This window comes from Microtus pennsylvanicus, chromosome 4 (genome assembly GCF_037038515.1).
Source record: "Microtus pennsylvanicus isolate mMicPen1 chromosome 4, mMicPen1.hap1, whole genome shotgun sequence".
NCBI classification, from domain to species: domain Eukaryota; kingdom Metazoa; phylum Chordata; class Mammalia; order Rodentia; family Cricetidae; genus Microtus; species Microtus pennsylvanicus.
Genome location: NC_134582.1, coordinates 97,715,868 through 97,858,712, shown reverse-complemented (window position 1 = coordinate 97,858,712; position 142,845 = coordinate 97,715,868). Strand labels below are relative to the sequence as shown.

The window sequence follows — 142,845 nt, the reverse complement described above, 5'->3', positions numbered from 1 at the left end:
CCCTGAGGGAGAAGCAGCACTGCTTTTGCCTGCCTGCCTTCAGCCCTCGCTGCTGAGTGCGTCTGCACTGTTCACACCTCGGCACCTGCCATTTTCAGCTGACACTGGAGCCCAGTAGCTTTGGTCTTCATGTGGACCAAGACTAGTGCCTCTCTGGAATCCTCTAGGCTTTCCATTCCAGGCTGAGACTGCTGAGGTCTCCAACCCCATAGACTGAGCAGCTACCAGATTCTCGGCCTCTCCATGCAGATGGCCATTGTTAGACTATACAGTCTGTATTGTATATGCCAATCTACTAAATCCCCTTAGTAATATGTATTCATTCTATTCCCCTAGAATAATCTGACTAATGTTAGATACAGTATCTCATCTAACGCTCCATAGTCATGCCCAGTTCTAGCGTAGCACAACCCGTCAGAGACTCAAGGACAGAAGGTAGTTTGTGGAGGAGGATTTGTTATCATATACTTTGGAGTGCCGTCCATCCTAGGGGAGATGATGCAGGTCGGAGGACAGATTCCCTTCTTCTGTCTTAAGGAGCATCCTTTCAGTAGAGAAGAAAATCCTCGCTAACTTACAATGTCAAGAGTGCACAAGAGGTAGTTCCAGGACAGGAACCAAAAAGCTACTGAGAAACCCTGTCTTGAAAATCAAAGAAAAAAAAAATCTCATTTTATACTTTCTGTTAGTAGAAATAGGAATGTATCCAGTGGTACATAGGCATCTGAAGGGTTCAACTATCAGATAGTGATTTCAATGATTTCAAAGACTAATGCTGGAACATATCATCTCTGAAATAAAAACAAATAGGGTTCAACCTCAAATGGGAGGTTCTTGTAGGCCAATCAATGGAACTAAGCGGCCCTGAGAGGAAATCAAGTTTAGTTTTACCAAATGTAAGCGAGGGATCTGAGGCAGGAAGGGTGGAATCAGAAACAGAAATCCTCTTCTACATAATGATAGTGGGGGCCAGGGCAACACAGAGCGTAGGAAGAAGGAGCCCATGGAAGAATTATGAGGATGGCCTCCACATGAATCTCCACGGTGGAGTCATCTGACCTGCCAACACTGCAGACCACCCCGTCTTCTAATCTAAGCTGTTAGACTGGAAATCAGGCCCATGAGTTCTCGTGACATTTGTATCATCGCCCTGTCTTGAAGAAATATACGAATATCTCTATTGTTCAAATCTAAGTTTTCGAATAAAACCTCCATGAATTATACCACATATAATGGTGTTAGTCTGCATCCCTTTGACACCCTGAAATAACATGCAATTAGTCCATGGGGGAGAAGGGAAGTTAAGAGAAAGAACAGGGAAGGAAGAAGAGGAAGGGGTGGATGGAAAGGAGAAAATTGTAGGGTGTGAAATAACTTGCAATTCTGACCTTCAGTCTGTTTGGAGACCCACGTGTTTATGTGCTTCCTGGACTCCTCTGGATCTTTGGCAAAGGACAGCTGCTCCAGCTCCGAGTGATAGAACTGAAGACAGGACTCCTTATAGGTCTTTGGAGAGAAAATGTTCAGAAAATTAACATTGGAAAATAAAGTGTCTGCAAGCTTCCAAACCCTCTGATAATATGTCAAAAACAAAACAAAACAAGAAAAAACTAAAGTGAGTATAGATGTCACTTTAAGCAGCAAATATCTAAGTCTTCGTACATGGCAATAACCAGACATAATTGAATAAAAATAACAAGTAGTCAAATTTAAAATACTTTAAAGTATCATTATAGAATTGTGGTCTTTGGGGGGAAGTTTAAGGAGTTGAGTAGTTGAGTTTCACTATTTGGCCAAGGCTGGCCTAAAACTTGTGATCCTCCTGTCTCAGGTATTTAGATGTGGGTCATCACACTGACTAGAACTTGATCCTTAATTTTCTCAAGTTCTCTAGGTTCCTTCTCCTGGGATCTACATCAACAAGTATTTTAAATACAATTGATATCCTTCTACTGACAGAACTTACTGGGAGGATTTTACAGGTATTCTCTGCAAAGAGCCTATTGGCCGTTCTAAGCAAGTACTTTCTGCTGGGCTCGTTCAGATTACTGAGAAGCTCCTGGAAGCCTTGATGAATGTCTTTCTCTGTGTTTAAACCAAGTGCCTGCGAAGGAAAAGAATGAAACATTATGAGCGCAGTGGTGAAACATTTTGGTAGCAAAGAGGAGCTTGCAAGCTGAAGGGATGGCTCAGGGGGCAAAGTACATGAGGCTCTGAGCTGGATCTCACTATGCACATAAAAAGATGGGTTCCATAGTGTATGGCTGTAATCCCAGCGCTGGGGTAAGAAGACACCTGCATTTACTTCTGTCCTCTGCCTAAAGAAGCACACATGGGCATGTAAACACACATACACACATGCACGTACACACACTTGCACACGTATACCTGCTATATGCATGCACAATCTCTCTGTGTTTGTTAAAAGACTAGAGAGAATAATTATGAAGAAGACCCCTCTATGTCCTCATGCCCTCACTACATTTGGAAATGATAAAAATGAGCAGTTATACCTGAAAGGCTCTTCATGGGAAAGAAAATTCTGGCAAACCTCAGAGCAACAGTGACTGCTTCCCGCTGTGACAGTGAAGCAGAGGGCTTTTCCTCAGGCCAATACCTCCTGCCTGCCCTGGAACCCCTGAGGTCAGAGACCCATCCTTCATCACCTGCAATTTTTATAGGATGCTTCATAAAGTGACCAACGCAGTGCCTGGTCAGGATGAGGACCAGCCACACACATTTGTCCAGTCAGTATCTCAGCTGATGCAAGGCTGGTTGGACACAGTTAAGAGAGGAATTAACCTTTCTTGGCCAATGAATAATTACAAAGTCTGCTGCTCTAAAAATAGATCTTAGCAACCTATGTTTCAAATAATCTCCTCCTTTTTTTCTCATCGCTCATCGCTGTACTTGGGGCTGCCCCCACTTTTTAAAAAACTCTTTCTTATTTGAAACTAAGTTGCCCACGCTAGTCTTGAACTAGCATCCTCCTATTTCAGTCTCCTTAGTAGTTAGAATTAAAGGCCACCAGATCTAGCATGAAATTATTTACACCCCATTTTCTAAGTGAAGTCTGGACAAAATTTTGAGAGTTTCTTTAAGTTATTACTGAGGGAAACTCATTGTTCCATCCTCTTTAGCCCCTGCCCCATGAAACAGGGTGTGCATAGGCTGACTCTCCCTTCTCAGCAACTCTTAGGCAAGTGAAACAGGTGTCAGGTGACAGGGAACTTACCTGAGATATCTGGACTGCAGTGTCTCCCTTCGCCCCCAAGAGGACCATAGCTAGAGCAGAGGAGATGCTCACAGGAGAGAAGCATACATTTTTCGAAGGGTTGTTCTGACAAAGGATCTTTAAAAGGTGGATGGCAAAGGTGCCGTTTGCTTCAGACAGAGTGTTCATGATGCAGAGTCTGGAGGCAAAGGAGAAATGGTACTCAGTACAGTGCTGAAGGTTCCCTGATCTAACTCGGGGAAATCTGGGACTCTACTCTTGGTTCTCATTTCAAAATTCCTAAGTACTTAAAATTGGATTTTACAAATTCTTTCTCAGTCACAGTCCTTCCAATTTTAAGGTTATTATCTAAGTGTGGTCACGGCAGCAGACCAAACTAGCATCTGTCCCATATGTGTAGGTAGAAGGTCAGATCTTCAGGATGGCACCCACAGGACACAGCTGAGAGAGAGGGACTCTGTCTCCTTCCATACAGTCCAGATCCTCTCTCTGAAGATGGTGGAGTTGAGGCTAAAGAGGAGGAGGAAGAGTAGTGGAAGGGAAGAAGAAGACAGCCATGAGCATCCAGGTCCTCTGGACTGACTTCAGCAAAGCTGTGTTCTGTGTCTGCCTGCGAAGACTCTGAGATGTCCGGGTGTGCACTAGACAGTGCCCCTGCATTTACAGTTGCTCCAGGAAAGACACCGGGAGGCTGAAGGACACACTAAGACAGGCTGGTGTCATTAGCTCTGCTGTGCAGCAGGAGGTGTCCACCTGCAGTGACTGCTCGGGTGGCCTTAGATCCGGGGGTGGCTCCTAGGCTGTTTCTCTGTAAAGCTTGCCTCTCTCCCAGGTGAATACACAGTTTGGCTCAGACTATCTCACTGCCCCAGGCACAATAACCCCAATCTGAGTCCCTGGACATCCAATGGCTGTGCTCTCGCTGTCATATGACCTTAGTGAGGTCCAGCATTTTTTTCTACTGTGCTTAAATGCAGATCAAATAGCACAGGGAGTCTCAGAACAGCACAACCCATACTTCTTCCTACTCCCCAGACAGAAGGACACAGCATCCTGGGACTGTGCCTAGATCCTGTGACTCCTCCCCTTAACTCCCTTCAGGAAAGGTGGGGCTGCTTTATTTCAATGACTTCCCTTCTGGAGGGTCCTCTCATCTAAATCTGCTTGTGACCACTATACGCCTGCCCATCCTGATGTCTTTTCAAGTTGTTTCTCGTCTTGAAGAACTGTTTATTCCATCTAGAAGGTCATCTACCCGGCAACTGTCACTGAGTTCAAACTACTCACCCCTTGCCCTCCCTCCTGGGACAGGAAAATCAGAGCCTCTGCTCTGCTCAGCTAGGGCAGCGGCTCCAGCCCAGTCCTTTCACCCCTCCCAAGTGCACTCTGTGTCTTACTGACTGAGGTCTCCATCACACCCAGAGCTCTCTCAAGGGCGGAGAGATGTTTGGCACCCTGATTTTAAGCACCTGGAAGCATGCTCTTGATAAAGGGGGCTTTATCAACACGGAGTGAATTATTTTATAAGTGGAAATGAGGAGTGTTCAACTTCCTCTAGAGACTGCTCATTTTAAAGGACCCAGAAGTAGGACAGACACATGTTTTAGATCCGCCAGGAGAGAGCAGCAGCAGCAGTCAAATGTCTAGGGTAGTAGAACCTGAAAGGAAGCAGGAAAGAGGCCAGTAAAGAAGGATGCTGCTGACCCCTGAAGCCATGGTTGAGGAGAGGCCAAGGCAGCTCTAGGACACCAGCCCTAAAACCAGCCTCGCTGCCATTGGCCAGCTCGGGTTTTCTAAAGATCACCTTTTAAATGTCCATCAATGCTGTAGGAGCCAGCCATGATAAGCTAAACATGAACAGATCACCCAAAGGAAGTTCTTTACTTCCAATCATTATCACCTGCCAGTGTAGGACTCAGCCATCAATAAGTTTAATAGAGGCCCGAGTCTCAGTTCACCCTGAAGCAATACCTGGTTTCAGGAAGGACCATAAACTAGATTACTTGAGCACCACACAAGAACAGACCATCCAAAGGAAATGCCTAACATTCCAACTGCTGTAGATAGGATCACCAGCCAGCACACACTCACCAGGACACCCCTAGACAAATGTCAGCCAGTCAGGGGTCCTGAACCTCAGAAACCCCTCATCCCCACCTTTACTACTATAAAAACCCAACTCTAAATGAGATCGGGGCTCTCTGTTTATTCCAATACGTCGGACACGCGGAGAGACCGAGTTTGCAAACTTGCATAAAATACAGGCTCTTTGCTTTTACATATGGGGACTCGGTCTCCTTGTTGGCTTTTGGGGGGACTTCGCGGATTCGGGAGTAACAAATACCACCTGCTTACTCTTGTCCTAACTGCAATCCTGGGCTTCCCTCCTGAACTCAATCTGGACCTTGTAAACCTCGCTCACCTCTGTGGTTCTCAAGGTCCCAGCCTGAGACAGGAGCCTTCACTTAGCACCTTCGTGGCCTCTCAAGGCAGCTTTTGCAGCCTGAAGGTCCCGCTGGTTTAGTTGAGCAGCCTGGCCAACTCTGCTGGCTGGGATTTCTTGTTCAGAGCTCTCTGAGGGAGGGCGGGGAGACTAACAGCTGCTTTCTCTGGCCTCTGCAGGGAAGAGGATAGGCAAATGAAAACGAAAGTATTTGTAGGAGAGGAGAAGAAGGGAGAGGGGAGGGGGAGGAGGAGGGAGGGGATATGGGAGGGATTGGGGGAGGAGGAAGGGGAGGAGGTTTACCAGGATTTTAAAAGCTCCCTGGGGCAGGGGGCACGCGCGGGGGAGGGGGGGCGCGGAGCGGGGAGCGGGGTGCCTATTATCGATATTCATTTTCCACCCCCACCCTTCTTTTCTGGAGGAAAAACAGCAGTCCTTTTTCTGCCTATATTTCCCAGTCACAAGCATTTCTTGTGAATGAAATGTGAGGTCCTCTTATGAGCCTGATTTTTTCAAGGCTTAGCATAAGGGTTCAAGGCATCAAGGACTGGGGCACGGGCCACATTCATGCTACACAAGGCGTCCTGCCGGGACTGAGTTCTTTTCAGAGACCTCAACTCAGGTGAACCTACAATTTTTGACTCTGCCGCAAAAAGGGACTTCAGGACGAGCTAGTATGAAGTAGAGCTGGATTTATTAAGAAGCAAAAACCTATATATTTAAACATAAGTAACACGCAAAAGGAGGCCTAGTAAGATGAGACACACCTAAGCATGCAGGTGTCTCAAGGGAGAGCATGGCTCGGTGTCTTAGAGGTAGCTACACACTTGGTTTTGGTGGCTCTCAAAAGTTACATCTTACAAAACTGCTAGGACCCGTCCCCCCACTTTTCCATTTTTATTTAATAGAGGTTCGATTTTTTATTTATTTATTTAAGGAGAAGATATTAGTACTACAATGAATGAAGCTGAGACCAAGACACATAAACAGAACTTCACCATAGGAAGATGCCTTGCTGGGAAACAGGACCACTAAAGACTTGACAGACACAAACATGATCAGCTCACACCATCTACAGGAGCACAATCTAGTTCTCCCCAAGATTCAAGGTTTTATTTGCTGAGCCCAAGAGCTCACTCAATTCCCCACTCCCTGTGGCACACTCGGCCTAGAAAGCCTTCCTCTCCACATGCTCTCCTTCCTGGCTTATGGATGACTAGCTTTCCACCAATCTCTTCTTCTCAGAAGGTTCCTGGTGCCACTGGCTTCTCCAGGACGCTCATTTTCTGTGGCTTGGCTCCATGTGTCCACAGAGGCTGCTGGTACCTCTTGTCTTCTAACCCCTGACCCAGCAGGAAGTGACAGCAGCTGAAGGTATGTCAGCTTGAGGCTTTCTTTCTCATCTTGCTTGAGCGAAGGGGTTAGGTCATTTACGTGCAGTGCAGCATCTGCTTCCTCAGTCACCCTGTGTTCTCCAACCTAAGGGGCTTTCAACCTTCCTTGTCTCTAGGGTTAGTTCCTCTGCTCTGACACAACTTCTGTATCTCATCCTGTCTTGTGTTCCTGGGGACACTTTTCACTCTGGTCCTACATCACTGACGCAGCTGGCTCATAGTTATTGTCCTTCTTTGTCCTTGTGTCCCCTGACACAGTGTCTTCTTCCTGCTCTGCTTCTTCTCCCCCCCCCCCCCCCTACTCCCTCCAGAGTCTTCCCTGCCATCTTTCTCTACATCTTCTAACAAGAAGCCATGTTGTTTTCTCTTCCTGGCTGGAATGCTCTGGCCTTTTTTTTTTCTTTCATTTTCCATGTGTAGTCTGTCAGAAGATGGGCTTGCTTGCCCATAACACAATGCTCACCCTTATGAGCACAGACCCACAGATCTTTGCCATCTACTTCGTCTTTCTTAAGCAAATCATTGACATTATTTTTACTGTGCTTTCTGCTTGGTGGCACATGGTTCTCATTCTTCTTCTCCCACCTGGAGAATCCTTTGAAGGCAAAATCTACCATATTGTTTCTCTTTGGGGCTTGTAACCCGCAAGACTATAGCAATTTCCCTCTACCCCCACACTACAGATCTACCTAGTCCTTGTTTTCATACCTGAGAGTGACTTTAGGGATGCCTTACAAGAGAACCGTATTATGGGACAATAAAAGCATGGATTACAAAGCTGTTAGACAAATAAGGTTTCTTGAAAGATTCCTAGGATACTGCAGTTTTTTACCTAGAAGAGGAGGAAGACCATGCATGCTTAGATTAAAACATGATGGCTGTTTTAACATTCTCATTTGAACTATCTCTGTATAGAAGGAGTACTGTGTGTATCCTGCCAACCTTCACAGGAAGTGTTATCTGCGCTGATAAGATCTTCAGTCAGACTTGGGGTAAAGGACTTCTTTTCTTTCCTGAGTCTCCCTAACTTTCTTGGGTTTTCTGTGCTATGCCAATGCATCACTTGTCAGCCATTCATTTCTTTTCCTCACTAAAGATATTATTAACGATATTGTCTATAATAAATTTTATTCCATTGGCCAGCATTAGATTGTTTTTACCTTTTATCTACTCTTAAGTTTACAATGAACATTTATGGATAGACATACGATTTCTTGGAATAACCCAGGATATAACCCAAGGAATGGAATTTCTGTGTCATATGGCAATTCTACATTTAACATTTTGAAGAACTACCTAATGAGTTTAAAAGCTTCTACGCAATTTCACGCTCCCACCACCAAGGTATGAGTTTTAGTTTCTCACTGTGTGGTTTGTCGCTTCTTATTTTAGCCAATGGGTGTGAAGTGGTTACTCATGGTGTTGAGTTTTATTTCCCTGATGTCAGTCGTAAGTTCTTGTGCTTCTTCTACAAGAATGTCTATGTAAATTCCTTTTCCTGTTTTTATTTAGATGGTTACCATAATCATCATCATTGCCACTAAAGAGCATGACACCAAATGTGTTCTGGTTAACGTCTTCATCTCTATGGTAAATTATAAATCCTCCCAAGATTAAAGATCCTTATCCCCTATGGCACATGTCAGGTGACTCTGCCATCTCCGTGACAAGTGATTAATGGAAACATTTTCCTATCCCTAGTGAGAACCTTTGTCTGCCCTGCCTAGAACCCGTATGGCCTCTGTTAAGAAAACTTCCTCCCATGCCATCATGCCTCTCACTTGAGCTCCTTTAACGAGACTTAATTATCAGAAACGTGATTGGGACTCTGAAAAATCTCTCTCAGGATTGACTGGTTCCAAAGGCTGAAAATGCTCTCACTTTGGAGCTGAATTGTCCTCTGGAATGCTCTGGGATTTTTGCTTCCACCAGCAGGATGTTCCTGCAAAAACGGAAGTTCTTTGGGGAATGATGTTTAAATAGTTGTTAGCCGAAGTGAAACACAAATGTCTCTTTAGAATAATCTAAACTTTATTTATGAACTTCGGCAGGCGGGCCAGTTATAATTTCCCTCTTGGTTCTAACACCCCAACCTTAGAAAAAAAAATAGGTCTCTGAAACAAAAGTCATAAAAAGAATAAAAGTAGAGACCAAGACTAGAACACATCCAGTTAGTGTCAGGAAGCTCTTGACTTTAGTCACTTTGGGCAAGAGCTTGCCTAAACAACACTTTCCTGTTGGTTTGAGGCAGGTATCACCCTGAAGCTTAGACTAGCCTCAAACTTATGAGTCACCTGCTTCAGTTTTCTAAGGGCTGGAGTTCTACCGTGGTCAGAGACCAAACTTTGTTAGTTCTCTCACTGGCTCCTACATTTTTATCCTATAATTATTTTAAAATAACTTTAAAGAAAAATCTATTGTTTTCTTTTATCACAATTTTAGAAATTGTTTTTTAAATAACGACAAATTGAAAACACAAAGGATCATTATTATAACTGCAACTGAATTCTCCTAAAGCACGCACACACACGATGTTGAGAATATAGGTTACCGCACAAATTCAGCAAAACTTCCAAACCATTGAAAAGGCCAAAGTCCTGAAAACGTCACCCAGCCTTAGGGAAGAATGGTCAACATGAAGAGCATGGAGCACAGAGAAAGCCACAGGGAGCTGGGGTGTATAGAAAGCTTTTGCTTTTCTTTTCCTAGAACACATCACACTATGCACTGTAACTGATCCCATTTCCAGTTACTAGAAAACATTTCCCTAAAAGGACTGGGGCTAAAGAGAAGATGGGATCACAGCCATTTCCATGTTTTAAGACTGTCTTCTGCTTTGCTCAAAACAACCAACAAACTGTAGATTATTAAATCAAAATAAAGAACATTGGATAATGAAAAGAAGAACAATTAACAATTTTAATATTTAACTTTTATTTATAATTTTTAATCCTTATGAACCTTCCCAAAGGAAGGTATTTTAATTCAGAGAAAACAGGTACTCCACAGTAAGTAAGAGGAGGTAGACAGAAGACTCTAGTGGCGACCCCAGACACCCTGAGAGCAAAATCAAGAGATTTTTTGCTGTGCCTAGTAGCATATAGAGCAGCAGTCTAGAAAGCTTGCAAGAATGCATACAAATGTATCTACAGTCAGGGTGTACAGATAAAGGCAGAGCCCTTCAAGGCTGCTGCAAATGTCCTTACTCTGAAACTTCAGCCATATGAGCCTCTATTATTCTCCAAGGCTCTGATGCTGGTACAGCTACTAACAAACCACACAATGGACACACTCATTAGACCATTCAAACTACAAAAAGTTGATTGTACAAGGTTTAAACAAAGGAAGTTGTTGGGGTCCTAAGTTCCAGGGTAGGGGCGTATGGATTAGAAATGTTAGGCAGAACAAACAGAGATACAAAAGAAAAGGACAGAAACATAGAATAGAGTCAGGAGGGCAACCCAGTGAATACTGAATTCACCTGTGTTTATTTTCCATATGTTTTATATACCCCAATCACAAAGCGGGGGGGGGGGAGGCAAGACTTATTTACCATGATACAGACAACGGACAAGCAAAGTAATTACCTCTTCAATACTTGAAACATTGAGTGACTGCTTCTTGAGTTAAGTATTCTGTTGTTTCGGCAGGACATTCAGTGGCCACACCTTAGGCCAAGCATCCTATAGGCAGCTACTGCCTGGGTCAAACCTCCTGTCATAACCTTGAAGAAGCAATAATAGGCCTGAACTTTCTGACCTTTGGTCAAGGTGAAACAGATCCACATCCATGGGCTCTGACAGGAAGTGAGGGAGCAGGACACCCATGAATGCCCTCACCTTTTGATGGAAAAAGAGAACCTACCACAGGAGAAGATGCTGCCGGTTTGCTCAGAAGTTAGTTTCCAAGTGGAGAAAAGGTGATCTTACCAAACCCTACTCTATTCTCCTGCCTCTGGGCATTCTGTCCATTTCCATAGCTCTCTGTTCTCACAGGCTTTGCAAAGCACCTCCGCATAATCATGGTGATGAACATGGGTCCCAGTCTGCATTCCAGAAATGCTGGCTTTAGGTTCCTCAGAATGACCGGCATTCAATATTAATGAAAAAAAACAAACAAACAAAAAAACCCTCCAAGCTGGAGATGCTGTTGAGTTGGTCAAACAGTAACCTAGCATATGCAGAGTCTCGGAATTCTATCCCCAGAGCTCCCTAAGCTGTATGGTGGTACAGGCCTACAATCCCAGCACTAGGAAGGGAGAGGCTGGAAAGATCAGAGTTACAAGATCATCCATATTAGTTTTTCTCAAGTTTAACCTCTAAATGGAAAGGAAACTTGATTTTGTTATCTCTCCTATATTTACCAGGGTCTAAGCTTCTCATTTGTTAGTAATTTTTCTTTATGGAAAAGCAGAGTCAAATCTTAAAATCCAGATGACATCATGTGTCCACAACACCTCTCCCTTGCTGAATCAGATGCCTGTAGGGCCCTGGTCTCCCTTATTCCTGTGGTGCATTTGTGGGGACAGTTTATGATCAACTAACCAAGCTTCCTGTGTGTTTCTGTGCTATGCCTGCCCCACCTGGTGGTTAGCTGCAGGGCATTTACTCCATTGTTAATATGGTAATTTCCCACCTGCCTGGGCGGAGATCCTTGTGCTGCAGTCAGGTAGATAAGGACTCCCCCAATGCTGAATAAAGGGCATTCGGCTGATCTCCTTTCGAATGACCCTGGTCTCTCTGTGTCTTCTTTTCAATCTCCAGGCCCTTGCCCGACTCGCGTTCGATACAGTGGTGCGCGAACTGTACCGAGGGTGTAACACCAAATCGGGTGTTACAGATGCCCATGTAATAGATAGTGAATTCTGGCTCAAGGCAGTCTGTAGATGTTTTTGGTATAAATGTACTTTAAGTTTCATTTTCTCTTCTGTTTTATTGGCACCATAGTAAAAGAGCTGGAAAATAGCTAATACAGATATGGTTAAAAAGTATTTTCTGCCCTACTTTTCTTTTTTAAATGCAGATATATATTTATATGTATATTGTTTGTTTGTTTGGAAATAATGTTTCACCATGTAGCCCTGGCAGCCTGGAATTCACTTTGCCAGGGCTACATAGTGAAACATTATGCCTCCTCCGTACTGGGATCAAAGACCTGGGTTACCAAATCGGGTACCTAATTATTGTTTTCATATGACTAACTGTCAAATTTATATTTATGCATTGTACATCACTCTAAATAATATGATATGTAAAAAGCAAAGTCATGGCTCAGAACTGTAAGTGCTACAAGTAGGGGGAAAGCATCATAAATCTTTGTGGTGGAGGTGGGTCTTGTATCTTATCTGTTGCTTTCCTTAGTTAACTAATAAAGAAAACTGCTTAGCCTGATAAGACAGAAAATTAGGTAGGCAGAGTAGACAGAACAGAATGCTGGGAGAAAGAAGCCAAGTCAAGCAATCGCCATGATTCTCCCACTCTAGACAGACGCAGGTTAAGATCTTCCCTGGTAAGCCATCTTGTGGGCTACACAGATTATTAGAAATGGGTTAGATCAATATGTAAGAGCTAGCCAATAAGAGGCTGGAACTAATGGGCCAGGCAGTGTTTAAAAGAATACAATTTCTGTGCAATTATCTCGGGTATAAAGCTAGCTGGGCTGCGGGACACAGCCCCGCCTCTCCTATTACTACATCTTTGGAACAGGAATGGAGGGAAGGTCACAGTTGAGGGATTCAGAGTGGGGACAGCCTCCAGGATCTTTCTCTATCCTCCAGAGCCATGTTGCCTGACTTCCTGGAGTTAGCTTCAGTCCTCTGTGAACCATCCTCCTTTCTATTTAATAGCTCTAAGGGGAAAAGAAAGGCCAAAGAAGGGATTTCAACTATCTCTCTCCCTTCTCAGGCTCTGGTCTGTCTGCACACACCAGTATTACGGAGTTCTCTTTTCTCTGGCCTTTTGTTCCATGACCATGAGGAAAGAAGCACACACACAAACAGGAGCAAGTGTTTCTTCAATCAAAGGGCCCAGGTGTTCCTCCATCCATCCCTAACTTAGGAAATGCATTACAAGTTTGCTCCCAGGCAAACCCAGTGAGAGCACTGTGTCGGGTTAACACAAAACTAGTCAGCCTATCATCCACAAGATAGCAGAGTCCAGGGACTGTAGCACCTATCCACCATGGAAATAGAGAAGTTTAGTTTAAGGCATAACTTTTAGGTTGACTCTGGTGGCAACATTTCTGCCAAGCCATTGTGCTTTTAAAGGCCCTGTTGTGAGACTCAGCCTGACTTCTGCCTCACCAGCACATAGCCCCCCTGCACATCAGCTCTGCTGGCCTCTGCTAATTCTTTCAAGTAACCATGGCAGATCTCATAACTTAGCTTAACGGCAAAAGCCTGTGAACTAACAACAGAAACCAGGAATCCGTGTCCTGCACTGTGACGTGCTGGAGGCAGGTCCTACCAGGAATTGCAACTGATTCTAAAACTCTGGAGTACCGTAGGAGTCAACGATCTTGTAAATTCACTACTTATGCTGGGTGAGACTCCTCTATCCTGCCTTTTTTTTTTTTTAACTTAACCACTTCCACCAAGACTATCTCCAAATGCAGCATTCTCTTCTTGAGTTACCAAGAATTTGGCCTTAGAAATATGAATATGGAGGGACATAACTGAGCTCATGGTGATTCAAATACATGATAATGTCCAATAATTATGAGCACCCAACTTGTCCCTCCCTTCAGAATGTAGAATGATATTTGTGTATTTGTGGAACTCTTTTCTAGTAAGCATCGACACTGGTCCTCACTGACAGTGCTACACTAAGGTACTCCATGGCCATGCATACCCGTGCTCGCCAGAGACACTTGATAGTGTTCATCTAGCACCAAAGGATAAGCATTCCTTCTCTGAAAGACAAAACCTCTCATGTCCAACTCATATTTGTTTTACAAAATCATTTAAAACACCACACAATATTGCCACCAGCTATGGGCCCAGGATGTATGTGAAACATAAATTAATTTCATATTCAGACCCCAGGGTCTGAATATTTGATATATGCAAATATTCATTTGTATTTGATTTTATTTCATTTTCATTTGATTTGTTTCATTTGCATTTGATATATGCAAATATTCCAACATCTCAAAAAAACCTAGAAACTGCATCTTGTGGAATAGTTTTTGAAGATGTGTTACATTTGTTTATGCTGTGAAATATTTCTTTAATGATGCAAAGATGTATTGCATTCTTTTTTTTTTTTTGTCATTGCTGTTGTTTGAGGCAGGGTTTCTCTGTGTAGCTTTGGTGCCTGTCCTGGAACTAGGTCTTGTAGACCAGGCTGGCCTTGAACTCACAAAGAACTACCTGCCTTTGCCTTCTGAATGCACACCACCGTGGGGCCATATCACAATCTTTTATGTTGCATTTGTTTAACTCTATGAAGCTGTGTTACTTTGATTGGTCCAACAAGAGAGTTGAATGGCCAATATCAAGGTAGGAGAAAGGATAGGTGAGGCTGGCAGGCAGAGAGAAAAACAGAAGGAGAAAAAGAGAGAAAGGAGATCAAGGAACAAGAAATGGAGGAGAGGAAGACTTCAGGGGCCTACCACACAGCCAGCCAGCCAGATGATAAATAAGAAGGAAAGAAAAGCTATACAGAAATAAAGAATGGTAAAAGCCCAGAAGCAAAAGGTAGATGGGATGCCACGCTAAGACTGGGCATTTCTAAGAAAGAATAAACCTCTATGTGTAATGTATTTGAAGGCTGGGTGGCAAGCAACCCCTCCAAAGAACAAAGATAAAAACAACCAACAACACACAACCCTTCTGGTGTCAATAATTTCAGCTAAGAAATCTTCAGTCTCTCTTGGTGATCACCCTAAGTTTGGGAATTCTTGATGTGCTCTTGAGTCGCCCCAGCTGGGACCCACAGACTTTCTGTCCTTTTGCCTGGGGTCCATCACAGGTAAGTGAGTGTTGTCAGCTCTCTACCTGCATGCAGCAGCTCCATCACCTGAATCACATCTGTCTGTTTTCCCCAACAGTTCAAACATGACTGGGAACGAAAACAGGTTGGTAAATACTTCAAGGTTAGTGTTACTGGAGTTCTAGTCTTGCTCTTAGGAGTTATCTTCTGGGCTCCTCCCCTATTTTGTATAGCATCATTGAGAAGCACTCCCTTGGACTTTGCGATTACTATTTATGTCTCCAATTCTAAAGGAGCATGAGCTCATTCTTGGTGGCGAATTCAGTATTAGAGAAGATATCATGGGCAAAAAAATTGTACGTTTTTCTGGCAAGTCACCTAGTTATGTCAATATTTATATGAATTCATAGGTGTGTACAGAGTCATGCAGTTAGAAAATCTTGCACCAAATACATTTTATTTTATTTTAAAATGTGTAGGGTGCCGGACGGTGGTGGCGCACGCCTTTAATCCCAGCACTCAGGAGGCAGAGGCAGGCAGATCTCTGTGAGTTCAAGACCAGCCTGGTCTACAAGAGCTAGTTCCAGGACAGGCTCCAAAACCACAGAGAAACCCTGTCTCGAAAAAACAAAAACAAAACTAACTAAATAAATAAATAAAAATGCGTAGGGTGGATGTGCTTGGGGAGCTGCTATACACATGTACGGAAGTCAGAAAAGCACATCTATGTTCTGCTCTGTCATCCTCCTCCTTATTCTCTTGAGGCAGGTTATCTCATTGAACCTGGGGCTGGGCTGGCAGTCAGCAAGACCCAGTGATTCTCCTGTCTTCACTCCCAAGCAGTGCAGGGGTTAGGGATCTATGTGTGATCACATCCTAGATTTTTATGTAGAAACTTGGGATTTGAACTCAGACGCTGATGCTTACAGAGTAGGAGCTCTTACCTACTGACCCATCTACCTAAGACTTTTTATTGTTAGTATTTTCCTTAAGACAGGGTGACCTAACTTCCTTCATGAGGCCTTATGCCCTAAAGAATCCTTCACCTCAAGGTAAAGTACCAGCAGGTGTCTGTATTCCTCATGACGTAGTTAAGAGTAGAGCTTGAAATGAGAAGTTCAATGTTTCGCCTACGTGAAACAAAGAGGCCTCATCTCAAAACCAAAGCATTCAACTATCTTGTGCTGCGGTTGTGACCACCATGACCAGCTTATGACATCCTTTAGCGTATCTGAGATATGTGCTCTTAATAATTGATGGCAAACCACTCCACATCTGGACCTTCATTGTTTGACATTCACAGGAAGTATAGAGAAGTCTTTAGAGTTTGCTTTAATATCCAGCAATACATTTTTGTGGTCAGAACTGTGGGATAGTGCTTTTAAGGCAATGAACAGCTAACATTGCTGCTAACACTGGAAGAAGGGGCTTAGTAAATGTCAATCATTGCAATATGGTGTGAAGTCAGCTGTGGTGATGTTGCCCGTAGTTCCAGCTACTGGGGACCTGGAGACAGGAGGATCACTGGAGCCTGCAAGTTCTAAACTACCCCAAGATGGAAAAATATAATAACATAAATATGTTGGCTATCTCTGCATTACACACCTTAGTGGAAATTCCTTTTATTACAAATTTTATGACTAGTTCTGGAAACTAGATCTGGACAAAGGTTAATAAAAATAGATTAGTAATACAAGAGTAATTAGCTTCTGTTATCTCTTATGCCCCTCATAAAAGTGATACACAAGAGACATGAAGCATATTCACAAAGAAATGAATAATTTAAGAGAATAAGAATAGATTTTTTATCATTCCATTCAAAATCTCCCCCTACTGTATTATCCTCAGTACATCACAGAATCTATAAAAACGTTTCCCTCTCTGGCTTGTTTTCAAGGACTTTTTCAGAGGCTAGATAAACTGAGGTCAAAGGAGAAATTTTCTTTGACTTCCCAGTATTGTCCAGGGGAGGAGCAGGAACCTGGGCTCATGACACTGAATTAAAGTGTGTTTTGACAAGAATCATAACTTCAAGATCAGAACAATGGAGCAGCATTGCTGACCTCAGAACCAGGAAAGCACGTAAAATGTCATAGTGATAACGTTGGTCAGGCCTTACCTCACCATGCTTTCTGTGAAACTCCACGTTAACGGAAAGTACTATTTCTCACCAACAGTCTTTTTGACCACATTGTACTGTGTCTGGGTTCTGCTGTATCTTCCTTAAAGAACAGTGCCTTTGTAAGGGCTTTTATCACTGGGGAAAAAATACCATGACCAAAAGCAACCTGTGTGAGCTTCTGACTCTCAAGTCACATTCTATCACTGAAGGAAATGAAGGCAGGAACTCAAGTCAGGGCCATGGTGGCAGGAGGTGAAGCAGAAGCCACAGAGGAAGGATGTTTCCTGGCTTGCTCCCCATGGCTTGATCAGCCTGCTTTTATCTAACAGCCAGAGCGCCTGCCTAGGGGTGGCACTGCCCCTGGTGGACTGTGTCTTCCTATATCAATCATTAGTAATAATAATAATAAATGCACTATAGACTTTCCTTTAGGCAGTCTGAGGGAGGCCATTTTTCTCAATTGAGGTTCCTCTTCCCAAATAACTCTAGTTTGTGCTGTGTCAAGTTGCCAAACAAACAAACAAAAAAAAAATCAAGGAAAGACAGCCTGAGAACCACAATTATCTCCAGTGGAATTTAGTCCCTGGGCTTAAATGTAGTGGCGCTAATGACAGGAATGTATTTAACTCTTGAGGAAGAAGTTTTGGAGTCTAGGTACTCAGAAGGCCCGTTTCTAAGGCCAATGGACCATTTCACATTTTCATGGAGACAGTCTTTCCTACACATGTTATTATTTGTCTTCCTACACTCCCCACCCGAGTTTTCTTTTTAAATTAGCATGCAATGCATTCTATTGCGTCATGGTGAATACAATGCACTAGATATCATTATTTCAGCAAAATATGTTTTAGTACATGCACCTCCTTTCTTTCTCCCCGTGTCTCTCACCCGTTATAAACTTCCCTCCAGTTTCCTTTATGCTTCTCTTTACAAATGTCCTTGAGACCTCACCTCCTCAGCACTCTTTTTTATCTGTCTCTTTATTTCTTTTTTGTGTCACTTTTGTTTTTTGGATTTGCCCACATTTAAATCTATTTATATACACAAACACTTATGTTTCAAGCTAGGATAACCCTATGAGAAGGAATATGTTTCTGCTTTTCTGAGACTGGATCACCTTGCTTAATATGGTGCTTTTGAGATCTGTTGATGTTTTGGCAATATTAAGTTGTCTTTATAACAGAATAAACTTCTATTGTACTTGTATGGCATATGTGGTGGTTTGGATGAAAATGACCCCATACGCTCATATGTTTGATTGTTTGGTCTCCAGTTAGTAAAACTCTTAGGGCAGAATTAGGAGGTATGACTTTTGGAGTAGGTTTTAGAACTGTTCAAAGAGGTATATCACTTGGGTTGAGCTTTCTGGTTTCAAAACTCCATGCTATCCCAGTCTTTTTCTCTCTTTGGTGGTTTGAATGAAAATGGCCACCATAGGCCCATATGGAATAGCATTATTAGGAGGGGTGGCCCTGTTGGAATAGGTGTGGTCTTGGAGGAAGAATGTCACTGTGGGTGGGTTTGGAGGTTTCAGATGCTCAAGCCCGGCCCAGTGTCCAGATATAGAACTCTCAGCAGCCTCTTTTTTTTTGTTTGTTTGTTTTTCGAGACAGGGTTTCTCTGTGGTTTTGGAGCCTGTCCTGGAACTAGCTCTTGTATACCAGGCTGGTCTCGAACTCACAGAGATCTGCCTGCCTCTGCCTCCCAAGTGCTGGGATTAAAGGCATGCGCCACCACTGCCTGGCCTCTCAACAGCCTCTTTAGGACCATATTTATCTGCATACCATAATGCTTCCCACCATGATGATAATAGACTATCTGAACTGTGAGTCAGCCCCCAATGTTTAAAGTTTTCCTTTATAAGAGTTACCATGGTTATGAAACCTAACTAAAGTTATACATAAATGTGCCTTCAAAGTGTCCTTTTGTTTATTTTCAGATAAAACAGTATGACGTAAATTGAACATGATCACAGGCATTCCTGACATTTTAACCTTTCAACAGTGTATTCTATCACCTTGAGCAAAGAATGCTCTACGTTGTGTGTCTGTCATCTCTCTTGGTTACGTTATGGCCTTCAGCTGAACCTATTTAGAAATATAACTCCTTAGCAGAGCATGCTTGGGAATGTGCCCACACCATAGACCCTTACCCATTCAGATCTGCATAGGCTCTCTGAAGACCAGTGTCATGGGCATGTGTCTCCCGTGCCGTACTTGTTGTAGGCAATGAGGGTTTCTCTGATTTCTCTGTCTTGACATTGTTTCATTGTCTTTACACTTGCCAAGATAGGAATCCACTGATCCCTCCTGAAACAGGATTTATTTATTTATTTATCAAGGGAGTACCTCACATTTTACAAAATATTGACATCTAAAAGATCAAAGTCACTTTCTGAGTATAGAACAATAGCCCAGCAAGGGACATACTGTTACGTTTCCCACAATGGGTGAAAACATAAACCAAGAAAAATAATTGCAGTAGTATAATTTCACAACGGTTCCCTACACATTGTGATGGCTAAGAAATGTCTCTTAGTGGCCATGGACATTTAACCTAAATTCCTGAAAGATGAACTCTCCCCAGATTGAAGTACCTCCTGCAAGATAATTAACTCCTTTCTTAGGTTTTTGTCATTCTGCTTGTGGCTGTGCAGCAGTGCATGAGACATCTCCTTTAGCTCCTTTATCCCTATGTGCAGGGGAGAAGGGCACAGTTTCTTTACACTGTGTGCAGAGAGAGGGGTCAGCTCCCTTCATCACTGTATGCGGGGAAGAGGACAGTTTTATCACTGTGCAGAGGAGAGATGCAGCTCCTCCTGTAGCAAAGGGAGTGAAGTAGTCTCTCTTACAGCTGCCAGTTCCACAGAAAAGAGACAGTCAGGGTCTCCCCCAGCCCCTTCTGGGTGCCCACCCTTCGATTTGGCCTTAAGGCTCTCCACCTGCTAGTAGTATTAATAAATTCATCTAATTATAATTTGAATTGAGTCTGTGGTCCTTTCCTGGTGGTCTTTAACTCCATAACTCATAACGAACAGTTCATTCTGGAAACAAAAATGTTTAAAATGTACCTGCTATTGTGAGAGCCAAAGTTACATTTTAAGTTTTAATTACTATGACTAAGAGACCCATAAAACAAAATGTTTCTGATCTGCAGTCTCTTGCTCAAGGATGAATAGTTTCTGAAATGCTGGAGGCCATTATTTTTTTTTTTCCAGACAGGGTTTCTCTGTGGCTTTGGAGCCTGTCCTGGAACTAGCTCTTTAGACCAGGCTGGTCTCGAACTCACAGAGATCCGCCTGCTTCTGCCTCCCAAGTGCTGGGATTAAAGGCGTGTGCCACCATCACCCCGCTTGGAGGCCATTATTTATGGGAGATAACAAGCCACATGTTTTTTACTTCCCTAGACAAGTTTGTTGGACCTCTTTTGATCACATGTGGGTAGGAGGTTCCCAGGCAGGAAATAAGTCAGGATGTATGCTTGCCCTTCATTGGGTATAGGCTGGAGGTATGTTGGGATGTATGCTTGGCCCCGATGGGGAATGCAATGCATTATAGGTTTTCCTTGTTAAGCCCTTGCCATACTTGATTCTTGAATTATTTCCCAGGAGCCTGGATATGAACCTGGCTAGAGCCCATCTATCTGGCCAGTATTTAAGCAAAGCTTCCTGAAAATTTGGCTTTAAATGTAGTAATGGTCTTAGTCTTAATTGGTGGGACTAACAGTGTCACTTAATTACTGTTGAAAATCAGATCTAGCTGCCAGTGCTCAATCTCCAGTCTTACCTCATTCTTGAGAAAGGGAAGAAACTTAAAAGCTAGGAGGCAAGCAATGTAATTTAGGCTCTGGACCCAATAGAAGATGGCAGGAATAAAAGAGACCCATGTAAAGAGAACCAAGTAAAATTGAGATCATAGTTACACCAGTAAATTTAAATTTGTTGACTCTGAGAGAGAGAGAGAGAGAGAGAGAGAGAGAGAGAGAGAGAGAGAGCTTCCCGACTCAGGTGAGTCATGCTTAAATCTGTACTGGTGGATATGTGAGAGAATGTGAGTGTATGAATATGTTTAGTGTATTGGATGTGTTTGTGTATCTGTGTGTGCATGGACATGTATGTGTTGCTGTATGTGAATGTGTACATTTGTGTATTTCAAAAGCATATCGTTGACGGTCCATTGATCATGATGTCCTTGAAATTCTTCAGACACTTGGTTCCTTTTTACTTTGGTACCTTCACTGTGGATTCTAGGATGGAACCACTTGCAGACATACTGCTTGGGATTGTATCTCAGCTGGCCAGATAGTAGCAAGTTTGAAGGAAATTGGGACTAGATTCCTTTCTCAGAATCTACATATGACAGACAGACAGACAGACAGACACACACACACACACGTACACAGTGTGCGTTTCGAGTCCCAGCTCACGGTGATAGATGAGACTGACGCAGGCGAATGTTACTGGAGTGTTATGACAAATAGCCCAGGTTTAAGGGTCATAAAAAGAGAACTAAGGAAGACACAGTCATGGTGAAACACAGAGAAACAGAGATTTAACTAATCAAAGCAGGGGAGAGGAACAGAAAAGGGGCTCCAGTGACCTCAAGTTCCTCTTCAGGGGACTGACATGAACCCCATTTAATCAGGAGGATGAGAGGGCCACATAGTTTATCAGTTCTGGCCTGGGTGAGGCCAGTTGCTCCAGTCTGCTTCTGAAAGTCGCCTCGAGGAAGCTCTCATTGCTTCAGGCAGCATCTGTTTCAGTTCCAGGTGCAGCCTCGAAGCCATAGAGAATTGAGTGCGCTGGCTTCTGAGGCGCAAGATTGGTCCTTGGTGGTTTTTGTCACGTCTCATGAAGATGTTTAGCTGTCTTGTTGTTTCTGGAATCCAAGGTAACTGCAGGCTTGAGACACCGACCAAGGGCCTTCGGGGGCCTTTTGGAGTTCTAGAGCGGGACATCCTTCAAGGCTGGCAGCAAGTCCCTGCGACTGATACAGCGGAGCCAGCACCATGCAGCGCTCCATGTATTCTGTTTCACTGAGTCTCTGCTGTATCAGTACCTCACACTAGTCAATTGCACTCCCGGAGCCCCCGACTCTCTACTGTATAGATGACCCGTTCTCCTTAGTATAGATGAGGGGAAGGCTTTTTGTTTTTATTGCAGATATGAGAAAGTATATACTGAACATGGACACCAGACTGGACCTAGCCATGTGAGAAACAGGAACAAAGCCCAGAGACAGAGAAAGGGAAAGTGCAGGAGAGTCAGAGGTGGAGGGAGAGAGAGAAAGGCAGAGAGAATGTATGTAAAAGAGAGAGCATAGCTGAAATTAAGGAGGGTAAGTAAGTGACTGGGGTAAGAGACGCTCCTGAGCTGGAGGGAATTTAGGGGAAGAGGGAAGGGAGAACAGCTGAGAATAGTCAGGATGCCAGTATGCACTCTGAAATGTGAAACAGGTACTTATGACACTGAGAGGCCAGCATGCACTTTGGTATGCTAATAGGTACCACGATAGCCATCTGTTCCTTCAGCCTTTTGGAATCTGGGGAAGTTTGGAGTTTCCTTTGACCTGGCAACAACAATATCATGGGTTCAGCTAGAGTGACTACTGCCTCCTGTTGGTTTTCATGCCTTATTTTGTGGCGTCTCTTGGCCAATTCCTCCCACAGATAACTCCGTGTTCATCACAAAGAAGGTCAGAGACCATCACTTATCTGTCCTTGAAGAAAGAGCAGGAGAATTAGTCTAGAAAGCCAGCTCTGCCTTGAAGCACAGGGAGGCCTGGAGAGTCCAGGGTCTAACTGTCTTCCCACACATACTCCTTAGACAGCTAGTCAAAGGGCATTTGTGTTATAGAGTGCGAAGACGAGATGCCCTGGGATCAAATGTGAAGCTCTCAGTGAGGAGACCTCACATCGATATTTACTTGGAAGCCAGCTGTGTGCTCGTGGTATATAGCAAAAGTCATTTGATAGTGAGCTGGGGAGGAAGCTTGTGTGGCTTCCTGTGAGTATGGCTAACATGGTGAGGCCAGATGGGAGACCGCAGACTGCTCAGCCTCTCAGGCAGGAAGACAGAAGCTCTCCTGGGCCGTCCACAGATCACTGCCACAGACCACAGCCATAGAGCACTACCACAGAGCAGCGGCTGCCGGAGAACAGAGGAAGCACAATGTAGGGAGATAGGAGATGGGGTTGTGTGATCAAGCTATGCCACTGTACCCTAGTCCATGTGTTGATCACTGCTTTCAAGATGGGTCTTGTCCTGGGCTTTAGAGAGCAGCAGTTGGATCCATGTTAGTAGCAACAACTGAGCCAGAAGAACTCTGTCTTGTCTGTGTACATAGATACCACATTGTTTCTGGATCTCATGTGGGCCTTCCCTCAGCTCCGTGTTTCCTCATATTACATGCCTGTAATTCCTGCACTTGGGAGATAGAGGCAGATAGATCAAAGGTTCAAGGTCATACCCAGCTACAAAGCACATTTAAGTTCAGCTAGGGCTACTTGAAACCATCCTGGGCTTTGTGAGTCTGTGTAACATACATACCCATGGGAGGGGAGGAACCACACAGAGAAAGATGCAGAAAGCAGGGGTGGTGGGGAGAGACAGTCTTTTATACCTGGCCAGCTATCTCCCCACCAGGTCATCTTGCTCCCTGGGAGAGGTGTGAGGTGTCAGAATTTTCAGTGCCATTTACATAAAATGTCAATACCTGAGGGCTCCAAGAGTAGTGGAGGCTGACACAGCGTTGACCACGGTGGCTTCTGGTTTTTGTTTGTTTGTTTTTGTGCTTGCTGGGCAGGCATTGACTTCTTGCCATAATCCTAAATGCCTCCTCCCCGCTTTTAAAATTCCTGCTCAATACTGTCTAATTTATCCCTATTAAGAGCTGGCACATTTTCCCCTAATGGTCATTGTCCTAAAAGCTCCTTCCTGGTTTAGTTCAATTCCTTGTTGTTGTTGTCGTTGTTTTTTCATAGCTTATATAGTCAGAGCAACCAATACTAGACCTACTGCAGATTCTTTTTTTTTTTATTGATAAAAGGAGAATAAAAAAAAAATTTCCACCTCCTCCGAGCCTCCCATTTCCCTCCCCCTCCTCCCACTCTTCTCCCCCTCCTCCCACCCTTCTCCCCCTCCCCCCACTCCTCTCCCCCTCCCTCTCCAGTCCAAAGAGCAGTCAGGGTTCCCTGCCCAGTGGTAAGTCCTAGGTCCTCCCCCCTCCGTCCATATCAAGGAAGGTGAACATCCAAACTGGCTAGGCTCCCACCAAGCCAGCACATTGCATAGGATCAAAACCCCGTGCCATTGTCCTTGGCTTCTCATCAGCCCTCATTGTTCGCCATGCTCAGAGAGTCCAGTTTTATCCCATGCTATTTCGGTAACAGTCCAGCTGGCCTTGGTGAGCTCCCAGTAGATCAGCTCCACTGTCTCAGTGGGTGGGTGCACTCCTCGTGGTCCCGACCAAAGAGCAGAGACTTTCTCGCCTCCGACAGCCCACAGCCACCTCAGTCGTCCCCCCCCCCACCCTCCCACCCCCCTCCCACTAGGGACTTCCTGACTCTGCCCTGCCCTGTAGGCATTAGAGGCTCTTCCTCCGCTAGGTTCAACTAGCTGCTAGCCTGAACTGAGGATCCCGGGGTAAGCTCCGCTGCGGTGGGGCTGTGGGGCGGGGCGCTGGGGGCGCCCACGCAGATGGGAGGAGTGCGCGTGGAGTTAGGAGGGGTCTCCTTCTGTTCCCTTTGCTGAGATTTGCCCTGTGACAGACAGGCATCAGAATCCGGGAGGGTTGGGAACCTAGAGGGACCTAGTAATCTGCCCGGGACAACAGGATTTGCTACCCAGGTGGCCTCTTACTGGCTGCTGTGTCCTAGTCTCAGAGACAGGGCTGGGCTGTTCTCAGGTTGCCCAGACCCTCAGAACTTATAAATTCATATGCCTGAGAGGATTGATACCGAGGACAATTACAGATTTTTCTGTCTTTTTAAAATTTAACTCATGTCTGGGAAATGTTGCGGGACTAGTAGGACATAGGCAAAGTTTTGATATAATTTCTGTGCCAGATGAAATTGAAATGTGTGTTTGTTTTTCCTCTCTTCCTCTTTGTTTTGTTGATGGACTCCCAGCCTTGGACTACTGGACGCTTGCTCACACACACACACACACACGCACACGCACACGCACACGCACACACACACACACACACACGCACCCCCAGCCCCAGCCACAAGCATGCTGCTCCATCTTCCTCCTTGAATCTGTTTTGATAATTAGAAATATGGAAATCTAGCATTCACTTGGTGTCAGGAAGCTGATGAGGTTTGGCTCTTCACTGGTTTCAAATTGCCCGGGAAGTCGATGCTTGTGATAGCATTGTACGCACGGCTGCCCCCTTCCTCCCGTGGATAGCTGTGGTATGGGTTCTGACTATCATTTGTGAGCAGTGCTGAGGCTCATGGACACATGCATGTGGCCACAGGAATGGCTGTTAGTGTTTGAGGACTTCCCTGAGTAAGGGCATCGACTATGCCTTCTGTCATCGCACAGAGAGGGGGTGTTTGGCATAAGTCTCAAGGTTGATGTCTGGCATCTTTATTATGCTTTCCCCGCTGTGTACTTCTAGTGAACATAGGACTGGCCATTTTGGCTATTTTGACTAGCCAGCTTGCTTTGGGCATTCACTGTCTTTTCCTCCAGTGGGCTGGGAATTCAGAGGTTACAGCATCTGTCTGGGTTTTATGTGGGTTCTTGGGATCCAAGCTCCTGTCCTCCTGCTTGTGAGGCAAGTGCTTTACCCTTTAACAGTCTGCCCAGCCTACTATGTTTATAATAAGAATTGATCACCTGAGGATTTCGTATCTTCGGATTTAAACTAATGGTCTTCAGATACGTAGACAAGGCTATTTAAATTTCTACCAGACCTATTCCAGTCCAAAGTATCTAATTACAGTTCAGTGAATCTCCAGGAGCTCACTGCAGAAGCAGCAGATGAAATCGGAGCAGGGTTTGGAATCAACAGTTTCTCCATATCTGACAGAAGGGCATTGTCAGAGGAGCAGCAGGCGGTGGTTATGGTTTGGGAAACTGGCCGACCAGGAAAGGAAAGGTGGGAACCAAACAAAAGTCCAAGGACCCATTAAACCAGCATGTAAATGGTCAAAGTTTGTGAGGAAATGAAGTTATCCTTATGGAGATCAAGAAGCACAATGAGGTGGAGACTCCTGACTTACAAACATACAATGCCTAGAACTAAGTCAGTACCCAAAGGTGGCAACGCTGCTGCAAGTGGAGATGATTCCGAAATAGGATCGTTGAGCTGCTCTTAGCAGCACAGGGAACTGTGCAATACTAACATTAATATTTATGTCCCTAATTATAAACATAATGGTTTATGTCCCTAATTAGAAATTGTTTTCGTTTTTGAAAGTAACATGACATTTTTGTACAATGTGAGTTTTGACCCCAGAGTCTGAAATATCCCAGGCAAGGGCTTTGCCACTGATCTGTGCTGTCTGCTCCAGGAATAGTATTTATATAGTAGTGAACACTTTCACATTAGATAAGGATTAACATTGTGTTGGGGATATGCACTGAATATTTTTAGTCTCTGAGTATTTGATTGCTAAAAATTTATATATTGCATAGTGGAAATGAAAATTGTTTCATTATTTTGCAATATATTCTTTTCAAATTCAGAGCGATGGATGAGTGAGGATTTTACTTAAGGTTTTGACGTATTTCACCAAAAATGTGAGGAATAAGGGGGAATAAAAATATGTGGATTTTTAGGCATTCAGATGTTTAGTTATTTTGGTCACAGAAATAGTTTGTCCTATGCACTTTATCTCCTTGTTCTCAGAAAGCCCTGTTAAACTAATAGTCAAGGAGACAATCTTAAGCCATTCGAACAAGGTCAAGACAAGAGAGGGATGGGCAGGCCAGGCCTGCAGATGTTTTCAGGGAGCATGTTGCTGGAGGAAGTTTCTCAGTGTCAGTAGAGGGAATAAGAAGCTCAGAAGGGGCCACAGGTACAGTCTTAGAAGGAGAAGTCCCTCAGAGTCAGGGGTGAGTGCAGGACAAGGGAAGGAAAGGTGACGATCTAGGGTCAAATGCCACCAGACTTCTCAACAGCAGAGCTGATGGCTGTAAATAGTTAAGCAAAGGCTCCAAGATTCAACTGCAAAAACCATACCCGGCCTATTATAGACACTGCTAAGGTCTCTGTGGAAAGGAGGGACAATGATCTTGTCAGAAAATCAATAAATCAACGGATTGGACAGCATGTGCCCTCAGAGCGAGGGAGTGAAGCAGGAAGTAGCAAGTTCTTAGGGCCCAGCCCAGATGACACTGGTGGAGGGGACTGAGCTGTGCAGCACTTACAGCAAAAGCATCCAAAATGGAGTCCTGTAAATAACGCAGTCCAAGAATACCAGTTGCGTAACACATTTGCATAATAAAACAGAAGAATGATGTACTGGACGCTTGGTGACTGCCTCTGAGTGTCGGTGTGTCTCAGAAGAGTCAAGTGCTTGGGAGCTTTCAAGATGGCCTTTATTGCATGGTCCATTTGAGCAGTGAAGGGAAGTGTGCCTCCCAGCTTGGTGCTGGTGTGCTCAATAGCAGCAGCTGGGTTTTCACTCAGTTCTGTCGCTACAGCTGCACTCACAACCCTCCTATCAACAGAAACGAGGAGATGAGCAATGTTGTATTTTTGTGCTAGAGAGGTGAGCATCGCAGGGAAGGCCATTTTGTTATTACAAAGCCAGGATGTTTAAGACCAAAAAATCCCAAGGAAAAGTAAACAAGGTTTAAAGAGAACCTCACTAACCAAAACTGGATAGTTCTGAGCATCAATAATTAAAAAAAAAAAACAGCTGAAATAGTTTGTAAAGGCTGTGAGTATGTAAATTCAAGGGTTGGGACCTGGGATTATATCTTCAGCACCTGTGTCAGGCTGAGCACAGCTAACAGCCAGGTTGTATTGTTTCTCTTCACTTGCGCTGGAGTTGGGTTCCCTTCCCTTGCTGGTAGGCACTTGCTTTCCTCTTTTCTTGTTCTGTATCTTCTCACAAACTCTTCAGAGTTTCACTGGAAGCCTCTTAGAATGCCAAGACTGTTAGGCTGCAGAAATGGGAGTTTGGTAACTGTTTGTGGCTGATGTCAGAGCAGACAGGCCCGGCTCCTACAGTTTCAAGCTTCCTGCCTTTTCTGCTACATTTGTAGATTTGTGGGCTGGAGAGTCGACTGCTGCCTCTTGTCCCCTCTCCTGACTCCTGGATCCTCATGTAATTACTGATTTTCGCACAGTAGAAAGACAAGGCACTGGCCCTGAGTTAACCTGCTTGCTCCCAGCAGAACGGTATCATTTGATGTATGTAACCTTTACTTTTCATGCTGTGTGTGCCGTGTTCACTGAGCCCCAGCATCACTGTGTGAGTGAGAGTGAAGAAGCAGCCCACACATCAGCCTGTATTTATGTGATACTGATTTTAATTCCTTGTTCCAGGCTCACTATCATGGATCCTCTCCTGGAAGCAAATGGCACCTTTGCCTTAAATCTTTTGAAAATCCTGGGTGAAGACAGCTCTAAAAATGTGTTTTTCTCACCCATGAGCATCTCCTCATGCCTGGCCATGGTCTTCATGGGGGCAAAGGGAAACACTGCAAGCCAGATGGCTCAGGTAAGCAGCTGAATACCACGGAGTGTCAGTTGAGCTGATCCAAATCTCCAAGTGACTGCTCTTGATGAACAACTGTTGGTGACATCAGGATGTGGGTCTATGTGATGGAAGTATCTGCTATCCCTGCTGGGACCCTGGCATGAGCACCTTGATCCATCAGTGCTGGTGGAGTGAATGTTGGTAGGTTGGGGATCACTTGGGCCAGGAACATCAAAGGTTCAGCACCAAGTCCACCCTTTCCCCCATTATCTGTTCTCTGACTCCTTATGGGCCTCAGCCTTCCTCCAAGGAAAGTACACCGGGCTGATCCCTTCCACGACCCTAAAGTTTCTTCCCACATTGGGTCAGGAACAGAAGCAACTGCAACTCCTTCTGGGTACGGCATTTTAGGTGCAGAGGTTTGTGAGTCACAAAGACAATCTGTCTGGAATAACATGGGGAGACAATGAGGGATACGGGGTTGTCCCCTTTCTTCAGAAATGGGGAATGGGGACATGTGTCATTAGGCACATGTATGTAACAAACACCACTGGTTAGGTGATTTAAATAATACACGGTTTTATTTTTACTATTCTACAGGCTGAAGTCTAAAACCAAGAAGTTGACATTTTGGTTTTCTATGCCTTACAGATAGCAGCTACTCTCCATGTTCTCACTGGGTATTTCCTGTTTTCTGCGATCTGATCTCCTTTCTTATAATGATACTTATCAGACAGGCTTAGAGTTCACCCTTATGGCCTCTTTCTAATTTTAGTATTCCTGCACAGGCCTATCTCCTAATATGGTCACCATCATTTAGACAGATAACAAATTGTCACAGGGATAAGGTCTCATATGTCTTATCACCACAAACAAGTACTTCTGCCCATAGACACCAAAGCACGGGCCCTGTTCTCCAGACCCCAGTGGTCATTACTTCATTCTCCTGCCTTGCCAGCTAGTGCATCTCATGTCAATAACATGAACTAGATTTCTGGATTGCTGTGAGCCTCGTCAATTGTTTCAGAACGAGCCAAGCCGACATGCAGTGCATGAAGCAACACTAACAATGTTTCTCGGAATCTTGGGCCTTATGAGGAGTTTCTCTCCTCGGGGTGGAACCAGATAGAGCTCTTTTAGCAGGGCTGGAAGATCCCCTGAGGCTGATCTCATGTCTGGGGTGCCAGCTGTTGGCTATAGCTCTGGTTCTCTTCCAAGTCACTATGTATGGTAGTTCCTACTCCAGAGGTTTCCACGCTGACAGCAGCAGGATAGTTTGTTCTTCTTTCCATGAGGCTAGCTGGACACAGATAAGGCACTGGGTCTTTGAAGACTCACGCCTGGAATAGTATTACCTCTGAATACTGTTGGTGTCTTGGGGTTGCCATTGCTGTGAGGAAACACCATGACCAAAAGCAACTTGGGGAGGAAAGGGTTTATTTCCACTTACAGTTCCGTATAACAGTTTGCCAACAAGGACAGTAGAAGCAGGAACTCAAACAGTGCAGGAACCTGGAGGTAGGAAGTGATACAGAGGCCATGGAGGAATGCTGTTTACTGGCTTGCTACACATGGCTTGCTCAGCCGGCTTTCTAATAGAACCTGGAATCACTAACCCAAGTATGGCACCTACCTACAAAGGGCTGGGCATTAGATACAATGCCCTTTCACATCAATCCCTGAAAAGATGCTGCACAAGCTTGCTTACAGCCCAGTTTTATGGAGGCATTTTTTTCTTTTTTGAGACAAGGTTTTTCTGTACTACCCTGGATATCTTGGAACTCACTTTATAGACCAGGCTGGTTTCAAACTCACAGAGAGCCACCTTCCTCTGCCTCCCAAGGGCTGGGATTGAAAGTGTGCACCACCACTGCCTGACTTGGAGACATTTTCTTAACTGGGTTTCCCCTCCTTTCTGATTGATGTCTTTTGCTTGTGTCAAGTTGACATAAAACTCGCACAGTCAGGCAGTAGGAAAGCCGGCCAAGTTCCAAGGGCAGAGGAGAGACTGCCAAGGTCTCAGGCCGGGAGCTGCCTGCTTTGAGCCATTAGAGGTTGGGTTGGCATTAATGATTTTAGCCAGATATTAAGTAGTGAGTATGAAGAGCTGAGGTTTTTGGAGGTCCATTTCTGCTCAGTCCAGGGACGACAGAGTCTCAAAAAGGACATTAGAGAGGGAACTTTCAAAGCAACTTTGTCGTCTTTTTAGGTGCTTATTTAAGTGGCAGCAGGGATCTGTAAAAATCTGAGGATGAGCTTAGTGTTGACTCATTCCCTGTAGATGGGCCTGCTGAGCTGTGTTTTAATCTGTTGATTTCAGGCACTCTCTTTGGATAAATGCAGTGGCAATGGCGGTGGAGAAGTCCACCAGGGCTTCCAGTCACTTCTCACCGAAGTGAACAAGACTGGCACACAGTGCTTGCTCAAAACAGCCAACAGGCTCTTCGGAGAAAAGACTCTTGATATCCTAGCAGTAAGTCTTTCCAGTTTTTATGAATGAGAGAGGAATTATGTGGTACGGCAGGAAGTGTGTGAGCTGGGTGTCCCCAACTATCTGGGTGCCGGTGCAATTGTATATGGTCATGTGCATTTGTGTTGTTTTGGGTTGTACAGAACACATAGTAAGTCAGCAAAGCACCAGCCCTCAATCTATTTCCCAATCTCCATGTCACCCAGGATAAGGACTATAGAGTTGATGTTTATCTTCCTGCATATACAGAAATTTATTTGTGAATATTTTTTCTGCATACAGCTATCAGAACATACATATTGTTTCACAATTTGTTTCTTTCGTTCTTTGTATTTATGTTGTACTACTATTTATTATGTCATTATTTATTATTGTCCCACTATTATTACTTTATTGTTATTACTGATGTTGGTGTTGGAATCATGGCTTCACACATGCTAAGCATACATATACTCCAACACTGAGCCACATCCCCCATGATTAGCCATCCTTTTATCGTCATGAGTATACATATTTCATGGCATAAAAAGCCATTTTCTCATGGAGGGATTTTAATTTGTACCCTGTCTGCGCCATCACCAACCATGTGATATTGAATATGACTTTATGCATTGTTTATTTGCTCCCAGATGTATTTGTAGAAGAAAGAAAATGAAGCTTTGAGATTATAATATGCATTGTTAATTGTTCTCCCACTGGACCTACAGGAACCCTCTGAGAAGCTGTCTCCCTCTCACACCTAAGGAGAATTGTGAAGTTCTATTATAAAAACCAGTACCCTGAAAAACAAATGAAATATATAACCATGAGCAGTTTGGAAGAAAGACTCCCTAGTCTTACTTTCCTCATTATTGCTTTACTGTTATTACTTACTATCATCCCTTATACGCTATCAACATAATGCATGTTCCAACGCATTTGTGCTGCTGTATCATTTTCTGTTCTAACATGGCAGATTGTGGGCAATCACCAACATCACTCTCATCTCATGTAATGTGCTCACTGGGAGGCTGAGCCATGTAGCTATTCACAATCCAAATCATCAATTAAAATAAAATTTAAAGTAAAATAAATTAAATACAACACTGCACCTGTTGTATTGAAGCAGTCTGTGGCCCTAAGTGACATCAGGCTTGAATAGTGCCAATTTCCGCTTTCTGTTTTCACAGGAAGCTGTGTGAAAGACTGGTGCAGAGTGACTCCCTATGCCCTGTGTTCCCTGCAACACTGTGCGGTGCTGTTGTAGCTCTTGTGGGGCTGTCACTCTACAGGCCCTACAGTTACTACATCTGAGGATTTCCCCAGTGAGCTCATCCAGCCTTAGCTACTGCCTGCAGGATTTTCAGCTTGTGACATTTTAAGACCACCCTCCCACCTCAATCAAAACTAAAACTCAAGAGTTGAATACAGAGTGTAGTTTTGATTTCCCCTCCTGTTTAATAACAAGTGCCTCTGTACATCATTGAATTCATGCTTTCCTGCTTCTGTGCGCAGGGAAGGAGGCTGTTGGTGCTGATCACTTTCGTGGCTGTATAATCACGTTGCTCTGTCTCAGTCTTTTAAAGATTCCTGCCGCAAGTTCTACGAAGCAGAGATGGAAGAGCTGGACTTTAAGGGTGACACAGAGCAGTCCCGACAGCACATCAACACCTGGGTCGCCAAAAAGACAGAAGGTGAACACAGAGTTGTTCTGTTCTGTTTGTTTTCAGAGCTGGGGCTTGAATCCAGGGCCCTGAGCATGCTCTATAGAAGGCTCTCTATTACTGAGTTACTTCCTAGTCAAGGTCAGCCACTATTAATAGTCTTATTATCCTCTCATTCAGAAGAACATCAACTCTTTGTTTTTTTAAGGTGATTGTCTTAGTTAGGGTTTCTATTGTTGTGAAGAGATCATGGCCATGGCAACTCTTATAAAGAAAAACATTTAATTGGGGCGGCTTGCTTACAGTTCAGAGGCTTAGTGCATTATCGTCATAGTGGGAAGCAAGACAGCATGTGGGCAAGCATGGTGCTAGAGCTGAGAGTCCTTACATCTTGATTGAAAGACAGCAGGAAAACTGTCTCACTGGGCATAGCTTAAGCATAGGAGACCTCAAAGCCCACCTCCACAAGGGCACACTTCCTCCAATAAGGCCACACCCACTCCAACATGCTCGCATCAAATAGTGTCACTCCCTTTGGGGGCCATTTTCTTTTAAACCACCACAGTGATACTTGCTTTTTATTTTATGGTTTTGCCATGCTAGGAATCAACTCCAGGGCTTTGCACAAGATGGCAAGTCCTGCATTACTGAACTTTAGCGCCCAGCCCTAAAGTGGAGCCTCTTAAACTTTTCCTGTTTGTGACTCTTTTCACTTAAGATATTCTTACATGACTAAGCATCAAGTAAGATCTTAAAACAATTATTTTGTATACATATGTGTTTATTTATTAAGATTAAAACACACTTGCGTACTAATGAGATTGTATTGCTTGTCCAACCCAACATGATCCATATAGATACATATAATAATTTGGTATTTACTCACTGAAGAATGATGATAGGAAAATATGAGAAGCCTATAATCTTTTATGATTAAGCCATTCTGTTTGTATAAGAGCAGAAAGCGTGTGTGGGAAAACACTGCAGTTCCCAGCACTCCAGAGTCCTGAATCTGAACCACAGTGCTTTAGGTAGTGCAGGTTAGTGTCATAGGAATGTCAAGGTGCGTAGTACAGTGCACATGTGTGTGTTCAAAACCATGGCTGCAGAGAATCCATCTGATGCAATGCAGTCCATTAATGCCACAATACACCAGACATGTTTGATTTCAAAGTAATTTTTGGTCCTTTTTCATTCAAATACCTTTTACTGTTGCAATGTTTTGGCTACTGCCTCATTCGGTTACACGGTGGGATCATGACCCCCATTTTAAGAAACTTTGCTCTATAACCAGGGGTAGCGGTGTAGGATTTTATTCCCAGTATTTGGTGGGCAGAGACAGAGACAGAGGGCTCTTTGTGAGTTAGAAGTCAATTTGGTCTATAGACTTGATCTACATATCATGAGTTCTTGGCTAAACAGGGCCACTTATTACTTATTGAGGACTGGTCTCAAAGTGAGAGGGTGGAGAAAAATCTTTGCTCTAAACTGATGCAAGCTTTACTGTCCTGCCTTTGATAAATTAACAGTATTTGACATGCTGTGTGGATTTATCCTGCTCTAACCAGTGTGTCTGTGATGTCCCCCAGTATCTTAGATTGCTTTTCCAGACCCCATTTTCTTCCCTTCCTTCCCATTTATATCTCTCTCTGCCTCCTTTCATTTTTCTTAGTTTCTTTAAGAATAGACTGAAGAACAGTCTGTACTCCGAGTTGGGAGCATCCTGCTCTAATGTGGCTCAAATTCTATAGTTCTAGTGCATCCCTGCAGGTGGGTTGGCCCTGCCCTCCTTCACCTGCAGTGCAGGTGGCTCTTTCCGTCACATGGAGAATTATTATTAACTATTGAAAGCTCAGCCAACAGCTTAGGTGTGGTTCTAACTAGCTCTTGTAACGAAATCAACCCATTTCTATTCATTTACTTTCTGCCTTGTGATTTTATCACCTTTGTTCTGTGATGCCCATACTGCTTTCCTGTTTCCTCCATCTCTGGCTGGTGACTCTCCATGTCTCTGCTGTTTTGCTTCCCAGCATCCTCTCTGCCCCCCAAATAGTGCGTAGCTAGTGATCATTCGGCTTTTTATCAAACCAATCCAAGTGACAAGTTTTCACAGTGTACAAAAAGATTATTCTGCAACACTGCAATTGTAAGCTGTCGCTTATACTGATAAGGAACGCTGCATAGCTGTTTATCTACTTTTAAATTGAATTTTTAAAAGCCCGACACAGGAAATTATGCATATATATGGGGCTCTGTGTTACTTGTAACACATATAATCTTCCTCAGATAGGAGGTTAATATGTTTATTGATCCAGATATTATTGTGTGTGTATGCAGTGCAGGTCCACCTGTGTGTTCACATGTGTGTGCAGTGCAGGTCCACCTGTGTGTTCACGTGTGTGTGCAGTGCAGGTCCACCTGTGTGTTCACATGTGTGTGCAGTGCAGGTCCACCTGTGTGTTCACGTGTGTGTGCAGTGCAGGTCCACCTGTGTGTTCACGTGTGTGTGCAGTGCAGGTCCACCTGTGTGTTCACGTGTGTGTGCAGTGCAGGTCCACCTGTGTGTTCACGTGTGTGTGCAGTGCAGGTCCACCTGTGTGTTCACATGTGAGTACATGTGCATATATGTTGTTTCTCAGGCACTGTTCGTCTCATCATCATTTCCTTTTTTTTTCATGAGACAATCTCTCATTGGACTGGAATTCACCAAGTAGGCTATGCTGGATGCTCAGTATATCCAACAGATCCATCTGAGCCTACCTTCAAAGGGTTGAGATTACAGACATGCAAGATCACATCTACTTGTTTGGATTTATTTGTTAACGTGGGTTCTGGGAATTGAACTCAGGTCTTTGTGCTTGCAAAGAACACACTTTAATGACTGAGTGATTTGAGTTTATATCCAAAACACTTTTTAAAGATGTACTTTTTAATTATGTATATGCCTATGACTTTGTGTCTGTGTGTAAATGTGTTCACCGCTGGGCGTCAGAAGAGGGCATCAGATCCCCTGTAGTTGACTCACAGGTATTTGGGAGACACTTGACTCAGAAACAGTGTCCTTTGCTAGAGCAGTAAGAACTCTTCACCCCTGAGCTATATTCCTTGAACCCCTCCATTTTTTAAAAATAAAAATCCTTTAAGTTTCTTCTTTAAGACATGCGTGGTCCCCTTCTAGCTCATGTGTTAAGGGTTTTTTACACTGGTTGCACTAGAGTTGACTCATGCATTATGCATTCATTGGAAGAGCGATATTTTTATTTCCTGAATATCTTCTTTTGTCTAATTTTTTCTTCTTCTTATAACCTTTGAAAAGTGTCCCCTTTTTTGTGGTGATAGTTGTGTTGCTTTAGGGACAAATACTTGACTTATATTTAAGGGACAGTGAATTCCCTTAAATGTATGCTCGACCATTCAAGCAGGTGGCCCCTTTGCATGCATCCGTCAACTCTCTTAGTACAACGGCTTTTTAATTCTTCTGTTCAGATAAAATTACAGAGCTGCTGTCTCCAGGCACAGTGAATTCAGACACTCTGCTGGTCCTTGTAAATGCCATCTACTTCAAAGGAAACTGGGAGAAGCAGTTTGACAAAGAGGACACCCAGGAAATGCCTTTCAAAGTCACCATGGTGAGTGGGGATTGGTCCTTTACTGGCCTCTAAACCATACAAGGAGGCTGTCTCATGCAGCCTGTGCTTCATATATATGGCTTTGAATATTTTGGCAAGGACTCCTTGCTAACCCTTTAGGGCTTTTCTCTCATCCTTTTCATCTTGGATACCTGCTTGCTCCCCCAGTTTCTTGTCAGTACCCTGCTATTGTGACCTGTTATGTTCTTGCTGGTGTCTGCACACAGGACAAATCTATGGCACTGCTCTCTGTTTACTCATTTGGGTCTGTGGCACTCCTCAACTTTCTACATACAGTGTATAAGACTCTTTGAACCCCAGGACCTTGCCCATCTTTCCCGATTCCCTGTATTCCCAGCACTGTCCTCCACAAAACTCCCATCGTATATCCCTGTTCTTCAAGCTGTTACCACACTTCCTGCCTGTCTCTACAAGACAACACAGCAGTCAACCACTTTTGTCACTGCTTTTGAAGGGAGACAATTGTTTTATAGTAGCTAGCTTATAAACATTACTTAGTAAACACTGTAACAGCGAGTGATATTCAGTTCGGATTTGATGGGGCAGGTACAGATTTTTGCTTTACAATAAGAAAACAAAGGCATGTGTATGCAAGATAGACTCTAAGTTTAACAACCTCCTTCTTGGAGGATATCACTTGCTGAGGGCTCTCCTTTGTTGTTCTGCTTTCTCAACATATGGCCTTCACACACACACACACACACACACACACACACACACACACACACACACAGGTAATTTTTATTTCCTGTGCATTATTAATGTTTTGCATGTATGCATATATGTGCATTTACCTCTAGCCCATGATGTTCAGAGAGTACATAATTTAAGGGCTCTAAAATGAATGGTTGTGAGCTGGTGTATGGGTTTTAGGAACTGAAACTAGGTTTTCTGCAGGAGCAGCAAGTGCTCTTTACTCGTGAGCCATCTCTCCATTCCAGGAGGATCTTCCTTATCATGCTTACACCGTGGCTTGGACCTTAATGTTGTGTGAATACAGAAAAGGACAGAGGGAGGAAGGAGAGCAAGAAGTCTCTCCATTGAGCTCCTGCTCTTTCATCCAGAGGGAAATCTTTCTAATATATTTTATTCTATTTTCATTTCTTATCTCTGCAGTAGAGAAAGATGCGGCTGTGGCTAGAGTGAAGATTGACTGCAGCCCATATATGCATGTTGCCAGTCTAGTGAATGAGCTATAATAGCCATATATTTTTCTTATTTTGAATGAGTGAGCTTAACAGCCAGTTAAAGTAAAAGGACAAAAAACAAGAGATAGATGTAGACGGGTGAATGGATGCACGAATGAATGGCCACCATCAAATCAGGAACTCAAAACATCATGTAGAAATTGATTGGGAAAGCCCCTACTAAATAAAGCAATCAGCTGGCGTTTCCAAGAGAGGGAACTGCAGGTGGAGCAGGGGTGTCCCATAAATTAGCCAGCTAGAGTTCCTCATTGAGAGTCCCAGACAGAACAGAATGTGCCCTCTGTGAGGCTTTGCAGTAAAAGACTAAATAACAACAGATGGAGATAACACCACCAAATAAGGGCTTAAAACACCCAGTAGAAGCCTCCTGGGAAGTGGAAGCAGTCATCTGAAACCCAATTGAGCTCTCTCTCCATGGCTGAGGTTCCCATGGCAGAACTTTTCTTTCCCACTGTGGGTACTTTTATATCATGGAATAAGCACTAGAAACATCTGTTGGAAGCAGCTTACCTTCTAACTGTTCTCAGGGACACACAGTGTTTATACTCTTGGTCTCTTTTGCATTTCCTGTCAGATCTGGCAGGAGGGAAACAGCTGATCATAGACCAGGAGACTAGGAGAATACTGGACATAAACATGTTTGGTTTGGAAACATGGGTGGAGGGGAGAGGCAACATCTCTTCCAGAAAGAGCTGCCAGGTAAGTTCAAACAGCACATGATAATTACCAGTATAATGTACTTGCAGTAGCTGCAGGACCAAAACCACAGGATTTTGTATTGAAACAGATTTTTGTTCATATTCCACATTACTAAATGAATAGGAATTACAGACACAAATCAGCGAATCATTAAATTACTTTTATATTACATGATTGGATGCTTTAGGTACTGGAGACATTTGGGGAGAAATTGTACAAGGCAGAGATCAACTCCTTGTGGGTTATGGCCAAAAGCCAGTCCAGGTCCATTTTCCCAGAGTTTCTTTAGGAACAGTCCTGCTTGTTACTGATGGATGCTCCAGCCGCATACAAGCATGGTTGTGACAGAAACTGTGTGGGGCCCACGATCAACAATCCAAACATCCTGGTAAAGTGTTCTAGCTGCAGGCCAGGGACATAACAGAAGAGACAAGGCCAGGAAGCTGCTTGGCTCCGGGCTACCTCAGGCAGACATGACATGGCGAAGATAGAACATTTGTTCATTTTGTTTCAGAAGAGGGTGCTATGCCAGAGAACTGTGACGGCAAAGAGCTTTTTCCTGTGTTGGTCACAAGATATTCAGTAAATTTTGTAGTTGTTTCTAGCTTAGATCACAAGAATGGTAAGAACCGAGAAAGACAGGTAGAGGACATGGTCGCTTCTGGTTCAACTACAGTTTCGCTTTGTTTTTTTTTTCTAGTAAGGTGTTCATTTTGCCTGGCCCTCAGAATTGCTGCTCACTAGTTGTCACTAATGTAGTCAGAAGGTGTGACTTGAGCCTGCTGTGTCCCCGGCATTAACTGGCTGAGTGTGCCCACACACATGAAGTTTTTTTTCCTGAGGCAGAGCAATAAGAAATAAACATAGGGAAGATCACTGTGGTTGACATGTTCCACTGAGACAGACAGTGGAGGTAGCAGGATGCTGTGCTTGGGCTGGTTGTTGACCTGCTTCCCCTGGCTTGCTTGGCCTGCTTTCTTATAGATCCCAGGACCACCAGCCCAAGATGAAACCACCCACAATGGGCTGGGCCCTCCTCCATTGATCACTAGTTAAAAAATGTCTTACAGCCTGATCTTAGGGAGGCATTTTCTCAACTGAGGCTCCTTCCTCTCTGATGACTCTAGCTTGTGTCAAGTTGACATCAAACTAGCTAGTATAGGGTGTGTTTACGGATGAAAGATACGAAGGAAGCATTCACTGGGAAGATGGATGTGAGCAGATACCAGGACATAAGGATCTGAGGTTCTGTGTTCTGAGGTGAGGGGGAGTGCAAGCAGGACAAGCTTGTGTTGGGATTCTAGGTTGGTCTAAGATTATCAACTTATGCTCACACTAGAGCAGTGGTTCTCAAGCTTCCTGAGGCTATAAATCTTTAATACAACCCATGTTGTGGTGACTGCCATCCATAAATTTTTTTTGTTGCTATTTTCACAAGGGCTCTTAAGTTCCAGTCTCAGTGTCCCTCAGGGTTCAGAGAGAATGCTATGGCAAGTGAAGGGACTTAGAAAAATTTGAGGGCAAATGAATTCTCCACTGCATACTTTTCTGTATCAGTTTCTTTATTGTTCTGCTTCTATCCTAATCCCTCTTTCCTACTTCTAACTTCTCCTAGCTGCTTCTCTTAGCTTCTTTCTATTCTACTCTAAAACCTCCTCTCCTTCAGGAGCCTTGAAGCAATAAAGAAATTACAAGAGTTGTTCCTTTTTGGTCAAGAGCACATTCCTAAGGCAAGTGATAGGGAGGTGAGCCATTGCCATGACAACACAAGGGTCCAAGGTTACAGAAATGAGACAGTGACCAGCGGACAGGAGGTATAGTGAGATAAGCTTTAACAGAGATCTTTTGTTAACAGACTGGCAAGCAAAGAATTCGGCAGGCTTTCCTTAGTAACCTTGGTTGGACATCTGCGTTTCTGACCTTACATAGTTGTAAGGTTTCAAACATTTGATATTGTTAGGGATTTTCCTAACATGAGCTCTCTGCCAACACAAAAATCCCAACAAGCCAAATCTCAACAAGCCAAATTAAAGAATATCCAGGTTTAATGGGATTCCCGTGCTCTTGGGTGGCCCCAAGGGAAACCAGGAAGCCACAAATGCAACCACAGTGTGGCTGGAGGGGGGTGAAGGCCACAAGGGGACTTTCCGGGGGAGCAGTTTAAATAGACTGGGGACGTGGTCAAGTTTTTGGCAGGCTGCCTTGACCCTCCTTCGGGGAGGGGTCAAGCTTTGGTGGGCACAGGGACAGGGCCTCTAAAGATAGAGGCCAGAAACTGGGACTTACAGATCTATTTACAAAAACCTTTTAGTCTAGTTTAAACTTGCTCTGAGATAGAAGTTAGCTAATTGTGTGAAGTTTGTGTTAGACTGAGAAGACATTGTTAATTTTTGACATTACTCTGAGTAAAAAGGAACAAAGCAGGCTCTTATGTGTCTACAGTCCTCATGGGACAAATAGATCCAGTTCTGAAGCATGTCCCAGTATATTTTCTATATATCAAAATTATACAGACAAATGAAAAGCCATTTTCCTGATCACCCACAGATATATGTGCCCAGTAGACGGAACATTTTCATGAGATAAACACACACACAGTGGGTAAACACCCAAAGGTTTTCTTAAGGAAGAAATGAAGTTCTTAGGGAAGAAATAAAGTGACTCATGAGAGAAACTACAGATGGAGAAACTGGTTTCCACAGCCAGAAAGTCCATGACCTTACCAGGTGGGCCTCCTTATTAGAGAGCCACTCATTGGTAGGTTGGCCTGTTGAATACTAGTTATCACCTGCTGTATCTCTCATGGCCCCTGACGCTGTTTCATAACCGTAATTGTGCTACTGCTATAAGTCATAATGTAAATATCTGATAGGCAGGATATCTGGTATGCAACCACTGTAGGGGTAGCAACCCACAGGTTGAGAACCACTGCACAAGAGCATTGCCATACTGGGGTGTTAAACCATTGCCTTGTGCTGGAACCTCTGGCTGCTATGCTGAGGTCAGTGACAAGAAAGGAAAGTCATCACAGTACCTCAGGGCTGTAGTGGTGACAGTGAAGTTTTTTAAAAAAGTCAGATTTTGATTCTATTTCAAAGGGACCGATGTTGTAATATGGGAATGAGGCAGATGCAGGGTGTGAGAAGGGAATGATATTTGTATATCAGACATTTACATTATGATGTCATATGTTCATTGTTGCATGAGATGATAAAAGAAAGATGATCACTCCAAGATGAATTTTAGGCCTTGGCAGCAAGGAAGAACAGCCTCTGAAGTACTGAACCTTGACCCTCCATCCAAAGGCATATTTATTGATGGTTACACAAAGTTGTTTTTTGGATAAACAAGTTCATCATAGCAAAGTCCCTGATTTAATCTGTATGTTTTTCTGAAGGAAAGCATCACACCCCTTCCCCTTTTGTCTTTATTGTGTACTGTTTGCAGTACCCAACAATCCAGGAGCCCCAGGTGTGCCAGGGATGTCTTGTGACTAAAATCATGCAATGGCCATAACGCTGCTTCAGAAAAGCATCTCTATTAATCACAGAAAGCAATCACTGATTTCCACCATGACTTCTTCAAGGTTAAAGTCCTTCTAGAAAACAGCTGTTCCTTCTGATATTTACTTTAGATACAGTTAGAAAGAAGCAAGTATTCTGTTCTAGTGTTTGCACTTGATACGGTGACTCTGCTAAATTCCTACAACAGACAGGTAATGGTGTTGTCAGTTAGAAGGACTACGAGGGACAGTGTGGTGGCTCAAATAAGAATGGCCTCAGACTCATATTTGAATGTTTAGGGAGTATTATTAAGAGGTGTGGCCTTGGCTCTGGTTTCTGCTCCCATTGCTCATCGCTGGCACTGGCGGAACAACCAACTTGTGGACCATGGCTAACTTTGAGTGTACCATTGTGGCCATCAGGCCAGACAGCACGCAGCATGACCTGGTGGGTAAAAGCATCAAGCGCCTCGAGCAAAAGGGGTTCTGCCTAGTGGCCATGAAGTTCCTTCGGGCTTCTGAGAAACACCTGAAGCAGCACCACATTGACCTGAAAGACATGCCATCCTTTTCTCCTGGGGCTGGGGAAGTACATGAACACAGGGCCTGTGGTGGCCATGAGCTGGGAGGGGCTCAATGTGGTGAAGACAGGCCAAATGATGCTGGGAGAGACCAATCCAGCTGATTCTAAGCCAGGCACCATTCGAGGGGATTTTTTGCATTTAGGTTGGCAGAATCATCATTCATGGCAGTGATTCAGTGTGAGGTGCAGAGAAAGAGATCAGTCTATGGTTTAAGCTTGAAGAACTGATTGACTAAAAGTCTCTTGCTCATTACTGGTGGATCCCTAGGCTCAGCTCTTCATTCCCCAGAATGAATGGATCGTATTTTCTAAACCAATAAAAACTTTTGAACTGGATAAAAAGAGATGTGGCCTTGTTGGAGTAGGTGTGGCCTTGGTGGGGAAAATGTGTCACCTTGGGGTTTCAAATACCTGAGCCAGGCCCAGAGGCTCCCTCTCTCCCTGTTGCTCGCTGACCCAGATGTAGCACTCTTGACTACAACACCATATCTGCCTAGATACCTCCATGCTTCCTGCCATGATGATAATGGACTAAACCTCTAAACCTGTAGGACCCAGCGAAATGTTTTCCTTTATTAGATTTGCTACAGTTCTATTCCTCACAGAAATAAAACACTGACTAAGACAGAGAATAGTTGTAGGGAGATCAGATTTGCAAAGGAAAGTACAGAGCTTGTGGTGACATCTTAAGTTGGGATTTTCTTTCTAAGTGAAAAAGTCAGACAGGAAGTAAAATGTATGTGTGGAGCCCTAAGGGAAAAGTCCAGGCTAAAACAGTGAATTTGGGAATTATGTTCAAAGTCATGAGAATAAATGAGATCCCCTGTAAGGACAACAGATTTATTTGGAGACTGGGCAGGTCAGTTTCCTGACACTGTATTAGCTGATATGGAGATAATCAATTTAAGAAGAGAAAAGCTTCATTTGACTCATTTTTAGGGATTCCATTTCCTGATGAGATGAAACCGTGATTTAAGCCTGTAATAGGAGTTCTGACTGGTGATGGTGGGATCAGATAGGGAGCAAAAGGGTTCACCTCAAGGACAGAAAGTGAAAGAGAGGAAAAAGAGGTCAGGATTCTCCAATCCCTTTGGTGCATCCCAACGACCTGAATACCCCCTACTAGGCCCCATATCTTAAAGATTCTACTTCCTCCCAAAACTCTACTCTGAGGACCAAGCCTTAAAAAAATGGATTCTTTGAGGCACATGTAAGTTCTAAATTACTCCAGAAGTTTGAGAGGCTGATGAAATACTCTGGAAGCTTTATCAAAGTGCTCCTGGGGGCATAGAGTGGTTGCAAAGTATCCATTGTGTCTTGCTTCAACTTAATATTTTCCATCCTTCACAGAATGAGGAGAAACCTGTGCAGATGATGTTTAAGAAGTCTTCCTTTAAGATGACCTACGTGGAAGAGATATCCACTGCGATTCTGTTGCTTCCCTATGCTGGCAATGAGCTGAACATGATCATCATGCTTCCAGATGAGAACGTTGAACTGAAAACGGTAATGATCACGAGACCTTGATGGGACTGTGAGGGAGAAAGAGTGGCATTTGTGTTTCTGCAGGGGTGGCTTCCTAGGCTCCCATGTTCATGTTTTTATCTTCCATTCATTTGTGAGGCAAGGGTGGAACCCAGAGCCTAGAGCCTGCTTGACAAACACTCACCACCAAGCTGAATCCTAGCCCCTCCCGGCTACTACATTAACTTAAAGCCATACATCCCAGGGCAGTGTAGAGCCTCCCCATCGTCTCTAGTGCCCCAGGTGACAACGTTGTCCTAAAGTGTCCAACTCTCTTCTAGGTGGAAAAGGAAATAACTTATGAGAAATTCATAGAGTGGACGAGGCTGGACAAGATGGATGAAGAAGAGGTGGAGGTTTTCCTCCCACGGTTTAAACTGGAGGAGAATTATGATATGGAGGACTTCCTGTGCAAGCTGGGCATGACGGATGCCTTTGAGGACAGGGCAGACTTTTCTGGAATATCTTCCAAGCAAGGCTTGTCTCTGTCCAAGGTTGTGCATAAGTCCTTTGTGGAGGTCAATGAGGAGGGCACAGAGGCTGCGGCTGCCACCTCCAGTGTAGTTTATAAGTGTATGCCCCCCTACTTCTGTGCCGACCACCCCTTCCTTTTCTTTATCCAGCACTGCAAGACAAGGGGGATTGTGTTCTGTGGCCGGTTCTCCTCTCCTTGAGAGAGGGTGCTGCTGAGTCAACCCACTACCTTTGCCCAGTCCCTCTCCCATGATTCATGATTTATCTGTGGATTAATAAATGTTGTGACAAGTCTGTGCTTGGTGGCACATACCTGTAAATCCAGCACTTAGCTGATGAAGTTGAAATGATCAGAAGTCAAGCAAAGGCAGTCTTGGGTATATAGCAAATTCAAAGCAAGCCTGGGCTACATGAGACCATTAAAAATGAACAAACATGGAAAAACAAATTAAGATGAAACAAAAAGAAAAGAAAATATCTGATCCTGGACGCTTTATACAAAAGAAGTGATTAGTTCATGGTTCTGGAAGCTGCAGAACATAGGGCTTCTGTATGGCTTTAGTGACGCCCCCTAGTGGATGGCACTGGAACAACAGTATGTGAGATTCAGATTTGTTACTAACAAATCTTTAGAACCCCATCACTCATTCTCATTCTCTGTCTCTGTCTCTCTCTGTCTCTCTGTCTCTGTCTCTCACTCTCTTTCATTTGTATTTTAACAAATAAGCTTTGCCAGAAGTTCAGAAAGTAAAACAGCCACACAGGTCAGCCTTATAGACCAGGCAGTGGTGACACACAGCTTTAACCCCAGTAGCCACACTACTTTGCCATAGAAACCATGCTGTTGTGGTGCACACCCTTAATCCCAGCACTAGAGAGGAATATAAACTGGGAGAGACAGCTCTCAGACACAGTCTTATTCTGAGATTCTTGAAGGCAGGATTATTATTTCAGACTGAGGCAGAGGTAAGAGCCAGTAGCTGACTGTTTGCTTTTCTGACCTTCAGGTTGAACCCCAATTTCTGTGTCTGAGTTTTTATTAATTGTGCTACATTTCTCTCTGTGTGTATTTGTTTATGTATGTGTACAAGTGTGTTGTGTATGTGCATATGCTGTGTGTGTATGTGTGTATGCCTCTGATGTAATGCTAATTACTCCCTCATTGACCTCTCAGTGGGGTAGGGAGTAGAAGGAAGGAGAGAAGGGGAGGATTGAGGAGAACTTGAGGGAATGGGATAGTCAAGATGGAGGAAGGACAGAGATGAGAGCAAGGAAAGAGATTTCTTGACCGAGGGAGCCATTATGGAGCTAGTGAGAAACCTGGTACTAGGGAAATAATCAGGAATCCCCAGATAAGACCCTAAGAAATAGAAGAGAGGGTGCCTGAACTGGCCTTACCCTGTAGTCAGATTGATGATTATCTTAAATATCACCATAGACCCTTCGTCCAACAACAGATGGAAACAGAGGTAGAGAACCACATCAGAGCACTGGACTGGGCTCCCAAGGTCCAGTTGAAAAGTGGAAGTAGTGAGAATATGAGCAAGGACGTCAAGACCATGAGGGGTTCACCCACTGAGACAGTTTGCCTGAACTAATGGGAGCTCACCAACTCCAACTGGATTGGGAATGAACGAGCACAGGACCAAATGAGTCCCACTGAATATGGTTGACAGTTGGAGAAGACTGAGGGGCCACTGACAGTGGCACTGGGATTTGTCTCTACTACATATACTGGCTTTTTGGGATCCTATTCTCTTTGGATATATACCTTGCTCAACCTAGATGTAGTAGGGAGGGCCTTAGACTTGCCACAGGGCAGGGTGCCTTGCCCTCTATTAGGATTGGAGGGGGAGGAGTGGGAGGGTGTGTGGAGGGAGTGGGAAGAGGGGAGGGAGTGGGAATTTGGATTGGTATTGTTTTAAATAGTAAAATAATAATAATAGAAAAATTCATAGGCCTTGTGAGTTTTGTTGCTGTAATTTGCCAAATGCCTTAGTTTCTTTCTTTTAGCTGTAATACAATACACAGATAACCATGATGAAGGGTATGTTTTCAGCTCACACTTCTTGGTTACAGGCCATCATGGTGTGTAGGTTCCCAAGTCAGATGATGGGTGGTAGAGCATTGCCCATACCCCAGATTCTCTCAGAGAACACGTCTTTTTTTTTAAAAAAAAAAAACTATACCTCTAGAAAATTTTGCCTTGATAGTGCATAGTTATCATAATTCCCAGACTGTTAAATGGTATCAATGGCAAATTATTCCACAGGAGATGTTAAACAGCCCCACTTTGTGCAAATGTTTTATACAACAGTCATTGGAAATAATTTGTAAACTGTTTCCTCAATCTAGATTTACCATTACATCAATGATATTTTATTAGCTGATTCAGACTCAGATACCTTAGGAAAAAATGTTTGAAGAGGTAAGGAAAATTTTGCCTTCTTGGGGATTGCAAATTGCTACTGAAAAAATAAAAAGAGGAGAGTCTATTAATTACCTAGGAGATAAGATAGGTTTACAGAAAACTCAGTCACAAAAAGTACAAATCAGGAGAGATCAATTATAAACTCTTAATGATTTTCAAAAACTGCTAGGAGATATTAACTGGCTATGGCCTAGAATCAGATTAACAACTCAAGAACTAAGGAATTTATTTCAAAGCTTACATGGCAACAAAGACTTAAGTAGTCCAAGAAAATTATTAGCTGAGGTTGAGAGAATTGACTCTGGTAGAAAATAAATAACAGAATGCATATGTGGATCTCTTGAATCCAGAACTTGGTTGTATTCTGGTTATTTTACCTTCTATCCATTCTTCCACAGGGACTCTTATGCAGAGAGGAGATAATATTATAGAATGGATATTTTTGTCACAAAAATAGAGTAAAAAATTAAGAACCTATATAAAAACAGTTTCTGAATAAATTCTAAATATTTGAGATTTTATCAGTTAATGGGAAGTGACCCAATAGAAATTGTGGTACCTTTTACTAATGATGAATTTTTTCTCATTTGGGAAAAAAAATGAACATTGGCAAAAAGCTTGCAGTAATTTTGGGGAGAAATTAACAAAAATTATTCTCAAAACAAGAGACTTTGTTTTATAAAAAAAATAACTAATTGGATTCTCCCTCAGTTGGTGTGAGGAACACTGATTTCTCAAACCCCTACATTCTATATGGATGAAAATAAATCATGAAAGGCAGGTTATAAGTCAGGAACAATAAGCAAAGTGGCTCAAAGCCCTTGGATTCCATTTAAAAGTCAAAATAACATGCTATTCTCATGGTATTATTAGATTTTCTAGAACCTCTTAATATAGTTACTGACTCTCAATACGCAGAAAGAGTTGTTTTACATAGTGAAACTGCTGAACTCATTTCAGATGATTCAGAATTAAATTTGGTATGTATTCAACTACAGCAAGTAATCCGAAATAGAAATCATCCCTTGTATATAACACATATTAGATCCCATATGGGTCTACCAGTCCCTCTAACATGAGGCAATGATGAAATTTATCAGCTGTTGGTAGGAAATCTGATAAAAGCCTCATAATTGTGTAAGCAGCACCATATTAATAGCAAAGGCTTAATGAAAGATTTTTCTATCACTTGGCAACAAGCCAAGGAAATTATAAGGAAAAGTCTTATTTGTTCTTTGTATAACCACACTATACTACCTGCATGGAGTAACCCAAAAGCTGTAGCATGATTAATAAGAACCAGACACAGAAATTGGAGTTCAACCTGAAGGTCAGAAAAGCAAAACAGCTTGAAATATAAATGTGTCTATATATGGTTATAAATAAAATGGTTATAAATGTGGGTAAAGCCTATGGGTGGTAGAGAGGAAATAAAGGGGGATAAAAAGAGGTGCTAAGGAAGACGGGCCTTACGGACATAGGTAACGTGAAAGCATGAAAGAGATGGGGGTGCTTTGCGTTAAGGGGTCAGAGAAGTGGGGGAGGGAGGAAAAGAGGTGAAAGTACTAAAACATACTTTATTTGAAAGCAGCATAATGCTATCTAATGTACTATATATACCTTGATGCTATCTACATGGTATGGTAATTCAAAAAGTAAAATATGGGATGGGAATATCTAATAATATATGTCAGAAAGACGTCTCCATGAGAATGTCAAATTCCACATTGGCTTTAGAGAAGTATCTAAGAGGTCCTCAGCGTGTTAAATAGGGAGCTGCCATGGTGCCCAACAATCCCAGTTCAGGTATGTATTCAAGAAAGCTCAAAGTTTTATCCACACCAAAACAGGTGCACAAAGCTCATGGCAGCATATTCACTAATAAACAAAGCATGGAAACATTATAAATACTTACAACCTGATTAATGAATTAAAAATCAGTCTCTTGAAGATCTGGGAGGGAAGAAGGCAAGTGAACAAAGGAGGTGTGTGTATGTGTGTGTGTGTGTGTTTTCTGGGAATAGGAAAGATCTTCCTGCAACCTTTCCCACATTGCTTCTGTGGCCTGTCATTTCCTGTCAGACAGCTGTTTTGTGTCATTGGGTTGAAGTAGGAGAGAGAGATCAGTCAAGTCTAGGTGATTAACCTTGATTCACAGTTTTAGAAGGAAGCGCTCCCAGCGATGATCAGCACATCTGCACGCAGAACTGAGCAGAAGTCTCTACTCAAAGGTTAAGGCAGCAAAGTTTATAACACAATGTGATGACCAAGCCTTTGCATCCATTCCAGTCACCCATTATCTGAAGGGTCAAGGAAGAGTCAGTGTTTTCAACAGAGCAGATGACCATGTCCCTGAATACCATATGGCTAAAGTGCTCTCTACAGAAAAGCAAATGTGAGGGTAGTAACTCATTGTCCATCTGTGTGACCTCATCAGAGAAGAAAGAACTAGACAGCAGTAGGAGTTATGCCATACTTGGGAATGTAGGTGGCTCTCTAACAATCCATGGGCTCCAACCCTGATTTTATCAATTTGTTGCTACCTGTAAATTCTGAAGCAGGCTTAACTTTGTCTCCCAACTTCACAGTGTTAGTCAACTCTCCATACCTACAAGGAAACACTCCAACTAATCGACTTATAAAGAGACATGGCTTATTTGGGTTGACTCTGGAGGTTTCATGCTAAGGTTCACTGGCCTCAATTACTTTTGAGCCTGTGACAGCATGACATATCATGGCAGGGAAGGTGTAGCATGGGAAACTGCTAAGTTCCTGGAAGCCAGAAAATGACCAGAAGGAAGATAGGTGGTTGCAGCAACTACTGGGTACTAAGCCTTTAATGGAGGGAACTTTGTCTATATAAATAATGTTTACTTATTTTTAAAAAAGACAAGAAGATTGCAGAAAAGTGTGATATGAGATGCCACTAGTCTGGCTTAAGTAATACCCAGTTACACTTTTGCATTATAATTTTGAGTTTATTATAGCTTCTTCCTCCTCTCTCCCTCTGTCCCTTCTCTCTCTCAATAATTCTCTTTATACCGGGTTAAGTTTGCCCATCATCTACCCCGATACCTGCTTCTCCTTTGATCCCTTGCCTTACCCAATCAGGGTCTCAGTTATCTGGCTTTGGTGGCTGGACTGGTTGTAAGCTTGTGATAAATATTTGACATTATTGATTGACACAGAAACACCTAGGCCATTTGCTTGAAGAAAAACTTGCTCCTGTTTGTGCGTGTGCTTCCTTCCTCATGGTCATGAAACAAAAGACCAGAGAAAAGAGAACTCTGTAATACTGGTGTGTGAAGACAGGCCAGAGTATGAGAAGGAAGAGATAAGTAAAAACTCTTCTGGGTCCTTTCTTTTCTCCTATGGCTAAATGGAAAGGAGGATGGGTCTCAGAGGACTGAAGCTAACTCCAGGCAGGCAGGCAACATGGCTTGTGAAGATATATAAAGGTCCTGGAGGCTGTCCCCACTCTGAATCCCTCAATTGTGATCTTCCCTCCATTCTTGTTCCAAAGGTTTATGATGCTTTTTCTCCTACTTGTAGCACATATAATTCTGAGCCATGGCTTTTCTTTTTCTTGTATCATGACTAGAATAATGTGCAGTGCATAAATACAAATTTGGCCATATGAACATCTATGTATCAAATATAATGGCACCCACATTTGTAAAAGAAACATCAGTAAAGCTTAAATTATACATAAAGTCCCACACACTAGTAGTGGGAGACTTCAACATTCCACTCTCAACAATGGACTGGTTGGCCAGACAGAAACTTAACAGAGAAACAAGGCAACTAACAGATATTATGACTCAAGTAGACTTAATAGAGATCTACAGAACATTTTACCCAAACACAAAAGAATATACCTTCTTCCCAGCATCTCATTGAACCTTCTCTAAAATTGGCCACATAATCATAAAGCAAATCTCAGCAGATGCAAAAATTTTGAATAACTCCCTATATCTTATTGAGCCACCATGGGTTACAATTAGAATTCAACAGCAACACAACCTATAGAAAGCCTACAAACTCAGGGAAGTTGAACAACTCCCAACTGAACTACGACTGGGTCAAGAAAGAAATAAGAAAGAAGTTAAAGTCTTCCCAGAATTCAATGAAAATGAATGTACAATATATCCAAACTTATGAGTCACAATGAAAGCATTGCTAAGAAGAAAAGTCATAGTACTAAGTGCACACATGAAGAATTTGGAGAAATCTTACATAAGTGACTTAACAGCACACCTGAAAGTTCTAGAACAAAAAGAATCAAACTCATCCAGGAGGAGTAGAATGCAGAAAATTATCAAACCCAGTGCTGAAATCAGTAAAAATTGGAACAAAGAGAACAATACAAAGAATGAAAGGAATAGTTGCTTCTTTGAGAAAATAAAAAAGATAAACAAACCTTTATCCAAACCAATCAAAAGGTAGAGAAACAATATCCAAATTTTAAAAAATCAGAAAAAAGGGGGTCATAACAATAGATAGAGGAAATACAGATAATTATTAGGTCATACTTCAAAAGCCTTAATCCACAAAATTGGAAAACCTAAAAGAGAGTGACAACTTGCTTGAAAGGTACTATATACCAAAAATAAATCAAGAACAGACAAACAATTTAAACAGAATTATAACCCCTATGGAAATAGAAACAGTCATTAAAAGACTCCCAACAACAAAACGTCTAAGGCTAGATGGTTTCAGGGCAGAATTCTATCGGCATTTTAAAGAAGAGCTGATACCAATGTTCCTCAAATTGTTTCACACAACAGAAAGAGAAGGATTATTGCCAAATTCTTCTTATGAGGCTGCAGTTATCCTGAAACCCAAACCAAACAAGGATGCAACAAAGAGAGAATTACAGACCAATCTCCCTCATAAACATTGATGCAAAAATACTCATTAATATTGTCACTAATACAGGCAAACCAAATCCAAGAACACATCAAAAAATCATCCACAATGATCAAGTAGGCTTCATCCTAGAGATGCAGGGATGGTTTAACATATGAAAATCTATCAATGTAATTCATCATATAAACAAACTGGAAAAAAACCCACATGATCATCTCATTAGATGCTGAAAAGCTCTGACAAAATCTACCAACCCTTCATGGATACAAAGAACATACATAAACATCATAAATCCAATATGCAGCAAGTAAAGAGCCAACATCAAATTAAATTAAATGAAGAGAAATTCAAAGTGATTCCAATAAAATCAGGGACAAGATGAGGCTATCCACTCTTTCCAGATCTATTCAATATAGTACTTGAGGTTCTAGCAAGAACAATAAGACAACAAAAGGAGATTAAGGAGATACAAATTGGAAAGGAAGAAGTCAAACTTTCACTATTTTCAGATGATATTATACTATACCTAAGTGACCCCAAAAATTTGATGGGAGAACTTCTACAGCTGATAAACACCTTCAGTAATGTGGCTGAATACAAAATTAACTCAAAAAAAATCAGTAGCCCTCCTATATACAAATGATAAATGGACTGAGAAAGAAATCAGAGAAACAAAACCCTTTACAATAGCCACAAATAATATAAAATGTCTTGAAGTAATTCTAACCAAATAAATGAAAGACCTATATGACAAGAATTTTAAGTCTTTGAAGAAAAAACTGGGGAAGAGATCAGAAAATGGAAACATCTCCCATGCTCATGGATTAGTAGGATTAACAGTAAAAATGTCAATATTACCAAAAACAATCTACAGATTCAATGCAATCCCCATTAAAATCCCAACACAATTTTTCACAGACCTCAAAAAAAAACAATATTCAACTTCATATGCAAGAAACAAAAAACCCAGAATAGCAAAAACAACCCTGTACAATAAAGGAACTTCTGGAGGTATCATCATCCTTGATGTCAAATTCTATTATACATCTATAGTAATAAAAGCAGTTTGGGATTGGCATAAAAACAGACACATGGATTAACGGAATCTAATCAAAGACCCTAACATAAACCCACACACCTACGAACACCTGATTTTGAAAGAGAAGCCAAAAATATACAATGGAAAAAAGAAAGCATCTTCAACAAATAGTACTGGTGTAACTGGATGGCAGCACATAGTAGAATGCAAATAGATCCGTATCTATTGCTCTGCACAAAACTGAAGTCCAAGTGGATCTAAGACCTCAACATAAATCCAGTTACACTGAAGCTGAGAGTAGAGAAAGTAGGAGTAGTCTTGAATTCATTAGCACAGGAAACTACTTCTTGAATATAATATCAGTAGCGCAGACACTGAGATCAATAATTAATAAATGGGACCTCCTGAAACTGAAAAGATTCTGTGAGGCAAAGGACAATGTCAAAAAGACAGAACAGCAGCCTACAGAATTGAAAAAGATTTTCACCAACCCCATATATGACAGAAGACATATAATAGCCAGAACCTGGAAACAGCATTTTATTAAACCAAAACAAATGTCAAATCTTTACAGGGTACAAGACCATTGTTCCACAGAGATCTGCCTGCTTCTCCCTTTCCTGTGCTAAAATTAAAGGTGTGCATCACCACACCTAGCTCTAAGCTCTTAATTCCTTTTCACAAGTTGGATACTTAGCTGAGCAGGGTCTTTCCTTGAGGTCACCACTGCCTTTATTCCATTTCTTAATCTTTTTATCTCTTTAAACAGAGGACTTAGCTCTATTCCACTTCCTGGTGCTCATTTTCTCATCAAAAGCAACAGTTTGAAGGCATTCAAGGAGCTGGTGAAGCAGCTGGGATTCTTGCAGAAAACAGGAGTGGTCTGTCTCACTGGGCATGGTTTGAGCACATATGAGACTTCAAAGCCTGCCTCCATAGTGATGCACTTCCTCCTACAAGGCCACATATACTCCAACAAATCCACACCAACAAATAATGGCACTCCCTCTGGGGGTCTTTTTTTCAAACGATCAGAGATTAGTAAGAATACTAAATGCCACTGAATGTATGCTTTTTCAGTGCCTTGAAAACAAGGGTTTCTGACATAAATGCATCTGTCCTGGGACTGACTCCAAAGCTTCTGTCAGCATAGGCAGGTAGGCAAACATGACCAGGATCTAAGAAACTCTCTCGTACAGGGGATCTCATGCTGCCCTCTGCCCTTTGTGGGCACCAGGCAGGTACCTGGTACATAGACATACATGCAGGTGAAACACCCACATACATAAAATACATTATCTTAATTTAAAAGACTAAAGAAAGTGGGACATCTAATATACCAAATTAGAGGAGGTCTCTTTTCTTTGGGATCTGCAAATGCAATGTGTCCTGTCTAGGGATGGAGGACAGGACATCCTGTGCTAATTTGACTCAGTGTCTATTTCTGTCATTTTGCAAGGAGAACTCATCCAATGGAGCAATCTAAACTCTGGCAGTTGGCAAAGTCTCTTGAAACATTTTTATAATTATTCTTTACTAATAATAACTCAGAAGTCAAATATTGAGGTAAGATTCTGAATGATCAGAGAAGCGGCAGAGAAAAGGCCAGTGACCTCCTTTGTCTCTCTTTCCTGGAGCCAAAAGAGAATCTTTCTAAATTTCTCCATTTTACTTCCCATGTCTCTCTATATGTCCTTGCTCTCCCAAAACCTCTATGGCTAATTTTGGTCTATTATTAGCACACTCTGCCTTCTGATTCAAAGAAAACTTTATTGGCAGTCTCAGGATTGTCAGAATACAACCAAAACATCCCACAATAGTCTCTTCTAGAAGTTAGCACCTGAAATCTTCATGCTACACTAATGTATACATAAGAGGAGATCTGGAGCAAACACCTTCACAGCTGAATTCCTGGCCTGGAAAGAGGCTTGGGATTAACAATGGACAACTGCCATATGCTCTTTGCATCCTATGAATTTACTCCAATGGTATCCTACTAGCCAGAAATGCAAGGCTCTCATTAGATTTTTCTTTCTCCAGGACCCATGTGTTTCCCAACCCCCGCCAGTCTCAACCCTGCAGAGGCCAGACAGGATGAGGTCAGGCCTTTTACTCCTCCTCTGCCTGGGGCTCTGATCTCTGCAGGGTGTGGACTTCATGATCAGAGACTTCCTGAACTGGGTAAGCAGTTAAGCCCTACTCCAGGACAGCAAGCCTTGAACACTGTGCTGGGAGACTGCAAAATTGGCAGGTGAGTGCACCCGGCTCAGTCCAGGACTGTGGGTTCTGTGGGGGTCACCTTTAGAAGGCACACACTGAGTCCAGGAGATGGAAAACTAGGACTCTAGGATTAGGAAAAGAAATAGAGGAAAGGTGATGTCTAGTGGGTGTTTATAGAGGTGACTTCTTGAGAAATCTCACTTGGGCAGTGGTAATGGTGCTGATCTTAGTGCTGGGGTCCTAGAACTTTATTGATCCATCTTAGTCAGGCATAGACACTGCAGGATTTCAGTGGACTTCTCCTCTGTCCTCTGTCCTTCTTCCTCTCAGGTGCTACCACCTAGCCCATTTGACTAACTTTGCCCTCTACTCAAGGATCTGCAAAATAGTGTCTCTTACTTCTGGGCCCTTCTTGATGAGCAGGCTCTAGGCCAGTATGAAAACTCTTTATTTTCATTTTTAAAATGCCACCACATGTTGACTGAACACTCTAATCCCAAACTTTACCTTGAGCATGCTTCAGGAGCTTAGAATCAGGGTGTCAGACTTCTCCATTGCCTTCAGAGAGCTCTGAATATCTTGGGGGACAATAATCAGTAAGAGAAAGGAGAGAAAGGATTGCACTTAGGAGCCAAGAAAGAAATGGTTTGAGGTAGGAGGATTAGAGTCACACAGCAGGGACCCTGAGGTTGTCACTTCCCAATGAAGGAGGGATAGTTGAGTAGCTGGAACTCAGTGACAGTGAAGAGGTAGATGAACTTCTCAGTGGAATAAACACTTCAAGGATTCTATGGAATTTTAAAGAGGCATCAATCCACTTGGGCAAGAATGCAGGGATGGCAGAAAGGCCAGAAGAGGGGATCATCCTGAGGGTAAGTCATTGAAATAAATCAGCCTCATCTTTCCTGAAAAGCATTGGAGGAATTATGGGGAATAGCAAAATAACCTGGACACTCTCTCAGGATGCTGTGTCCTTCTGTCTGGGGAGAGGGTAGAAGTAGGAGTTGTGATGTTCTGAGGCTCCCTAGGGTAAGTGATCTGCATTTTAACACAGAAGAAAGCATTCCGGAGCAAGCTCCCAGCGTTCAAAGGTCATAAGACATTGAGAGCACAGTCATGGGATGTGCAGGGACTCAGATTTCGGTTAGGGTGTTAGGAGCAGTCACTTATTCTGGGTCAAGCCTTCCATTCACCAGGGACTGAGGCATGCTCAATAGAGAAGCAGCCTGGATAGCATTGCCTGATTAAGGCCACCTGAGCAGCCACTGCAGGAGGTTGCCCCCTGCTGCACAGCAGAGCTAATGACACCACCCTGCCTTTGGGTCTCATTCAGCACCTCAGGGTCTTTCCTGTAACAACTACAAACGTGGAGACACTGTCTAATGCAACCCGGACATCTCAGAGGAGTCTTCACAGGCACACACAGAGCTTTGCTGCAACCAGACAAGAAGACCTAGATGCTCATGGTTGTTTTCTTCTTCCTTCCTCTTCTCTTCTTCATCCTCATTATCCTTGATCTCAGAGAGAGGACCTGGACTTTATGGAAGGAGACTAAAGTCTACCTCTCTCTGTTGTGTCTTTGTGTGCTGTTCTGATGATCTGACCTTCTACCTGTGCAGATGGAACACGTGCTAGTTTGGTCTGTTGCCATGCGATACTTAGCTAATAACCTTAAAACTGGATGGATTGTGATTGAGAATAAAATTTTAAAACGCACTTAAGTACTTAGGAATTTTGAAATGAGAACCAAGAGTAGAGTCCCAGATTTCCCCAAGTCAGATCAGTGAACCTCCAGCGCTGTACTGAGTACCATTTCTCCTTTGCCTCCAGACTCTGCATCATGAACACTCTGTCTGAAGCAAACGGCACCTTTGCCATCCATCTTTTAAAGATCCTTTGTCAAAACAACCCTTCGAAAAATGTATGTTATTCTCCTGTGAGCGTCTCCTCTGCTCTAGCTATGGTCCTCTTGGGGGCGAAGGGAGACACCGCAGTCCAGATGTCTCAGGTAAGTTCCCTTTCACCTGACACCTGTTTTACTTGCCTTAGAGTTGCCGAGCAGTGAGGGTCAGAATACGTACACCCTGTTTCATGGGGCAGGAACTAAAGATGAATCATGGGTTGCTGTGTTCTAACTTATTTTCAGAGCAATATATTTATAATATTTATTGGCAAGGAAGGTGAATTCATAATCCTATCTCTTTAAATCCCAAACCACCCTGCATTAGATACTCATGTAATTTACTATGTATTATACTCATGTAATTTATTATGTGAGCCATCCCTTTAGCTTGAAAATTCCCTTGAAATCAAAATGTTTCTCACTGAGCTCACAGTGTTTTATTCTTTTCCTCCACAGGCACTTTGTTTAAACACAGAAGACAGCATTCATCAAAGCTTCCAGAGGCTTCTCAGTAATCTGAACAAGCCCAGCAGAAAGTACTTGCTTAGAATGGCCAACCGGCTCTTTGCAGAGATCACTTACGAATTCCTCCCAGTAAGTTGTATCAGTAGAATGACATCAATTGTATACAAATACTTATTGCTAAAGATTCCTACTGAAGGACTCTAGAGAAATTTAAAAAATTAAGAGACAAGTTCTAGCTAATGTTATGATGTGCATCTGTAACATCTGCATTTAGGAGGCTGAGACAGGAGGGTCATGAATTCCAGAACAGGGTAGGCTATATAGGGGAACTCAACTCCATAACGTTCCCCAAAGATGACAATTCTATAATGATACTTTGAAATATTTTAAATCTGACACTTATAAATTTTATTTATTTATGTCTGGTCATTCCCACTTACAAAGGCCTAGTACATGAAGACATTTGTTACTTAAAGTGATATCTACACTCACTTTAGTTTATTTTTTAAAGCCTTAGTATTCAGAGTGTTGGGATTCTTGCTGACACTTTAATTTTCAGTGTTACCTCTCTGATCACTTTTCTCTCCAAAGACCTTTAAGGAGTCCTGTCTTCGGTTCTACCACTCGGAGCTGGAGCAGCTGTCCTTTGCCAAAGCTCCAGAAAAGTCCAGGAAGCACATAAACACGTGGGTCTCCAAACAGACTAAAGGTCAGAATTTCAAGATATTTCACACTCACATTCTTGTCCTTACCATCCACCCCTCCCTCTTCTTCCTTCCCTCCTCTTTCTTACCTTTCCCTTCTCCCCACCCGCATGGACTAATCTCATGTTATTTCAGGGAGTCAAAGGGATGCAGACTAACATCATTATATGTGGTATAATTCAGACCGCAGTGAATTCATGGAAGTTTTATTCTGGCTCTTAGATTTAAAAAATACAGTTACTTGTATATTTCTTCAGGACAGAGTGGTTGATACAAATGTCATAAGAAATCATGGGCCTGACTTTCCAGTCTTAGCGGTTTGCATTAGAAGGCAAGGGTGGCTGTGGGGTCAGCAGTGATAAGAAGGGGTTATTTGGCTGTGGTAGGATATGCCTATAATCCCAACATTCGGGAAGCTGGGGTAGGCAAATCTCAAAGAGGCTACACTAGGCTTTTCAATGAGGTCAAGAGGAAAAAGGATGTCAATGGACAGGGAAAGGACTTGTAGTCTGAAGCCTTGTGGACTAGGGCATAGATCTCACACTTGACATGAAAACAGTTAAATTTGCAATTCTAGTGCAGTGCAGAACATGAGAAAAACATGTTCCTACCTTTCAAGCTTGGCATTCATCCAGAAAGAAGGCACTCTGGGAAAAAGTTCATCAGTTAACACGTGGCAGTAGTGGCTTAGGTGTTTGCCAGAAGAGATTAGCATGTGTAAAGATATCATTGTGTGTGGCTGCTAATGCTTCATGCATGAATTTCATTTTACCTAAGTAAAATGTATTTGAAGAGGAGCAGTTGGTATAGATCTAGAATCGGTCTATCTGTGAAATTCATCATATATATATATATATATATATATATATATATATATATATATAGATATATATAATGTCACAATAAAAAATAGAAGACAGGAGTGGTCCTACTGTTGGCAGGTCATGTGACTGCACCACCTCTGAGATGGAGATTCATGTGGAGATCTTCCCCATAATTTTACCCTGAGCTGGTTCTTCCTGCAGTCTGTGTTGTCTGAGCTCCCACCACATCTACCACTGTTTCTGCTTCCATATTTACTGCTTCAGAGTCCTTACTTATATTTTGGTAAAACTAGACACGACTTCCATTGGAGATACTGTCAGGCCTGCTCACTTACATTAACCTCAATGAGTCTCCCAATAGGGGTTGAACTTTATTTGTTTTTATTTTAGAGATGACATGCTCCAAAATTGGTCTTTGAAATCATTGAGGTCATTGTCTGGTAGTTGAACATTTCAGATGCCTCTGGATGCATTCTTTTTTCTGAAATGAAATGAAATATATACCCTGGTCATGCTGAAGCATGTATGGGCAGCCCATTATATAGCAGTTCATTGAACTTGTCCATATGAGATTTCATGGTCTAAATTGATGATTACCATTTACCAGGTCTCTTCCTCAAGAGGGTACCAGATCTCATTAGAGATGGTTGTGAGTCACCACATGGATGCTGGGAATTGAACTCGGGGTCTTTGGAAGAGTAGGCAGTGCTCTTAACTTCTGAGCCATCTCTCTTTTATGTGTACTCAGCAAATATTTGACAATTCTTATTGTAGTCTTTACCTATTGGGCACACTTGACATCGCAAGTTAGCGAGGATTCTCTTCTACGCTGAAAGGATGCTCTTTAAACAGAAGAAGGGAATCTGTCCTCTGACCTGCACTATCTCTTCCAGGGATGGACAGCACTCCAAAGTATATGATAACAATACCTTCTTCACAAACTACTTTCTGTCCTTGAGTCTCTGATGTGTTGTGCTATGCTGAAACTGGGCATGACTGTGGAGAGCTAGATGAGACACTGTATCTAACATTAGTGTATTAGTCAGAGTATTCTAGAGGAACAGAATGAATACGTATTACTAGGGGGATTCAGTAGATTGGCATATACAATACTGACTGAGTAGTCCCACAAAAACCATCTGCATGTGGAGAGGCTGAGAATCTGGTAGCTGCTCAGTCTATGGGGTTGGAGACCTCAGCAGTCTCAGCCTGGAATGGAAAGCCTAGAGGATTCCAGAGAGGCACTAGTCTTGGTCCACATGAAGACCAAAGCTACTGGGCTCCAGTGTCAGCTGAAAATGGCAGGTGCAGAGGTGTGAACAGTGCAGATGCACTCACCAGCGAGGGCTGAAGGCAGGCAGGGAAAAGCAGTGCTGCTTCTCCCTCAGTCCTTTAGTCGGGGCAGCACAGGAAGGCATTGCTTACTCTGGCGAGCGTCCTCTCACTTAGAAATGTCCTCAAAGACCTGCGCAGAGACATGTCTCTTAGTCGTTTCGAAATCCAATCAAGATGGCAACTGACCTTAGCACCCAGGGGAAACCTTGGTCTCCTGTGGCCCCTTCCACATTTCCTGCTTCTTTGTTTTCCATCCTGGAGTCATTTTTTTCAGCTTTTCCCACACCTGCTCTCTTTGAGAGACTTATGATGCCGAACTTAGTGCAGACGCCCCATCAACAAAGCGCACTGTAATCCAGAACTCCTGGACTCTAGTGATTCTCCAGGCTCAGCTTCCTGGTTGTGGTGGCGCTGTTGTAGCCATCTGCCCAGGAAATGTAAGCTTTGAGCAGTTCGAATTGGTTTTAGCACCTGAGACACTGAAAAATATGCTTAAATTAAGAGCAGTCATTAAGGCAATCAAAGTGATTTCAAACGTTGATGACCTGGATAAAGAGAAAATCCAGAGCCTTCTGTCAGTGCAAATTACAGATCCTTAGTGGTGGCTGGCTGGAGCCGCAGGTGGGAAGGGTCGGTGCCCAAATACCCAAATGCACCAGTGAGACCTTGGCTGATTGCTCAGGTAGCCAGTTGTCTCTGTCATATACTGCATGTTTTGGAAGTTGTGATTGTACTTCCTGCCTACTCAAGTAATATTGTCTCCCTTCTCAGGCTTTCAGTGGGCTTGAAGATTAGATAATCATGGTTACCTTCCTTTTTTGATTTAGCCAAGCCATTTCTGATGCAAGACTTTAGGATAGAATGTTTATTAAAACATTTAGCATGTGTTTCTTGCTTAATATTGTTTATGCTGGTTGTAATCCTAATTTTATACTTGATATCTGTTCCTAGTGTATATAGTTTTGTATTGGGTTTGGAACTCTCTTATTTAGACAAAAGGAGGAGGTGATGAGGAACCTCTGTGGATTGGATCAATTAGGGGGTGACCTTTTGGGTACCTAGAGAAAACTGCCAACCTGCCCAGCATTCAGTTTCTCTCTCTTTCTCTCTCTGGTTCCCACGCTACACAGCTGAGGTTGGACTTCTCGTTTCTGTTCCGTGAGTTTGTCCCTTATAATAAAGAAAATATAATTGGTTTATTTTGGAGTTAGCCTTGGATTCTTTAACCTGTGTCCTCAACTCCCAACAGACTTAGAAGTCTTTCACAATCCTCACCTTGGCCGTGTGGGCTTGACATCAAGTCAAAAATGGGTATTGTTTTTTTATTTGTTTTTTTTTTTTTAAAAATATGTTTATCCACAAGCACGAAATTTGAAAACATGATGCTTGGATCTGCCCAGATGTCACATCAACTTATTTCCTACACGTGTATTAAATGAACCTGAATAAAGTCTCTGTTATCTCGAAAGGGAAAATTCCAGAGTTGCTGTCAAGTGACTCAGATGATCTAGAGACCAGGCTGGTTCTTGTCAATACCTTATATTTCAAAGGAAGATGGAATAAAGAGTTTGACACAGAAGACACCCGTGAAATGCCGTTTAAGATAAGTCTGGTAAGTAACATTATCCAGAAGTTCATGCCAGTGTGATGAAGAAATAACACTGAGGGTTGTAATCGGCTGTGAATTTGTAGCTCTGGGGCTCAGTGGCAGAGATTGCATGTCCTGTGGGGTGCTGGGTTTGAACCTCAGTACAGGAAGAAGGAAAAGAGGTAAGTACAGAAAACCATTTGAAACTTAATTTTCTGAATGAAAGGTTAAACTCCACAAAAGATGATACAAAAAAAAGAGTCTTTACTGTCTGTGTTATTATGCCAGTGTGTGGACAAAGGCTTTGGAACATGACCCTTTGTAGATCACTTTAGATCCAACTGTGACTTTAAAATATTAATTTTATTAACAGCACATTTTTCCTGCTGGATAATTCATCATCTTTCCCTAGTAAATCCCTGTGCAGGTTGTGGTTTGTTTTCACCTTGACACAAGCTAGATCCATTAGAAATGAAGGACTCTGCACTGAGAAACTGTCTCCATAAGATTGACCTAGAGGAAATTCTGTTGGGTATTTCTTGATTTGGTGTTGGCCCAGCCCACTGTGGGTTGTCATGACTGTGTATGAAAGCAAGCTAAGAAGTCCATGGGGAACGAGCCAATAAGCAGCACCCCTCCACGGCTTCAGCCTGAGTTCCTGCTCTGACTTCCCTCGGGGATGTAATGTGCCCTGAGAGTTGTAAGATGAAATAAACCCTTTTCCTTATGCTACTGCTGCTCATGTTATTTTATCACAACTCTAGAAACCCTATCTAGAGCAGTCCAATATCTACTTCTAACAATTTTCTTTTTTGGTTTTTTCGAGACCTGTAGCTTTGAAGCCTGTCCTGGAACTCCCTTTGTAGAACAGGCTGGCCTCGAACTCACTGAGATCCGCCTGCCTCTGCCTCCCGAGTGCTGGGATTAAAGGCGTGCGCCACCACCACCCGGCCCTAACAATTATTTTTTAATGAAACCAGGAAGAGGCTGGCAGACATTGACTAAGTGTTCACTGGACCACATATAGTGTTTTCACTGTGAGTGCTGAGAACACTCCCGACATTAACTTCTGCTCACGTGGAAACATTCTGACCTCTCTGAATAACACCTTTTATGCCATTTATTTGTGTGTTCAGAAGGAAGAGAGACCAGTGCAGATGATGCGTCAGGAAGACAGATTTAACCTCGCCCACGTGAAGGAAGTACAGGCACAGGTGCTGGAGATGCCCTATGAGGGCCTGGAGCTGAGCTTTGTGGTCCTGCTCCCGGACAATGGTGTGGACCTCAGCCAGGTGAGGCAAGAGAGTCCCTAGCAGTCACCACACTAAAATGTCTTCAGGGAGAATCCAGTGTCCCTGGTGTCCTTTCTCATTAGAGCAGAGCTCAATGTTCTCAACTTGACAACTGCCATTTGAGTATTTAGTGCTTACAGACCCAGCTGCCAGCTCTGTGCACGCTCTGCGTTTTGGGATCAAATCTGTGTCTAAGACTCCCATTGTGGGTGGTGTGACCTTGTCATATGATATAATTTCATCACTAGGGAGATGGTACCCGAAAGGATGAAAGGAGGGCAACTCGGGCAAGATGCTTAGCATAGTGCTTGAACATAATTACCTCCCTGTAAATATAACTGTATCATAATTTTTGTTAACTATTTATTTTAATATGGGAGAATATAAAATAGACAGAAAAAGTATTGCCCTTTTACCCAAGAAAGAGGAAGAACAGGGGTGCCAGCTGGGCAGGACAAAGTCAGGCACATCATAATGCCACATCTTGGTCTTCCTTGGAGCAGGATACCCACAGTGTGTCAGCCACCCTCTGAATGGAGGGTAGTGCATCAGCCACACTCTGAATGGAGGGTAGTGCATCAGCCACACTCTGAATGGAGGGTAGTGCATCAGCCACACCCTGAATGGAGGGTAGTGTATCAGCCACACTCTGAATGGAGGGTAGTGCATCAGCCACACTCTGAGTGGAGGGTAGTGCATAGGCCACACTCTGAATGGAGGGTAGTGCATCAGCCACACTCTGAATGGAGGGTAGTGCATAGGCCACACTCTGAATGGAGGGTAGTGTATCAGCCACACTCTGAATAGAGGGTAGTGCATCAGCCACACTCTGAGTGGAGGGTAGTGCATCAGCCACACTCTGAATGGAGGGTAGTGCATCAGCCACACTCTGAATGGAGGGTAGTGCATCAGCCACACTCTGAATGGAGGGTAGTGCATCAGCCACACTCTGAGTGGAGTGTAGTGCATCAGCCACACTCTGAATGGAGGGTAGTGCATCAGCCACACTCTGAATGGAGGGTAGTGCATCAGCCACACTCTAAATGGAGGGTAGTGCATCAGCCACTCTGAATGGAGGGTAGTGCATCAGCCACACTCTGAATGGAGGGTAGTGCATCAGCCACACTCTGAATGGAGGGTAGTGCATCAGCCACACTCTGATTGGAGGGTAGTGCAGTGTGCATGACATAAGGGGTCTTTGTAAGCAGAATAGCTCCCCTGGCTCTTCCCATCCAGCTCCATAACTGTGGCATCACTTCTGGTGTTAGTTATTATCACTGACAAAATGCCTGACATGAATAACCTAGGAGAGAAAGTATTTATGTAGGCTCACAGATTCAGAGGGCTCATTTTATGTTACCTGGCACATCCTTGGTTTCTATTAAGGCAGGTGCATGTGGCAGATAATTCAGACCTTCAGTAAACAGGAAGCAGAGAAAGAATGTATATGGAATGAGAATGACCTTGAGAGATATACCTCCAGGCACTATTTTCATTCAGCTAGACCCCCTAATGCCTGAATCTTAGCAGCCTCCCAAACAAGGGTTCAGATATGAGGCTTTTGGTGTAATTTTATATTCATGCCCCAACAGCCCACAAAACACAAAGAACCCAACCCTAGATAGACATTTCCTTCCAGGATGGCTCACACCAATTCCTATCTTGACCATTTTTTAAAGGTTTTAGTTTCTATGGTTTATTGTTTTCAAAACTATAGATTAAAAACTTCTGTCTTATCCAGTCTTTCAGTCATAGAGTGCCAACAAAACACACAGAGGCTTATATTAATTTTAAACTGTTTGGTCTGTTAACCAGGCTTAATATTAATTTATTCTTCCAACTTGAGTTAACCCATAATTCTTGTCTCTGTTTAGCCACGTGGCTTGGTACCTTTTCTCAGTGAGGCATTCTCATCTTGCTTCCTCACTGTCTGACTGGTGACTGACTCTCTACCTCTCCTCATATCCGAATCATATTTGTATGGTTGCCCTGCTCTTACTTCTTGACTGGCTACTGGGCATACAGTATTTTATTAAACTAATATGAGTGACAAATCTTTAGAGCATAAAAGAGCACAAAATTAAATCTAGTTTAAACAAAACAAAACTAAAGCAAACACAATTTAAACCATTATCACCTGGACATGGACACCTATCAGAATAAATGATGTTTCAGAAGAGATTTAGGAGATGACAACTAAGTGTTCCTACTCCTGGGCTCCTTGGCCACCATGCCCATCAGGGAAGTCACACACAAACTAGCAGGTCAGTGGGACCCTTACAAAGCCTCTCTATGTAAATAAGTAGGACCCCCTGTAGGATGATGGAGGGTTCTCTGAGCAGGAAGTGACTATGAGCCTCTTGGAAAGACCTCAAGCATGAAACTGACAGTCTCTAATTCTGCTTTATCAGGTGGAAAACAATCTCACTTTTGAGACGTTAACGACATGGACCAAACCTGACTTTATGAAGAGCACTATGGTTGAGGTTTTCCTTCCAAAATTTAAACTACAAGAGGATTATGACATGAAGTCTGTGTTTCAGCACTTGGGAATGGTGGATGTCTTCCAAGGCGGCAAGGCTGATTTATCAGGAATGTCTCCAGAGAGAGACCTATGTCTGTCCAAGTTTGTTCACAAGACTGTTGTGGAGGTCAATGAAGGCGGCACTGAGGCTGCAGCATCTTCAGCTGGAAAAGATGTATTTTACTGCGACTGTGATGATGATGATGTTGTTCCAACGTTCTGTGCAGACCACCCCTTCCTTTTCTTCATCAGGCACAACAAAACCAATAGCCTCCTGTTCTGTGGCAGGTTCTCCTCTCCCTAAAGGCACAGTTACCATTTGGGAAACAGTTTACAACTCTGTGAGGATGGGCATGTAGGGGTATGAAAGCACTATCCTCCTGCCAGCCTCATCTAATGAGGCCAATATTCCTCTCTGTCTATCTTGACATTCATCTGTTCCCTTTGCCAGGTTACGGGACCACAGAGTGATTTGTTTTTTTGTTGTCTTTAGGAGCCAAACAAATCCAACAAGGTAGCCTATAGGGTTATCTAAGGTGACCCTAATAAACATCCTACACACTGCACAGAAAAGCCATGCCTGCTATATACACTGTGCTTTCCTGGCTCCTCAACTCTTGCCATCACTTGCCTTAACCTGTTCACATCTTAGTAAATACTTCTGTGGATGATGATCACAGATTTCCTAGTGATTGGCCCTTAATGCACATTTTAACTTTACTTTTCTTTGCTGTCCACAGGTCACCAGGTGTGTGCCCACCACTGTGTTAGGCTTGGGGGCAGGTGCAGACAGTGTGGTCCTCTAACAGCTGGCCTTTTCTATATGTTGTCATCTTATCTAGAAGTCCTGACAGCTAGCTTGGACTACCACATGTTCCCTCACAGGAGTCACGCTTCTGTAGACAATTGGGCTTCACCACAACCAACTGTAATAATAATTCTTTGAAGCCCTTAAAGGTCATTTCAAAATAAAGTCTGTTTTCTCATCAACCATGTTGTTTTTGAATTTTAATTGGGTCATTTACAGTGGTTACTTTATCTGTTTGCCTTCTACATGTTACATACTCGCCTAACTAGACCTTATAGTCATTAGTGGTCAAGGTCATATCTAAGGATGCCATATAACACAGGCTATGCCACTTATAGGTGGCATAAATGATTCCCCTATATAAGAGTGCCATAATTGGGCTTGAGAGAAGGCTCAGAATTTTGGAGAGCTTGCTGCAGTTGCATAGGAGCCAGGAACACTTTCCACTCTCTATATGGCAGATCATCACCTCCTCTAACTCAGGCTTCAGGGATACTGAGGCCCTCTTTCTCCTGAAATCGGAAGCCTGTATGCATATGGTGAATGCGACTTTAATCAGACTCACATGCATACAGACAAACTTAAAAATAAATAAATTTTAAGTGAAGAATGCAGTAACATTTTATCAATGTTTATGTAATACCTACTATTGTGCATTTTTAAATATTTTGCTTGTATTCTTTCATGTAATAAAATCAACAATACTTGGGTAAGAGATTCAGTATGTGTCAAAGCCATCTTCTCAGCACCCCATGGAACCATCTCTAAAATGGACTACACACTTGGTAACAAAGCAAATCTCAACAGATACAAAAAATTGAAATAACCCCCTGTATATTATTGCAGCACCATGGTTAAAAAGTTAGAATTCAACAAAAACACTAATTGCAGAAAGCCTACAAACTCAAGAAATTGAGAAGTGCTCAATTGAATCACCCCCTTGGTCAAGGAAGAAATATGAAAAGAAATTAAAGACTCCCTAGAATCAACAAAATGAAGGCACAGCATACCCAACCTATGAAAGCAGTGCTAAGAGGGAAGTTCATAACACTAAGTGCTCACATAATGAAAGTGGAGAAATCTTACACTAGTGACTTACCAACACACCTGAAAGCTCTAGAACAAAAAGAAGCAGACTTACTCAGGAGGAGTAGAAGACAGGAAATAATGAAATTGAGGGCTGAAGTCAATAAAATAGAAACAAGGAAAACAATACAAAGAATCAGTGAAACAAAGAACTGGGTCTTTGAGAAAATCAACAAGATAGACAAACCCTTATCCAAACTAATCAAAAGGCAGAGAGAGAGCCTCTAAGTTAACAAAATCAGAAATAAAAATGGGGACATAACAGCAGATCTCCATATTCTTATTATGCCACACTCAAGTTGGTTTTCCATTAAATCCCTGTCTGGATTTGAATATATCTATCATTTTTTTTATTAAGTTTTCCCAAGGTCTATATTTTGGCACAGAGATTAACTCACTTTCTCAATGCTAAAACAAAAATTAAAATGCTAATAATATTTACAATTGACTTTACATAAAATCCATCTAAACTAGTTATACTCTCATTTAATTGTGCCATTTTCAAACTGTCTAGCATATTATCATATAGAAACCTAAATCCTTCCATTGTAATGATTCTTTTCCATTTTTATTACTTTAAAAATAATATAAATCAAAATTTCCACTTCCTCCCCTCCTCCCTCTTTCCTCCCATTCCCCCAACACCCTACCCCTTCCAGTCCTAAGAGAGGGCAAGGCACCCTGCCCAGTGGGAAGTCCAAGGCCCTCCCCATTATATCCAGGTTGAGTAGGGTATGCATCCAAAGAGAATAGGATCCCAAAAAGCCAGTACATGTAGTAGAGACAAATCCCAGTGCCATTGTCATTGGCCCCTAAGTCTGCCCCAACTGTCAACCACATTCAGAGGGACCAGTTTGAGCCCATGCTCATTCATTCCCAGTCCAGCTGGAGTTGGTGAGTTCCCATTAGCCCAGGCACACTGTCTCAGTGGGTGAACCCCTCATGGTCCTGACTTTTTTGCTTCTATTCTCCATCCTTCCTCTCTTCAGCTGGGCCTTGGAAGCTCAGTTCAGTGCTCTGATATGCATCTCTGTCTCTGTCTCTATCCCTTGCCAGACAAAGGTTCTATGGTGATATACGATAGTCATCAGTTTGGCTATGGGACAAGGCCAGTTCAGGCACCCTCTCCTCCACTGCCCAAGGTCCTAGCTGGGGTCATCTCCATGGACTCCTGGGAACCCCTCCAGAGCCAAGTCTCTTGCCAACCCCAAAATGGCTCCCTCAATTAAGATATCTTCTTCCCTGCTCCCATATCTGTCCTGGGGGGGGGGGGATAGAGAGGGGGAGGTAGGGGGAGAAGGGAAGGATTGGAAAGAGCTTGGGGGAGTGGGATAGTTGAGATATGTTCCATTTTTAATGTGGGAAAAACTCTCTCTTTTAAATAATTTCTCTCTTAAAGAATTCCCAATTGTCTTACACACACACACACACACACACACACACACACACACACACATATATATATATCAACAAAAGCCTGACAAGATTTCAAGACAGCTACTTAGTTTGGCAGCAGCCTGAGAAGAGGGTTCAGGAAGAGCCTGCCAGGAGAGAAAAAAGGAAAACCTAGCCAGCAGTGCAATGACTCTAGCTGCTTTTAGCTCTGGCCTGTGCTGCTGGCTGTAAAGCCACAGGGAAATACCTTTTTTGTGTGAATTTGTACCCCAAATATTGGGCACCAAATTTAGCATGAATAATAAGAGCCCAGAGACAGACTTTGAGGTTCAGTGTGAAGATCAGAAAAGCAAAGCAGCCAACCACTAGAGAGACCTTTTACCTCTACCAAATCTTCTGACCAAAAGGATGAGATCCTGTCTCCATGAATCCTCAGACTCTACACGCCCCTGCATTACTGTTTATTCCCCCTTCATCTTCCTCTTTCCACCTAGTCATAGTGCTCCTGTCTCCACCTCCCTAGTGTTGGATTAATGGCATGGGATCCCAAGTGTTGGGGTGACTTTTGTGTGAGCTCTGTTTCTCTTTTAGACAGAATCAATTTTGTGCTGCCTAGGTGGCCTTGAAGTCACAAGATCCATCTGCCTCTTTCTCCTGCATCCTGTGATTAAAGGTGTGTGCCACAACTCCCTGGTCTGTATGGCTGGCTAGTGTGACCGCTTTGCCTGCTGATATTTGGGCAAGCTTTATTTATTAAAACACAAATAATGTGTCACTATACTAGTGATGCCACCCTCTAGTCCATGAAAGTACAGTGCCTTGGATGCTGTCTATAGCCATATTTGTAGCAGTAAAAAAAAAAATGAAATCTGGTATCCATTGCACTAGTAGGTAAGGAAGCATGTTTTATACTGAAAGCTGAAAAGGAGTTAGAAAGATGTGCTATATCCTTTCATGTCAGCTTGAGAAGATGCTGAGCCACACTAGCTGGCTTGCTCTTCAATGTAGAGTTTCATATACATGATCATGTTGAAAAACCTGAATCAAATCACAAGTTACCCTGAATACCTGCTGATACCTGCTTCCAGGCTTGAAAAGGACCTATGCCACCTTCCAGCCCCACCTTTTCCCTTTAGGCCACACATTCTTGCTCTCCTGGGTCCTCCAAGGCTCACGGGTCCATTCCAGAGCCACCTGAATGGAAACTCCAACTCTTCTTAATTGAACAATGAACTGGTGATATAAGCAGAAATCCTGTAACAATTATCCCTTTTTGTCTAATAAAAAGGGAAAGGTTCTAACATAGTAAAACTATATACTATAAGAATTATTATCAAGTATTATCAAAATAGAAAGAAAAGGTAATAACCTTAACAAATGAAACTGCATACAACAAGAGCAATTATCAAGTAAGAAAGACATACTCAATGTCTAGTCCATATGTAACTGGCAAATTTAGAAAGATTACTCCATTTGTTATCTTCTCTAGGAGAACCCAAAGTTTTGTACCTAAAATACCTTTGTCCGTGATTCAGAACAACTATGACTGTAACTATCTAGCCTTCAACCCCATCAAAGTCCTGAGAAGGATGTAGTGTTAACTGTGTAAGTAGGAAATGCATAACAATCAACTTCCAAAATTAAGAGAAATGACAGAATTCCTCTATAATGTTGGGGCATCCATCTTTGGGCTACAGGCCTAGAACATCTGAGAGACTTTTTTTGCGAAACAGGAAAATTTTAAGGACTGTCATACCGTCTTGACAAAGTTCAGCAATCACTTTTATTTGTGTCTGCTTGCCCAGTTGGAAAGGCATACTGTCAGCAGGCGAGGCAGGGGCAGTTTCTTGCCCTAATGGCTAGCTTTTGCCACAAAGAAAGCACAATGGCAAGAAGAAGGAAGAGGGAGAAGACGAGGAGGGAGAGGAGGAGAAGGAGAAAGAGAAGTAGGAGGAGGAGGAGGAGGAGGCGGAGGAGGAGGAGGAGGAGGAGGAGGAGGAGGAGGAGGAGAAAGAGGAGGAGGAGGAGGAGGAGAAAGAAGAGGAGGAGGAGAGAAGAAGAAGAAGAAGAAGAAGAAGAAGAAGAAGAAGAAGAAGAAGAAGAAGAAGAAGAAGAAGAAGAAGAAGAAAAAGAAGAAGAAGAAGAAAAGAAGCAGAAGAAGAAGAAGAAGTCAGAAATTGTTGGTCAAAGTACAGACAGGGACAGGGAATGTTGAAAATGTTGAAATCCCCTTAGGGTAGAGAGCACAGGGTGACAGAAGCAGATGCTGCACGTAAAGGACCCAACCTTTCCCTCAAGCAAGATGAGAAAGAAAGCCTCAAGCTGAAGTCCCTTCAGCTGAAGTCATTTCCTGCTGGGCCAGGGGTTAGAAGACAAGGAGTGAGAGCAACCTCTGTGGACACATGAAGCCAAGTCACAGAAAATGAACGCCCTGGAAAAGTCAATGGCACCAGGAAGCTTCTGGGAGGAATAGATTGGTGGAAGGCTTGGCACCCATAACCCGGGAAGGAGAGCACAAGGAGGGGAAGGCTTTCTAGACTGAGTGTGTCACAAGGCCACACCTACTACCACAAGGCAACGCCTCCTATAATGCCACACCTTATGGGACCCATTTTCTTTCAGAACATCGCATTCCTCTCCCTGGCCTCCAAAGGCTCATAGCTATGTCATAATGCAAAAATGCTTTCAAAAGTCTCCATAGCACGAAACAGTCTCAAACTTACTTAAGAGTCTAAAGTTCAAAGTATCTTCTGAGATTCATGTAATCTCTTATAAAATCAAAATCAAACAACAGGTCACATACTTTCAACACATAATGGAACAGGATATGCATTACCCTTCTAAATACAGGCAAGGGAGCATACTGGACTAAAGCAAGACTGAAAACCACTTGGGAAAACTGCATCTCCATGTCTGATGTCAAAATGCTCTTCAGATCTCCAACTCCATTCAGCTTTGTTGACTGCAACACACTTGGGCTGGTTCTACTCACTGTTAGAAGCTCTCTTCATCAGGTATCCCACAACTCTGGCATTTCCAGTATCTTGGGGTTTCGAAGGCAATCCAGGCTTCACCTTCAAAGCTTCACACAATTCTCTCTCTAGGCGTCCATTTGGGGACATCCTTAACACGTGCCTGGTCTCAATGGCTTTCATTGTTCTCTGGGGCATATCCCCTTTCTTCTATCCTTAACTCTAAAGGCAGAACCACATGGCTGAAGGTCACAAGTTCTGCTGTTTGATGGGGATAAAAAGAGCCCCATGTTCAATTACAGCTTCACCAGCTTTCTGTTTCCACCCTTACTCCCTAAGCTTGGCTGAAACTAGATCTGTAGACCAGGTTGGTCTTGAACTCATAGATCTGCCTGCCTCGGCCTCTGCAGTGCTGGTATTAAAGTTATGCACTACCACACCCAGCTCTAAGATTCTCATTAACTTCTTTTCACAAGTTGGAAACTTAGCTGAACAGGATCTTGCCTTGAGTTCACCATTCAGTTTCTCCTATTTCTTAATCTATCTAGCTCTTTAAACATGGGCTTTAGCTCCATTCCACTTCCTGTTGTTCATTTTCTCCTCAAAAGCAATATTTTGAAGGCATTTAAGGAGGTGGAGAAGTAGCTGAGATTCTTGAAGGAAACAGCAAGTGGTCTGTCTCACTAGGCATGGCTTCAGCATATCTGAGACTTCAAAGCCTGCCTCCACAGTGACACACTTCCTCCTCCAAGGCCACACATACTCCAACAAAGCCACACCTCCTAATAATGCCATTCCTTCTGGGGGCTGTTTTTTCAAATGAAAAAACAGATGTGAGTAAGTAAGCTAATAGCCACTGAATATATACTTGAAAGGATGAATCAGTGCCTTAAAAACAAGGATTTCAGATATAAATGCATCTGTCCTGACACCGGGTTTCTAAGCTTTTATCAGCATGGCCAGGTGGACAAACATCCCCAGGATCTAAGAAACACTCTCACATATGAGATCTCATGTACCTGGTGCACAGACATACATGCAGGCAAAACATCCAAATATATAAAATATATTACTTTAATTTCAAAAATTAAAGAAGTTGGAACACCAAAGATACCAAATTAGAAGAGGTCTATTTTCCTGGGGGCCTGCAAATGCAATGTGTCCTGTCTAGGGATGGAGGACACAATGCCCTGTACTAATTTGGCTCAGTGTCTATTTCTGTTATTTTGAAAGGAGGAATCCTCCAATGGAACAGTCTACACTTCCCCATCCCCACACAGTTGGCAAAGTCTCTTGAAGCATTTGTCTAATTATTCTTTATTAATAAAACCTCAGGAATCAGATACTGAGGTAAGAACCTGAATGATCAGAAAGCGTCTCTCCTCAATCCAGAAAAGAATCTTTCTAAATCCCTCCCTTCTATTTCCTGTGTCTCTCTATATGTCCTTGGTTCCCAAAACCTCTTTGGCTAATTTTGGTCAATTAGTAGCTAACTCAAACCTCTGATTCAATGTAAACTTTATTGGAAGTCTCTGGAGTATCAGAGTGCTATGAAAATATCCTACAACCGTCCCTTCTAGAAGTTAGCATCTGAATTCTGTATGTCTACCCTAGGGTAGACTTAACAGAACACCTGGAGCAAACACCTTCACAGCTGAATTCCTGGACTGAACAGAGGTTTGGGATCAACCATGGACAGCCACTGTGTGCTCTTTGCATCCTATGAACTTACTCCCATGGCACTCTGCTCACCAGAGACCTAAGGTTCTCACTAGATTTTTATTCTCCAGGACTCATGTGTTTCCCAACCCCCAACTGTCCCAAACAAGCAGAGGCCAGACCTGGATGAGGTCAAGTAATTTCCTCCTCCCCTAGACTGGGGCCCTGATCATGAAGTCCACACCCTGCAGAGAATAAAGAGGCTTCCTGGACAGGGAAGGCAGCAAAGTAGCACTCTGGGACCTGAAGCCTTGAACACTGTGCTGGGAGACTGTGATATTGGCAGGTGAGTGTGTCTGGCTCAGTCCAGGGTTGTGGATGATGTAGAGGCCACCTTTAGAAGGCCCAAACTGAGTCCAGAACCTGGGATTTAGGAAAGGGATAGAGGAAAGGTGGTGTCTGGTGGGTCTTTATAGAGCAGACTAGAAACCCCGGCTGGACAGTGGTAATAACGCTGATCTTATTGCTGGGGTCCTGGAGCTGTACTGATCCATCTCTGTCAAGTGTAGGTGCTGCAGGGTCTTAGTGGCCTTCTCAGTTGTCTTCTGTCCTGTTTCTTCTCACGTCCTACCACCTAGCTCATTCGACTCTCTCTGCCCTCTACTTAAGGATCTGCAAACTAATGCCTCTTTCTTCTGGGCCCTTTTAGAGCTGCAGGCTCTACTCCAATTTGAGCACTGCCCATTCCCACTTTTAAAATGGCACATGTTGACTGAGCACTCAAACCCCAAACTTTATCATGAGCATAGTTCAAGTGCTTGGAATCAGGGTGCCAGACATCTCCCTTGCCTTCAAAGAACTTACATGGTGGGGAGAACAATCAGTAAGAGAAAGGAGTGCACTTAGGAGTAAAGAAAGAAATGGTTGAAACAGGAAGATTATAGTCACACAGCAGGGACCCTGAAGTTGTCTTTTTCCACTGAAACAGGGACAGCTGGATAACTTGAACTCACTGACAGTGATGGATAAATGATCTTCTCAAGGGGAATAAACACTACATTAAGGATTCAGATTTAAGGCAAAAGGGACATAAGGATGGGAAAGTGTGTAGGGGTGGCAAAAAGGTCAGAAGAGAGGACCAAGTAGAGGGTAAGTCATTGAAACAAAACAGCCCCAACTTCCCTGAATAGCCTTGGGAGAATTATGGAGAAGAATAAAATGACCTGGGCACTCTCTCAGGATGCTGTGTCTTTCTGTCTGGGGAGAGGGTAAGTATAAGTTGTGATGTTCTGAGGCTCCCTAGGGTAAGTGATCTGTATTTTAACACAGAAGAAAGCATTTTGGAGCAAACTCGCAGTGTTCAAAGGTCATATAACAGCCAGAGCACAGTCATGGGATGTGCACGGATTCAGATTTCGGTTAGGTTGGTAAGAGCAGTCCTTTAGTCTGGGTCAAGCCATCCATTCACAAGGGACTGAGGCATGCTCAATAGAGAAGCAGCCTGGACAGGTGATCAAGGCCACCTGAGCAGCCACTGCAGGTGGATGCCCCCTGCTGCACAGCAGAGCTGATGATACCAGACTGTCTTAGGGTCCCAATCAGCACCTCAGGGTCTTTCCTGCAGCAATGCAAACATGGAGACACTGTCTAATGCATACCTGCACATCTCAGAGGAGTCTTCACAGGCACACACAGAACCCAGCTTTTCTGAAGCCAGGCTAGAAGATCTGGATGCTCATGGCTGTTTTTTTTTTCCCTTCCCTTCCTCTTTTATCCCTTCTTTTCTTCATCCTTGACTTTACCATCTTCAGAGAGAGAAACTGGACTGTATGGAAGGAGACTAGAATCCCCCTCTCTCAGCAGTGTCCTGTGTGTGCCCTCCTGATGATCTGACCTTCTATATATGTACATGGGACAGATGCTAGTTTGGTCTGCTGCCCTGACTACACCTAGATAATAACCTTAATATTGGAAGGACTGTGACTGAGAATAAAACTTAAATTTGAAATATTAAGTACTTAGGAGCTTTGAAATGAGAACCAAGAGTAAAGTCCCAGATTTCCCTGAGTCAGATCAGTGAACCTCCAACACTGTACTGAGTACTATTTCTCCTTTGCCTCCAGACTCTGCATCATGAACACTCTGTCTGAAGCAAACGGCACCTTTGCCATCCATCTTTTAAAGATCCTTTGTCAAAACAATCCTTCGAAAAATGTATGCTTCTCTCCTGTGAGCATCTCCTCTGCTCTAGCTATGGTCCACTTGGGGGCGAAGGGAGACACCGCAGTCCAGATGGCTCAGGTAAGTTCCCTGTCACCTGACACCTGTTTTACTTGCCTTAGAGTTGCCGAGCAGTGAGGGTCAGAATACGTACACCCTGTTTCATGAGGCAGGAACTAAAGATGAATCATGGGTTGCTGTGTTCTAACTTATTTTCAGAGCAATATATTTTTAATATTTATTGGCAAGGAAGGTGAATTCATAATCCTATCTCTTTAAATCCCAAACCACCCTGCATTAGATACTCATGTAATTTACTATGTATTATACTCATGTAATTTATTATGTGAGCCATCCCTTTAGCTTGAAAATTCCTTTGAAATCAAAATGTTTCTCACTGAGCTCACAGTGTTTTATTCTTTTCCTCCACAGGCACTTTGTTTAAACACAGAAGACAGCATTCATCAAAGCTTCCAGAGGCTTCTCAGTAATCTGAACAAGCCCAGCAGAAAGTACTTGCTTAGAATGGCCAACCGGCTCTTTGCAGAGATCACTTACGATATCCTCCCAGTAAGTTGTATCAGTAGAATGACATCAATTGTATTCAAATACTTATTGCTAAAGATTCCTACTGAAGGACTCTAGAGAAATTTAAAAAATTAAGAGACAAGTTCTAGCTAATGTTATGATGTGCATCTGTAACATCTGCATTTAGGAGGCTGAGACAGGAGGGTCATGAATTCCAGGACAGGGTAGGCTATATAGGGGAACTCAACTCCATAACGTTCCCCAAAGATGACAATTCTATAATGATACTTTGAAATATTTTAAATCTGACACTTATAAATTTTATTTATTTATGTCTGGTCATTCCCACTTACAAAGGCCTAGTACATGAAGACATTTGTTACTTAAAGTGATATCTACAGTCACTTTGGTTTATTTTTTAATGCCTTTGTATTCAGAGTGTTGGGATTCTTGCTAACTCTTTAATTTTCAGTGTTACCTCTCTGATCACTTTTCTCTCCAAAGACCTTTAAGGAGTCCTGTCTTCGGTTCTACCACTCGGAGCTGGAGCAGCTGTCCTTTGCCAAAGCTCCAGAAAAGTCCAGGAAGCACATAAACAAGTGGGTCTCCAAACAGACTGAAGGTCAGAATTTCAAGATATTTCACACTCACATTCTTGTCCTTTCCATCCACCCCTCCCTCTTCTTCCTTCCCTCCTCTTTCTTACCTTTCCCTTCTCCCCACCCCCATGGACTAATAATCTCATGTTATTTCAGAGAGTTAAAGCAATGCAGACCAACATCATTATATGTGGTATAATTCAGACCTCAGTGAATTCATGGAATTTTTATTCTGGCTCTTAGATTTAAAAAATACAGTTACTTGTATATTTCTTCAGGACAGAGTGGTTGATACAAATGTCATAAGAAATCATGAGCCTGACTTTCCAGTCTTAGCGGTTTGCATTAGAAGGCAAGGGTGGCTATGGGGTCAGCAGTGATAAGAAGGGGTTATTTGGCTGTGGTAGGATATGCCTATAATCCCAACATTCGGGAAGCTGGGGTAGGCAAGTCTCAAAGAGGCTACCCTAGGCTTCTCAAAGAGGTTAAGAGGAAAAAGGATGTCAATGTACAGGGAAAGGACTTGTAGTCTGAAGCCTTGTGGACTAGGGCATAGATCTCACGCTTGACATGAAAACAGTTAAATTTGCAATTCTAGTGCAGTGCAGAGCATGAGAAAAACATGTTCCTACCTTTCAAGCTTGGCATTCATCCAGAAAGAAGGCACTCTGGGAAAAAGTTCATCAGTTAACATGTGGCAGTAGTGGCTTAGGTGTTTGCCAGAAGAGATTAGCATGTGTAAAGATATCATTGTGTGTGGTTGCTAATGGCATGCATGAATTTCATTTTGCCTAAGTAAAATGTATTTGAAGAGGAGCTGTTGGTATGGATCTAGAATCGGTCTATCTGTGAAATTCATCATATATATATATATATATATATATATATATATATATATATATATGTATATATATATATATATAATGTCACAATAAAAAATAGAAGACAGGAGTGGTCCTACTGTTGGCAGGTCATGTGACTCCACCACCTCTGAGATGGAGATTCATGTGGAGATCTTCCCCATAATTTTACCCTGAGCTGGTTCTTCCTGCAGTCTGTGTTGTCTGAGCTCCCACCACATCTACCACTGTTTCTGCTTCCATATTTACTGCTTCAGAGTCCTTACTTATATTTTGGTAAAACTAGACACGACTTCCATTGGAGATACTGTCAGGCCTGCTCACTTACATTAACCTCAATGAGTCTCCCAATAGGGGTTGAACTTTATTTGTTTTTATTTTAGAGATGACATGCTCCAAAATTGGCCTTTGAAATCATTGAGATTATTGTCTGGTAGTTGAACATTTCAGATGCCTCTGGATGCATTCTTTTTTCTGAAATGAAATGAAATATATACCCTGGTCATGCTGAAGTATGTATGGGCAGCCCATTATATAGCAGTTCATTGAACTTGTCCATATGAGATTTCATGGTCTAAACTGATGATTACCATTTACCAGGTCTCTTCCTCAAGAGGGTACCAGATCTCATTAGAGATAGTTGTGAGTCACCACATGGATGCTGGGAATTGAACTCGGGGTCTTTGGAAGAGTAGGCAGTGCTCTTAACTTCTGAGCCATCTCTCTTTTATGTGTACTCAGCAAATATTTGACAATTCTTATTGTAGTCTTTACCTATTGGGCACACTTGACATCGCAAGTTAGCGAGGATTCTCTTCTATGCTGAAAGGATGCTCTTTAAACAGAAGAAGGGAATCTGTCCTCTGACCTGCACTATCTCTTCCAGGGATGGACAGCACTCCAAAGTATATGATAACAATACCTTCTTCACAAACTATTTCTGTCCTTGAGTCTCTGATGTGTTGTGCTATGCTGAAACTGGGCATGACTATGGAGTGCTGGATGAGACACTGTATCTAACATTAGTGTATTAGTCAGAGTATTCTAGAGGAACAGAATGAATACGTATTACTAGGGGGATTCAGTAGATTGGCATATACGATACTGACTGAGTAGTCCCACAAAAACCATCTGCATGTGGAGAGGCTGAGAATCTGGTAGCTGCTCAATCTATGGGGTTGGAGACCTCAGCAGTCTCAGCCTGGAATGGAAAGCCTAGAGGATTCCAGAGAGGCACTAGTCTTGGTCCACATGAAGACCAAAGCTACTGGGCTCCAGTGTCAGCTAAAATGGCAGGTGCAGAGGTGTGAACAGTGCAGACGCACTCACCAGCGAGGGCTGAAGGCAGGCAGGGAAAAGCAGTGCTGCTTCTCCCTCATGGCTTTAGTCGGGGCAGCACAGGAAGGCATTGCCCACTCTGGGGAGCGTCCTCTCACTTAGAAATGTCCTCACATACCTGCGCAGAGACATGTCTCTTAGTCGTTTCAAAATCCAATCAAGATGGCAACTGACCTTAGCACCCAGGGGAAACCTAGGTCTCCTGTGGCCCCTACCACATTTCCTGCTTCTTTCTTTTCCATCCTGGAGTCATTTTTTTCAGCTTTTCCCACACCTGCTCTCTTTGAGAGACTTATGATGCCGAACTTAGTGCAGACGCCCCATCAACAAAGCGCACTGTAATCCAGAACTCCTGGACTCTAGTGATTCTCCAGGCTCAGCTTCCTGGTTGTGGTGGCGCTGTTGTAGCCATGTGCCCAGGAAATGTAAGCTTTGAGCAGTTCGAATTGGTTTTAGCACCTGAGATACTGAAAAATATGCTTAAATTAAGAGCAGTCATTAAGGCAATCAAAGTGATTTCAAAAGTTGATGACCTGGATAAAGAGAAAATCCAGAGCCTTCTGTCAGTGCAAATTACAGATCCTTAGTGGTGGCTGGCTGGAGCCGCAGGTGGGAAGGGTCGGTGCCCAAATACCCAAATGCACCAGTGAGACCTTGGCTGATTGCTCAGGTAGCCAGTTGTCTCTGTCATATACCGCATGTTTTGGAAGCTGTTTGATTGTACTTCCTGCCTACTCAAGTAATATTGTCTCCCTTCTCAGGCTTTCAGTGGGCTTGAAGATTAGATAATCATGGTTACCTTCCTTTTTTGATTTAGCCAAGCCATTTCTGATGCAAGACTTTAGGATAGAATGTTTATTAAAACATTTAGCATGTGTTTCTTGCTTAATATTGTTTATGCTGGTTGTAATCCTAATTTTATACTTGATATCTGTTCCTAGTGTATATAGTTTTGTATTGGGTTTGGAACTCTCTTATTTAGACAAAAGGAGGAGGTGATGAGGAACCTCTGTGGATTGGATCAATTAGGGGGTGACCTTTTGGGTACCTAGAGAAAACTGCCAACCTGCCCAGCATTCAGTTTCTCTCTTTCTCTGGTTCCCACGCTACACAGCTGAGGTTGGACTTCTCGTTTCTGTTCCGTGAGTTTGTCCCTTATAATAAAGAAAATATAATTGGTTTATTTTGGAGTTAGCCTTGGATTCTTTAACCTGTGTCCTCAACTCCCAACAGACTTAGAAGTCTTTCACAATCCTCACCTTGGCCATGTGGGCTTGACATCAAGTCAAACATGGGTATTGTTTTTTTATTTGTTTTTTTTAAAAAAATATGTTTATCCACAAGCACGAAATTTGAAAACATGATGCTTGGATCTGCCCAGATGTCACATCAACTTATTTCCTACACGTGTATTAAATGAACCTGAATAAAGTCTCTGTTATCTCGAAAGGGAAAATTCCAGAGTTGCTGTCAAGTGACTCAGATGATCTAGAGACCAGGCTGGTTCTTGTCAATACCTTATATTTCAAAGGAAGATGGAATAAAGAGTTTGACACAGAAGACACCCGTGAAATGCCGTTTAAGATAAGTCTGGTAAGTAACATTATCCAGAAGTTCATGCCAGTGTGATGAAGAAATAACACTGAGGGTTGTAATCGGCTGTGAATTTGTAGCTCTGGGGCTCAGTGGCAGAGATAGCATGTCCTGTGGGGTGCTGGGTTTGAACCTCAGTACAGGAAGAAGGAAAATAGGTAAGTACAGAAAACCATTTGAAACTTAATTTTCTGAATGAAAGGTTAAACTCCACAAAAATGATACGAAAAAAGAGTATTTACTGTCTGTGTTATTATGCCAGTGTGTGGACAAAGGCTTTGGAACATGACCCTTTGTAGATCACTTTAGATCCAACTGTGACTTTAAAATATTAATATTATTAACAGCACATTTTTCCTGCTGGATAATTCATCATCTTTCCCTAGTAAATCCCTGTGCAGGTTGTGGTTTGTTTTCACCTTGACACAAGCTAGATCCATTAGAAATGAAGGACTCTGCACTGAGAAACTGTCTCCATAAGATTGACCTAGAGGAAATTCTGTTGGGTATTTCTTGATTTGGTGTTGGCCCAGCCCACTGTGGGTAGTCATGACTGTGTATGAAAGCAAGCTAAGAAGTCCATGGTGAACGAGCCAATAAGCAGCACCCCTCCACGGCTTCAGCCTGAGTTCCTGCTCTGACTTCCCTCGGGGATGTAATGTGCCCTGAGAGTTGTAAGATGAAATAAACCCTTTTCCTTATGCTACTGCTGCTCATGTTATTTTATCACAACTCTAGAAACCCTATCTAGAGCAGTCCAATATCTACTTCTAACAATTTTCTTTTTTGGTTTTTTCGAGACCTGTAGCTTTGAAGCCTGTCCTGGAACTCCCTTTGTAGAACAGGCTGGCCTCGAACTCACTGAGATCCGCCTGCCTCTGCCTCCCGAGTGCTGGGATTAAAGGCGTGCGCCACCACTGCCCGGCCCTAACAATTATTTTTTAATGAAACCAGGAAGAGGCCGGCAGACGTTGACTAAGTGTTCACTGGACCACATATAGTGTTTTCACTGTGAGTGCTGAGAACACTCCCGACATTAACTTCTGCTCACGTGGAAACATTCTGACCTCTCTGAATAACACCTTTTATGCCATTTATTTGTGTGTTCAGAAGGAAGAGAGACCAGTGCAGATGATGCGTCAGGAAGACAGATTTAACCTCGCCCACGTGAAGGAAGTACAGGCACAGGTGCTGGAGATGCCCTATGAGGGCCTGGAGCTGAGCTTTGTGGTCCTGCTCCCGGACAATGGTGTGGACCTCAGCCAGGTGAGGCAAGAGAGTCCCTAGCAGTCACCACACTAAAATGTCTTCAGGGAGAATCCAGTGTCCCTGCTGTCCTTTCTCATTAGAGCAGAGCTCAATGTTCTCAACTTGACAACTGCCATTTGAGTATTTAGTGCTTACAGACCCAGCTGCCAGCTCTGTGCACGCTCTGCGTTTTGGGATCAAATCTGTCTCTAAGACTCCCATTGTGGGTGGTGTGACCTTGTCATATGACGTAACTTCATCACTAGGGAGATGGTACCCGAAAGGATGAAAGGAGGGCAACTCGGGCAAGATGCTTAGCATAGTGCTTGATCATAATTACCTCCCTGTAAATATAACTGTATCATAATTTTTGTTAACTATTTATTTTAATATGGGAGAATATAAAATAGACAGAAAAAGTATTGCCCTTTTACCCAAGAAAGAGGAAGAACAGGGGTGCCAGCTGGGCAGGACAAAGTCAGGCACATCATAATGCCACATCTTGGTCTTCCTTGGAGCAGGATACCCACAGTGTGTCAGCCACCCTCTGAATGGAGGGTAGTTCATCAGCCACACTCTGAATGGAGGGTAGTGCATCAGCCACACTCTGAATGGAGGGTAGTGCATCGGCCACACTCTGAATGGAGGGTAGTGTATCAGCCACACTCTGAATGGAGGGTAGTGCATCAGCCACACTCTGAGTGGAGGGTAGTGCATCAGCCACACTCTGAATGGAGGGTAGTGCATCAGCCACACTCTGAATGGAGGGTAGTGCATCAGCCACACTCTGAATGGAGGGTAGTGCATCAGCCACACTCTGAGTGGAGGGTAGTGCATCAGCCACACTCTGAATGGAGGGTAGTGCATCAGCCACACTCTGAATGGAGGGTAGTGCATCAGCCACACTCTAAATGGAGGGTAGTGCATCAGCCACACTCTGAATGGAGGGTAGTACATCAGCCACACTCTGAATGGAGGGTAGTGCATCAGCCACACTCTGAATGGAGGGTAGTGTATCAGCCACACTCTGAATGGAGGGTAGTGCATCAGCCACACTCTAAATGGAGGGTAGTGCATCAGCCACGCTCTGAATGGAGGGTAGTGCATCAGCCACACTCTGAATGGAGGGTAGTGCATCAGCCACACTCTGAATGGAGGGTAGTGCATCAGCCACACTCTAAATGGAGGGTAGTGCATCAGCCACACTCTGAATGGAGGGTAGTACATCAGCCACACTCTGAATGGAGGGTAGTGCATCAGCCACACTCTGAATGGAGGGTAGTGTATCAGCCACACTCTGAATGGAGGGTAGTGCATCAGCCACACTCTAAATGGAGGGTAGTGCATCAGCCACGCTCTGAATGGAGGGTAGTGCATCAGCCACACTCTGAATGGAGGGTAGTGCATCAGCCACATTCTGAGTGGAGGGTAGTGCATCAGCCACACTCTGAATGGAGGGTAGTGCATCAGCCACACTCTAAATGGAGGGTAGTGCATCAGCCACGCTCTGAATGGAGGGTAGTGCATCAGCCACACACTGAATGGAGGGTAGTGCATCAGCCACCCTCTGAATGGAGGGTAGTGCATCAGCCACTCTGAATGGAGGGTAGTGCATCAGCCACACTCTGAATGGAGGGTAGTGCATCAGCCACACTCTAAATGGAGGGTAGTGCATCAGCCACACTCTGAATGGAGGGTAGTGCAGTGTGCATGACATAAGGGGTCTTTGTAAGCAGGATAGCTCCCCTGGCTCTTCCCATCCAGCTCCATAACTGTGGCATCACTTCTGGTGTTAGTTATTATCACTGACAAAATGCCTGACATGAATAACCTAGGAGAGAAAGTATTTATGTAGACTCACAGATTCAGAGGGCTCATTTTATGTTACCTGGCACATCCTTGGTTTCTATTAAGGCAGGTGCATGTGGCAGATAATTCAGACCTTCAGTAAACAGGAAGCAGAGAAAGAATGTATATGGAATGAGAATGACCTTGAGAGATATACCTCCAGGCACTATTTTCATTCAGCTAGACCCCCTAATGCCTGAATCTTAGCAGCCTCCCAAACAAGGGTTCAGATATGAGGCTTTTGGTGTAATTTTATATTCATGCCCCAACAGCCCACAAAACACAAAGAACCCAATCCTAGATAGACATTTCCTTCCAGGATGGCTCACACCAATTCCTATCTTGACCATTTTTTAATGGTTTTAGTTTCTATGGTTTATTCTTTTCAAAACTATAGATTAAAAACTTCTGTCTTATCCAGTCTTTCAGTCATAGAGTGCCAACAAAACACACAGAGGCTTATATTAATTTTAAACTGTTTGGTCTGTTAACCAGGCTTAATATTAATTTATTCTTCCAACTTGAGTTAACCCATAATTCTTGTCTCTGTTTAGCCACGTGGCTTGGTACCTTTTCTCAGTGAGGCATTCTCATCTTGCTTCCTCACTGTCTGACTGGTGACTGACTCTCTACCTCTCCTCATATCCGAATCATATTTGTATGGTTGCCCTGCTCTTACTTCTTGACTGGCTACTGGGCATACAGTGTTTTATTAAACTAATATGAGTGACAAATCTTTAGAGCATAAAAGAGCACAAAATTAAATCTAGTTAAAACAAAACAAAACTAAAGCAAACACAATTTAAACCATTATCACCTGGACATGGACACCTATCAGAATAAATGATGTTATAGTAGAGATTTAGGAGATGACAACTAAGTGTTCCTACTCCTGGGCTCCTTGGCCACCATGCCCATCGGGAAGTCACACACAAACTAGCAGGTCAGTGGGACCCTTACAAAGCCTCTCTGTGTAAATAAGTAGGACCCCCTGTAGGATGATGGAGGGTTCTCTGAGCAGGAAGTGACAATGAGCCTCTTGGTAAGACCTCAAGCATGAAACTGACAGTCTCTAATTCTGCTTTATCAGGTGGAAAACAATCTCACTTTTGAGACGTTAACGACCTGGACCAAACCCGACTTTATGAAGAGCACTATGGTTGAGGTTTTCCTTCCAAAATTTAAACTGCAAGAGGATTATGACATGAAGTCTGTGTTTCAGCACTTGGGAATGGTGGATGTCTTCCAAGGCGGCAAGGCTGATTTATCAGGAATGTCTCCAGAGAGAGACCTATGTCTGTCCAAGTTTGTTCACAAGACTGTTGTGGAGGTCAATGAAGGCGGCACCGAGGCTGCAGCATCTTCAGCTGGAAAAGATGTATTTTACTGCGACTGTGATGATGATGATGTTGTTCCAACGTTCTGTGCAGACCACCCCTTCCTTTTCTTCATCAGGCACAACAAAACCAATAGCCTCCTGTTCTGTGGCAGGGTCTCCTCTCCCTAAAGGCACAGTTATCATTTGGGAAACAGTTTACAACTCTGTGAGGATGGGCATGTAGGGGTATGAAAGCACTATCCTCCTGCCAGCCTCATCTAATGAGGCCGATATTCCTCTCTACCTATCTTGACATTCATCTGTTCCCTTTGCCAGGTTACGGGACCACAGAGTTATTTGTTTTTTTGTTGTCTTTAGGAGCCAAACAAATCCAACAAGGTAGCCTATAGGGTTATCTAAGGTGACCCTAATAAACATCCTACACACTGCACAGAAAAGCCATGCCTGCTATATACACTGTGCTTTCCTGGCTCCTCAGCTCTTGCCATCACTTGCCTTAACCTGTTCACATCATAGTAAATACTTCTGTGGATGATGATCACAGATTTCCTAGTGATTGGCCCTTAATGCACATTTTAACTTTACTTTTCTTTGCTGTCCACCAGTCACCAGGTGTTAGGCTTGGGGGCAGGTGCAGACAGTGTGGTCCTCTAACAGCTGGCCTTTTCTATATGTTGTCAACTTATCTAGGAGTCCTGACAGCTAGCTTGGACTACCACATGTTCCCTCACAGGAGTCACGCTTCTGTAGACAATTGGGCTTCACCACAACCAACTGTAATAATAATTCTTTGAAGCCCTTAAAGGTCATTTCAAAATAAAGTCTGTTTTCTCATCAACCATGTTGTTTTTGAATTTTAATTGGGTCATTTACAGTGGTTACTTTATCTGTTTGCCTTCTACATGTTACATACTCGCCTAACTAGACCTTATAGTCATTAGTGGTCAAGGTCATATCTAAGGATGCCATATAACACAGGCTATGCCACTTATAGGTGGCATAAATGATTCCCCTATATAAGAGTGCCATAATTGGGCTTGAGAGAAGGCTCAGAATTTTGGAGAGCTTGCTGCAGTTGCATAGGAGCCAGGAACACTTTCCACTCTCTATATGGCAGATCATCACCTCCTCTAACTCAGGCTTCAGGGATACTGAGGCCCTCTTTCTCCTGAAATCGGAAGCCTGTATGCATATGGTGAATGCGACTTTAATCAGACTCACATGCATACAGACAAACTTAAAAATAAATAAATTTTAAGTGAAGAATGCAGTAACATTTTATCAATGTTTATGTAATACCTACTATTGTGGATTTTTAAATATTTTGCTTGTATTCTTTCATGTAATAAAATCAACAATACTTGGGTAAGAGATTCAGTAAGTGTCAAAGCCATCTTCTCAGCACCCCATGGAACCATCTCTAAAATGGACTACACACTTGGTAACAAAGCAAATCTCAACAGATACAAAAAATTGAAATAACCCCCTGTATATTATTGCAGCACCATGGTTAAAAAGTTAGAATTCAACAAAAACACTAATTGCAGAAAGCCTACACACTCAAGAAATTGAGAAGTGCTCAATTGAATCACCCCCTTGGTCAAGGAAGAAATATGAAAAGAAATTAAAGACTCCCTAGAATCAACAAAATGAAGGCACAGCATACCCAACCTATGAAAGCAGTGCTAAGAGGGAAGTTCATAGCACCAAGTGCTCACATAATGAAAGTGGAGAAATCTTACACTAGTGACTTACCAACACACCTGAAAGCTCTAGAACTAAAAGAAGCAGACTTACTCAGGAGGAGTAGAAGACAGGAAATAATGAAATTGAGGGCTGAAGTCAATAAAATAGAAACAAGGAAAACAATACAAAGAATCAGTGAAACAAAGAACTGGGTCTTTGAGAAAATCAACAAGATAGACAAACCCTTATCCAAACTAATCAAAAGGCAGAGAGAGAGCATCCAAATTAACAAAATCAGAAATAAAAATGGGGACATAACAGCAGATCTCCCTATTCTTATTATGCCACACTCAAGTTGGTTTTCCATTAAATCCATGTCTGGATTTGAATATATCTATCATTTTTTTATTAAGTTTTCCCAAGGTCTATATTTTAGCACAGAGATTAACTCGCTTTCTCAATGCTAAAACAAAAATTATAATGCTAATAATATTTACAATTGACTTTACATAAAATCCATCTAAACTAGTTATACTCTCATTTAATTGTGCCATTTTCAAACTGTCTAGCATATTATCATATAGAAACCTAAATCCTTCCATTGTAATGATTCTTTTCCATTTTTATTACTTTAAAAATAATATAAATAAAAATTTCCACTTCCTCCCCTCCTCCCTCTTTCCTCCCATTCCCCCAACACCCTACCCCTTCCAGTCCTAAGAGAGGGCAAGGCACCCTGCCCCGTGGAAAGTCCAAGGCCCTCCCCATTATATCCAGGTTGAGTAGGGTATGCATCCAAAGAGAATAGGATCCCAAAAAGCCAGTACATGTAGTAGAGACAAATCCCAGTGCCATTGTCATTGGCCCCTAAGTCTGCCCCAACTGTCAACCACATTCAGAGGGACCAGTTTGAGCCCATGCTCATTCATTCCCAGTCCAGCTGGAGTTGGTGAGTTCCCATTAGCCCAGGCACACTGTCTCAGTGGGTGAACCCCTCATGGTCCTGACTTTTTTGCTTCTATTCTCCATCCTTCCTCTCTTCAGCTGGGCCTTGGAAGCTCAGTTCAGTGCTCTGATATGCATCTCTGTCTCTGTCTCTATCCCTTGCCAGACAAAGGTTCTATGGTGATATTCACGATAGTCATCAGTTTGGCTATGGGACAAGGCCAGTTCAGGCACCCTCTCCTCCACTGCCCAAGGTCCTAGCTGGGGTCATCTCCATGGACTCCTGGGAACCCCTCCAGAGCCAAGTCTCTTGCCAACCCCAAAATTGATCCCTCAATTAAGATATGTTCTTCCCTGCTCCCATATCTGTCCTGGGGGGGGATAGAGAGGGGGATGTAGGGGGAGAAGAGAAGGATTGGAAAGAGCTTGGGGGAGTGGGATAGTTGAGATATATTCCATTTTTAATGTGGGAAAAACTCTCTCTTTTAAATAATTTCTCTCTTAAAGAATTCCCAATTGTCTTACACACACACACACACACACACACACACACACATATATATCAACAAAAGCCTGACAAGATTTCAAGACAGCTACTTAGTTTGGCAGCAGCCTGAGAAGAGGGTTCAGGAAGAGCCTGCCAGGAGAGAAAAAAGGAAAACCTAGCTAGCAGTGCAATGACTCTAGCTGCTTTTAGTTCTGGCCTGTGCTGCTGGCTGTAAAGCCACAGGGAAATACCTTTTTTGTGTTAATTTGTACCCCAAATATTGGGCACCAAATTTAGCATGAATAATAAGAGCCCAGAGACAGACTTTGAGGTTCAGTGTGAAGATCAGAAAAGCAAAGCAGCCAACCACTAGAGAGACCTTTTACCTCTACCAAATCTTCTGACCAAAAGGATGAGATCCTGTCTCCACGAATCCTCAGACTCTACACGCCCCTGCATTACTGTTTATTCCCCCTTCATCTTCCTCTTTCCACCTAGTCATAGAGCTCCTGTCTCCACCTCCCTAGTGTTGGATTAATGGCATGGGATCCCAAGTGTTGGGGTGACTTTTGTGTGAGCTCTGTTTCTCTTTTAGACAGAATCAATTTTGTGCTGCCTAGGTGGCCTTGAAGTCACAAGATCCATCTGCCTCTTTCTCCTGCATCCTGTGATTAAAGGTGTGTGCCACAACTCCCTGGTCTGTATGGCTGGCTAGTGTGACCGCTTTGCCTGCTGATATTTGGGCAAGCTTTATTTATTAAAACACAAATAATGTGTCACTATACTAGTGATGCCACCCTCTAGTCCATGAAAGTACAGTGCCTTGGATGCTGTCTATAGCCATATTTGTAGCAGTAAAAAAAAATGAAATCTGGTATCCATTGCACTAGTAGGTAAGGAAGCATGTTTTATACTGAAAGCTGAAAAGGAGTTAGAAAGATGTGCTATATCCTTTCATGTCAGCTTGAGAAGATGCTGAGCCACACTAGCTGGCTTGCTCTTCAATGTAGAGTTTCATATACAAGATCATGTTGAAAAACCTGAACCAAATCACAAGTTACCCTGAATACCTGCTGATACCTGCTTCCAGGCTTGAAAGGGACCTATGTCACCTTCCAGCCCCACCTTTTCCCTTTAGGCCACACACTCTTGCTCTCCTGGGTCCTCCAAGGCTCACGGGTCCATTCCAGAGCCACCTGAATGGAAACTCCAACTCTTCTTAATTGAACAATGAACTGGTGATATAAGCAGAAATCCTGTAACAATTATCCCTTTTTGTCTAATAAAAAGGGAAAGGTTCTAACATAGTAAAACTATATACTATAAGAATGATTATCAAGTATTATCAAAATAGAAAGAAAAGGTAATAACCTTAACAAATGAAACTGCATACAACAAGAGCAATTATCAAGTAAGAAAGACATACTCAATGTCTAGTCCATATGTAACTGGCAAATTTAGAAAGATTACTCCATTTGTTGTCTTCTCTAGAAGAACCCAAAGTTTTGTACCTAAAATACCTTTGTCCGTGATTCAGAACAACTATGACTGTAACTATCTAGCCTTCAACCCCATCAAAGTCCTGAGAAGGATGTAGTGTTAACTGTGTAAGTAGGAAATGCATAACAATCAACTTCCAAAATTAAGAGAAATGACAGAATTCCTCTATAATGTTGGGGCATCCATCTTTGGGCTACAGGCCTAGAACATCTGATAGACTTTTTTTGCGAAACAGGAAAATTTTAAGGACTGTCATACCGTCTTGACAAAGTTCAGCAATCACTTTTATTTGTGTCTGCTTGCCCAGTTGGAAAGGCATACTGTCAGCAGGCGAGGCAGGGGCAGTTTCTTGCCCTAATGGCTAGCTTTTGCCACAAAGAAAGCACAATGGCAAGAAGAAGGAAGAGGGGGAGACGAGGATGGAGAGGAGGAGAAGGGGGAAGAGCAGGAGGGAGAGGAGGAGAAGGAGAAAGAGAAGTAGGAGGAGGAGGAGGAGGAGGAGGAGGAGGAGGAGGAGGAGGAGAAAGAAGAGAAGGAGGAGGAGAAGGAGGAGGAGGAGGAGAAAGAGGAGGAGGAGGAGAGAAGAAGAAGAAGAAGAAGAAGAAGAAGAAGAAGAAGAAGAAGAAGAGGAGGAGGAGGAGGAGGAGGAGGAGGAGGAGGAGGAGGAGGAGGAGGAGGAGGAGGAGGAGAAGAAGAAGAAGAAGAAGAAGAAGAAGAAGAAGAAGAAGAAGAAGAAGAAGAAGAAGAAGAAGAAGAAGAAGAAGAAGAAGAAGTCAGAAATTGTTGGTCAAAGTACAGACAGGGACAGGGAATGTTGAAAATGTTGAAATCCCCTTAGGGTAGAGAGCACAGGGTGACAGAAGCAGATGCTGCACGTAAAGGACCCAACCTTTCCCTCAAGCAAGATGAGAAAGAAAGCCTCAAGCTGAAGTCCCTTCAGCTGAAGTCATTTCCTGCTGGGCCAGGGGTTACAAGACAAGGAGTGAGAGCAACCTCTGTGGACACATGAAGCCAAGTCACAGAAAATGAACGCCCTGGAAAAGTCAATGGCACCAGGAAGCTTCTGGGAGGAATAGATTGGTGGAAGGCTTGGCACCCATAACCCGGGAAGGAGAGCACAAGGAGGGGAAGGCTTTCTAGACTGAGTGTGTCACAAGGCCACACCTACTACCACAAGGCAATGCCTCCTATAATGCCACACCTTATGGGGCCCATTTTCTTTCAGAACATCGCATTCCTCTCCCTGGCCTCCAAAGGCTCATAGCTATGTCATAATGCAAAAATGCTTTCAGTCAACTTCAAAAGTCTCCATACCACGAAACAGTCTCAAACTTACTTAAGAGTCTAAAGTTCAAAGTATCTTCTGAGATTCATGTAATATCTTAACTGTAATCTCTTATAAAATCAAAAACAACAGGTCACATACTTTCAACACATAATGGAACAGGATATGCATTACCCTTCTAAATACAGGCAAGGGAGCATACTGGACTAAAGCAAGACTGAAAACCACTTGGGAAAACTGCATCTCCATGTCTGATGTCAAAATGCTCTTCAGATCTCCAACTCCATTCAGCTTTGTTGACTGCAACACACTTGGGCTGGTTCTACTCACTGTTAGAAGCTCTCTTCATCAGGTATCCCACAACTCTGGCATTTCCAGTATCTTGGGGTTTCGAAGGCAATCCAGGCTTCACCTTCAAAGCTTCACACAATTCTCTCTCTAGGCGTCCATTTGGGGACATCCTTAACACGTGCCTGGTCTCAATGGCTTTCATTGTTCTCTGGGGCATATCCCCTTTCTTCTATCCTTAACTCTAAAGGCAGAACCACATGGCTGAAGGTCACAAGTTCTGCTGTTTGATGGGGATAAAAAGAGCCCCATGTTCAATTACAGCTTCACCAGCTTTCTGTTTCCACCCTTACTCCCTAAGCTTGGCTGAAACTAGATCTGTAGACCAGGTTGGTCTTGAACTCATAGATCTGCCTGCCTCTGCCTCTGCAGTGCTGGTATTAAAGTTATGCACTACCACACCCAGCTCTAAGATTCTCATTAACTTCTTTTCACAAGTTGGAAACTTAGCTGAACAGGACCTTGCCTTGAGTTCACCATTCAGTTTCTCCTATTTCTTAATCTTTAAACATGGGCTTTAGCTCTTTAAACATGGGCTTTAGCTCCATTCCACTTCCTGTTGTTCATTTTCTCCTCAAAAGCAATATTTTGAAGGCATTTAAGGAGGTGGAGAAGTAGCTGAGATTCTTGAAGGAAACAGCAAGTGGTCTGTCTCACTAGGCATGGCTTCAGCATATCTGAGACTTCAAAGCCTGCCTCCACAGTGACACACTTCCTCCTCCAAGGCCACACATACTCCAACAAAGCCACACCTCCTAATAATGCCATTCCTTCTGGGGGCTGTTTTTTCAAATGAAAAAACAGATGTGAGTAAGTAAGCTAATAGCCACTGAATATATACTTGAAAGGATGAATCAGTGCCTTAAAAACAAGGATTTCAGATATAAATGCATCTGTCCTGACACCGGGTTTCTAAGCTTTTATCAGCATGGCCAGGTGGACAAACATCCCCAGGATCTAAGAAACACTCTCACATATGAGATCTCATGTACCTGGTGCACAGACATACATGCAGGCAAAACATCCAAATATATAAAATATATTACTTTAATTTCAAAAATTAAAGAAGTTGGAACACCAAAGATACCAAATTAGAAGAGGTCTATTTTCCTGGGGGCCTGCAAATGCAATGTGTCCTGTCTAGGGATGGAGGACACAATGCCCTGTACTAATTTGGCTCAGTGTCTATTTCTGTTATTTTGAAAGGAGGAATCCTCCAATGGAACAGTTGCCACATAGTTGGCAAAGTCTCTTGAAGCATTTGTCTAATTATTCTTTATTAATAAAACCTCAGGAATCAGATACTGAGGTAAGAACCTGAATGATCAGAAAGCGTCTCTCCTCAATCCAGAAAAGAATCTTTCTAAATCCCTCCCTTCTATTTCCTGTGTCTCTCTATATGTCCTTGGTTCCCAAAACCTCTTTGGCTAATTTTGGTCAATTAGTAGCTAACTCAAACCTCTGATTCAATGTAAACTTTATTGGAAGTCTCTGGAGTATCAGAGTGCTATGAAAGTATCCTACAACAGTCCCTTCTAGAAGTTAGCATCTGAATTCTGTATGTCTACCCTAGGGTAGACTTAACAGGACACCTGGAGCAAACACCTTCACAGCTGAATTCCTGGACTGAACAGAGGTTTGGGATCAACCATGGACAGCCACTGTGTGCTCTTTGCATCCTATGAACTTACTCCCATGGTACCCTGCCCACCAGAGACCTAAGGTTCTCACTAGATTTTTCTTTCTCCAGGACTCATGTGTTTCCCAACCCCCAACTGTCCCAAACAAGCAGAGGCCAGACCTGGATGAGGTCATGTAATTTCCTCCTCCCCTAGCCTGGGGCCCTGATCTTGAAGTCCACACCCTGCAGAGAATAAAGAGGCTTCCTGGACAGGGAAGGCAGCAAAGCAGCACTCTGGGACCTGAAGCCTTGAACACTGTGCTGGGAGACTGTGATATTGGCAGGTGAGGGTGTCTGGCTCAGTCCAGGGTTGTGGGGGATGTAGAGGCCCCTTTAGAAGGACAAAACTGAGTCCAGGAATGAAATTCCAGAACCTGGGATTTAGGAAAGGATAGAGGAAAGGTGGTGTCTGGTGGGTCTTTATAGAGCAGACTAGAAACCCCGGCTGGACAGTGGTAATAACGCTGATCTTATTGCTGGGGTCCTGGAGCTGTACTGATCCATCTCTGTCAAGTGTAGGTGCTGCAGGGTCTTAGTGGCCTTGTCAATTGTCCTCTGTCCTGCTTCCTCTCACGTCCTGCCACCTAGCTCATTCGACTACCTCTGCCCTCTATTTAAGGATCTGCAAACTAATGCCTCTTTCTTCTGGGCTCTACTCCAATTTGAGCACTGCCCATTCCCACTTTTAAAATGGCACATGTTGACTGAGCACTCTAACCCCAAACTTTATCATGAGCGTAGTTCAAGTGCTTAGAATCAGGGTGCCAGACATCTCCCTTGCCTTCAAAGAACTTACATGGTGGGGAGAACAATTAGTAAGAGAAGGGAGTGCACTTAGGAGTAAAGAAAGAAATGGTTGAAACAGGAAGATTATAGTCACACAGCAGGGACCCTGAAGTTGTCTTTTTCCACTGAAACAGGGACAGCTGGATAACTTGAACTCACTGACAGTGATGGATAAATGGTCTTCTCAGGGGAATAAACACTACATTAAGGATTCAGATTTAAGGCAAAAGGGACATAAGGATGGGAAAGTGTGTAGGGGTGGCAAAAAGGTCAGAAGAGAGGACCAAGTAGAGGGTAAGTCATTGAAACAAAACAGCCCCAACTTCCCTGAATAGCCTTGGGAGAATTATGGAGAAGAATAAAATGACCTGGGCACTCTCTCAGGATGCTGTGTCTTTCTGTCTGGGGAGAGGGTAAGTATAAGTTGTGATGTTCTGAGGCTCCCTAGGGTAAGTGATCTGTATTTTAACACAGAAGAAAGCAATTTGGAGCAAACTCGCAGTGTTCAAAGGTCATATAACAGCCAGAGCACAGTCATGGGATGTGCACGGACTCAGATTTCGGTTAGGTTGGTAAGAGCAGTCCTTTAGTCTGGGTCAAGCCATCCATTCACAAGGGACTGAGGCATGCTCAATAGAGAAGCAGCCTGGACAGGTGATCAAGGCCACCTGAGCAGCCACTGCAGGTGGATGCCCCCTGCTGCACAGCAGAGCTGATGATACCAGACTGTCTTAGGGTCCCAATCAGCAGCGCAGGGTCTTTCCTGCAGCAACTGCAAACATGGAGACACTGTCTAATGCACACCTGCACATCTCAGAGGAGTCTTCACAGGCACACACAGAACCCAGCTTTGCTGAAGCCAGGCTAGAAGATCTGGATGCTCATGGCTGTTTTTTTTCCCCTTCCCTTCCTCTTTTATCCCTTCTTTTCTTCATCCTTGACTTTACCATCTTCAGAGAGAGAAACTGGACTGTATGGAAGGAGACTAGAATCCCCCTCTCTCAGCAGTGTCCTGTGTGTGCCCTCCTGATGATCTGACCTTCTATATATGTAGATGGGACAGATGCTAGTTTGGTCTGCTGTCCTGACTACACCTAGACAATAACCTTAATATTGGAAGGACTGTGACTGAGAATAAAACTTAAATTTGAAATATTAAGTACTTAGGAGCTTTGAAATGAGAACCAAGAGTAAAGTCCCAGATTTCCCTGAGTCAGATCAGTGAACCTCCAACACTGTACTGAGTACCATTTCTCCTTTGCCTCCAGACTCTGCATCATGAACACTCTGTCTGAAGCAAACGGCACCTTTGCCATCCATCTTTTAAAGATCCTTTGTCAAAACAACCCTTCGAAAAATGTATGCTTCTCTCCTGTGAGCATCTCCTCTGCTCTAGCTATGGTCCTCTTGGGGGCAAAGGGTGACACTGCAGTCCAGATATCTCAGGTAAGTTCCCTGTCACCTGACACCTGTTTTACTTGCCTAAGAGTTGCTGAGAAGGGAGGGCCCGAAAATTCACACACTGTTTCACGGGCCTGCGGCTAATGAGGCATTAAGAAAAAGTCTCCTATTTGTGTAGGAGGTCCTTCTGTATTTGTGTTGTTCTCACTGGTTGAATAAAGAAACTGCCTTGGCCTTTTGATAGGAAAGAGCTTAGGTAGGCACGGAAAAGAAAACTGAATGCTGGGAGGAAGTAAGCAGTCAGAGAGAGAGACAGACGCCATGAATCTCCTGCCTGAGACTGACGCAGGTTAGAATCTTGCCAGTAAGCCACAGTCCCTTGGTGATACACAGATTTAATAGAAATTGATTAATTAAGGTGTAAGAGTTAGCCAATAGGAGGCTAGAGCTAATGGGCCAGGCAGTGATTTAATTAATACAATTTCTGTGTGATTATTTTGGGTATAAGCTAGCCTGGTGGCGGGATGCAGCCTGCTGCTCCTCGTGTTACATCCTATAGTGAGACTTACTTATTTATTTATTATTTCTGTACCTTGGTGTTTTGCTTGAATGTATCTGCATTAGGGCATCAGATACCATGGAACAAGTGTTACAAAAAAATTGTGAGCTGCCCTGTGTGAACTGGGAAATGAACCTTGGTCCTCTGGACAAGCAACCAGTGATTTTAGCTGCTGAGCCATCTCTCCTGCCTCCCCAGTATGTTTTCTTTAAAGGTGATACATTTCTTGAGTAATAACTTGGAGAAAACTCTCAAAAGTGTGTCCAAACTTCACTTACATAACAATGGAAATATAATTTATTGCTAAGCCTGGTGGTATAGGACTTTAACTCTGGCTACTACAGAGACTGAGTCAGGAGGATACCAAGTCCTGGGCTTACCTGGGTAACTTAGTTTCAAATAAAAATTTGTTGGTTTTTTTTTTTGTGTGTGTGTGTGTGGAAGAAGTGTGCTGTGATTGATTATAATTCAGTGGTAGAGATAACATGCTTGAGGCCATAGATTTTGTCTAAAATCTGAAATGAGAAAAAAAAAGTTGTTGAATTTATTTAAATACAGATTGCTGAGATCTATCTTATTTTTAGAGGAACAGACTTTGTGATTATTCATTGGCAAGTGTAGACAAAGACTGCTTGTTTATTTCCCGGCTGCCCAGACCCAAAATAATCACACAGAAACTATATTAATTGCAATACTGTTTGTCCTATAGCTTAAGCATATTTCTAGCTAACTCTTATACCTTAATTAACCCATTTCTATTATTTTATATTTTACCATGAGGCTCGTGGTTTACTGGCAAAGTTCCTCTGGTGGCTACATGGCATCTCTCTGACTTTGCCTACTCTCTCTACTGTTCTGATTTCCCACCTGGCTTTGTTCTGCTATGTCATTGGCCGGAACAGCTTCTTTATTAAACAATAACAATGAAATATATTCACAGCATACAGAGGGGGATTTCACATCAGACAAGTGTGGTAGTTTGAACATAATTGGCTCCCATAAACTTAGAGGGAGCAGCACTATAAGTATGCCACTATAAGTCACACTTTGGGAGGTGTGGCCTTGTTGAAGTAGGTGTGGTCTTCTTGCAGGAAGTATTTCACTGTGGGGTCAGGCTTTGAGATTTCTTTTGTTAATTTCACTCATTGTCACAAGTCCATTTCCTGTTGCCTGCAAGATGTAGGACTCAGATATTTTTCCAGTACCATGTCTGCCTGCACATTGCCATGTCCTATCATGATGATAATGAACTGAACCTCGGAACTGTAAGCAAGCCACCCCCAATTAAATGTTTTCCTTTAAAAGAATTGGTGTGATCATGATGTCTCTTCACAGCAATAAAAGCCCTAACTAAAATAGCAAGGGAGGTTAATTCCTGTCTTAAATTGTTTCAACACCAACCTATCTTGCATCAGAACCTTGTCTGCCTGAGCTATCTCTGCCTGAGCCATCTCTTCAGCTTGCAAATTCCATTTGCAACCAAAATGTTTCATCACTGTACTCATAATATTTCATTCTTCTTCTTCACAGACACTTGGTTTAAACACAGACGAAGACATTCATCAGAACTTCCAGTGGCTTCTCCATATCCTGAACAAGCCCAACAGAAAGTACTTACTTAAAATGACCAACAGGCTCTTTGCAGAGAATACTTGTGAATTCCTCCCAGTAAGTTGTACCAAGTAGAATGATAACCATTTTATTCAAATACTTCTTGCTATAGATCCCAGGAGAAGGACCCTATAGAACTTGAGAAAATTAAGAAACAACTTCTAGTTATTGTGATGGTACACATCTATAATATCTGCATTTAGAGAGTTGGGACAGGAAGGCCATGAGTACTTGGCCAACAACCTAGGCTATATAGCGAGACTCAACTACCTAAACTTCTTCAAAGACAAATTCTGCAATGATACCTTGAAATATTTTTAAATTGACTGCTGTTATTTTATTTATTCATGTCTAGTTTATCCCCTTGCAAAGACCTAGCATACATAGATGTTTCTTGCTTAGTGCAATAATATATACACATTTTAGGTATTTTTTCATGCCCCAGTATTCAGAATGTTGACATGATTGGTGACATTATATTTTGCAATGTTATCTCCCTGAACACTTTTCTCTCCAAAGACCTTTAAGGAGTCCTGTCTTCAGTTCTATCACTCGGAGCTGGAGCAGCTGTCCTTTGCCAAAGATCCAGAGGAGTCCAGGAAGCACATAAACAAGTGGGTCTCCAAACAGACTGAAGGTCAGAATTTCAAGATATTTCACACTCACATTCTTGTCCTTTCCATCCACCCCTTTCACTTCTTTCTCTTAACTTTTCCCTTCTCCCGCCATGGACTTATCTCACTGTTATTTCAGAGACTCAGAGTGATGCAGACTAGCTAGGCCACATAGTATAATTTAGACCTTAGTGAATTCATGGAGGTTCTACTCAGACACTTAGATTTTAAAAACAGAGTTATTTGTATATTTCTTCAGGACAGAGGGGCTGATAAAAATCTCATCAGAATTCATGGGCTTGAATTCCAGTCTAACAATTCATATTAAAAGACACAAGTTGGTGGCAGGTCAAGGGATTCCACCATCTCTGAGATGGAGATTCACGAGTAGACCTTCCCCATAATCTTGACCTGGGGTTGCATCTTCCTACAATGTGTTCCTGTGGTCCCTACCACATTTACCTCTGAAGAGGACTCCTGTTTCTGCTTCCTCATATCCTGACTCAGATTCCTTGGTGAAACTAGCCTTGACTTCCACTGAAGATACTCTGTCTGGATACTCAGTTACACTGACCTAAAAGAACCTCCCATTTGGGGTTGAATCTTTTTTGATTTTATTTCAGAGATGACATGTTCCAGCATTTGTCTTTGAGATCATTTGGATCATTGTCTGATATTTAAGCCTTTCAGATGTCTCTGTACTATTAGGGACATTCCTGTTTCTGCTAATAGAGAGACAGTAAGATTGAGAATCTTTTCTTAAAGATTCCGCAATTGTTTGTGACTTTCTTGTTGGAGTCTTTACCCCCTATGCAATCTTGATGCCATAAGTTAGTAAGGTTTCTCTTGGCCATTGAATAGTTATCCCTCATTAGAGAAGAAGGGAATCTGTGCTTTTACTGAATTATCTCTTCCAGTGATAGACAGCACTCCAATGTATAGAGTAGTGATACCTCCTCCAAATAACGGGACATAGCAGGGAGTGCTAGATGAGATGTTGTATTTAACACTAGTGTATTCGTCAGAGTGCTATAGAGGAACAGAATGAGTACATGCTATTAAGGGGATTTAATAGATTGGCACACACAATACAGACTGAGTCGTCAGACAGTAGCTGTCTGCGTGGAGAGAAGCCAAGAACTGGTAGCTGCTCAGTCTATGAGGCTGGAGACCTTATCAGTTTTAATCTGGCATAAGAAGGCAAGAGAAGCCCAGACGGACACAAGTCTTAGTCCACAAGAAGGCCAAACCAATTGTGTTCCATTATCAGATGAATATGGCAGGGACAGTGATGTGAAAATAACCAGATGCACTGACCAGCAAGGACTGAAGACAGGTAGATAAAAACAGTGCTGCTTCTCTCTGTCCTTTGTAGATGGGCAGCACAGGAAAGCATTGCCCACTCTGGGAGCGTCCTCCCCATTAGTTACTCTTTCTGAGAATTGTCCTTGTAGACCTGCCCAGAGATATGTCTCTTGGTTGATTATAAACCCCAATCAAGCAGACAACCAACATGAGCACCCAGTGGGTAATCAATTCCTTTTATCCCCCTACCCATTCTATTCCTTCCACATTTTCTGCTTGTTTCCTTCTCCATCCTGGAGTCACTTTTTCTGCTTTTTCCAAACCTGCTCTCCCCGAGAGATGTGGAAGTTTTTTGCCACCCTCACTTTGCCGTGGACCTGCAGGGGGCATGACCTCCAGTCATACATGAGTGCCGCTGTCGCTTTTTATGTGCTTTTAAACATATTTTCATCCCACTTCAGCAAATTTGAAAGCATGATGCTCGAATCTGCCCAGATGTCACGTCAGCTTATTTCTCATGCGTGTATAAAAGGAACCTGAATGAAGTCTCTGCTTTCTCAACAGGGAAAATTCTGGAGTTGCTGTCAAGAGACTCACTTAATTCAGAAACCAGGCTTGTTCTTGTCAATGCCTTATACTTCAAAGGGAGGTGGCGGCGACAGTTTAACCTGATTTCCACAAGGGAAATGCGCTTTAAAATAAACCAGGTAAGGAATAGGATACAAAAGTCCATGCCAGTGTGACAAAGAAGTAGCATGAAAATGTGTAACCAGGAATTTGTAGCTCTGGGGCTCGTTGGTAGAAATCATATGTTCTGTGTTGGGTGCTGGACTTGACCTTTAGCCCAGAAAGAAAGAAAACAAAAAAGTATATAAAATCATTTGAAACTTATATTTATGAATGGAAGGTTAAGCTCAGTTAAAGATGTTAGGAATAAAGGATATTTACTGTCAATGGTTTTTTTGCTTTCTGTTGCTGTTTGTACAGCATCTGATAATTTCTTATAAAACCATTGTTTCTACCTCATCTAGAAACTAAGTTTTCCATTAGCTTCAAGAATGCCAAAACTTAAGGGAATACAATTTATGTATGCAATATGATATGCAAAGTAAAAAGAAATGTACAAAAATGTGTTTGATAGAGTAATTTTAATTAAAATAAAGATTATAAATTATTAGTCAAGTTATCATTATTAATTGTCAATTATAGCTTTCTAATATTGAAACATAGTGATTTAAATTTCAGTCATAATTAGAGTTTAAGTTGAGTTAAAGGAGATATTAGAATAGTTTGCTCAATATCTATACAAGTATAACTGGAACCTTATGAATGTTAAAATTCCTATTTCCTTTTTAATAGCAACAGTATTTTTAAAACTTTGTAAGCGCTCAGGAGGCAGAGGCGGGCAGATCTCTGTGAGTTCGAGGCCAGTCTGGTCTACAAAAGCTAGTTCCAGGACAAGCTCCAAAGCTACAGAAAAACCCTGTCTCAAAAAACCAAACCAAACCAAAGCAAAACAAAACAAAAACAAAAAACTTCGTTTAAAAAAAGTGGTTCTCTTAATTTAATCTTTATTATGGATGATCTGTATCAAATCTGTGTATTTAATGTACCACTGTAATTAAAATCTTTCCATGTGTACTACCTCTATAGTTAAAATATACCAAAGGACTATAAGAACTAAAAGAACTGGATTAAATCACAGAAAGACACATGAGGTCCTTCCAGAGGGTCACTAACTTTTAAAGGGCTGGCAGGAACTTTCTTTCTGTGATGGGTCATCAGACTGTAAAAGCGTTCACAAAGATACATGAAAATCTGTCTAGACAGCCCACAGCTTGTAATTTAACTAGGATTTTGTTTCTGATTGGCTCTCAGGATGTAGCTCCACCCTAAGCCTGTGAGTTCTGTGCTCTGGAGCTTTCTGCTTGGTGTTGGATTAGAAGGTTCTGAGCCATCATGAACCTTTGCGCTGGTGTGCGCCTCTTGCCAGGGTACTTTCTGAGAGGATGCTTCTGCCTGCAGTCCCACTGAAACCATTATGAATGTATTCCAGTCTGGTTGAGACAAAATTTTCTGTTATTTATATGCTGTTTCATTAGATATAATTGTTGACCCTATTAAATGATCAAAATCCTACATGTGATATAATAGTCACCTTTCCATTATAGTAACAAACTATCTGAGCTAGACAATGTAAAAGGAGAAAATATTTATTTTGGCTCATGGTTCCAGAGGTTTCAGTCTGGGTCAGTTGGTCTCATCAACCAATTGTGGTGGTAGTGGAAATGCATGATGGAGGCTTGTTCACCTCACAGCAGTCAGGAAGCAAAAGAAAGAAACAAGAAGGGGCCATGGTCTCAATATCCCCTCCAAGAGTTCCCCTTCTTCAATATTTAATTTTCTGCCATGAGATCCTACACCCTAAAGATTTGTCCAATTCCCAATAGAGAATTTCCCTGTAGAGAAAGGCCTTTGTGGAACGCTGGATTCAACTAGTACTTAAATATTAATGTTTGAATGACACATGTCTTTTTCTGAATAACGTATCATTTTTCCCAAGTAAATCGCTGTCCTGGTTATTGTTTTAGCAACTTGACACAAATAAGAGCCATTTGAAAAGAAAGAATCTACTTTGAGAAAAGGCTTCCATAAGATTTGTCTAGTGTAATAAGTATTTCTCTGTCCTTTCAGCCAGCTTCCAAATAATGACATGGAGATTTTTTTATTAATTATGAGAGCTCAGCCTATATCTCAAGCTTGTTCTTAACTATCTCTTGTAACTTAAATTAACCCATTTATATATGTTTTATCACGTGATGGTGCACCTCTTACATCTCTTACCTCCTGTTTCCTTTCTCTCTTGGCTAGTGACCACTTCCTTTTCCCAGAATTCTCTCTCTCTGCCCAGATATCCTGCCTATACCTCCTGCCTAGCTATTGGCCATTTAGCTTTTTATTGCGCTAATCATCACAATACATTTTCACATAGGGTTCCAATATCCTACAATAGCCTAGAGGCAAGTCTGTTTAGCATTTTCTTATTTAATGATTGGTGTGAACACATCGTACTGTGGGCAGTGCCAACCCTGGGAAGGTGGTCATAGCTGTGCAAGAAAGCAGGCTGAGAAATCCATGGGGAACAAGCCAATACGAAGCACTCCTCCATGGCTTCTGCCTGAGTTCCTGCTCTGACTTCCCTCAGGGATGGAATGTGACCTGAGAGTTGTAAGAGAAAATAAACCCTTTCTTCCCCAAAATCATGGTGTCTTATCAAAACTATAGAAACCCTATCTACAACAGTTCCATATTTGCTTACAACAATTACTTTTTATAAAAGCACAGAGCAGCTGGCAGACATTGACTGAGGGTTCACTGGAATGTGAATACTCTTTTCATTGTGAGTGCTAAAAACATTTCTGACATTAACTGCAGCTCATTTGGAAAAACTCTGACCTCTCTCAATTATCTTTTATGTGTTTAGAGGGAGGAAGAAACAGTGCAGATGATGTGTCAGAAAGACACATTTAACCACGCCTACGTGGATGAGGTACAGGCACAGGTTCTGGAGATGCCCTATCAAGGCAAGGAGCTGAGCTTGGTGATTCTGCTCCCGGATGATGGTGTGGACCTCAGCAAGGTGAGGCAAGAGAATCCTTAGCAGTCACCCCTCTGAATGTCTGTGAGAAGACTGCAATGTCCCCATTGTCTTTCCTCATTACAACAGAACTCAATGCTTTTACTTTCCCAACTTCTATCTGAGAGCATGGATTTATAAACTCAGCTGTAGCATGAATAATAAAATCCCAGAGACAGATATTGGGGTTCAGTCTAAAGATCAGAAGAGCAAAACAGCCAGCCACTGGTTCTTATCTCTACCTCAGATGGAAATGGCAATCCTGCCTCCATGAATTCTCAGAAAGAGACTGACTGAGACCTGTCTCCTTCTATCATATATTCCTCTCTAGTGCTGAGATTAAAGGTGTGTGTCTCTACTGGCCATTTTACTTTCTGATCTTCAGGTAAGCGTCATTTATTAAAGCACAAATGAAATATCTCTACACTCAACTCCAAGCTGTGTTCAGGTCCTGGGATATGTGATCCAAGTTGTGTCTAATATTCCCATTGTGGGCAGTGTGATCTTGCCATGTGACATAACATCATCCTAGAATGGGCGATGGATACCTGATAGGATGAAATGGAGGCAACTCAGGTAGTAAACTTAGCACAGTGCTTGGAACTTGGTCCCCCCATTCACAAATATTAACTGATTCATATCTTTGTTAATATATTATTTTATTATCTGAGAACATAAACAGATAAAAAATTGAAGCAATAAAGAGGAAGAGGAGGGATGTAGCTGGGGAGGGCAGAGTGAGGCACATCATTATGACACAACTTGGTCTTGTATCAGGGTGTCCCACATGGTGTCAGCTATCTGACGAAAGGAGGGCAGTGGAACGTGCATGACCTAAGGGGTCTATGGAAGCAGAACAGCTCCCCTGGCTCTTCCCATCCAGCTCCCCAACTGTGGCATCACTTCTCTGGTGTTAGTTAGTTTTAATCACTGGCAAAATGCCCAACATGAATAACATAGGAGATGAAGTATTTCTTTTGACTCACATTTTCAGAGAGCTCAATTCAAGTTACCTGGCCCACCAATGGTTTCCATGGTGACAGGTACATGTAGGAGAGTCTACAGGACATAAACCAGTAGCAGAGAAAGGGAAAAGGACAAAACACCGATAATGACCTTTAGAGGAACACAAATAGTATCTACTTCACTCATGCAGCTAAATTTACCTAAAATTTTAGCTGCCTCCCAAACAAGGTTTCAGAATATGATGCTTTTGGTGTAGTTTCATATTTAAGAAACAGTAACACAAAGGAACAAACCCTGGATAGATATCCCTTTTGGTGTTGCTCACGTCAAATCTTTTTTCCCCCAATTTCCAATAGTTATTTTAGCAGCCATGATTTACATCTTCAAAACTAAGTCTAGTAAAGAAACAAAAGCAAACACAATCTAAACCACAATCAACTAGCAGAATAAGAGATGTCTTAGAAGGGATTTAGGAGAGGACAACCGGATCTTCCTACCCCTCTCCTTGCTTGGCCTCCATGCTCATGAGAGAAGCCACACACAAGCTAGCAGGAAAGTGGATCATCACACTGCCTGGCCATGTGAAAAGGCAGTGCCCCTGTAGGGTGATAGAGGGTTCTGTGAGTGAGGAATGCCTATAAGCCTCTGGGTAAAACCTCAGCTGTGAATCTGAAAGTATCTAATTCTTCTTTGTCAGGTGGAAAACAGCCTCACTTTTGAGAAGTTAACAGCCTGGACCAATCCAGGCATTATGAAGAGCACTAAAGTTTTTGTTTCCCTTCCAAAATTTAAGCTGCAAGATGATTATGACATGAAGTCTGTGTTTCAGCACTTGGGAATGGTGGATGTCTTCCAAGGCGGCAAGGCTGACTTATCAGGAATGTCTCCAGAGACAGACCTGTGTGTGTCCAAGTTTGTTCACAAGAGTGTTGTGGAGGTCATTGGAGACGGCATGGCCGCACCAACCTCCTTCAATGTAATTAGACCAGTGTTGCGTCCGGAAGACATTGCCCCAGTTTTCTGTGCGGACCATCCCTTCTTGTTCTTCATCAGGCACAAGAAAACCAATAGCCTCTTGTTCTGTGGCAGGTTCGCATATCCTGTTGTATTTAGGAGACAAACAAATTCCACAACCTAGCCAAGAAAGTTCTCTGCACAGACAGTCCATGCCAGTTAAATACACTGTGCTTCCTCGGCTCCTCCACTCCAGTTCCCACCTTCCATAACCTGTCTGAATCATAAAAGAATGTTTTTGTGGATGCCAGTGCAGAATTCCTAGTGATTATCCTGTAAGATACACTTTCAATTTGTGTTCTTTGCTGTCCACTACTCAGCAGCTATGAGCCCAACACTGTGTTGGGTTTGGAGACAGATAGAAATAGTGTGGTCTTGTTTTCAACTTATCTAGCTGTCTTGACAGTTAGCTTAGATTACTACATGCTTCCCTTGCAGAACTTGTAATTCTGTAGACTATTGTGCTTCTCCAACACCAACTGTGACAACTAATTTCTATGTAAAGGCCATTTCAAAGTAAATTTTGTTTTCTCAACCAAGCATGTAGCATTTTGAATTTTATTTGGAGTTCTTAAGGTGGTTTTCTTTGAATACTCCCTCAACTAGACTCCATGGTCATCAGTGTGCATGGTTATATCTAACTATGCCACATAAGCCAGGCTACGTCACTTGCAGGCAGTTATAAGTGGATTTCACTGTCAGGAGTGTTTATCATGAGCTAGTGTGGGCCACGAGGCAACTACAACTTGTAGCAATTGATAATTCAGATGTCAACCCACTTGAGAAATTATTCTCAGATGGAGGAATCCTGCCTGGCAAAGCCAGGTTGTTTTCATCTGTAATTTTGCTTGTGCAATAACAGCTATGATATCTCCCCATTATCATGCATTTTCATGTAATGTGTAAATGTAATCTCATGATTATATCTCGATCTTATGGGCACACATATTTGTGGATGGTTGTCAGGGTCCAGTGCTAGCCCGGACCATAAATTATTTCTCTACCAGATGCCAACATAAACTATCTCTCTCTGGACTGGCCTGGAGGAGAGAGGAACAAAGACATGACTCACATGTCTTTATCAGGACAGAGATTCTCAGTAGTCCCTCATGAAGTCCTGGGTTTGCGTCCTGAAGAATTTCTCTGTTTATTCTCCAGACAGCCTTTTATTTCAAAACTTAACTTAGGGGAAATACATTAGCATTCTGTCTCCTAGGTAACCAGGTGAGTGGCTTTTTGTCATGTCTGCATCTACCTGTCTGCTCTGTGTGCTATCTGTCATGCAGGCTTGAATCAGCATCTCTATAACACATCCTCCAAAATACAAATAAAGGAGCAACAACACGCTGACCCTTTGTTAGGGCAGTGACAGCCTGCTTGTCAGGATACATGACCCATCTCAGGTGTGGCCTATAACTTGGCTGCCATGCCATATAAAAATATGGGCCTACAATCCACTCTCTCTTATGAATTTTAATAAAACCTGTGCTTCTGCAACATGACAGACATATCACGCCTGGCTTGGGCAAAGACCTCTTCATTTACCCAAATTTTCCCATCTTTGGAACAGGCATTCACATATGCAAGCTCCTGTCTTAGGCATCTGGGAAGAAGAAGCTTTAAGCCCGTCACTGACTGCTGATCTCTATAAAGAAGAGAGATTAATGGAGAGAGATACATTTTGGGCTCTGTATCTTGGAGCTGCGCTTTTTTGTCAGGATAAATTATAATACTTTATGAATAACCATGCTCCTAAAGGCTATAGTCTCCTATTTAAAGGAGAAGACCTACAAACTGGCTGTTAAGTTTTGCTATATATCTTCAAATAATACCCATGTCCTTGAGAATTTTCCTTGTAGTTTTTTTTACTATCAAGTTGCTAATGAATCTCTCTCTCTCTCTCTCTCTCTCTCTCTCTCTCTCTCTCTCTCTCTCTCTGTGTGTGTGTGTGTGTGTGTGTGTGTGTGTGTGTGTGTGTAGCATGTATATATACACATGCTTGGGAATTTGTAATGTCAAGAGAAGTAGAATAAATATATAGTGATAGAAATCAAAATGTGTAAGAAATAGATTGAGAAGAAATAAGATGGAGAAGTAAAAAAAGAAGAAAGAGAACGTAGAGTAATTAGAACAATAATAATTCAGAACAGTATTGTAACAGAGAATTGGAATGAGAATTGAGACAGAGAATTAGAGCAAAGAAAATAAACAATTATGGCAAAATAATTATGGTAGAAGCAGTAGAATCAGGAGAAAAAATAAAGTGCACACGAATAGAAAGAATGTATATGAGAAAATTCTTTTTCTATAGTGTTCAGACTTTAGTTACTATGCTTATTGTGGCTTTTCTTTTTGAACCCTGAGTGAAGACGTTTAAGGCAGGCCATGAAAGTTTTCAATATTTTACTATGTAAGAAAGACATAATGGGGCTGGAGTGTTGGAGCCTGCCTCCTGGGTACCTGGCAGTGTGTGTGTGGGGGGGGGTGTAGAAATAGTATTGAGGAAATAGAAGATGAAACAAACTGAGTCCTTCATGAAAATCTTCCATATCTAGCCCCACAATGGATGCCACCTGTCAGAGCCGGTCAATGAGTTAATGGGTACCTGGAAAAAGGCACAAGGAGCAAGGATTGAGGAAATTGCAGATGGAAGAAGAAGAAACTGAGATAGAGACACAGGATAGATCTGGGAGGTCTGTTAGCCAACACCAAAAAGCCCAGAGTTTATTTCAGAACTTTCCTTTATTCAGATTAAGGGCTGAAGGCCAACAAAGAGCAGTCCAGTAACCACCCCCCTGCACTCTCCTTGGAGGAAGCACAAGCAGACTCACTACCTACCATGTGAGTCCTGGTAGCAGCAAGCAGTTTCTCTTTCTATCTGAATGTGCCTCCAGCTGGCATTCACCAACCTGTGTAATAGATCATGAGTTCTTTCCCATGGGTTTAATCAGAACTTTCTCACAGCTCTCAAGGAGACTGAATCAAGCCAGCTTGAACTCAAATGACTTATAAGTCAGAATAGATTCCAGATGGAAACTGAGCCACTTTTGGGCTTCACACACCAGCGGGATGGTTTAGAAGTTCAGGCAACTTGCTTTTCTAGCAGAGGACCCAAGTCAACATTCCACTATCCATTGGCTGCTCACAACCTTCTTGAATTCTAGTTTTACAGATGCTGATGCTCTCTTCAGCTTCAGTGGGCCCCTGTATGCTCGTGATGCACGCATCCATAACCAAACTCACATACATACAAATCAATTTTAAAATAAACTTTCAATAAAAAGTACTGTGATTGTTATTAGTGGTTGGATAGCACCTATTATTGCATCCTTTTATCATTTTATTGCATCTACTTTTATAAGAAAACCAATAGTATTGAGGGAGGAATTTAAGTGCCTGTCAGTGACATGCCATTGTCATTTTTCATCCCCTTTCAAACACATTGTATAACCATCAAGCAATCACTCTCCATCCTTCCTTTCTCTCTGTGTGTGTAACCACCTCTTCTCTCGGTGTCTGTATATTTACCTATTCTAGTCATTTTAAATAGACTTTCTCTTTTGCTTCTTGGTAATATCCTTACACATACATTAATTTTTTTTAATGAAGTCCCACTCATTTAATATTGTTTTTGTCACTCAGTCTATACCTGCCACAACTTAGAACCCTACTGCCAAATTTAAAGTCACAAAGAACTGCTTCTATCTTTTCCTCCAAGGATTTCCTGGCTTGTAACTAACCTATTTAGGTCACTGATGCAGTTTGAATTGAATTTTATATATGTTTAGAACTTTGATGATGGTGGGGATAGGCAGTTCCTGTAGTCTGGTAGCTTCCAAGTCCTAAGTGAAAGCAACACACAAAAACCTGAATTCAAATGATACTTTAGAATAAAAAATGATAGGGACTATGTGCCATCAAGTAGAAATTACAGTGAACATGATGCCAATGACTTGGATGGAGAAGATAAAGTAGATGGCAAGTTGTATTACTTTGGATCTCTGTTTTTAAAAGTGATCACTATGTTAAAGTACAAGACCATTTTCTAACAGGCTATACATAGAAAACAAAATGCTCAAAAGTGAGAACATTCAAGAACAGAAGCAAAAATATTGTAGACTTGTTAGAAAAAGAAGAGGAGGATGGCAGGGAAGACTATGGAGGAAGCAGAAGTAAGGAACAGGGAGAAGTATAATAGAAAGGATAATGTTGGATACCCCTCAGTATTGTGAATATGTTTCATTACCACTGATTAAGAAATAAGATGCTATGGACTATGGAATGGCAGAATAGAGCAAGGCAGGAATTCCACAAGAGATAGAGAAGAAAGGAAGGGAGAGTCAGGGAGATGCCCTGTAGCTGCCAAAGGAGACAGATGCAAGAACTTTACCTTTTAAGCCACATCCTTGTAGTGATACACATAAGTGGGTTAATTTAAGATATAAGGGTTAGTTGATAAGGAGCCTGAGCTAATAGGCCAAGCAGTGTTGTAATTAATACAGTTTCTGTGTGATTATTCCAGGTCTAGGTGGCCAGGAAATGAAGAAGCAGCCTCAGCATACAAAATGGGGTGATGTGGGATTTCCCTCTGTATGCTGTGAACATATTTTATTACATTTGGTTAATAAAGAAGCAGCTTTGGGCCTATGGCCAGGCAGAATAGAGCAAGGCAAGAATTCCAAGCAGAGATAAAGAAGAAAAGAAAGCAGAGTCAAGGAGAGGCCACATAGCTGCTAAAATAGGCAGACACCCCAGGACCTTACCAGTAAACCATGAGACTTGTGGTAAAATAAAAAATAAAAGAAATGGGTTAATTTAAGATGTAAGAGTTAGTTAACAAGAAGCCTGAGCTAATAAGTCAATCAATGTTTTAACTAATGTAATTTCTATGTTATTTCTCGGATCTGGGTGTCTGGAAAACAAATAAGCATTTGTTTTCCAGACACCCAGATCTCTGCCTACAGAAGGAGACACTGTGTCAGAAAATACAAGGATAAAGATAGACCGTAACTATGGGCCAACTGCTTCAATGATGTGGTATCAGAGCCAAAAGTGTCCCCAAGAACAATAAGTAAGACAGATGATCTCATTTTTGGTCAAAGCAGGGAACCTAGGACAGTTGAAATCTCCTTCAGGGCAGAGAACACAAGGTGACTGAGGAAGCAGATAGTGCAAGTAAATGACCTAACCCTTCCCTCAAGCAAGATGAGAAAGAAAGCCTCAAGCTGACAAACCTTCAGCTGCTGTCACTTCCTGCTGGGTCAGGGGTTAGAAGACAAGAGGTGCAAGTAGCCTCTGTGGAAACATGGAGCCAAGCCACAGAAAATGAGCGTCCTGGAGAAGCCAGTGGCACCAGGAACCTTCTGAGAAGAAGAGATTGGTGGAAAGCTAGTCATCAATAAGCCAGGAAGGAGAGCATGTGGAGAGGAAGGCTTTCTAGGCCGAGTGTGCCACAGGGAGTGGGGAATTGAGTGAGCTCTTGGGCTCAGCAAATAAAACCTTGAATCTTGGGGAGAACTAGATTGTGCTCCTGTAGATGGTGTGAGCTGATCATGTTTGTGTCTGTCAAGTCTTTAGTGGTCCTGTTTCCCAGCAAGGCATCTTCCTATGGTGAAGTTCTGTTTATGTGTCTTGGTCTCAGCTTCATTCATTGTAGTACTAATATCTTCTCCTTAAATAAATAAATAAAAAATTGAACCTCTATTAAATAAAAATGGAAAAGTGTGTGTGTGTGTGGGGGGGGGTCCTAGCAGTTTTGTAAGATGTAACTTTTGAGAGCCACCAAAGCCACGTGTGTAGCTACCACTAAGACACCAAAGCCACGCTCTCCCTTGAGACATCTGCATGCTTAGGTGTGTCTCACCTTACTAGGCCTCCTTTTGCGTATTACTTATGTTTAAATATATAGGTTTTTGCTTCTTAATAAATCCAGCTCTACTTCATACTAGCTCATCCTGAAGTCCCTTTTTGCAGCAGAGTCAAAAATTGTAGCTTCACCTGAGTTGAGGTCTCTGAAAAGAACTCAGTCCCTGCAGGAGGCCTTGTGTAGCATGAATGTGGCCCGTGCCCCAGTCCTTGATGCCTTGAACCCTTATGCTAAGCCTTGGAAAAATCAGGCTCATAAGAGGACCTCACAGGACCACACATTGCATTCACAAGAAATGCTTGTGACTGGGCAATACAGGACCACACATTTCGTTCACAAGAAATGCTTGTGACTGGGCAATATAGGCAGAAAAAGGACTGCTGTTTTTCTTCCAGAAAAGAAGGATGGGGGTGGAAAATAAATATTGGTAATAGGCACCCCACTCCCTGCTCAGCGCCCACCTCCCCTGCTCATGCCCCCTGCCCCAGGGAGCTGTTAAAATCCTGGTAAACCTCCTCCCCTTCCTCCTCCCCCAATCCCTCCCCTATCCCCTCCCTCCTCCTCCCCCTCCCCTCTCCCTTCTTCTCCTCTCCTACAAATACTTTCATTTTCATTTGCCTATCCTCTTCCCTGCAGAGGCCAGAGAAAGCAGCTGTTAGTCTCCAGGCCCTCAGCAGAGTTGGCCAGGCTGCTCAGCTAAACCAGCGGGACTTTCAGGCTGCAAAAGCTGCATTGAGAGGCCACGAAGGTGCTAAGTGAAGGCTCCTGTCTTAGGCTGGGACCCTGGGAACCACAGAGGTGAGCGAGGTTTACAAGGTCCAGATTGAGTTCAGGAGGGAAGCCCAGGATTGCAGAGTTAGAAAAAGAGTAAGCAGGTGGTATTTGTTACTCCCAAATCCGCGAAGTTCCCCCAAAAGCCAACAAGGAGACCGAGTCCCCATATGTGAAAGCAAAGAGCCTTTATTTTATGCAAGTTTTCAAACTCGGTCTCTCCGCGTGTCCGACGTATTGGAATAAACAGAGAGCCCCGATCTCATTTAGAGTTGGGTTTTTATAGTAGTAAAGGTGGGGATGAGGGGTTTCTGAGGTTCAGGACCCCTGACTGGCTGACATTTGTCTAGGGGTGTCCTTGTGAGTGTGTGCTGGCTGGTGATCCTATCTACAGCAGTTGGAATGTTAGGCATTTCCTTTGGATGGTCTGTTCTTGTGTGGTGCTCAAGTAATCTAGTTTATGGTCCTTCCTGAAACCAGGTATTGCTTCAGGGTGAACTGAGACTCGGGCCTCTATTAAACTTATTGATGGCTGAGTCCTACACTGGCAGGTGATAATGATTGGAAGTAAAGAACTTCCTTTGGGTGATCTGTTCATATTTAGCTTATCATGGCTGGCTCCTACAGCATTGATGGACATTTAAAAGGTGATCTTTAGAAAACCCGAGCTGGCCAATGGCAGCGAGGCTGGTTTTAGGGCTGGTGTCCTAGAGCTGCCTTGGCCTCTCCTCAACCATGGCTTCAGGGGTCAGCAGCATCCTTCTTTACTGGCCTCTTTCCTGCTTCCTTTCAGGTTCTACTACCCTAGACATTTGACTGCTGCTGCTCTCTCCTGGCGGATCTAAAACATGTGTCTGTCCTACTTCTGGGTCCTTTAAAATGAGCAGTCTCTAGAAGAAGTTGAACACTCCTCATTTCCACTTATAAAATACTTCACTCCGTGTTGATAAAGCCCCCTTTATCCAGAGCCACCTTTATCCAGAGCATGCTTCCAGGTGCTGAAAATCAGGGTGCCAAACATCTCTCCGCCCTTGAGAGAGCTCTGGGTGTGGTGGAGACCACAGTCAGTAAGACACAGAGTGCACTTGGGAGGGGTGAAAGGACTGGGCTGGAGCCGCTGCCCTAGCTGAGCAGAGCAGAGGCCCTGAGGTTGTCCTGTCCCAGTGAGGGAGGGAAGGGGTGAGTAGTTTGAACTCAGTGACAGTTGCCGGGTAGATGACCTTCTAGATGGAATAAACAGTTCTTCAAGACTAGAAACAACTTGAAAAGACATCAGGATAGGCAGGCGTATAGTGGTCACAAGCAATTTAGATGAGAGGACCCTCCAGAAGGGAAGTCATTGAAATAAAGCAGCCCTACCTTTCCTGAAGGGAGTTAAGGGGAGGAGTCACAGGATCTAGGCACAGTCCCAGGATGCTGTGTCCTTCTGTCTGGGGAGTAGGAAGAAGTATGGGTTGTGCTGTTCTGAGACTCCCTGTGCTATTTGATCTGCATTTAAGCACAGTAGAAAAAAATGCTGGACCTCACTAAGGTCATATGACAGCGAGAGCACAGCCATTGGATGTACAGAAACTCAGATTGGGGTTATTGTGCCTGGGGCAGTGAGATAGTCTGAGCCAAACTGTGTATTCACCTGGGAGAGAGGCAAGCTTTACAGAGAACAGCCTAGGAGCCACCCCCGGATCTAAGGCCACCCGAGCAGTCACTGCAGGTGGACACCTCCTGCTGCACAGCAGAGCTAATGACACCAGCCTGTCTTAGTGTGTCCTTCAGCCTCCCGGTGTCTTTCCTGGAGCAACTGTAAATGCAGAGGCACTGTCTAGTGCACACCCGGACATCTCAGAGTCTTCGCAGGCAGACACAGAACACAGCTTTGCTGAAGTCAGTCCAGAGGACCTGGATGCTCATGGCTGTCTTCTTCTTCCCTTCCACTACTCTTCCTCCTCCTCTTTAGCCTCAACTCCACCATCTTCAGAGAGAGGATCTGGACTGTATGGAAGGAGACTAGAGTCCCTCTCTCTCAGCTGTGTCCTGTGCGTGCAGTCCTGATCTGACCTTCTACCTACACATATGGGACAGATGCTAGTTTGGTCTGCTGCCGTGACCACACCTAGATAATAACCTTAAAATTGGAAGGACTGTGACTGAGAAAGAATTTGTAAAATCCAATTTTAAGTACTTAGGAATTTTGAAATGAGAACCAAGAGTAGAGTCCCAGATTTCCCCGAGTCAGATCAGTGAACCTCCAGCGCTGTACTGAGTACCATTTCTCCTTTGCCTCCAGACTCTGCATCATGAACACTCTGTCTGAAGCAAACGGCACCTTTGCCATCCACCTTTTAAAGATCCTTTGTCAAAACAACCCTTTGAAAAATGTATGTTACTCTCCTGTGAGCGTCTCCTCTGTTCTAGCTATGGTCCTCTTGGGGGCGAAGGGAGACACCGCAGTCCAGATGTCTCAGGTAAGTTCCCTGTCACCTGACACCTGTTTCACTTGCCTAAGAGTTGCTGAGAAGGGAGGGTCAGCCTATGCACACCCTGTTTCATGGGGCAGGGGCTAAAGAGGATGGGACAATGAGTTTCCCTCAGTAATAACTTAAAGAAACTCTCAAAATTTTGTCCAGACTTCACTTAGAAAATGGGGTGTAAATAATTTCATGCTAGACCTGGTGACCTTTAATTCTAACTACTAAGGAGACTGAAACAGGAGGATGCAAGTTCAAGACTAGCGTGGGCAACTTAGTTTCAAATAAGAAAGAGTTTTTTAAAAAGTGGGGGCAGCCCCAAGTACAGCGATGGGAAAAAAAGGAGGAGATTATTTGAAACATAGGTTGCTAAGATCTATTTTTAGAGCAGCAGACTTTGTAATTATTCATTGGCCAAGAAAGGTTAATTCCTCTCTTAACTGTGTCCAACCTGCCTTGCATCAGCTGAGATACTGACTGGGCAAATGTGTGTGGCTGGTCCTCATCCTGACCAGGCACTGCGTTGGTCACTTTATGAAGCATCCTATAAGCATTGCAGGTGATGAAGGATGGGTCTCTGACCTCAGGGGTTCCAGGGCAGGCAGGAGGTATTGGCCTGAGGAAAAGCCCTCTGCTTCACTGTCACAGCGGGAAGCAGTCACTGTTGCTCTGAGGTTTGCCAGATTTTTCTTTCCCATGAAGAGCCTTTCAGGTATAACTGCTCATTTTTATCATTTCCAAATGTAGTGAGGGCATGAGGACATAGAGGGGTCTTCTTCATAATTATTCTCTCTAGTCTTTTAACAAACACAGAGAGATTGTGCATGCATATAGCAGGTATACGAGTGCAAGTGTGTGTATGCACGTGTGTGTATGTGTGTTTACATGCCCATGTGTGCTTCTTTAGGCAGAGGACAGGAGTAAATGCAGGTGTCTTCTTACTCCAGCGCTGGGATTACAGCCATACACTATGGAACCCATCTTTTTATGTGCATAGTGAGATCCAGCTCAGAGCCTCATGTACTTCGCCCCCTGAGCCATCCCTTCAGCTTGCAAGCTCCTCTTTGCTACCAAAATGTTTCACCACTGCGCTCATAATGTTTCATTCTTTTCCTTCGCAGGCACTTGGTTTAAACACAGAGAAAGACATTCATCAAGGCTTCCAGGAGCTTCTCAGTAATCTGAACGAGCCCAGCAGAAAGTACTTGCTTAGAACGGCCAATAGGTTCTTTGCAGAGAATACCTGTAAAATCCTCCCAGTAAGTTCTGTCAGTAGAAGGATATCAATTGTATTTAAAATACTTGTTGATGTAGATCCCAGGAGAAGGAACCTAGAGAACTTGAGGAAATTAAGGATCAAGTTCTAGTCAGTGTGATGACCCACATCTAAATACCTGAGACAGGAGGATCACAAGTTTTAGGCCAGCCTTGGCCAAATAGTGAAACTCAACTACTCAACTCCTTAAACTTTCCCCGAAAGACCACAATTCTATAATGATACTTTAAAGTATTTCAAATTTGACTACTTGTTATTTTTATTCAATTATGTCTGGTTATTGCCATGTACGAAGACTTAGATATTTGCTGCTTAAAGTGACATCTATACTCACTTAAGTTTTTTCTTGTATTGTTTTGTTTTTGACATATTATCAGAGGGTTTGGAAGCTTGCCGACACTTTATTTTCCAATGTTAATTTTCTGAACATTTTCTCTCCAAAGACCTATAAGGAGTCCTGTCTTCAGTTCTATCACTCGGAGCTGGAGCAGCTGTCCTTTGCCAAAGATCCAGAGGAGTCCAGGAAGCACATAAACACGTGGGTCTCCAAACAGACTGAAGGTCAGAATTTCAAGTTATTTCACACCCCACAATTTTCTCCTTTCCATCCACCCCTTCCTCTTCTTCCTTCCCTGTTCTTGCTCTTAACTTCCCTTCTCCCCCATGGACTAATTGCATGTTATTTCAGGGAGTCAAAGGGATGCAGACTAACATCATTATATGTGGTATAATTCATGGAGGTTTTATTCGGAAACTTAGATTTGAACAATAGAGATATTCGTATATTTCTTCAAGACAGGGCGATGATACAAATGTCACGAGAACTCATGGGCCTGATTTCCAGTCTAACAGCTTAGATTAGAAGATGGGGTGGTCTGCAGTGTTGGCAGGTCAGATGACTCCACCGTGGAGATTCATGTGGAGGCCATCCTCATAATTCTTCCATGGGCTCCTTCTTCCTACGCTCTGTGTTGCCCTGGCCCCCACTATCATTATGTAGAAGAGGATTTCTGTTTCTGATTCCACCCTTCCTGCCTCAGATCCCTCGCTTACATTTGGTAAAACTAAACTTGATTTCCTCTCAGGGCCGCTCAGTTCCATTGATTGGCCTACAAGAACCTCCCATTTGAGGTTGAACCCTATTTATTTTTATTTCAGAGATGATATGTTCCAGCATTAGTCTTTGAAATCATTGAAATCACTATCTGATAGTTGAACCCTTCAGATGCTTATGTACCACTGGATACATTCCTATTTCTACTAACAGAAAGTATAAAATGAGATTTTTTTTTCTTTGATTTTCAAGACAGGGTTTCTCAGTAGCTTTTTGGTTCCTGTCCTGGAACTAGCTCTACTAGACCAGGCTGGCCTCAAACTCACAGAGATCCGCCTGCCTCTGCCTCCCGAGTGCTGGGATTAAGGGCGTGTGCCACCACCGCCCAGCTAGATTTTTTTAAAATAAAGACTCAGCAATTATTTGACAATTCTTGTTGTAGTCTTTACCTCTTGTGCACTCTTGACATTGTAAGTTAGCGAGGATTTTCTTCTCTACTGAAAGGATGCTCCTTAAGACAGAAGAAGGGAATCTGTCCTCCGACCTGCATCATCTCCCCTAGGATGGACGGCACTCCAAAGTATATGATAACAATACCTCCTCCACAAACTACCTTTTGTCCTTGAGTCTCTGATGTGTTGTGCTATGCTAGAACTGGGCATGACCATGGAGCGTTAGATGAGATACTGTATCTAACATTAGTCAGATTATTCTAGGGGAATAGAATGAATACATATTACTAAGGGGATTTAGTAGATTGGCATATACAATACAGACTGTATAGTCTAACAATGGCCATCTGCATGTAGAGGCCGAGAATCTGGTAGCTGCTCCGTCCTTGGGATTGGAGACCTCAGCAGTCTCAGCCTGGAATGGAAAGCCTAGAGGATTGCAGAGAGGCACTAGTCTTGGTCCACATGAAGACCAAAGCTACTGGGCTCCAGTGTCAGCTGAAAATGGCAGGTGCAGAGGTGTGAACAGTGCAGACGCACTCAGCAGCGAGGGCTGAAGGCACGCAGGCAAAAGCAGTGCTGCTTCTCCCTCATGGCTTTAGTCGGGGCAGCACAGGAAGGCATTGCCCACTCCATTACTTTCTGGGAGACATCTTTCTAGGAGATGTCCTTGTCGACCTGCCCAGAGACATGTCTCTTAGTTGACTCCAGACCCAATCAAGTCGTCAGCTGACACTGGCACCCAGGGGGAGCCCTGGTCCCCTGAGATCCCTTCCACATCTCCTGCTTCTTTGTTCTCCAGCCTGAAGTGCCTTTCTCTGCTTTTCCCAAACCTGCTTTCCTTGAGGGACTTGGAAGTCCTTCAGCACCCTCACCTGGGTCATGTGACTCCCATGGCCATGACGTCAAGTCAAACATGGGTGTTGATATGTTGTTTTGGCTTATTTGTTTCATGCTCATCCACATTCAGCAAATTTGAAAGCATGATGCTCGAATCTGCCCAGATATCACATCAGCTTATTTCTCACACATATATAAAATGAACCTGAATGAAGTCTCTGCTTTCTCAAAAGGGAAAATTCCAGAGTTGCTGTCAGGAGGCTCAGTTAATTCAATGACCAAGCTGGTTCTTGTCAACGCATTATACTTCAAAGGAAAGTGGGATCAAAAGTTTAACAAAGAAGACACAATAGAAGTGCCCTTTAAAATTAACAAGGTAAGGAGCAGGATAAAAATTCATGCCACTGACGAAGAACCTGCATGGTAATGTGTAACCGTGAATGTGTAGCTTTGGGACTCAGTGGCAGAGACTGCATGTCCTGTGGGCTGCTGGCTCGATCCTCAGTCCAGAAAGAAAGAGCATAGGAAAGCACAGAAAATGTTTGAAACTGAAAGAAATGCTAGCTCCATTGAAAAATGATAAGAATAAAGAATATTTAATACTTGTGTTATTTTACATTGTTTCTGGCTCTTACGTATTCTGATAAATCCTCATAAAATCATTGCTTCTAACTCACTCTAGAAACTAAATTTTCCTGTAAGTTCAAGAAAACAGAAACTTATGTGTTAAGGTACAATAATGCATGTATGGATCATGAGGTAGAGTAGAAAAGAATATACAAACATTTATGTAATAGAGTAATTTTTAATTAAAATGTTCGTTTTAAATTATTGGTCAATTTATCATTATTTAACACTATAGCATTTTAATATTGAAATTGAGTGATTAAGATTTCCATTTTAATTAGAGTATAATTTGAATTAAAGTAGATATTAGAATACTTTTCCCAATCCCTATAAAATATAATTTAATGCCATTTGAAGTGTTATGAATGTTAACCTGAGAGCTGTAAGAGCAAAATGAACCCTTTCTTCCTCGTGTTGTTTTGGTCAAGGTGTTTTATCACCACTGTAGAATCCTATCTGCAATAGTCCTCTATCTGCTTACACTCGATTTCTTAAATAAACCAGGAAGAGGCTGGCAGACATTGACTAAGTGTTCACTGGACTATGAATAATGTTTTCATTGTGGTGCTGAGAACACTGCTGACATTAACTTCAGCTCATCTGGAAACCTTCTGACCCCTCTAAACAACATCTTTTATGCTTTGGATTCTTCTGTACAGAATGAAGAAAGACCAGTGCAGATGATGTATCAGAAAGGCACATTTAAATGCGCCCTCGTGAAGGAAGTACAGGCACAGGTGCTGGAGATGCCCTATGAGGGCCTGGAGCTGAGCTTGTTGGTCCTGCTCCCGGATGATGGTGTGGACCTCAGCCAGGTGAGGCAGGAGAATCCTTAGCAGTAACCACTCTAAATGTCTCCTAGAAGAATCCAGGACCGCCATTATCCTTCCTTATTAGAACAGAACTCATTGTTTTTACCTTTCCAACTGCTATTTGAGCAAGTGGTATTCCCAGACTAAGCCTCAAGCTGTGTGCAGGTTCTATGTTTGGGGACCGCCCCCCATTGTGGGCAGTGTGACCTTGTCATATGACATAACTTCATCACTAGAACAGAAGATGGTACCTGATAGGATGAAATGGGGGCAACTCGAGCAAGAAACTTAACACAGTGCTTAGAAAATAGTCCCTCTCTGTAAATAGAATGGTATGGTGGTCTATGCCAGTGTTTTAATGTCTGAGAACGTAAAACAGACAGAAAAAGTATTGCAGTTCACCGAAGATAGAGGACGAGGAGAGGTGCCAGCTGGGCAGGACAGAGTCAGGCACACCATAATGGCGCATCTTGGTCTTCCTTGCAGCAGGATACCCCACAGTCTGTCATCCATCCTCTGAAAGGAGGGCAGAGCAGTGTGCATGACCCAAGGGGTCTTTGTAAGCAGAACAGCTCCCTTGGCTCTTCTCATCCAGCTCCCTAGCTGTGGCATTGCTTCTCTGGTGTTAGTTAGTTTTCCATCACTGACAAAAATGCCTGACATGAATAACCTAGGAGAGGAAGCATTTATTCAGGCTCACAGATTCAGAGGACCATTTTAAGTTACCTGGCACATTCTTGGTTTCCACAGTAACAGGTGCATGTGGCAGAGATTTCAGACCTTTTAGTGAACAGGAAGCGGAGAAAGGAGAAGAGATATGGACTGAGGACCAAGGATGACCTTCATGGGCACACTTCCAGTAACTACTTCCTTCAGTCAGCTAGAGCCCTCATGCATACATAATAGAATCCTCCGAAAATGTTGTTACCAGCTTCAGAATAAGAATTCACTATGTGAGCCTTTAGATGGAATATCTCATTAAAGCCACAACAGTTCACAAAATACATAGCATCTCAACCTGGATAGACCTTCCTTCTGGTGTGGCTCACACCAAAAGTCTTTTTTAATTTTATTTTATAATTTTTGTTTTAGCATCTGTGGTTTATTGCCTTCACAACTAGGTCTAGATCAAGAGAACAAAAGCAAACACAACTTAAACCATGAACACCTAGACACAGACGCCTGTCAGAATAAAAGATATCTTGGAAGGGATTTAGGAGAGGATAGCCAAGTCTTCCTACCTCTGGGCTGTTGGCCACCATGCCCACCAGGGAAGTCACGCGCAAACTAGCTAGATAGTTGGACACTCACACTGTCTGGCCCTGTGAATAGGCAGTGCCCCAAGTAGGATGATAGAGGGTTCTGTGAGCAAGAAGTTATTATGAACCTCTGGGTAAGACCTCAACTGTGAATCTGACAGTCTCTAATTCTATTTTATCAGGTGGAAAGCGGTCTCACTTTTGAGAAGTTAATGGCCTGGACCGAACCAGGCTTTATGAAAAGCACTTATATTAAGGTTTTCCTTCCAAAATTTAAACTGCAAGAGGATTATGACATGGAGTCTGTGTGTCAGCACCTGGGAATGGTGGATGTCTTCCAAGGCAGCAAGGCTGATTTATCAGGAATGTCTCCAGAGAGAGACCTGTGTGTGTCCAAGTGTGTTCACAAGTGTGTTATGGAGGTCAATGAAGAAGGCGCCGAGGCTGCAGCAGCTTCTTCAATGATGGTTCGAGGTTGCGGCGGCGCCGTTGATCCAACGTTCCGTGCAGACCACCCCTTCCTTTTCTTCATCAGGCACAACAAAACCAATAGCCTCCTGTTCTGTGGCAGGTTCTCCTCTCCATAGAGGCCCAGGTACCATCTGGGGGAACAATTATCTCTTCAGTATCTTCACCGCTCTTACAGCTGTGAGGATGATGTATGAGGGACACCAAGTCCCAAGATGAGGGCACTTTCCTCCCCTGCCAGTCTCATCTTACAATGACAGCATTAGTCTCCCCCTCTCCCGACTTTCATCTGTGCCCTTTGTGGAGTCACAGGACTATGGAGTGCTTTGGTTTTTGTTATGGGAACAACAAAGAAGGCAAACTAATCCCACAAGATAGCCTATAAAGTTCTCTAAGGTTACCCTAAACAAACACCGCCACTTTCTGCAAGACAAGCCATGCCAACTATATAAGCTGTGCTTTCCTGGCTCCTCACCTCTTGCCATCGCTTGCCTTAACCTGCTTGCATCCTAGTAAATGCTTCTGTGGATGATGACGGCTACTGCAGTTTTCCTAGTGAGTGGTCCTTAATGCACATTGTAACTTTAGTTGCTTTGCTGTTTGCTGCTCACCAGGTCTATGCCCACCACTGTGTTAGGCTTGGGGGTGTGTGCAGACAGTGTGGTCCTCAATTGATAACCTTGAATATCTGCTTTCAACTTATCTATCTAGCTGTCATGACAGCTAGCTTGAACTACTACATGTTCCCTTGCAGAAGTCATGCTTCTGTAGACTATTGTCTTTCTCCCTCACTATCTATTATAGTTAAATTCTATGAAGTCCTTAAATGCTATTTCAAAATAAAATTATTTTTCTCACCAACCATGTATGCATTTTGAACATTAATTGGACCACTTAGAGTTTTTGCTTTATCTGTGAGCTTTCTGCATCTTAGAAAACCTCCCAGCTAGAAGCTATAGTCACCAAGGGCCAGGATTATCTCTTACTCTGCTGTATAGCCACTTACAGGCAGTTATAAGTGATTTCACTGTGTGTAATAATGCCATGTGGGACTGGAGAGCTGGCTCAGATGTTTTGGCTTCTACTGGCTCCTGTATGCATATAGTGCATGTATCCTTACTCAGACTCCTGGATCCTGTATACATATAGTACAGAGTCCTGGATCCTGTATACATGTAGTACATGATCTTCAGTCAGACTCGTGGAACCTGTATGCATATAGTGTATGTATCTTCACTCAGACTCTTGAATCCTGTATACATATAGTGCATGTATCCTTACTCAGACTCCTGGATCCTGTATACATATAGTGCAGACTCCCGGATCCTGTATACATATAGTGTATGTAACTTCACTCAGACTCCTGGGTCCTGTATGCATATAGTGCATTTATCCTCACTCAGACTCATACACAGACAAGTAATCTTAAAAATAAAGAAAATTTTTAAACAAAAGTGCCATAAGTTTTATTAATGGTTGGATAATATCTACTACTATGACTCTTTATGTTTATTGCGGTTATTCTTGTAACAAAATCAGCACTTTATGGGTAAGCATCCATGTCTGTCAGTGACATTCTATTATCATATTGTCATCCCCTTTCAAACACACTGTGTCACCATCAAGAAATTCCTTCCCATTCTTCCTTCTTCTGTCCATGTAACCATCAAACTCCCCGAGTCTGTAGGTTTACTGACTTTGAAATTTTATATAGATTGTGTCTTTGTTTTCTTCATAGTGCTCTGGATGCCCACAGATTTCTTTTTTCAGTGAAGTTCCACTCATTTCCTACTGTTTTTGTCACTCAGTCTCTCTGTGCCTCAGCTAAGAATCCCACAGCCAAACTCAAGGTTTCAAAGACCTGCCCCTCTTTCCCTCCAAGGCTTTCATGGCTTGTGCCTTTATATTTAGATCACTGATCCAGTTTGAATTAAATTTTATAAAGGTTGTGAAGTAAGAGCCCAATGTGATTCTTTTGTATATGAACATCAGGTTGTCCCAGGACTTGTGATTGTTTTTGAGTTGAAGAAAAAGTATTGATGACCAAGGAAAAGAAAAAGTAATGCTTCAAGTCATGGGGTAGGGTAGAAGTTCGTCATTTACTTATATTGAACAACACTGTAAGACTGAAAAAAATATCGGAAATCAGTAGGACACGAACAGGGACAGATAAAAATTTCTGCAAGTTGACTCAGTAGCTGAAGGTGCTTGCTGCCATGCCTGACTGTTGAGTGATTGCTGGAATGCTCATGGAGGAAGAAGAGAACTGATTCCAGCAGGCTGACCTCTAACCTCACTGTGAGCACCACAGCTTGTACACACACACACACACAAATAATTACGGTAAGTCAGATAAAATGAATCAGTAAGTTCATAATCAGAAAAATACACATAAAGCATCATCAGTTTCCTGTCATGAAGTTAATCTTACCAGAAGCCGGAAAGTAGGGTCATAGAGGCCCATGGGATCATGAAAGTGGTAAGGCTAACCCACGACATACTCTGGCACTATCCTCAGTCAGCATGTGTCATGGGTTCCAGAAGATTCACTCTAGGACATATCCCAGTCATGTCTCACACAAGTCCATGAAAGGACAGTGAGTTAGTTGGATGTTCTCTGTTACCACATTTGTAGCAGCAAATAATGGACCCAGGTGTGCAACAAACACAGTCGATACAGAAAGATGTACACTAAATACTGAATAGGTGCCGGAAAATTGTTCTGATTGAATCACTGCTGAGTTCTTCCGGACCCTCAAAGAACTGGAACACCAATGTTCCTCAAACTATTATGTAAATAAAAAAAAAGGAAGGAACTCTACCAAGCTTTTACTCAGCGCTAGCATTATCTTGATACCAAAATGAGATCAAGAGAGAAAACAGATATAAAAAAGCAAATTATGGACAAATCTCCCTTTACATAGGTGAACGCAGATGCAAAGAAAAACAAAACAAAAAACAAACCATACAACAAAAACCTGAACAAAATCCTTGCAATCAGGAAATATGAAGAAGACCATTTATAGGATTAGCAGGTTTGTTCCAGAGATTGGTGATGGTATGCTGATTAGTTTGCATCAACTTGACAGAAACCAGAATCACCCAGGAAGAGGGACCCTCAGTTGAAGAATTACCCCCATCAGATAGGCCTGTGAGCTTCTCTGTTGGACATTTTCCCTTTTTAAAATCGTATTTATTGAGTTATTGAGCTGTATATATTTCTGTCCACTCCCCTCAGTGTCTAGCCTCTCCCATGATCCCCACGATCCCAATTTACTCAGGAGATCTTGTCTTTTTCTACCCTCAACGTATATTAGATCCATGTATGTCTCTCTTAGGGTCCTCTTTGTTGTCTAGGTTCTCTGGGATTGTGAATTGTGGGATGGTTTTTCTTTGCTTTCTGTCTGAAAGTCACTTATGAGTGAGTACATATGATATTTGTCTTTCTGGGTCTGGGTTACCTCACTTAATATGATGCTTTCTAGATATATCCATTTGCCCGCAAATTTCAAGATGTCATTTTTTTTTCCACTATGTAGTACTCCAATGTGTAAATGTACCAATTTTCCTTATCCATTCTTCAGTTGAGGGGCACTTAAGTTGTTTCCAGGCTCTGGCTATGACAAATAATGCTGCTATGAATATAGTTGAGCACATGTCCTTGTGGTATGATTGAGCATGCTTTGGGTATACACCCAAAAGTGGTATTGTTGGGTTTTGAGGTGGGTTGTTTCCCGATTTTCTGAGAAATTACCATAGTTATATCTGAAGTGGTTGTGCCAGTTTTCACTCCCACCAGGAATGGAGGAGTGTCCCTTTTACCTCTACGGGACATTTTCTTAATTAAAAATTGATGTGGGAAAGCCCAGAGCACTAGGGGACATGCTATCCCTGACAATGTGGTCCTGGATTGTATAAGAAAGCAGGCTTAGTCAGGTATGGGTAGCAAGCCAGTGAGAAGCTTGGCCAGTCGTGGGGAACCAGCCAGTGAACAGTGTCCCCCATTGTTTCTGCTTCAGTTCCTGTCAGAAGAAACTGCTTTGAGCTCCAGCTCTGGCTTCTCTTATGATGTAACCATGTAACCTATGAACTTAAATAAGTTCTTTCCCCCAAATTGCTTGTGGTCAGTGCTTTATCAAAGCGACAGAGAGCAAGCTAGAGCAGGTAGTTCAATACATTCAAATCAACAGTTATAATCCATGACATAAATGGACCCAGGGACACAATCATGTGATCATCCGGATAAATACAGAAAAGGCTCTTGACAAAAACCTATATCCCTTCATGATAAAAGTCCTGAAGAAACACGAAATAAAGGAAACATATCAGAATATAATAAAGCCTATATCTGCTGGACATGTAGCTAGTATTATGCTTCAGAATATTAATAATAGTATAGGAAAAAGTATTTGTACTCAAATCAGGAAAATGATGAAGGTGTCCACTTGCTGCATCATGCCAATGCAGTGTTGACAATACTAATAAAGCAATAGAAGACAGTCAAATAGAAAGGCCATAAATAGGAAAGGAAGAAGTTAAAGTATTATTATTTGCAGATGAAATGATTCTGTGTGAAAGAGATCCTAAAGAATCCACTAGAATGTTCTTTTTTAAACTTGTTCATTGTTTGTAGGTGCATGAGTGTTTTACCTGCATGTATGTATTTGCACCAAGTATATGCCTGGTGGATTCCCTGGGACTGCAGTTACAGACAGTTATGAGCTACCATGTGGGTGATAGAAATCAAACCTGGGTCCTCTAGAAGAGTATCCAGCATTCTTAATCATTGAGCAATCTCTTCGGGCCCCCAGAAAATTCCTAGAGCCTGTGCATACTTTAAACAAAGTGGCAGATTAAGAAATTAACATAGAAAATCAGCATCATAATAAACATGCTGAGGGAAAAACCAAGCAAAGGATCCCATTCAAAACAGCCTAAGAAAATGACTCTGAATAAGCCCAACGGAAGACCTCAACAACCTCTGTAATGAAACCTTTAAAATACTCAAAAGGGAAACTGAAGAAGACACTAGAAGATGTCTAGTACTCTTTCAGGCTCTTTGGAAGCATCTACAGTGTGAAATGTTCATCTCCTATAGGCTTTATTATGTCCAGATAGGTTTCTTTTATTTTGTGTTTCTTCGGGACTTCTTCATGTAGAAAGGAGACAGCGGATCCTTTTCTTTGACCTTACACAAAAATTAACTCCAAATAGGCCTTAGTGTAAGACCTAATTCTCTGAAACTTCTGGAAAAGAAAGTGAAGAATGCCTTAAGAATGGGAGGCAGAGCATTAATACCCAGAATAAAGAACTCAAAAGCTAAACAAGAAAAGAATTCTTTAAAAATGAACTAAAGGGCTGAACATGAGTTTTCAAGAAAGTCAGATGAGCAGTCAGTGAATACATCTGGAGGTTTTAAACATACTTGGATAGCAGGGAAATGCAGCTAAAACTACTTTGAAATTCCTTATCAGTATGACCGCCATGAATAAAACCAATGCCAACAAGTACTGGTGAGGATGGGGAAAGAAGAGCCCATATGCTCTCACTGTTTGTGTGATTAGAGCAGCCACTAAAAAAATCAGCACAGAGCTTCCTCAAAGAGCTAAACAGAGCGACCATGCAACTCCTGGGCCTATTCCTACAGGACTCTATGTATTCATAATATCAAGGAAATGGAATCGGCCTGGATGACCATCGAGAGATAGGTTGCCAGAACTATGAAATTCCCAGTTCCTCTTGTGTCACTTTCGATGGCAGTGCTCTGGTACAGAGGCCACACTACCACTGACATAGAAGTTGAGAGTCACAATCATTCCCCTAGGGTTTTCGGTGTAAACAAATAGCCAAACACCAGAGCCTGGCTTCCCTTTGGTGGTGTGTGAAAATCCTGAATCAAGTTCATGTTTCAGTGAGTTGAACTTTCTACCTCCTCCTTCTTGTTTTCAGTAACATCTGCTTCCTTTTTTTTTTTTTTCATGATATGTCTTCTTCTTTTAACATGCAGTTTTTCTTTCATCTTTAATAAATGGTAAATTTTTAGTCTTTCTTTTCATTTTTAATTGTTTTCTTTTTTATTGTGCTATATATTTTTCTCTGCTCCCCTCCCTTCCTCCCTGTACCCCTCTACCCTGTCCTATGCTTCCTTTTAAATGAGCACTCCAACCCAGATCACTTGTCAAGGGGCTCAGGTTTCAGGTCCCGACTCAGGAGACTTCCTTGGCACTGGGCCCATGTATCCCCCTGGAAAATGCTGCCTTCTTGCCACTTGCTCATGAAGATTAGGAGTAGTTTGCTTTAAAACGGAAACAATAAACCACAAAGCACATTAACATTTTAGGGAGCATATTTGAACCTTCATGAACTGGGTTCACTTGGAGAGACTGATGGGAAATATAGAAAGTGTATGCAGAATCCAAATTTTTTTTAAAAAAAATTTGTTTCCCGGGGTTAGAGAGGAAAGTTCTACTTAGAGGTTAATTAACAGCTAATAAAATTCCAGGTTGTTGCCTATTGGGGAGGAGTGAGTTCTAGGTCTAGGCCCTAACTACCTTCACCTGAGTGGCCTGGGTCCTGGAACCGAGATTGGGGACTGCAAGGGAATGAAGAAAGGACAGAAATACAGACACATGTTCATAAAAGCTGGTGTCCAGTAGGGTATGGGTACTCTGATGGAACCATACCAGCTACCATGGCAACCCAGAACCTCAGCATCTTTATCATGTACAGCACAGGGAGAGGGTTGGCTAGTGTAGGTATGAGATCTCTGCAGGCAAGCAGTCTCAGGCTGCAATTCCCTGGCAGGAAGAAGCTGCCATTGTTTGTTTTTGTACACCGTGGTCTTATGTCACACACAAGCCCAGGAGGAAAGCTTTGCCGTTCCTCTAAGCCTCATCCAGGTAAAGCGTTGCCCCTATCATGGGACTGAGACATTGGGGTCCTTGACACCTAGCCATGCCTATGTCAACAATACTCATTCATTCGGGGCTCTACTAACACAAGACTTCCTCCAGTCCCCATCCTAACCGAGCAAATGAAAAATCTAGATGGAGTCCATCACAGTAATCAAAGCTACCAAGTCAAATCTAAGTTGCCTTGTGACCTTCAGACAAGGCAGGAGAGAAAGGTAACAGCCAAGTTTCCCAAATCTGCACAGCCACGAAGTCCCTCTGCTTTGACTCTTACAAAAGGAAGTCAACTTTCTCTGCTGTGACAGAATCAACGATTAAAACAAAAACAATCAACAAAACTACCACTGTACTTGAAGGCCAGGCTCACTGTGAATCGCAGTTTCAGAGGTCCGGATCTGTGATTTCAGTAGTTTGGAGGCCCGCAGTACAGGAGAGCATCATGGCAGAGGTGCAGGGTGTAGGAAGCTGTGCCTTCACAGTGGCTATGAAACATGAGAGGAAGAAGCCCCAGATCTAACAGTCCTTCCAGCGTACCCCCAATGACCTTCAGATTTTTTCCTCTAAAGGTTCTGTCACCACTCAGTTGTGCCACAAGCCGGTGACTAAGCTTTTGGGGTAGAATTCAGGTCCAAACCCTAGCACTGGGGTCAGTTAGTTTTCTACTTTTCTGTCTCCTTGTCCCTGGCTTATCAGGAAAATAATCTGCTTTTAGTTCTATGTTTATTCATTTTTTATCTTGTTCTTTGCCCAGGAACCCAGCCTCCTCTGCTCAGCTTTCCAAAATTCACGTGACTCCTAGGAATGAGGAATGCTGGACAACGTGGAGATAATTAGAACATGTGTCACTCTTCAAAGGAGTATGTTGTGTATTTCAAAAGAAAAACATACCTGGCTATAATACGAGCTGTGGCACAGTAAGGCTGTGTGTAGAACACATCTACAACAGGAAGTGAAGATCTCTGAGGACAATAGTTGGGCTCAGCTCAGATGTTCTTCACCCGAGGACTCAGGTACTGGACAAGCAACTGTCACCAAGTCAGCCTGGACAGTTGATTTGAGTGTGTTATGTAGTGAGCTGGACAGGATCGCCATTACAAGATGGCGCCGACATCCTGTCTTGTTGGAAATAAACAACTCCATATTTGGCTATGCCTTTGAGAGCTGCCTGTCCCCCGTTTCCTGCATGCAAGGTGGATGAGGATCCTTGAGCCTATCCTGATGCGGTCTGATGTCAGCTGTTGGTGGCAGCCAATCACAGGGCGACCTGTGTGCCATTTCCCTATTTAAGCAGCTGCCTAAGAGCCCTTCACCCCTTCGCTTCATGCTGTCTCTCCCCTTAGCTCCCTGCCCCTTCGCTTCATGCTCTCCCTACCCTTCCCTTCCTGCCCTTCATTTCCTGCCCCTTTTGTTTCATGCTCCCCATCAATCAAGGGCACTCCAGTAAAGCGTAATCTGAGTGAAATCCTGATGTGGTGGTGGTTTTTTCTCGCCGGTCGAGAAGTCTGCCACATGTTATCTGCTGCTTGTGATGACTAAGAATGAACACACACACACACACACACACACACACACACACACACACCCTGGCAAACTTACTTGTACAAGTAACTAAAGGAAAATAGAGGAACTCTCTGTAGTAGGAGGGCTTCCAAACTGAGGGAAGCACTGAATTACCTGTGTGGGAAAATCTTTAAAGGGCTTATGGCAGGAACCAGTCACAGACTGGGATAATTCCTATTGAGGTTAGTTAGTTCACTAATTAGCTAGCTCATGGATGGAGCTAATGGGGGCTACCAGACTCTGTGCATATTCCTCTGGCCCAGGCAGGGAGATGAACAAGTGAGCTTCTTTCTCTCTCCACCCTTGATTCAAAAGAGAAGTTTTCTAAATACCTCCCTTCTCTTTCCTGTGTCTCTCTATTTGTCCTTGGTTCCCAAAGCCTCTATGGCTAATTTTGGTCAATTATTAGCTAGTTCAAAACTCTAATTCAACATAAGCTTTATAGTCAGGCTATGGAGTACCAGAATACAATCAAAATTTCCACAACAGTCCCCTCTAGAAGTCAGCATCTGAATTCTGTATGTCTACCCTAGGGTAGACTTAACAGGACACCTGGAGCAAACACCTTCACAGCTGAATTCCTGGACTGAACAGAGGTTTGGGATAAACCATGGACAGCCACTGTGTGCTCTTTGCATCCTATGAACTTACTCCCATGGTACCCTGCCCACCAGAGACCTAAGGTTCTCACTAGATTTTTCTTTCTCCAGGACTCATGTGTTTCCCAACCCCCAACTGTCCCAAACAAGCAGAGGCCAGACCTGGATGAGGTCAGGTAATTTCCTCCTCCCCTAGCCTGGGGCCCTGACCATGAAGTCCACACCCTGCAGAGAATAAAGAGGCTTCCTGGACAGGGAAGGCAGCAAAGCAGCACTCTGGGACCTGAAGCCTTGAACACTGTGCTGGGAGACTGTGATATTGGCAGGTGAGTGTGTCTGGCTCAGTCCAGGGTTGTGGGGGATGTAGAGGCCCCCTTTAGAAGGCCCAAACTGCATCCAGAAATGGAATCCCAGGACCTTAGAATTAAAAGGGATAGAGGAAAGGTAGTGTCTAGTGGGTCTTTATAGAGGTCACTTCTCTTGAAACCCCAGTTGGGCAGTGGTAGCAATGCTGATCTTATTGTTGGGGTTCTGGAGCTGTACTGATCCATCTCAGTCAGGAATAGGTACAGCAGAACCTCATTGGCCTTCTCCACTGTCCTCTGTCGTTCTTCCTCTCAGGTCCTACCACATAGCCCATTTGACTAACTCTGTCCTCTACTCAAGGATCTGCAAAATATTGTCTCTTACTTCTGGGCCCCTTTAGAGCTACAGGCTCTACTCCAATCTAAGCACTGCCCATTTTCCCTCTTAAAATGGCACATGTTGATTGTAACCCCAAAATTTATCCTGAACATGCTTCAAGGACTTAGCATCAGGGTGCCAGATATCTCCTATTCCTTCAGAGAACTTAAATAGTGGGGAGAACCATCAGTAAGAGAAAGGAGTGCACTTAGGAGTGAATAAAGAAATGGTTGAGGCAGGAGGATTAGACTAACACAGCAGAGACCCTGAGGTTGAAAAAGAGATGACTGAATAGCTTGAACTCACTGATAGTGATGGGGTAGATGACTTTCTCAGTGGAATAAACACCACTTTGGGGACCCAGATTTAAATTTAAAGGGACATAAGGATGGGAAAGCATGTAGGGGTGGCAAAAAGGTCAGATGAGAAGATCAGATGGTAAGTCATTGAAACAAAGCAGCCCCAACTTCCCTGAAGAGTTTTGGGGGAACTAGGGGAAGGATAAAATAACCTGAGCGCTCTCTCAAGATGCTGTGTCTTTCTGAATAGGCGGAAGGTAGAAGTCTGAGTTGTGCTGTTATGAATCTGCCTAGGATGTGTGATCTGCATTTTAACACAGTGGAAAGCATTCTGGAACAAGCTTCCAGTGCTCAAGGGTCATGTGACAGGGAGCGCAAAGTCATGGGATGTGCAGGGACTCGGATTTTTGTTAGGAAGTTAGGAGAAGCCATTTAGTCTGGACCAAGCTGTCCATTTATCCAGGACTGAGGCATGCTCAACAGAGAAGCAGACTTGGTGGGATCAGCTGATCATTGCCCTCCGAGCAGCCACTGCAGGTGGTGTTTCCTGCTGCACAGCAGAGCTGATGACACCAGATTGTCTTAGGGTCTCATTCAACATCTCAGGGTCTTTCCTGCAGCAACTGCAAATGTGGAGACACTGTCTAATGCACACCTGCACATCTCAGAGGAGTCTTCGCAGGCACACACAGAATGCAGCTTTGCTGAAGTCAGACTAGAAGACCTAGATACACATAGCTGTTTTTTTCTTCCCCTCCTCTTCTCTTCCTTCTCCTATCTTCAACTTCACCATCTCCAGAGAGAGGAACTGGATTGTATGGGAAGATTCCAGAGTCCACTTCTCTCAGCTGTGTTTTGTGTGTGCCGTCCTGATGATCTGACCTTCTATATATGCAGATGGGACAGATACTAGTTTGGTCTGCTTCCGTGACCACACCTAGATAATAACCTTAAAATTGGAAGGACTGTGACTGAGAATAAAACTTAAATTTGAAATATTAAGTACTTAGGAGTTTTGAAATGAGAACCAAGAGTAGAGTCCCAGATTTCCCCAAGTCAGATCAGGGAACCTCCAGCGCTGTACTGAGTACCATTTCTCCTTTGCCTCCAGACTCTGCATCATGAACACTCTGTCTGAAGCAAACGGCACCTTTGCCATCCACCTTTTAAAGATCCTTTGTCAAAACAACCCTTCGAAAAATGTATGTTATTCTCCTGTGAGCGTCTCCTCTGCTCTAGCTATGGTCCTCTTGGGGGCGAAGGGAGACACCGCAGTCCAGATGTCTCAGGTAAGTTCCCTGTCACCTGACACCTGTTTTACTTGCCTTAGAGTTGCCGAGCAGTGAGGGTCAGAATACGTCCACCCTGTTTCATGGGGCAGGAACTAAAGATGAATCATGGGTTGCTGTGTTCTAACTTATTTTCAGAGCAATATATTTTTAATATTTATTGGCAAGGAAGGTGAATTCATAATCCTATCTCTTTAAATCCCAAACCACCCTGCATTAGATACTCATGTAATTTCCTATGTATTATACTCATGTAATTTATTATGTGAGCCATCCCTTTAGCTTGAAAATTCCTTTGAAATCAAAATGTTTCTCACTGAGCTCACAGTGTTCTATTCTTTTCCTCCACAGGCACTTTGTTTAAACACAGAAGACAGCATTCATCAAAGCTTCCAGAGGCTTCTCAGTAATCTGAACAAGCCCAGCAGAAAGTACTTGCTTAGAATGGCCAACCGGCTCTTTGCAGAGATCACTTACGAAATCCTCCCAGTAAGTTGTATCAGTAGAATGACACCAATTGTATTCAAATACTTATTGCTAAAGATTCCTACTGAAGGACTCTAGAGAAATTTAAAAAATTAAGAGACAAGTTCTAGCTAATGTTATGATGTGCATCTGTAACATCTGCATTTAGGAGGCTGAGACAGGAGGGTCATGAATTCCAGGACAGGGTAGGCTATATAGGGGAACTCAACTCCATAACGTTCCCCAAAGATGACAATTCTATAATGACACTTTGAAATATTTTAAATCTGACACTTATAAATTTTATTTATTTATGTCTGGTCATTCCCACTTACAAAGGCCTAGTACATGAAGACATTTGTTACTTAAAGTGATATCTACACTCACTTTAGTTTATTTTTTAATGCCTTAGTATTCAGAGTGTTGGGATTCTTGCTGACACTTTAATTTTCAGTGTTACCTCTCTGATCACTTTTCTCTCCAAAGACCTTTAAGGAGTCCTGTCTTCGGTTCTACCACTCGGAGCTGGAGCAGCTGTCCTTTGCCAAAGCTCCAAAAAAGTCCAGGAAGCACATAAACATGTGGGTCTCCAAACAGACTAAAGGTCAGAATTTCAAGATATTTCACACCCCACATTCTTGTCCTTTCCATCCACCCCTCCCTCTTCTTCCTTCCCTCCTCTTTATTGCCTTTCCCTTCTCCCCACCCCCATGGACTAATCTCATGTTATTTCAGAGAGTTAAAGCAATGCAGACTAACATCATTATATGTGGTATAATTTAGACCTCAGTGAATTCATGGAAGTTTGATTCTGGCTCTTAGATTTAAAAAATACAGTTACTTGTATATTTCTTCAGGACAGAGTGGTTGATACAAATGTCATAAGAAATCATGGGCCTGACTTTCCAGTCTTAGCGGTTTGCATTAGAAGGCAAGGGTGGCTGTGGGGTCAGCAGTGATAAGAAGGGGTTATTTGGCTGTGGTAGGATATGCCTATAATCCCAACATTCGGGAAGCTGGGGTAGGCAAATCTCAAAGAGGCTACCCTAGGCTTCTCAAAGAGGTTAAGAGGAAAAAGGATGTCAATGGACAGGGAAAGGACTTGTAGTCTCAAGCCTTGTGGACTAGGGCATAGATCTCACACTTGACATGAAAACAGTTAAATTTGCAATTCTAGTGCAGTGCAGAGCATGAGAAAAACATGTTCCTACCTTTCAAGCTTGGAATTCATCCAGAAAGAAGGCACTCTGGGAAAAAGTTCATCAGTTAACATGTGGCAGTAGTGGCATAGGTGTTTGCCAGAAGAGATTAGCATGTGTAAAGATATCATTGTGTGTGGCTGCTAATGGTTCATGCATGAATTTCATTTTGCCTAAGTAAAATGTATTTGAAGAGGAGCTGTTGGTATGGATCTAGAATCGGTCTATCTGTGAAATTCATCATATATATATATATATATATATATATATATATATATATATAGTCACAATAAAAAATAGAAGACAGGAGTGGTCCTGCTGTTGGCAGGTCATGTGACTCCACCACCTCTGAGATGGAGATTCATGTGGAGATCTTCCCCATAATTTTACCCTGAGCTGGTTCTTCCTGCAGTCTGTGTTGTCTGAGCTCCCACCACATCTACCACTGTTTCTGCTTCCATATTTACTGCTTCAGAGTCCTTACTTATATTTTGGTAAAACTAGACACGACTTCCATTGGAGATACTGTCAGGCCTGCTCACTTACATTAACCTCAATGAGTCTCCCAATAGGGGTTGAACTTTATTTGTTTTTATTTTAGAGATGACATGCTCCAAAATTGGTCTTTGAAATCATTGAGATCATTGTCTGGTAGTTGAACATTTCAGATGCCTCTGGATGCATTCTTTTTTCTGAAATGAAATGAAATGAAATATATACCCTGGTCATGCTGAAGCATGTATGGGCAGCCCATTATATAGCAGTTCATTGATCTTGTCCATATGAGATTTCATGGTCTAAATTGATGATTACCATTTACCAGGTCTCTTCCTCAAGAGGGTACCAGATCTCATTAGAGATGGTTGTGAGTCACCACATGGATGCTGGGAATTGAACTCGGGGTCTTTGGAAGAGTAGGCAGTGCTCTTAACTTCTGAGCCATCTCTCTTTTATGTGTACTCAGCAAATATTTGACAATTCTTATTGTAGTCTTTACCTATTGGGCACACTTGACATCGCAAGTTAGCGAGGATTCTCTTCTACGCTGAAAGGATCCTCTTTAAACAGAAGAAGGGAATCTGTCCTCTGACCTGCACTATCTCTTCCATGGATGGACAGCACTCCAAAGTATATGATAACAATACCTTCTTCACAAACTACTTTCTGTCCTTGAGTCTCTGATGTGTTGTGCTATGCTGAAACTGGGCATGACTATGGAGTGCTAGATGAGACACTGTATCTAACATTAGTGTATTAGTCAGAGTATTCTAGAGGAACAGAATGAATACGTATTACTAGGGGGATTCAGTAGATTGGCATATACAATACTGACTGAGTAGTCCCACAAAAACCATCTGCATGTGGAGAGGCTGAGAATCTGGTAGCTGCTCAGTCTATGGGGTTGGAGACCTCAGCAGTCTCAGCCTGGAATGGAAAGCCTAGAGGATTCCAGAGAGGCACTAGTCTTGGTCCACATGAAGACCAAAGCTACTGGGCTCCAGTGTCAGCTGAAAATGGCAGGTGCAGAGGTGTGAACAGTGCAGATGCACTCACCAGCGAGGGCTGAAGGCAGGCAGGCAAAAGCAGTGCCTCTTCTCCCTCAGGGCTTTAGTCGGGACAGCACAGGAAGGCATTGCCCACTCTGGGGAGCGTCCTCTCACTTAGAAATGTCCTCACAGACCTGCGCAGAGACATGTCTCTTAGTCGTTTCGAAATCCAATCAAGATGGCAACTGACCTTAGCACCCAGGGGAAACCTTGGTCTCCTGTGGCCCCTTCCACATTTCCTGCTTCTTTGTTTTCCATCCTGGAGTCATTTTTTTCAGCTTTTCCCACACCTGCTCTCTTTGAGAGACTTATGATGCCGAACTTAGTGCAGATGCCCCATCAACAAAGCGCACTGTAATCCAGAACTCCTGGACTCTAGTGATTCTCCAGGCTCAGCTTCCTGGTTGTGGTGGCGCTGTTGTAGTCATGTGCCCAGGAAATGTAAGCTTTGAGCAGTTCGAATTGGTTTTAGCACCTGAGATACTGAAAAATATGCTTAAATTAAGAGCAGTCATTAAGGCAATCAAAGTGATTTCAAAAGTTGATGACCTGGATAAAGAGAAAATCCAGAGCCTTCTGTCAGTGCAAATTACAGATCCTTAGTGGTGGCTGGCTGGAGCCGCAGGTGGGAAGGGTCGGTGCCCAAATACACAAATGCACCAGTGAGACCTTGGCTGATTGCTCAGGTAGCCAGTTGTCTCTGTCATATACCGCATGTTTTGGAAGCTGTTTGATTGTACTTCCTGCCTACTCAAGTAATATTATCTCCCTTCTCAGGCTTTCAGTGGGGTTGAAGATTAGATAATCATGGTTACCTTCCTTGTTTGATTTAGCCAAGCCATTTCTGATGCAAGACTTTAGGATAGAATGTTTATTAAAACATTTAGCATGTGTTTCTTGCTTAATATTGTTTATGCTGGTTGTAATCCTAATTTTATACTTGATATCTGTTCCTAGTGTATATAGTTTTGTATTGGGTTTGGAACTCTCTTATTTAGACAAAAGGAGGAGGTGATGAGGAACCTCTGTGGATTGGATCAATTAGGGGGTGACCTTTTGGGTTCCTAGAGAAAACTGCCAACCTGCCCAGCATTCAGTTTCTCTCTCTTTCTCTGGTTCCCACGCTACACAGCTGAGGTTGGACTTCTCATTTCTGTTCCGTGAGTTTGTCCCTTATAATAAAGAAGATATAATTGGTTTATTTTGGAGTTAGCCTTGGATTCTTTAACCTGTGTCCTCAACTCCCAACAGACTTAGAAGTCTTTCACAATCCTCACCTTGGCCATGTGGGCATGACATCAAGTCAAACATGGGTATTGTTTTTTTATTTGTTTTTTTAAAAAATATGTTTATCCACAAGCACGAAATTTGAAAACATGATGCTTGGATCTGCCCAGATGTCACATCAACTTATTTCCCATACGTGTATTAAATGAACCTGAATAAAGTTTCTGTTATCTCGAAAGGGAAAATTCCAGAGTTGCTGTCAAATGACTCAGATGATCTAGAGACCAGGCTGGTTCTTGTCAATACCTTATATTTCAAAGGAAGATGGAATAAAGAGTTTGACACAGAAGACACCCGTGAAATGCCGTTTAAGATAAGTATGGTAAGTAACATTATCCAAAAGTTCATGCCAGTGTGATGAAGAAATAACACTGAGAGTTGTAATCGGCTGTGAATGTGTAGCTCTGGGGCTCAGTGGCAGAGATTGCATGTCCTGTGGGGTGCTGGGTTTGAACCTCAGTACAGGAAGAAGGAAAATAGGTAAGTACAGAAAACCATTTGAAACTTAATTTTCTGAATGAAAGGTTAAACTCCACAAAAAATGATACAAAAATAGAGTATTTACTGTCTGTGTTATTATGCCAGTGTGTGGACAAAGGCTTTGGAACATGACCCTTTGTAGATCACTTTAGATCCAACTGTGACTTTAAAATATTAATATTATTAACAGCACATTTTTCCTGCTGGAGAATTATTCATCTTTCCCTAGTAAATCCCTGTGCAAGTTTTGGTTTGTTTTGACCTTGACACAAGCTAGAGCCATTAGAAATGAAGGACTCTGCACTGAGAAATTGTCTCCATAAGATTGACCTAGAGGAAATTCTGTTGGGTATTTCTTGATTTGTTGTTGGCCCAGCCCACTGTGGGTAGTCATGACTGTGTATGAAAGCAAGATAAGAAGTCCATAGGGAACAAACCAATAAGCAGCCCCCTCCACGGCTTCAGCCTGCGTTCCTGCTCTGACTTCCCTCAGGGATGCAATGTGCCCTGAGAGTTGTAAGATGAAATAAACCCTTTTCCTTATGCTACTGCTGCTCATGTTATTTTATCACAACTCTAGAAACCCTATCTAGAGCAGTCCAATATCTACTTCTAACAATTTTTTTTTTTGGTTTTTTCGAGACAGGGTTTCTCTGTAGCTTTGAAGCCTGTCCTAGAACTCCCTTTGTAGACCAGGCTGGCCTCGAACTCACGGAGATCCGCCTGCCTCTTCCTCCCGAGTGCTTGGATTAAAGGCGTGCGCCACCACCTCCCGGCCCTAACAATTATTTTTTAATGAAACCAGGAAGAGGCCGGCAGACGTTGACTAAGTGTTCACTGGACCACATATAGTGTTTTCACTGTGAGTGCTGAGAACACTCCCGACATTAACTTCTGCTCACTTGGAAACATTCTGACCTCTCTGAATAACACCTTTTATGCCATTTATTTGTGTGTTCAGAAGGAAGAGAGACCAGTGCAGATGATGCGTCAGGAAGACAGATTTAACCTCGCCCATATGAATGAAGTACAGGCACAGGTGCTGGAGATGCCCTATGAAGGCCTGGAGCTGAGCTTTGTGGTCCTGCTCCCGGACAATGGTGTGGACCTCAGCCAGGTGAGCCAAGAGACTCCCTAGCAGTCACCACACTAAAATGTCTTCAGGGAGAATCCAGTGTCCCTGGTGTCCTTTCTCATTAGAGCAGAGCTCAATGTTCTCAACTTGACAACTGCCATTTGAGTATTTAGTGCTTACAGACCCAGCTGCCAGCTCTGTGCACGCTCTGCGTTTTGGGATCAAATCTGTGTCTAAGACTCCCATTGTGGGTGGTGTGACCTTGTCATATGACAGAACTTCATCACTAGGGAGATGGTACCCGAAAGGATGAAAGGAGGGCAACTCGGGCAAGATGCTTAGCATAGTGCTTGATCATAATTGCCTCCCTGTAAATATAACTGTATCATAATTTTTGTTAACAATTTATTTTAATTTGAGAGAAGATAAAATAGACAGAAAAAGTATTGCCCTTATATCCAAGAAAGAGGAAGAGCAGGGGTGCCAGCTGGGAAGGACAAAGTCAGGCACATCATAATGCCACATCTTGGTCTTCCTTTTAGCAGGATACCCACAGTGTGTCAGCCACACTCTGAATGGAGGGTAGTGCATCAGCCACACCCTGAATGGAGGGTAGTGCATCAGAAACACTCTGAATGGAGGGTAGTACATCAGCCACACTCTGAATGGAGGGTAGTGCATCAGCCACACTCTGAATGGAGGGTAGTGCATCAGCCACACTCTGAATGGAGGGTAGTGCAGTGTGCATGACATAAGGGGTCTTTGTAAGCAGAATAGCTCCCCTGGCTCTTCCCATCCAGCTCCCTAACTGTGGCATCACTTCTGGTATTAGTTTTTTATCACTGACAAAATGCCTGACATGAATAACCTAGGAGAGGAAGTATTTATGTAGGCTCACAGATTCAGAGGGCTCATTTTATGTTACCTGGCACATCCTTGGTTTCTATTAAGGCAGGTGCATGTGGCAGATAATTCAGACCTTCAGTAAACAGGAAGCAGAGAAAGAATGTATATGGAATGAGAATGACCTTGAGAGATATATCTCCAGGCACTATTTTCATTTAGCTAGACCCCCTAATGCCTGAATCTTAGCAGCCTCCCAAACAAGGGTTCAGATATGAGGCTTTTGGTGTAATTTTATATTCATGCCCCAACAGCCCACAAAACACAAAGAACCCAATCCTAGATAGACATTTCCTTCCAGGATGGCTCACACCAATTCCTATCTTGACCATTTTTTAATGGTTTTAGTTTCTATGGTTTATTGTTTTCAAAACTATAGATTAAAAACTTCTGTCTTATCCAGTCTTTCAGTCATAGAGTGCCAACGAAACACACAGAGGCTTATATTAATTTTAAACTGTTTGGTCTGTTAACCAGGCTTAATATTAATTTATTCTTCCAACTTGAGTTAACCCATAATTCTTGTCTCTGTTTAGCCACGTGGCTTGGTACCTTTTCTCAGTGAGGCATTCTCATCTTGCTTCCTCACTGTCTGACTGGTGACTGACTCTCTATCTCTCCTCATATTCGAATCATATTTGTATGGTTGCCCTGCTCCTACTTCTTGACTGGCTACTGGGTATACAGTGTTTTATTAAACTAATATGAGTGACAAATCTTTAGAGCATAAAAGAGCACAAAATTAAATCTAGTTAAAACAAAACAAAACTAAAGCAAGCACAATTTAAACCATTATCACCTGGACATGGACACCTATCAGAATAAATGATGTTTTAGAAGAGATTTCTGAGATGAAAACTAAATGTTCCTACTCCTGGGCTCCTTGGCCACCATGCCCATTAGGGAAGTCACACACAAACTAGCAGGTCAATGGGACCCTTACAATGCCTCTCTATGTAAATAAGTAGGACCCCCTGTAGGATGATGTTCTCTGAGCAGGAAGTGACTATGAGCCTCTTGGTAAGACCTCAAGCATGAAACTGACAGTCTCTAATTCTGCTTTATCAGGTGGAAAACAATCTTACTTTTGAGACGTTAACGACATGGACCAAACCTGACTTTATGAAGAGCACTATGGTTGAGGTTTTCCTCCCAAAATTTAAACTACAAGAGGATTATGACATGAAGTCTGTGTTTCAGCACTTGGGAATGGTGGATGTCTTCCAAGGCGGCAAGGCTGATTTATCAGGAATGTCTCCAGAGAGAGACCTATGTCTGTCCAAGTTTGTTCACAAGACTGTTGTGGAGGTCAATGAAGGCGGCACCGAGGCTGCAGCATCTTCAGCTGGAAAAGATGTATTTTACTGCGACTGTGATGATGATGATGTTGTTCCAACGTTCTGTGCAGACCACCCCTTCCTTTTCTTCATCAGGCACAACAAAACCAATAGCCTCCTGTTCTGTGGCAGGTTCTCCTCTCCCTAAAGGCACAGTTACCATTTGGGAAACAGTTTACAACTCTGTGAGGATGGGCATGTAGGGGTAGGAAAGCACTATCCTCCTGCCAGCCTCATCTAGTGAGGCTGATATTCCTCTCTACCTATCTTGACATTCATCTGTTCCCTTTGCCAGGTTACGGGACCACAGAGTGATTTGTTTTTTTGTTGTCTTTAGGAGCCAAACAAATCCAACAAGGTAGCCTATAGGGTTATCTAAGGTGACCCTAATAAACATCCTACACACTGCACAGAAAAGCCATGCCTGCTATATACACTGTGCTTTCCTGGCTCCTCAACTCTTGCCATCACTTGCCTTAACCTGTTCACATCATAGTAAATACTTCTGTGGATGATGATCACAGATTTCCTAGTGATTGGCCCTTAATGCACATTTTAACTTTACTTTTCTTTGCTGTCCACCAGTCACCAGGTGTTAGGCTTGGGGGCAGGTGCAGACAGTGTGGTCCTCTAACAGCTGGCCTTTTCTATATGTTGTCATCTTATCTAGGAGTCCTGACAGCTAGCTTGGACTACCACATGTTCCCTCACAGGAGTCACGCTTCTGTAGACAATTGGGGTTCACCACAACCAACTGTAATAATAATTCTTTGAAGCCCTTAAAGGTCATTTCAAAATAAAGTCTGTTTTCTCATCAACCATGTTGTTTTTGAATTTTAATTGGGTCATTTACAGTAGTTACTTTATCTGTTTGCCTTCTACAGGTTACATACTCGCCTAACTAGACCTTATAGTCATTAGTGGTCAAGGTCATATCTAAGGATGCCATATAACACAGGCTATGCCACTTATAGGTGGCATAAATGATTCCCCTATATAAGAGTGCCATAATTGGGCTTGAGAGAAGGCTCAGAATTTTGGAGAGATTGCTGCAGTTGCATAGGAGCCAGGAACACTTTCCACTCTCTATATGGCAGATTATCACCTCCTCTAACTCAGGCTTCAGGGATACTGAGGCCCTCTTTCTCCTGAAATCGGAAGCCTGTATGCATATGGTGAATGCGACTTTAATCAGACTCACATGCATACAGACAAACTTAAAAATAAATAAATTTTAAGTGAAAGAATGCAGTAACATTTTATCAATGTTTATGTAATACCTACTATTGTGGATTTTTAAATATTTTGCTTGTATTCTTTCATGTAATAAAATCAACAATACTTGGGTAAGAGATTCAGTATGTGTCAAAGCCATCTTCTCAGCACCCCATGGAACCTTCTCTAAAATGGACTACACACTTGGTAACAAAGCAAATCTCAACAGATACAAAAAATTGAAATAACCCCCTGTATATTATTGCGGCACCATGGTTAAAAAGTTAGAATTCAACAAAAACACTAATTGCAGAAAGCCTACAAACTCAAGAAATTGAGAAGTGCTCAATTGAATCACCCCCTTGGTCAACGAAGAAATATGAAAAGAAATTAAAGACTCCCTAGAATCAACAAAATGAAGGCACAGCATACCCAACCTATGAAAGCAGTGCTAAGAGGGAAGTTCATAACACTAAGTGCTCACATAATGAAAGTGGAGAAATCTTACACTAGTGACGTACCAACACACCTGAAAGCTCTAGAACTAAAAGAAGCTGACTCACTCAGGAGGAGTAGAAGACAGGAAATAATGAAATTGAGGGCTGAAGTCAATAAAATAGAAACAAGGAAAACAATACAAAGAATCAGTGAAACAAAGAACTGGGTCTTTGAGAAAATCAACAAGATAGACAAACCCTTATCCAAACTAATCAAAAGGCAGAGAGAGAGCATCCAAATTAACAAAATCAGAAATAAAAATGGGGACATAACAGCAGATCTCCCTATTCTTATTATGCCACACTCAAGTTGGTTTTCCATTAAATCCCTGTCTGGATTTGAATATCTCTATCATTTTTTTTTATTAAGTTTTCCCAAGGTCTATATTTTAGCACAGAGATTAACTCACTTTCTCAATGCTTAAACAAAAATTATAATGCTAATAATATTTACAATTGACTTTACATAAAATCCATCTAAACTAGTTATACTCTCATTTAATTGTGCCATTTTCAAACTGTCTAGCATATTATCATATAGAAACCTAAATCCTTCC

General features: G+C 42.8%; 7 protein-coding genes and 1 pseudogene across 12 annotated transcripts in view; 7 read left to right on the top strand and 1 right to left on the bottom strand.

The window, feature by feature from the left end:
• The window catches only part of LOC142848210 (serpin B9-like), a 10,139-nt gene extending 4,261 nt beyond the window's left edge, over positions 1-5,878 (bottom strand). The window contains exons 1-4 of the mRNA XM_075969954.1: positions 5,658-5,878; positions 3,236-3,413; positions 1,967-2,104; positions 1,389-1,506 (exon numbers count right to left, since the gene is read on the bottom strand). Coding sequence (XP_075826069.1) covers positions 1,389-1,506; positions 1,967-2,104; positions 3,236-3,403 — 424 coding nt within the window. The 5' untranslated portion in view covers positions 3,404-3,413; positions 5,658-5,878. The remainder of the gene's footprint in view (positions 1-1,388; positions 1,507-1,966; positions 2,105-3,235; positions 3,414-5,657) is intronic.
• Positions 5,879-24,676: 18,798 nt separating this feature from the next.
• LOC142848209 (serpin B6-like) lies at positions 24,677-44,835 on the top strand. Of its 6 annotated transcripts, none has more exons than XM_075969948.1 (7): positions 24,677-24,767; positions 28,633-28,807; positions 31,107-31,259; positions 32,812-32,929; positions 36,386-36,528; positions 43,892-44,047; positions 44,347-44,835. In XM_075969948.1, exons 2-7 carry the CDS (start codon positions 28,643-28,645, stop codon positions 44,737-44,739), a joined length of 1,128 nt encoding a protein of 375 aa, XP_075826063.1. In that variant the 5' UTR covers positions 24,677-24,767; positions 28,633-28,642; the 3' UTR covers positions 44,740-44,835. The 6 variants fall into 6 exon arrangements, with proteins under 6 accessions (XP_075826063.1, XP_075826064.1, XP_075826065.1 ...); XM_075969949.1 differs by having other exon boundaries at positions 24,709-24,767; positions 31,886-32,929; XM_075969950.1 differs by having other exon boundaries at positions 24,716-24,767; positions 31,964-32,929.
• Positions 42,347-43,857, top strand: LOC142848798 (nucleoside diphosphate kinase B pseudogene; annotated as a pseudogene).
• A 9,990-nt stretch (positions 44,836-54,825) lies between the features above and the next one.
• LOC142848208 (serpin B9-like) lies at positions 54,826-66,721 on the top strand. Its single transcript, XM_075969946.1, has 7 exons — positions 54,826-55,129; positions 56,929-57,106; positions 57,458-57,595; positions 58,058-58,175; positions 61,799-61,941; positions 63,054-63,209; positions 65,621-66,721. The coding sequence occupies exons 1-7, from the start codon at positions 54,924-54,926 to the stop codon at positions 66,035-66,037; spliced, it is 1,356 nt and encodes a 451-aa protein (XP_075826061.1). The 5' UTR covers positions 54,826-54,923; the 3' UTR covers positions 66,038-66,721.
• Positions 66,722-75,780: 9,059 nt separating this feature from the next.
• LOC142848797 (serpin B9-like) lies at positions 75,781-85,394 on the top strand. Its single transcript, XM_075970973.1, has 6 exons — positions 75,781-75,954; positions 76,306-76,443; positions 76,906-77,023; positions 80,649-80,791; positions 81,902-82,057; positions 84,978-85,394. The coding sequence occupies exons 1-6, from the start codon at positions 75,787-75,789 to the stop codon at positions 85,392-85,394; spliced, it is 1,140 nt and encodes a 379-aa protein (XP_075827088.1). The 5' UTR covers positions 75,781-75,786.
• Positions 85,395-95,218: 9,824 nt separating this feature from the next.
• Positions 95,219-105,588, top strand: LOC142848796 (serpin B9-like). The gene is made up of 6 exons (XM_075970972.1): positions 95,219-95,390; positions 97,435-97,572; positions 98,035-98,152; positions 99,999-100,141; positions 102,919-103,074; positions 104,735-105,588. Exons 1-6 carry the CDS (start codon positions 95,223-95,225, stop codon positions 105,173-105,175), a joined length of 1,164 nt encoding a protein of 387 aa, XP_075827087.1. The 5' UTR covers positions 95,219-95,222; the 3' UTR covers positions 105,176-105,588.
• Positions 105,589-111,562: 5,974 nt separating this feature from the next.
• On the top strand, positions 111,563-122,387 carry LOC142848207 (serpin B9-like). The gene is made up of 7 exons (XM_075969945.1): positions 111,563-111,715; positions 113,973-114,150; positions 115,275-115,412; positions 115,873-115,990; positions 118,009-118,151; positions 119,062-119,217; positions 120,656-122,387. Exons 2-7 carry the CDS (start codon positions 113,983-113,985, stop codon positions 121,058-121,060), a joined length of 1,128 nt encoding a protein of 375 aa, XP_075826060.1. The 5' UTR covers positions 111,563-111,715; positions 113,973-113,982; the 3' UTR covers positions 121,061-122,387.
• A 9,722-nt stretch (positions 122,388-132,109) lies between these two features.
• LOC142848794 (serpin B9-like) lies at positions 132,110-140,776 on the top strand. Its single transcript, XM_075970971.1, has 6 exons — positions 132,110-132,283; positions 132,635-132,772; positions 133,235-133,352; positions 136,961-137,103; positions 138,223-138,378; positions 140,308-140,776. The coding sequence occupies exons 1-6, from the start codon at positions 132,116-132,118 to the stop codon at positions 140,722-140,724; spliced, it is 1,140 nt and encodes a 379-aa protein (XP_075827086.1). The 5' UTR covers positions 132,110-132,115; the 3' UTR covers positions 140,725-140,776.
• The last annotated feature ends 2,069 nt before the right edge of the window (positions 140,777-142,845 follow it).

What these genes read in the sequence shown, in the direction of transcription:
- LOC142848208 (XM_075969946.1), top strand. Translation starts at nt 54,924, where the DNA reads ATGTGTTTCCCAACCCCCGCCAGTCTCAACCCTGCAGAGGCCAGACAG. An exon ending in CCGCAGTCCAGATGTCTCAG is followed by an intron (nt 57,107 to 57,457) that starts GTAAGTTCCCTT and finishes TTTCCTCCACAG; the next exon opens with GCACTTTGTTTAAACACAGA. An exon ending in GGTCTCCAAACAGACTAAAG is followed by an intron (nt 58,176 to 61,798) that starts GTCAGAATTTCA and finishes TTATCTCGAAAG; the next exon opens with GGAAAATTCCAGAGTTGCTG.
- LOC142848209 (XM_075969947.1), top strand. An exon ending in CTGCAAGCCAGATGGCTCAG is followed by an intron (nt 28,808 to 31,106) that starts GTAAGCAGCTGA and finishes TGTTGATTTCAG; the next exon opens with GCACTCTCTTTGGATAAATG. An exon ending in TGCCTTTCAAAGTCACCATG is followed by an intron (nt 36,529 to 43,891) that starts GTGAGTGGGGAT and finishes CATCCTTCACAG; the next exon opens with AATGAGGAGAAACCTGTGCA.
- LOC142848794 (XM_075970971.1), top strand. Translation starts at nt 132,116, where the DNA reads ATGAACACTCTGTCTGAAGCAAACGGCACCTTTGCCATCCACCTTTTA. An exon ending in TCACTTACGAAATCCTCCCA is followed by an intron (nt 132,773 to 133,234) that starts GTAAGTTGTATC and finishes TTCTCTCCAAAG; the next exon opens with ACCTTTAAGGAGTCCTGTCT. An exon ending in ATGGTGTGGACCTCAGCCAG is followed by an intron (nt 138,379 to 140,307) that starts GTGAGCCAAGAG and finishes CTGCTTTATCAG; the next exon opens with GTGGAAAACAATCTTACTTT.
- LOC142848797 (XM_075970973.1), top strand. Translation starts at nt 75,787, where the DNA reads ATGAACACTCTGTCTGAAGCAAACGGCACCTTTGCCATCCATCTTTTA. An exon ending in GGTCTCCAAACAGACTGAAG is followed by an intron (nt 77,024 to 80,648) that starts GTCAGAATTTCA and finishes TTATCTCGAAAG; the next exon opens with GGAAAATTCCAGAGTTGCTG. An exon ending in TGCCGTTTAAGATAAGTCTG is followed by an intron (nt 80,792 to 81,901) that starts GTAAGTAACATT and finishes TTGTGTGTTCAG; the next exon opens with AAGGAAGAGAGACCAGTGCA.
- LOC142848796 (XM_075970972.1), top strand. Translation starts at nt 95,223, where the DNA reads ATGAACACTCTGTCTGAAGCAAACGGCACCTTTGCCATCCATCTTTTA. An exon ending in ATACTTGTGAATTCCTCCCA is followed by an intron (nt 97,573 to 98,034) that starts GTAAGTTGTACC and finishes TTCTCTCCAAAG; the next exon opens with ACCTTTAAGGAGTCCTGTCT. An exon ending in ATGGTGTGGACCTCAGCAAG is followed by an intron (nt 103,075 to 104,734) that starts GTGAGGCAAGAG and finishes CTTCTTTGTCAG; the next exon opens with GTGGAAAACAGCCTCACTTT.
- LOC142848207 (XM_075969945.1), top strand. Translation starts at nt 113,983, where the DNA reads ATGAACACTCTGTCTGAAGCAAACGGCACCTTTGCCATCCACCTTTTA. An exon ending in GGTCTCCAAACAGACTGAAG is followed by an intron (nt 115,991 to 118,008) that starts GTCAGAATTTCA and finishes CTTTCTCAAAAG; the next exon opens with GGAAAATTCCAGAGTTGCTG. An exon ending in ATGGTGTGGACCTCAGCCAG is followed by an intron (nt 119,218 to 120,655) that starts GTGAGGCAGGAG and finishes CTATTTTATCAG; the next exon opens with GTGGAAAGCGGTCTCACTTT.